The sequence below is a fragment of the Molossus molossus genome, unplaced genomic scaffold, assembly GCF_014108415.1.
Source record: "Molossus molossus isolate mMolMol1 unplaced genomic scaffold, mMolMol1.p scaffold_m16_p_22, whole genome shotgun sequence".
Classification (NCBI taxonomy): domain Eukaryota; kingdom Metazoa; phylum Chordata; class Mammalia; order Chiroptera; family Molossidae; genus Molossus; species Molossus molossus.
The window spans coordinates 31,974,822-32,096,717 of record NW_023425358.1 but is presented as its reverse complement, the minus strand read 5'-3'; the positions used below and the strand labels follow the sequence as shown (position 1 = coordinate 32,096,717).

General features: G+C 54.7%; 5 protein-coding genes across 6 annotated transcripts in view; 3 read left to right on the top strand and 2 right to left on the bottom strand.

Annotated features, from left to right (window-relative positions):
- Positions 1–5,588: 5,588 nt before the first annotated feature.
- On the top strand, positions 5,589–55,911 carry TPCN1 (two pore segment channel 1). Of its 2 annotated transcripts, XM_036276549.1 has the most exons (28): positions 5,589–5,767; positions 7,810–8,046; positions 28,885–29,012; positions 31,808–31,984; positions 32,508–32,621; positions 33,362–33,492; positions 34,376–34,464; positions 35,787–35,821; positions 36,360–36,418; positions 36,678–36,777; positions 39,203–39,319; positions 39,566–39,690; positions 40,493–40,541; positions 41,232–41,295; positions 42,296–42,340; positions 45,072–45,128; positions 45,207–45,260; positions 46,013–46,085; positions 46,939–47,046; positions 47,916–47,987; positions 48,464–48,553; positions 49,773–49,888; positions 50,567–50,613; positions 51,200–51,268; positions 51,426–51,510; positions 52,498–52,637; positions 52,834–52,914; positions 53,556–53,727. In XM_036276549.1, exons 2-28 carry the CDS (start codon positions 7,935–7,937, stop codon positions 53,676–53,678), a joined length of 2,460 nt encoding a protein of 819 aa, XP_036132442.1. In that variant the 5' UTR covers positions 5,589–5,767; positions 7,810–7,934; the 3' UTR covers positions 53,679–53,727. The 2 variants fall into 2 exon arrangements, with proteins under 2 accessions (XP_036132442.1, XP_036132443.1); XM_036276550.1 differs by lacking the exons at positions 5,589–5,767; positions 7,810–8,046 and adding an exon at positions 25,379–25,419 and having other exon boundaries at positions 53,556–55,911.
- A 526-nt stretch (positions 55,912–56,437) lies between these two features.
- SLC8B1 (solute carrier family 8 member B1) lies at positions 56,438–75,336 on the bottom strand. The gene is made up of 18 exons (XM_036277011.1): positions 75,243–75,336; positions 74,743–75,052; positions 74,395–74,481; positions 73,402–73,639; positions 68,799–68,951; positions 68,651–68,703; positions 68,446–68,502; positions 68,206–68,312; positions 67,961–68,128; positions 66,980–67,087; positions 66,524–66,586; positions 66,137–66,267; positions 63,925–64,066; positions 62,930–63,051; positions 60,951–61,104; positions 60,146–60,226; positions 58,816–58,880; positions 56,438–57,184 (listed from the first exon to the last, which is right to left on the bottom strand). The coding sequence occupies exons 4-18, from the start codon at positions 73,555–73,557 to the stop codon at positions 56,987–56,989; spliced, it is 1,758 nt and encodes a 585-aa protein (XP_036132904.1). The 5' UTR covers positions 73,558–73,639; positions 74,395–74,481; positions 74,743–75,052; positions 75,243–75,336; the 3' UTR covers positions 56,438–56,986.
- A 6,780-nt stretch (positions 75,337–82,116) lies between these two features.
- Positions 82,117–101,462, top strand: PLBD2 (phospholipase B domain containing 2). The gene is made up of 12 exons (XM_036277240.1): positions 82,117–82,404; positions 89,590–89,683; positions 91,650–91,808; positions 93,065–93,165; positions 93,347–93,561; positions 94,838–94,935; positions 97,681–97,841; positions 98,394–98,489; positions 98,685–98,756; positions 99,409–99,561; positions 100,112–100,274; positions 100,424–101,462. The coding sequence occupies exons 1-12, from the start codon at positions 82,127–82,129 to the stop codon at positions 100,589–100,591; spliced, it is 1,758 nt and encodes a 585-aa protein (XP_036133133.1). The 5' UTR covers positions 82,117–82,126; the 3' UTR covers positions 100,592–101,462.
- Positions 101,463–103,968: 2,506 nt separating this feature from the next.
- SDS (serine dehydratase) lies at positions 103,969–109,400 on the bottom strand. The gene is made up of 7 exons (XM_036277003.1): positions 109,248–109,400; positions 108,837–108,876; positions 108,472–108,611; positions 108,281–108,372; positions 107,327–107,554; positions 104,845–104,969; positions 103,969–104,177 (listed from the first exon to the last, which is right to left on the bottom strand). Exons 1-7 carry the CDS (start codon positions 109,398–109,400, stop codon positions 103,969–103,971), a joined length of 987 nt encoding a protein of 328 aa, XP_036132896.1.
- A 9,135-nt stretch (positions 109,401–118,535) lies between these two features.
- The window catches only part of SDSL (serine dehydratase like), a 5,474-nt gene continuing 2,113 nt past the window's right edge, over positions 118,536–121,896 (top strand). The window contains exons 1-5 of the mRNA XM_036277161.1: positions 118,536–118,709; positions 118,950–118,989; positions 119,703–119,842; positions 120,652–120,740; positions 121,342–121,569. Coding sequence (XP_036133054.1) covers positions 118,536–118,709; positions 118,950–118,989; positions 119,703–119,842; positions 120,652–120,740; positions 121,342–121,569 — 671 coding nt within the window. The remainder of the gene's footprint in view (positions 118,710–118,949; positions 118,990–119,702; positions 119,843–120,651; positions 120,741–121,341; positions 121,570–121,896) is intronic.

Sequence of the window (121,896 nt, the reverse complement as noted above, 5' to 3'; positions counted from 1 at the left end):
CCATTTATCTTCAGATAGAGTGGGAGGGAGAGAGGGATGGAGACAGAGAGCGAGAGAGCGAGAGCGAGAGCGAGAGAGAGAGAGAGAGAGAGAGAGGAGAGACACATTGATTGGTTAGCCTCCAGCACAACCTGACCAGGGCTGGAGATGAACCGCAACCCCAGGTACGTGCCCTTGATCAGAATCGAACCCAATATTCTTTGGTCTGCAGGCCGACACTCTAACCACTGAGCCAAACAGGCCAGGGTTAAATTCTTTACATGAATTAACTCTTTTATTCCTCAGAACAACCTTATGAGGCCGGAGCTTTTATCACCTCCGTTTAGACAGGAGAAGGGAGGCAGAGAGGGGTTGGATGTTTGGCTTACAGCTAGGAAGTGACAGAGCTAGGAATGCAGCCGGCCGTCTGTCTCAGGAGCCTGCACCCCGAACCACTCTTCTGGCCAGTCTCCCGATTTCAAGACTGACTTCGATGGTGGACCCAGTGGAATGATTCTGTGCCGGTCCAGGTTTGGTGAATCCTGTCAAGCAGACTTAGAGAACAGAAGTGTTTAAGATTCAGTTCCTCCAACAGTCAATCTACTTAACAGCTACAAATATGACTATTCATATCTGTTGTTTCATATATGTACGTGTGTACACACACACACACACACACACACGACTTGATCTTTCTACAGCCACAAAGTGTTCCTGCTGGTGTCACATTCTCATGGGCACACCCAGGATTAGACACAGTTTGTAACAACAGAGTGAGCGGTGATCCCATCTGGTTCTCCTTAAGAAAGCTCATCAGGAGCAGCCGGTGTGGCTCAGTGGTTGAGCGTCGACCCTGCACCAAGCCATCACCAGTTCGATTCCCAGTCGGGACACATGCCCAGGTTGTGGGCCCGAGCCCCAGTGGGGGGCATGCAGGAGGCAGCCAATCAATGTTCTCTCTCATTGATGTCTCTCTCTCTCTCTCTCTCTCAAATCAATAAAGAAAAAAAAAAAAGCAAGTGAGTGAGACTAAATTATTTCAGGGGAAGCTTTGAATCATCTCTCATTGATTATTATTATTATTATTTTGTTGTTAATCCTCACCGGAGAATATTTTTCTGCTGTGTACTTTAGGCAAGTCAATCAACCTCTCTGAACTTTGGCTTCCTCATCTGCAAACTGGGGACAGTAAGGGGACCCACAGTTGATAGAACTGCTGTGAATATGAAATGAAGTCCTGGTTCAATAATGCTTAGCTTTAATAACTTTTTTATGACCTCAAAAATGATAATTTAATATTGATATTTGGATACTTCTTAAGTTAGAAGATAGTACTTTTCCTCAGAACACTATATATGTTTTTGTGAGAAACATTTATAAAGAGCCAAACTGGCCCGTTTGGCTCAGCGGTTGGAACATTGGCCTATGGACCAAAGAGTCCCGGGTTTGGTTCCCACTAGGGGCACGTACCAAAAAAAAAAAAAAAAAAAAACCAACAAAAACAAACTAACAAACAAAAAAGCCGTGGCCAGTTTTGCTCAGTGGTTGAGTGTCAGCCTGCGGACCAGAGAGTCCCGGGTTCGGTTCCCAATTTTTACTATTTCTGTTAAAAATTTTTCTGGTTTCTACATTATTCATGTTTTTCTGTGAGTGATGGAGAACAGAAATCCATTAAACTACTCACCCTTCTCCAGTTTCCTCCTCCTTACAAATTAATTCATCATGATTTTTAACTCCTCTTTTGGTTAAAATGTAGCTTCAGAAGTGCTTATTTCTAGTTACACCCAACTGTGGATAGTACATTTTGGTTGTTTCAGACAGAAGGAAGAATTTCCTAGAAATGAATTTAGGATTCTAAAATAAACTTCCCCTACTTAAAAAAATATTTAGCCTGGCCGGTGTGGTTCAGTGGCCAAGCATCGACCCATGCACTAAGAGGTCACCAGTTTGATTCCCGGACAGGGCACATGCCCAGGTCGTGGGCCAAATCCCCAGTGGGGAGCATGCAGGAGGCAGCCAATTGATGTTCTCTCTCATCGATGTTTCTCTCTCTCTCTGTCCTTTCCTCTCTCAAATCAATAAAGAAAAAAAATTAAAAAATATTTAAATTATAATCTTATAAAATGCAAAACACTAGCATTGAAGAAATGTCTTTTTCCTTCTTTTTTTTTTGTAATCTTTACCTGAGGATATTTTTTCCATTTATCTTCAGATAGAGGGAGAGGGGGGAGAGAAACATCCATGTGAGACACACATCAAATGGTTGCCTCCCACACGACCCCAGTTAGGGCCAGGGACAAACTGCAACCGAGGTACGTGCCCTGGATTGGAATCAAATCAGCAACTCATTAGTCCCCAGGCTGACACTCTAACCACTGAGCAAAACTAGCCAGGGCGAAGAAATGTCTCTTTTAAACCGAGGGTTGTGACCCTTTAGCAAGTGAAAGAAATCAATTCGCCAGTTTAAAATAAAAGAAAGAGAATAGAAAATATCAGAGTGCATTGCATATAGTAAGTATTCATTTGGAATTAAACACATGTCTGCTGGGTCCAGAAGGAAAATGTATTTCTTTGGTTTGTGGTTAAAAACAACTGTGTTAGAAAGCCCTGGTGTTAAAGCCATTAGATTGGTTGGTTGCAGGATATAACCTGCTGCTATTATTTGAGAGCTAAGGTCAAAGAGATACTTTCCCCCGACTCTGTATTTCAAACTATCTTGATTTGTAATCACGTTCGCTCTCAATTTCATTAACTAGGGCCTTAAGGGAAAAGTAAGTGTGTGTGTGTGCATGTGTGGGCGTGTGTGTGTGTAGCATTTGGTTGCATGAAAATACCAGTTTAGAACAGGGTTTCTCAACCACCACACTATTGACTTTTTTTTTCTTTATTGATGTTAGAGACAGAGAGAAAGGGAGAGGGAGAGAGAAACATCAATGAGAGAGAACATTGACTGGCCACCTCCTGCATGCCCCCAACTGGGGATTTGGCCCACAACCTGGGCATGTGCCCTGACTGGGAATTGAACTGGTGACCTCTTGGTGCAGGATCGATGCTCAACCACCGATTAACACTGGCCGGGCATTTGACATTTTGAGCCAAATAATTCTCTGTTGTGGGGATTGTCCTGTGCATTGTAGGATGTCTGGCAGCATCCCCGACCTCCACCTACTCGATACCAGTAGCACCTTTCTCCCACTACCAGTTTCCAACCAAGTGGAGAAAGAAATGTCTGCAGATATTGCCAAATGTCCCTGCAGGGGTGGCAGTGTGGCGTGCCACTGCGTGCCATGGTGGCCTTGCTCTGCTATGAAACTCCTGGCCTTCCTATCCCAAGCCTAGTGCTCCATCCAGGTTCAAAGGAGGGCCTGTCCAAGTCTGTCCCAGCTCTGTCTCACAAGCAGACATCTGTGTCATCTAAGACCATCATCAGTTACAGAATCAAGATCAGAGTTACAAGCTGGTGTTAGGAGACCTGGGTGCATGACTCACCCCTGTCAGGGGCTCTGGAATCAGTCTGGGCAAGTTCCTTATCTCTCTGGTACTTGGGACATACCTGTCCTAGCCACATCAGAAGGAGCTGGGTGGAGGAAGAATGACTTGGCATATGGGAAAGCCCTTTGGAGAGCTAAAAGCCCTCTTCAAAGGGAAATATTATAATATGTTCAGGCATGACTCAGGGGGTACATTGGCCTTATTGCCCTAAGCTCTTCTCTCCAAGGGGAAAAGGAAATTGTGTGGGGGCCCCTAGCAATTGAGCAAGCAGGGAAGACTAACCCCTCTAATTCAACTTTTCACTGCAAACCAAGTGAAAACCCCAAGCTAAAACTCTGGCATTTCGGTTGGACCACATATGCCTGGAATGTATTCCTGAGGGATGCCTCGCCCAGAACCAGGGCAGACTGTCTGGGATGCCCTCTCTGGGCAGCCCATCCAGCCCGGAGGCGGGGAGATTGACGCTATGACCCTGCAGCCTCTGTTACAGCTGCTTTCAATCAAAAGGCAGTTTGGGGCTTTCTCAGTGGTGGGTGACGTGTGGGAAAGGAAATGGTGGGCTAGATTCTTGCTTTCTACTAACAACACTTTTGCATTCAGACAAGACAGGAACAGTGAACTCAAATCTCACTACTTTTCACTCTTGGCTTTGCCACCACTTTCAGTCCTTGGCCTTTTGTCCTGTCCTGACCTGGTTATCCTAGTTGTCATTCTCACTTCCTCCCCGTCACCTTACATGGGGACTAGGGAATAAAGAAGTCTCCCTGATTCGATGGGTTCGAAAATGTAGCCATCACAGCTGCCCTCGTTGCTTTTTGAGGAGAGGATTTGTTGACCTCCTTGCTCCATCGTTCTGGAAGTGAATCTCTGCAGGTGTCGTGTTACATTTATCTGTGTATCAGTATTCGATTAACATCTCTCTCTCACATTACACAAGTTCCCTGAGGGGAGGAATGACGTTACTTTTTGATTGCTCCACCTCAGCACCCAGTAGTAGGCACTCAGCACACTTGTTGAATGTATTAATTTTTACGATACGGAAAGAGATAACTCTGTTGGAGCTATTTTAAGCAGGAAGCATCAAGGACAGATGTGTTTTAAGTGGAAAAAATGCTACTTTTCACTGAGCGCGTACTGTGTTCCTAGGCTCCATGCCAAGTTCTTCACTGCCTTACCTCACTTAATGCTCACAACAAAGCCTGTGTCCTATGTAAATAAAATCACATTTTAAGGACAGGGGTGGGAATTAAAATTTAAAGTTAGCACAAAAGGCAAAAATAGTATAATCAAAATGACCTAATGTAAACAGTCATTTCATGGAGAAGTCTTGCATTGCATGCTTACCCTGGACCCTGTGGCTGTTGGGTGGAATGGTAGGGGACTTATGACCTACCCTCTCACTCCCAGCACTTAGGTTTGACTTGAAATTAGGTAACTACGATGTGACTCTACGTTTTAGGGATGAGAAAGCGGCCCCGTGAAGATGATAAGCCGAGGGACAGAGTACAGGCAGGGACACCTAGGTGTCCAATGGTCCTTGTAGGCTGGGGCTGGAGAGCAGGGACTTGGGGCGGGGACGGGATCGCGATGGGGGCTACTGATTCCTCAGAGAGCCAAAGGAGAGCAGTCTAGACGCCATTCTGCATCTCCCCCTTATCCCCAGCCCTTCCCCACCTGGTCACATACCTTCTCTGAGGACTCCAGGTTTCTCTACCCAAAGTTACTCACGGACGTACCTACGTTGCTAGGTTACCCGCCAACCTCAGGAGGCGGGACTCGGAACCTGACTGATTTTCCTTTTCACCATTCAATTCCTCGCAGTTTCTCCCACCTCGAGGCCTGACCAATCAGAGGCATCGTCTCTCTGATCTTCCACCAATAGAAAGGCCCAAAATGTCTCTGAGTTGGCTGAATGAATAAGGCGGGGAGGATGGGAGGAGAAAGGGGCGGAGCTTCTTAGTCCCGCCCCTCCTCTAAGAGGCGGGCAGGGAGTCGTGCGTCGGCAGCGGGCGAGAGCTGGCAAAGAACTTGAGACTTGGCCAATCAGAGCTCCTCATGGCAGCCTCATTAGCGAATAGGCTGCGGCTAACGGGGAATGGGGCGGGGCCGGCGGGGTTGAGGGGACGGTAGGCGGTGTGTGAGAGAGCTGGCGCAGCTGCCGTGGTGGCAGCGGCTGAAGTGGCGGCGGCGGCTGCAACAGTCCGGGCTCGGGGCTTTGGTGGCGGCGGCGGCGCCGGCAGGCTGGGCTGCACGGTGCCGAGCCCGGCGTGCGGTCCGGGTTGCTGGGGCGGCGCGTGTAAGAATCGGAGGGGAGCGAGGGCTGGCTCGAGGAGAGGGCAGGGGTCAGGTGTCAGAGGGCGCCTCGTAAGGGGGTGCCGCTTTGTAGGAGAGTTTGGGAGGCGGGCTGGGCGGGCCCAGAGGGACGGCGGGGAAGTCGTCGCGTGCTTCTCTCCCTCCAGCCCAGGCCGGGGCTTTGCACCCTCTCCTCGTCCCGGCTTGCTTGGGCGACCCCCACGCGGGGGCCCGGGCCCGGGCTGGAGCACGTGGAGCTGGACCTGCACTCCTCTTCCCTCCGCTCCTTCCTCCCCGCTCGTCCCCGGGCGCCCTCAGGCGACCCCTGCGGAGACCCGTGGCGGGTCAGGCCGCAGAAGCAGGCAGCGGTGGCTGCTGGCCCTCTCCTGGGACCTGGCCCTCGGGGTGACCCTTCGCTCTGTGTCCCCTATAGAGCGAGAAGCCCGCAGAGGGAGCACTGGGTAGGACCCAGGCGTCCTGCACTGTGTGACCTTGGCCAAGTCCCTTCCCCGCTCTGGCTTCACTTTTCCCTCTGAAAACTGATCGGCGTGAATGCCTTCGGATCGCAGGACTGGTTCTGGGAGGAGGGATAGGTAATGGTTAAGCGGGAGAACGGGGAGGGGGTGTCCCCTACAGGCAGACTGCCTGGGTCCAAATCTGAGCTCTGCTGCTACTTCCTCGCTTTTACTTACAAGAGGCAGGTTAAGTGCTCCTCTGTGAAGCAGGTTATTTCTAACACCAGCGCTACTGAATGGCAAAATGGTTTTAATCGTCAAAACTAAGTGAAGGATACCAAGAAGTTCATTTACATATCCTCTCTACTTTGACTATGTTTGGAAATATCTGTGGTTAAAAAGTTGAACCCAAAAGAAAAGAAATAAAACGTAATTCTGAAGACAGCCAAATGGTAGTGTCTCGTTTGGGATGGCCTCTTCTGTCTCTCCAGTACTGAGATTTCAAAGCAAAAGAAATCCCCAGATCTGGAGGAAACAAACAAACAAAAAATCTCACAGGAAGTTCGCCGGGTGGAAAGCTACAGGCTTAGCAGCAAGTAGAAGGGCGCTCGCGTTGGCTGCCTTGTTTTAAGAAGATATTGATGCCCAGGGACCTGCTGGGCATTATTCTGATGATTCATGAACGAACTAAATTGCGGGGTTGCCATTCAGTGGGTTAGTCTGGAGGCAAAGTTGATTGAGCCCAGAAGGCCACAGCTTGAGGAAGGAACCTGCTGTTGTTTTCAAGTTCAAAGGTTTGTCATCAGACCTGCTGAGTCTTTGCTTTTCTTTTGGTCCTCCCCAGCAGAAATGGGCATGTGTATAAATAGGAACTGTAACAGGCTAGTTCTGAGTGTTTGAAACTGGGAACTTTTGCTGTGTGATTCCGGACATCAATTTAAAAAAAAAAAAAAAAAAGATTTTTGCCTTGGCCGGTTTGGCTCAGCGGTTAGAGCGTTGGCCCCCAGACCTAAGGGTCACAGGTTCGATTCCGGTCAAGGGCATGGACCTGGGTTGCTGATTCGATCCCCAGCCCTGGTCAGGGCACATGTGAGAGGCAACCGATCGATGTGTCTCTCTCACACAGATGTTTCTATCTTCTCTTTCTCCCTCCCTTCCACTTTATCTGAAAAAAAAAAAAAAAATCAGTGGAAAAATGTTCTCGGGTGAGGATTAACAACAACAACAAAAAATTACTAGAAGAGTCACAGGTACATAGTAAGCACTCACCGAGCGTTAACTGCAATTATTTTAATGGATATATTTTTAAAGTCTTTAAAGTCTTTACAAAACACACACAAACAAGGACAAAGAGGGTTGGAGGTGGAATATCTTAGTCACAATCTCAGTCTCCAGACATGAGTTTCCCCCTCATTTTTAAATGCTGTTATATACTGCAATACTCCACCATTTTAAAGGCTACAATTCAGTGGTTTTGAGTGTATTCTCAAGATTAAGCAACCATCACCACTATCTAATTGCAGAACATTCATTGGCAGTGGTTGTATTTTAATACTTGTCTTTCTTTTTTTTTTTATCCCCCAAACCCTAGAAGATGCATCAAATGGAGGAGTTTCTGAGAAGCACCTCTGGGCCAGTGGCTTTGAAAGGGAGCGCAAAGCAGGGACTGTTTACAGCCCTGGACATCAGATCCTGAGGGTTATAGGAGAGAAGAACATGGCCATGCATTTAGATGACGACGTTCCCCTCATCTTGACCTTGGATGAGGGTGGCAGTGCCCCACTGGCTCCCTCCAATGACCTGGGCCAAGAGGACCTGCCTAACAGAAGTAAGGTGGTAGGGTGGGCTGGGGGTGGGGGTTACGGGACAACTTTAAGGGCCGAGGTGTGAGGTTGGTGGTCTGAGAGTAGACACGTGTGCCTGAATGCCTGACTCTGTGTTTGACCCCTTGGATCTGACACAAACTTCTGGGAGAGTGCAGGGTCCTAATCCTGCACCCCCAATTTAGGGATGCTTCTAGGGGTGCTTGCTTCCCTCAGTGCCTTGCCCCCTCCCCCCACTTGCACCTGAGGCACCTGGCTTTGCTCCTGGACACTTGGTGATGACCTCAGGTACACCTGCTCCTTGGCCAGCTTCCCTGCCCCATTCCTGGTTAAAAAAAGAAACAGATTTCAATACCGGCCTCCGTCTGTCCCAATCTGAAACCATTGGCAGGAAGGCAGGGTTGACTGCTTCGCCCTGCTGGGCTCCATGCCTGCATTGCCCAGGACAGGGTGGAAGGGAGCAAACATTTGTCACAATCCATTGATTTGAGGGTTTGGGGTTTCGCTTTGTCTTCCCCTAGAACCATAGCCTAGCACAAAGTGAACCCAAGAGAGATTGTGAGCTTTAAATTTTTTAAAGTTTAAGTGTGTTTCTGGCAGAATGAGAGGCCTTAAAAACCTTCCTGGTGCTCATCCCAAAGCCATTTGCTTCATTTGCTTGGGCCTTGGGTCCAAAAGAGGCTTAAAATAACTTGCCTTTTATGGAGGGTCCTAAGACGGCAGGAACTAGCACTCTCCTGAGCAAATAGGTGTTTCGCCCGCAGGCTGTGTGCCTGAGCCAGGATGGAGGGGTATTGCTCTCCTGTGGTTCACAAGTGAAGATACTGGGGTCCAGGGAAAGACGAGCCTGGCCCTCCTGTCTCTCTTGTCCAGAGAGAGTTCAGCTGGGTCTCAGGGAGCTCAGCAGGCTCCCCTTGGAAGTGAGGAGGAGAGCAGTGTTCCTGTGGATGGGAGTGTAGTGCGAGGCCTGGCTCCCTATAAACTAGCCTCTCCTTACTTTGCCATGTTCACAGCATCTAGGGTGGCGTACATGGGTGGTCAGGAAGGTTAGAGTGCAAACTAGGGCTGAGAAAGCCGTGACTGATTGCAGGCACACTTCTTAAATGCCCTAGAGCTCGCAAGCTTATGTTCAGCTCTTTCTTATCTGCTAACTTAACTAAGATCCTTTTGCAAGCTAGGCAGTATTCTCGCCTGATGTCGCACAGCCAGCAAGTGGTAGAGCAGAGATTTGAACCCAGGACTGTCTGATTCCAAAGCTCCTTCTCTGACTCCTCCTCCCTTTTATCCTCTCCTCCTCGTCCTCCAACTTCATTTCCTCTTTGTCTTTTTTCTTCATAAGCCCTAAATAAATGTGAGCTTTGGGCCTGGCCAGTGTGGCTCAGTGGTTGAGCATCGACCCATGCACCAAGAGGTCACCAGTTCGATTCCTGGTCAGGGCACATGCCCAGGTTGTGGGCCCAATCCCCAGTGTGGGGCATGCAGGAGGCAGCCAATTGATGTTTCTATCTCTCTCTCTCTCTTCTTCCTCTCTCTCTAAAAGTCAATAAAGAAAAAAAAAGTGTGAGCACTGGCCTTTAGCATTTACATATATTACCTCATCGCATAACCTCAAGATAGAGTTATTGATATCATTTATATTTTCAGAGAAAGAAACGGCCTCAGAAAAGTTAGGTAACTCAGGTCTAAGGTCACACAGCTAGTAAGCAGCTGTGCTGCTCTGATCTTGCCTCTCACGCCACTCTGTAAGTTGCTTTGGGCAAGGGGTGTAATGACTGTGACACAGACTTAACTTCAGGGTAGGACACACCCTAGTAAGGGGGGTGGCCTGTCCATGGCCAACAAGAGAATGATTGCAAGGGAGGGTGGTTGATGTGCTCAGGGTGTGGATCATTCTGGAAATAGGCTGAAGAGTCTAAATCGGAATCCTGGTCAGTGTTGTGGGTGCCACTTTTAAGTCCTTCCAAAGTATCAGAGCTGATGGCAGGGTGTCCAGCTGTCCTCCGGGATCCTGTGGGAAGAGCAGCCTAGTTCTATGTCAACATCGGGTTTTGAACCGATGACGCGGCTTGGTGGGTAGGAAGTAGGCCAAAAAGACAATAAAGCTAACCGTGGACAGGCTGCTAGGGGGACTGTCCTTATCTTGGTGAAGTCGGTGGCTTATTTGGGTTTGTTTCTCAAGAAAAAACAGATATAAATCTGACAGGGTCCAGGGAAATCGTGCTTTCTGCGAGTTCATTAGTGCCTCAGTTTCCTCTCTCACCCTCTTACTGGGTCATTTGCTGAAACCTCTAGGAAGGAGTGGGTGTAATGCACCACGCCTGGCGGGGAAAACAGTAGGACCTCTCTCAGGAAAAAGGCCTGCTCTCCCTTGGTATAGGCCTTTGTAATTTCATGCTCGGATTTTGGCATTGACCTTCTACCCAACTTTCCCCTTCCCTGTTGTCTGACATTCTGTCTAAAACACAAGTCCAACCTGGTAATTTCTCCAACTGAAGCTCCCCAGGACCTTCCTGTCCCCTACGGGATGAAGGCCAAGCCCCTTAAGCCAAAGCTGAGGCCTTGTGTGTTCTAGCACCTTCTAACCTGACCAGTCCCATTTCCTCCCTTAGCCCGCAATGTCACACTGCTTCTGGTTGTGCGAGTCCCCTGTACCTTCTTAAACCTCTCCACCTTGCTGGTAACTCGGTCTGGAATGCCTTTGCCAGCCTCTGGTTTGCTCAGAGCTTCAGTTCTGTCTTGAAAATCCTGCTGAAAATCCCATCTCTTTGAACTTTCCCTTTCTGGCGGCTGATTACTACCCTTTCCTGCTTTGGTACCGTGACGAGGCTCCCGTGAGTATAAGTAGCTTACTGTGTGGTAATTATTTAGCCATCTGATCACCTACTAGGCCCTGAGTTCCATTCGGCTTTACTATCACCTAGCTCAATGATACCTTCAACAAGTCATAGTTCAATAAACGTAGCTGATGCCCAGCCAGTGTGGCTCAGTGGTTGAGCGGCGACCCATGCACCAAGAGGTTGCTGGTTCTATTCCCCATCAGGGCACATACCCAGGTTATGGGCCAAATCCCCGGTGGGGGCATGCAGGAGGTGACCAATCAATCTCTCATCGATTTTTTTTCTCTCTCTCTCTCCCTCTCCCTTCCTCTCTCTCTAAAATCAGTAAAGAAACAAAATTTAAAAAACAAAAAACACAAAACAAAAACCTAGCTGGGTTTCTGGAGCCTTGTAGCTCGTGGGAGTGGCCATCTGAGGGTCGTAGTCAGAGGTCGGCGGCAGCCCCTCCTGCCTCTTCTCCTAACCAGTGGTTTGAGTCTTATTTCTGCCAACAGAGCTGAGTGTCTGGAGGCTGATGAACCCTTGAATATAAGGAGCTGGCCGAATGCAGGTGTAGGTCTTCAGCAGCTTGGTGCTCCCTGGGCACGGGGCCCTGGGAGCTAAGCAAGCTTTCTAGGGCTGTGAGCCTTGACCGAGCCTGGCCTCCGCCTCCACCCGGCAGCTGTCACCAAAGCCTTCCTCTGGCTCAGTGCTTCTGCGTTCCTTGTCTTGGTCTGCTTGGACAGCCGTGACAAGATACCCGACCGGGGGGCTTGCACAGCAGAAAGTTATCATCGCACGGTTCAGGAGACTGGAAGTCTAAGATCAAGGTGTCGGCAGGTTTGGTCTCTTCTGAGGCCCCTCCTTGACTTGCAGATGGCCCTGTTGTCACTGTTTCCTTACGTGTTCATCCCTCGGTCAGTGCCTCTGCTCCAATCCTTTCCTATAAGGACAGCAGGCAGGTTGGATTAGGGCCCACCTGTATGGCCTCATTTCATCTTAATTACCTCTTTACAGGCCCTATCTCCAAATACAGCCCTCGGCTGAGGTCCTGGGGGTTAGGGCTTCAACCTGGGAATTGTAGGGGGACAAACTCAGCCCATAACACTCCTGCCCTTTGCTCGGATGCAGGTACCCAGGAACTTAGCTGCACTGCCTGTGCCCTTTGCTCTTCTCTAGAGATGACCTATGATGGGGCATTATCCCTGCAGGAAACTGGAGGGTTCAGGCTTGTTGTTTCCTTATATGGGCAAGAATGGATTTTCTCCAAGACTCAGACATCACTGGGCTGTAAGGGTGGCTGCCGATGCTAACGAATGACTCATAGGCAGAAGGTGTCAGGTTGATAAAGGAGGCAGGTATGAGCAGAGGTATTTAAAGACTGGCGATTAGGAATCACCTTGAACACAGGTCAGTGGTGCTGGCCTTTGGACAGTGCCGTTTAGAGCGAGCCCATGCCCTGGGCCTCGGGCCGTGGTCTAGACCACCACTGGACACAGTCTGAATGTCCTGGGCAATACGAGGGATTGTCCCCGGGGGATTCTGGTCACACTCAGCTTTTGCTTTCTCGTTGCCTTTAAACTCAACAGCTGTCTAAGATGGGCCAGTACTATGTGCCTTCTCTGGGTGAAGAAGGGATTGGGGGCAAGGGAGGTGACTGAGGCTTGGGCAGGGCACTTAGTCTCACGGGCCACTTTGGTGGTGGTGGTTTGTGGCTGCCAGGTGACAAGCTATGCCTGGATAGGGCTCAAGGTAACAGAGCAGAGGAGAACCTCTCCCTCCTTCACCCTGGTGCCTAGTATGCCATCAGCAGTTACCTGGAACCCAGTGTGATGTCTAGCAATGTGGAAGGTGGCTGTCCCCTCGCAGGGGGTCAACGCGGTGCCCGGCTCCCTTTCGAGTGTTCGTGCTGGCACCGGCTCAGTTGAGGGGCCAGAGCCCTTGGCTTTAGGGCGAGGCAGCCAAGGTGAGCTGGAAAGAGCAGCGGGTGTGTATCCAAGACGCTCAACCCCCAGGTGGGCTCCATTGCATAAATCTTGGCCCGTGGTCCTTTCTCTGACCCAGTGTCCCCAGTGTACTTGCCTAAGAGCGAAGCCCGAGAGACTTGCATAGCTTTTGTCATTTGTGATACCCTGGGTGGTGGAGTGTCAGGCCTGTGGGCTCTGGAGTTGAGCTCCCGGCCTCCCATCCTAGCCGAGAGCGGGGCTCAGCTTCTCCAGGCCTCAACCCCCTATCTGTACAGTAGGATCATGATAGCATCTCCCCGGAGGGCTGTCGGGGAATTGATGAACTCATGTACGTGGTGCTCGACCAGCCATAGGCGTTTTTATCATGGCCAGAGACTGGGCTTGTTCGGAATATCATGGCACACGAGCAGGGGTCCTGAACCCAGGCCAAGATCCCGATCCTTCTGCCTCCCTCCTGGCCCAGCAGGCGGCCCCTGCCCAGCCGGGAAGCGGAGGCAGCATGGCAGCTGGAGACCAAACAGCAATTAGACTTTCACAGCCTCCCAGGGAGTGTGGGCATTTGGCTCCGCCGGAGTCATTCCCCTGGCTTTCTCAGGGCCTCGCCAAGGCAGAACGCCGGGTGTCACCAGGCCGACGGAGGCACCAATTAAAATGAGCAAGCACTCGGCATGCTGGGTTCCAGCCTCGTAACCGAACACGCGAAGCCTTTCACTTCCTCAGCCCTCCGAGTCTTCGCGGGGGATCCTGTCTGTTGCCTCGGGCCCCCCTGCCACGAAATGCCATCTCTCCCCTCCGCACGCAGATAGCTGCCGCGTGGAAATGGCAGCCGTGGCAGCTGGGTGCGGGCAGGAGCGCCGGCTGCACCGCTCTTCACCCGGCGCCTTCGGGGGCCGAGTTCACATTAGCTCCGAGAGTGTTTCATGAGCCAGAACGCTCAACTTCTCAGCCTCCGAGCCGGGAGGGGACGTGGGAAGGTTGGGATGGCTCCCAGCAGTGTGCCTCTGGTGGCTTCTGGTCGCAGTGCCCTCCCCGGGCTGCCTCCAATTAGATGGAGCACAGGGACCCAGGAGGGAAGTCCCTGCTCTGTGAAGGAGCACCGAGGGACCAAGACTGCCCGCATCCCACCCCACGCCCACGGGGCAGCTCCTCGTTCCAGCCCTTCACTGGCTGAATTCCATGGTGTGGACATTTCCTGACTGTCCCTCCGGCCCAAGCCGAGGAAGTCACATGCAAGACAGGTAGTGGCTCACAGGCGCTGAGCCCCTGCCACGTGCCAGGCCGTGCCCAAGGCGCTGTCCTGTGCCGCCTCTCCCACTGGGTCCCCCGCAGGTCTTCCCAGTTGGTGCTTTCACTGCGCTCCTCTGACAGCGAGGAGACAGCTCTGAGGCCGGGACTCACTCAAGCAGGAGGTGCCGCGGCCGCTCTGAGCCTGTGTGTCTGGCTCCCAACCTCGGGCTCTTCACCGAGTGCTGAACACTAGGCTGTAAAGCTCTGTGGAAGCCCTGGCCGGTGTGCTCAGTGGTTAGAGCATCAGGCATGGACCAAGGGGTTGTGGGTTTGATTCCGGTCAAGGGCACGTACCTCGATTGTGGTTTGTTCCCGGCCCTAGTTGGGGTTGTGCAGGAGGCAACCAGTCTATGTGTCCCTCTCATGTCGATGTTTCTTTCTCTCTCCCTCTCTCCCTCCCTCCCTCCCACTCTATGTGAAGATGAATAGAAAAATATCCTCGGGTGAGGATTAAATAAAAAATAAAAATAAAGCTCTGCGGAAGAGGCAGGATTTTAGGGTGAACTTGCTTTGCCAAAAGGAGGCCAGTGTCCATCTTTATCTTCATCTTTTTAAAAACTTAAACCTTTATTTCCTACAAGGCATTTCTTCCAAATGGGAGTTCCGAACCAAGAACTCCCTTGCAAATTGTAAAAATAGCAAAGCTGAGGGGGCTTCACTGCGCACGCTGCGCTGGATCATCACAGGGAAACGAGAGGACACGAGCAAGCGGGAGAAAACACAAACCCCCACGAAGGACAGCCACGGTTCTCCCGCCCTGACACCTACAGCTTTCTCCTTCATGTGCGCCTCCCCCAGCTCTTCTGTGCGTGGGCACTGGGCTAAATTTTACTTCGTGGGGGTTGGAACAAGACAGTTTGGGCTGAAAATGGCAACTCACAGGAGTCGAGGTTTGGGACCGGGAAAGGGAGGACCAGCCTTGGTCAGGGCACGGGACTCGGGGCCAGCTGGTGCTGCTGAAGCGGGTGATTCCCGAGGTCACAGGTTCCCAGGCCCCGCCTCGGGACTTGGCTGGAGAATGTTCTGGGACTGGGTAACCAATTTAGACCATTGGTGCTTGATTGCCTTTTGCGTGGGACCCCCTTTGCCTTCTTCGTTTCTTGTTAAAGGTTCTTATCTAGTTGTAAAAATGCGTAGTTCTTCCTCTTTTCAGATGACTTGTGAGGGTCTGGTTCAGCTGAAGTGACCTTGGAGCCAAGGACCTGAGAGCTCAGCTGTCCCAGGCCCAGGGCACCTGGGACATGGTGTGTGCCCTCCACAGGGGCGGCTGCCACTTCCCTCCGGCCATTCGTGAGCACGTGGATCTCATATTTTCTGATGTTTCAAGAGAAGTCAAGTCCTACGCTTTTAATCAGAAGTCTTCTTACATTTATTTTTTAAAATATTTTTTCCCTTTATTGATTTTAGAGAGAAAGGAAGGGAGAGAGAGATATACAGAAACATCAATGAGAGAGAATATCGATTGACCGCCTCCTGCATGCTCCCCACTGGGGATCGGGCCCACAACCTGGGCATGTGCCCTGACCAGGAATCGAACCTACGACCTCTTGGTGCAGGGGTCGCCACTCAACCACTGAGCCACACTGGCTGAGCGAAGTCTTCTGACTTTTAAATATCAGCAACAGATTTATATTTGTTAAACACAGTCAGCGAGTCAGATCTGGTCAGTGGGCTATCCCTTACCAATTCAGTCTTAGCTTTTTGTTAGAACAAAATAAGAAGGCAGTACAAAAGCAGCCAGTGAGCTGTCCACGGCCCAGATGGTACTCTTCACCTTTGGGTGGAGGCATTCAGTGGCAATCAGAACCGGCTGGGGCATGTCCCCTCTGTCTCTAGGTGCTTTGCTCCGAGAAAGACCAGATTTCAGCCACTTGTGGAGTCGAGGCTGGATCTAGAGAGTGGGCTTCAAGTCAGGCAAGAGAGGATGAAGGGACAGAGCAGGCGGGCGCACCTCCCACGGACGCCTTCAGCTTCCTTTTCTGTTTATTCTTTTCGTCCTCTGTGCTGTGGCTCACAGGATCCTCTCTTTGCCGGAGGCCCGTTTTCCCCTTTCTTCTTATCTGCATTCTGTCCAACTTGACCACCATCTTCTCTGTTCGTGGCCATGGACACAAGCTGGCTGGGAAGTGTTTTAGGTTTGACTTGGCGAGGTGGAATACAGATTCAAGCATTCATTAGGAGTTTAAAAGAAAAGCTGGACAACTAGTCTTCATCTTCTAGTTCTTCTTTTAATCGTGGCCTTCTGGTCAACTGGAAATACTAACAGCGTTGCCACTGGCCGGGACAAAGTTCTTAAGGACCTAGAACAATTGCCACGGAGATCATGAGGAACGGAGCAGACGCGGTGTGGCTCCGTGGGCTGGTTGGCGGCGAAGCGAGTCAGTACGTGACACACCACGCTTGTGGCGCGTGTTTGAGGTTTTTTTTTCTTTACTGATTTTAGAGAGAGAGGGAGGGAGAGGGAGAGATAGAAACACCAACGAGAGAGACAACATCTTTTGGCCGCCTCTTGCATGCCCCCACTGGGGATCGGGCCCACAACCTGGGCATGTGCCCTGACCGGGAACCGAGCTGGCGACCTGTTGGTGCCTGGGTCGACGCTCAACCTCTGAGCCACACCGGCTGGGCTGTGGCGCATGTTTTAATTGTGGAAGGTTTAGGGGAGGGCCAGTTGTCTGTGCGGCTTTGAAGGCCAGTGCAGTTCCTGCCTCACACTAGGCACCCAGGGCACAGTGGGGCAACACTGCACCTCAGCACTCCACGGCTCACCTGGCCTGGGTGGAGGAGGCTGCCTCTCAGATTAGAAGTGTGGGGGCTGCATCTGGCAAGGAGAAAGGAGTCCGTGAAAGACAAGCTGAGAGAGGGCACAGCCGGTGTGGCTTAGTGGTTGAGCATCAGCCTATGTACCAAGAGGTCACTGGTTTGAATCCTGGTCAGGGCACATGCCCAGGTTGTGGGCCAAATTCCCAGTGGGGGGCATGCAGGAGGCAGCCAATCAATGTTCTCTCTCATCGATGTTTCCATCTCTCTCTCCCTCTCCCTTCCTCTCTCTCTAAAATCATTAAAGAAAAAAAAATTTCTTTTTTTAAAAGAAAGAAAGAAAAGCAGAGAGTGGGATGACCATGTTTCGCTGTGTCCCGCCCCCATCTCACCAGGCTTTTCCTGATCCCAGCATGCCCTGCTCTTAGGATCAGAAAGGACCTCCTGTCCTGATGTTCAAAGGCGTGGCTCCTGACTGTATCCCGGCAGATAAGCTTCTGCTTTGTCCCAGGGTACGGACACAGCCCCTAACCAGTCCACTGGAGGCCAGACTTAATCAGGAAGTTCCATCTGCTCAGCAGGAGGCGCGGATCTAACTTCTCCCCCTTCGCAGGAAAGCCTTCATGCTTGTGTCTCTCCTCAGTGGAGAAAGGGGGGTTGGATCTGTCCTTACAACCTCCCTTCATATATCGAGGAAGTGGCTTCTTGGAATACACCTGGGGTATTTGGATTACAAAATCTAAAGCATTTTTGGATCTCTTTCCCACTATATTTTAGCTAGAGGAGCAAGCAATAGCATTATATTGCAGCAGTATTTTTTGTTTGCTTGTTTTTAAAGGCATGATTTAGGGGCTTGGAAGACTCAGCTGTGTTCGGGGCATCTCCTGGGTGAACGTTTTGGTGGCTTCAGCCTGTGTTTGGAGCACTCACCAACATCTCCCACGAGTGCTCTGTGGGGTCCCCCCCGCCCCCCCGCTCCCTGGCCTGGCAATGGATCCAGTAACTGCAAATCAGAATATCCTCTATCCCACCTTAAAGTCTTCTTAGTTTTCCTCAGAGCCAGTCTCGTTACTCTTACTGGACGCAACAAGCAACCAGTCGCAGTCAGAGAGGGTGTGTGCCAACCTGTTTAGTAGCTGGCTATCCTGATAGCCCTTGTGAAGTCGGGATTCATGCCCATTTTTCAGATGTGCAACTTGAGGCTCGGGGAGGGAGTAACCTGCCCAGGCAGACAGTGCAGCCGTGGGCTGCTTGGTTCAGCCCGTGTTGGTGGCCTGCTGAGGACCAGGCCGGCATGGGGTACACCCCCGTCGCAGAGCCCTGCCACCTCCGTCCTCGGGCCTTGCCCAGGCTCTAGTGGCCTTGAAAGTTTTATTAACCCCCAAGTGTAGATAAGGAAACCACAAACTGAGACCTGCTCACTTGGTGAGAGTTAGGCCAAGTCCTTGGATCAAGTGACAGCCTTTGAAGACCAAGTGCCCTGCCTGGCCCCAGATGGCTGGCAGTGGCCCCGGCCCTTTCCAGGCCATGAGCAATTTCCTGGCGGACTGCCCTCCATTCCCTTCCTCCACTCCGGACATCAGAAGCAATAATCAGGCATTTTAAAACTTGGGGCTGCTCCTATGATCTCATTTATTCAGTAATCACACGATCTCGTTTCTTTTCCTTTTTTAAAATATGTTTTTATTGATTTTTGAGAGAGAGAGGGAGAGATAGAAACATCGATGTAAGAGAGAAACATTGATCGGCTGCCTCCTGCACACCCCCTACTGGGGATCGAGCCTGAGACCTGGACATGTGCCCTGACCGGGAATCGAACCGAGACCTCTCAGTCCACGGGACTGCGCTCAATCCAATGAGCCACACCAGCTGGGCTCATTTCTTTTCTTATCTAAACCGCTTTCACTGCCAAATCTCCCGGTGGCTGCTTTTCTCTTGCTTCTGACCTGTCCCCACTTCAGCTGAAGACCTTTGTCCTCCTTTCCTGGGAGCCTTCCCTAACCCTCCCTAACCGGTCAGGGTGGTGGCTGTATTTCCACAGCCTCTCCTAGTCCATACACTGCTGGCGCCTCATCCTCTGCTCTCCATGCACAGAGGCCCCCTCGATACCCAGCCCCTCCCTGCACGTGATAGATTTGATTAATGTCTTTTGTACCGAATCAGGGTTTGCTCTGTGCCGTGATGAATTCCTAAAGGTAGTGAGGAAATGGATTTCTGGTGAAGTAGATAATGTGAAATATGGGCAGGAGGGCTGAGTTTGGCAAATCATCCTGTCCCAGCATGATGAATACCCCTCGGTTCACCCAGTGTTGAGGCGGGTTTTGCCAACCACGTTCCCTTCCGTCAAGGCTTAACCTGTTTGTGGGTTTCTTTCTTGTGTCTCTGTGATGCCCGTTTGAGGTGGTCTGGCTGGGTTGGTCAGGGCAGGAAGGTATAGTGTCGAACCCAGTGTAACACCTGGGTAGGTTCTGTTTTGGGTCCTGATGTTAAGTATAACGGTGCCTCATTCTGGTAGCATGAATTTCGCAAAGGCAGAGACTGTGGCTTTTCTACATATTCCTTGAGTACATAATACATAGTTGTCAAGTAACATATCTGGGAGTGAGTCATTAGGTTCCAGAAACACCCAGGATCCCAAGTGACTCTGTCGGTCATGGCCTCGCCTGTCCCTGAGCCATCTGGGATGACAAGGAGACTCATTGACACGTGATCAGGTCAGAAATAGCCCAGGCAGGGCCTGGCCCCTGCTTCCTGTAGGAGCAGCCTAGTGTTCGGATGTTTAGGGTTCTGCTTTTAGGGCTTTGCTGTTCTCCAGGAGCCCACACAGGCCCCGTAATTGCTGTCTCCTCCCTGCGTGGCTGACTCCCACCTTCCCTCACCCCTCCACTCCCCTACCATCCGTAGGCTGCCTTTCTGTCTTGTTAATCTCTCTTTTTGTTAGATTGGGGTTTTTATTTTTTTCTCTTATTCTTTTAGCTCTTGCTGAAAATCAGCTCAGGCAGAGCGATTGCGCTCCATGCTGGCTAATGGCTTGGAGCCACTCCAAGTTGCCGGATGCGTTGGCTTTCACTTGTGGGTGGTCGTCGACAAGCGTGATGTCTTCTCTCTGTGACTCTCAAGGGTCCCCTCTTCTTGCGGGCTCGGCTGTTCACACTTGGCTGGCCTGCCTCGTTGTCTGGGATCACAGCTTTCACTGCGCACCCCAGAGCCAGACTGGTCGCCTCGACAGGGCTCAGATTTTAACAGAGCCGAAGCCCCGTCAGCCTCCAGGCATGTTGGCTCGTTTGGTTTTGTTGCATGTCGTTTCATGCTGTTTCCTTGTGGGTCAGACACTGCCCCAGGGTGTGTCAGGCTCACAGATCTGGAGAGGGGAGGCTTGGGAGAATTCTCAGGTTGTTAGGAACGTGTGTGTGTGTGTGTGTTCGGGGAGCGAGTCTGTCTGCTGGTACTCTGCAGCTAACCTTTCTTCAGCCTCTCCATCTGTAGCAAAGGATGGGCTTGGATGTCCAGCACCACCTCTCGGTAGCCGTGAACCTTGAATGAGGAGCTGAGCTTCGGTTTCTCCCTGAGTCTCAGTCTCTGCATCTGTAAAATGGGGATAAGAATGCTTCCATTCAGAGATGCTGTAAGGATTAAATGGGAAATTCCCGTAGAACATCGACTTCTGCTGAAGGGGTGCTAGCTGGTTTTGGCATTTTCTTAAGGATCTGGTTGTGGCAAACCGGGGAACAGTCATTCACTTCCTTGACCACCATCGGTGCACTGCAGAGATAAGTCAGCTCCGGTAGCTTCGTCTTCTGCCCACTCTTGAAGATGGCTTCTTGGTTCCTCTTATATTTTTCTTTATTGGTGATGCCTCTTTTGGGCTGCCTTCTGTACTCCATGGAAGGGGAAACTGAGGACTAGGAAGAGGAGGCTGAGCCCAGTGCCAGGCCCCCACCAGCTCCTCCGGGAGCAGCACCAGCCAGGCAAGCCCGGGCCCCTGGGGACGTGACATGCCTCGGCCATCAAGCTCTCTACAGGATGTAGACTTCCTGCCAACTGTACTTCCCCAAGGGCAGAGCTTCTAGCTGTGGCAGATGCAGACGTGGGGGCGTGGCCAGTGTTCACGCAAGCTGGGTCCAGCCCCCCCTCCCCCAGTGCTCCCAGCTAGGGGCTGGAGTGGACCTCTGATCTGTGCCGCGTGGACAGCGTCAGCTGACACCAGTAGCCTGCACGGAGAGCATGGCTGGCCGCCAGCCTTTCCTTTAGCACGGCTGGTCTGCTGACCCGTGCAGGGGCCCAGGGAGTGCCGTGTGCAGTGACAAATGCCTTTCGTCTCCGTTTGCTCCTCTGCCATCCCGCCCCCGTCCCTGTGTGTTCCACAATTAGCATTTCTGATGCTTCCCAGTGAACACGGACAGATGTTCGCACAGGTCCTGCACTGTTCGCTGGGTAAACAAAGTGGAGTTTGCGTGTGTGTGTGTGTGTGTGGCTGTGTGTGAAGCACAGGGCCTTTGAGAGGTGCGTAGTCTTTACAGATTTTTTTTTCCAAAGCATCTGAAGCCCTTTGCACATGGTAGATGCTCAGTAAATACTGTGTGATGAGTGATTGGTAGGAGTGAAAGCCTTTTGTTTCATAATAAACCCAGGGGCACAGGAAGCACAACTGCAAATTAGACCTTGAACTTCACAGACTAGAGAAGGGAGAAATCAGGTTCTGCCTCACCACGAAACTACCAGCAGGCATCTGCAAACCACTTCTTCTCCCTCTGCCTGGGTCAAAGGGGCGCTGCAGGGGGCGCCAAGACTCGGTTCTTCACGCAAAGGGTGGCGAGGAGGATGAGCCGATAGAAATGGCTTCAGTGGCTCCTAGATTAACTGCTCTGTCAGTGTGAGCTCACCATGGCTCCCCTGGGAAGAGGAACTTGCATTTTGCCTGAGCAGGATGTTTGTAGATGGGATTACGATGTTGACTAGGACTGACCACTTTGGCTGTGTATTTCTGATTGGTGCACGTGGTCAAAATGCCCCGCTGTTAGAACCCGTTGGTTCAAGTCCAGTCTCCCTAACAGGGCTTACAGCCACCTGCTGCTCCTGCAGGCGGGGGGAAGAGGGTGGGTGCTCGGGCTGCCTGGGTTTGTACCCCAGCTTGGCCACTCCCTTGCTCTGTGACCTTGGGCAAATCACTCAGCCTCTCTGGGCCTTAGTTCCCCTCTCTGTAAACTGGAGATGCTACCAGTGTGCGGTTCATAGGGCTTTTTGACCCTCAGAACTCTCGTGCACAGTACGTGCTGAGTGTGAGCTGCAGTTCTTGTTATCACTCCCGCAGCATCAGCCTTATCTCTGGCTCTCTAAGCTTCGGGCTTACTGAACCTTCTGGCTGCCCAAACAAGCCCTGTTGTTTGCTTCTCTGTGCTGTGTGCTGATCTTCCCTGTCTCTGGAATGTGCCTCCACCCCACCCCATCCACCTCGTGACACCCCTTCATCCTTCAGAAGCCTGTGCAGACATCCCCCCCGAATCACTCCCGGCCCCTTTCCACCAGCGCGCCCACGGAGGGTAGCTGTTGTCACATCCTTTTCTAGGCTGTTGTAACAAACAAATTACTTTATTTATTTGTTATTATTATTATTATTTTAATCCTCACTTGAGGATATTTGTGTTTTTTTTTACATTTATCTTTAGACTGAATGGGAGGGAGAGAGAGAAACATCGATGTGCGAGAGACACATCGACTGGTTGCCACCCGCACAACCCCAACCGGGGCTGGGGATGAACCGCAACCGAGGTACGTGCCCTTGACTGGAATCAAACCCGGGACTCCCTGGTTCGCAGGCCGACACTCCAACCGCTGAGCCAAACTGGCCAGGGCTATTTATGATGTTTTTATTGATCTTAGACCGAGAGGAAGGGAAGGGGAAAGAGAGAGAAACATCGATGTGAGAGAGAAACATCTATCAGCTGCCTCTGGTACACACCCCAACCTGGGACCAAACCCACAACCTGAGCATATGCCCCAACTTGGAATCGAACCGGCAACCTTGTGTTCCACGGAATGACACTCAACACTGAGCCATATCAGCCAGGGCAACAAATGACTTTAATGCACCGGAATTACATTCCTTCTTTCGCCGCCTCATAGTGAACCCCATGAGGACAGAATTCATGGCTAACATTTAAAAAAAACCTGACACCTAGCACAATGCCTGGTATACAGTAGGTGCTGAATGTCTCCTTAAATTAAACCTTCTTTATTTGTATCTGGAAAGTCAGCCTTTGTAAACTTCACCCTCTCTTCTTTTCTCCCTTAAATTACCACTTGATTTCTTAATCCCAGAGAGTTGCTCTCAAGGTCAGGTTTGCAGCCTCAGGATGCGAGGTTCCTGTGTGGCCAGTGTGGGGGTGGACGCCTGCGCAGTGATCACTACCACCGATCACTAAGGGGTGCTCATTTTCCAGCCCCTCCTGCCTTTCCGTTCATCTCCTTCGTTACGGCTCAACCTTCTAGCCAGTTCAAGGCCCTTCTATGACCAGCCTTATGTCCTGGACAAGGAATCCCTCTGGATCTGGCCACTTAGATTCATGTCAGCTGGCCGGAAGCAAAGTTGGAGGTGGCTCCGGGCATTTATCCTGGCCAGTTCCAAACCAGGCCTCCCCCTCCCCCTCCCTAGTGTTTGACCCATGGGACAGGCAGGCCTGAGTGAGCTTTTCGTCTTTCCTTTCTGCTGCTGGCTTAAGCTTTTGGCAGGACGGGTTTTAGGCTAGAGTCCAGCTATTCAACTGGGAGGGCCCTGTGCCAGTTCTCGCCTTTCTGGAGGTCAGTATATCGGCCCGGGTCCCTGCCCGGGTTTGCAGCCTTTCCTAACGTGCACGGATAAGGTGGGTCTACCTCCTGCACCACCTTGCAGCCAGTCACCAGCAGGAGAAGGCCGAGCAGGAGGAAATGTGCTTTCTGCTTTCTTTGCAAAGTGTCTCTTGCCCGATTTTCATCTGGGGGCCCTTGCAGAGCCAGCCGGCACGGACGCGGTGTGGCGACGCCACGCCTGGAAAACTCATCAGTGTCACTCCGGTTTATTTTCCTCCCCTCTTCAAGCTTTTTCTCATGGAGTGGGGCTCTCAGCGACAACTGGCGAACGGTCGGGCAATGGCTCGTTGGCATTCTGGTGGGCACCAGATTCCGGATGGCTCCAAGTGCTTTGTGGGTACTGGCATTTGTTTCTGCCATGCCCAGAGCACGGTTGGCACCGGTCCCAGTTAATGGATGAAGAAACTGAGGCTCTGGGGATTAGATCATGAACCGGGGGAGGGGAGGGGTCCAGCTGGGAGTGGACTTGGGTGAACAGGGTGATCTTTTGTCTGGAAGCGATGTGCAGGTTGTGTGTTTGTATGTGTGTGTGTGTGTTTGAGAATGCTCCAGGTTGTGTACATAGAGAATGAAAGGGAGTGAGGATTGCATGGCGGTCGGGTCGTCAGTATAAACCTGCCCAGAACAATCATTGCCCTTCATTCTTTCTGATCAGAGCTGCCGCCCATGGGCAAGGAGCTCACAGGCCTTTTCTCCAAAGCAGCCTCCCGCCCCAAGTCCCTCAGGAAGGCCCCGTGGTTTACCCTGCCCAGCAGATCCTGCACTCGCTGGGTGGGGGGTGGGTCACCGAAGCCCTCCCTCCGCCTGTTCTTTCCCTGTCCTCCCCGGTGCCACTTTATGGCCGGCATATGGAAACTGTTTCTATTTACCCAGCACCACCAGGGTGCTGCTGCACGCTGTGCTCCAGCGAACGGAAACCGCGGATTCCCCGCAGGGCTGTTTCAGAGGCTGCATGCAAAGCAGCCAGCTGTTTTGCAGGGAGCGTCTGGGCCCTGTTACATCAGCGTTACCATCTGTGCAAACAGGTCATCCTGGTTTGTCGGCCTGTCCTCCGGATGGGAACTGCTCTCATACTTGGAGGCAGAGTTTCTGTTGTTGTTTTGTATTCTAATGCCTATCAGTTCAGGGCGTTTTTCCCCTCCCAGTTCCTTCTCCTGCCAGTGGTTTTAGCTCACCTCCCGGGCTGATTGCCAGCACACAGGGAGGGCAGTTAAGGGGCAGATGTTGCATAAATCTGTGGGGACTGAGGTCTCGGGTCTGAAAAGGCTGTCGACTGCTTTTCGCATGAGCGCTCTCTGGCCAGGGCACCCAAAGTGCAGAACAACATGTTCCTCTCCAGGGAGCTTTCCCTGAGGCACCGAATGGGAACATCCCGTTGCCAGGAGTGTCCCTGGTCAGCCTCCTCCAGCCCCTCTGAAACCTCTTTCAAGCGGAGAAACTGGTTTGCCTGAGAGCCAGGAAGACGGCTTCTCCCACCCTCCTGCCTGCTGCGTGTTTTCCCTTCTTCCCTCCGTCTGCAGCCCAGCTGCCGAGGCAGCAATGCCAAGGCCGGGGCCAGCCGTCACCTTCCTGGAGAAGGTGGTGGAGGGTCAGCTCTCTGATGACCTGGTGGTGAGGGCATCCTGTCTCCTCGGCCGGGGCCCTCCCGGTGTGCTGCCACCTTGCCTTTCCAGCTCTTCTGGAAGAACCCGCCCTGCCCTGGGTAAGGACGGTGCCAAAGTCCTAGGTCGCACATGCTGATTCTTACTTGGTCTCTAATAATCACCAGTGTGAGCTGGGCCAGCACACAGAACGGGGCTGGACCTGGGGTGAGGGCCCACCTGCTGCTTTGGTGGCCAGGATTCTTTTTGAGCAGGGGATGCTCTGAAAGATGTGGGCACCGGTCATTTACCCAGGGACCCCTACTCCCAGGAAGTGCGGGTTCGGCCGAGGTGGGCACGAGTAGGTCAGGGCAGGGCAGCAGGTCACCAGGGCAGGTAGGTGCTGATAGTCACGGGGCTCTGAGACTCCCCAGGCAGACGACCCGGGACAGACCCAGTGGGCCTCATCGGGGACGTGGGGACCGACCATCCCCTGGGACTTCATGCCCAGTGGTGACCAGAGGGACAGGGAGCCCCTCACAGCTCTCACTTCCTGCTTCGAGGAAGCCCCTGGGATCTCCCCAGTGAGCCTTTGCCCTGGATGCCACCCCAGCTGAACCACAGGCCACCGCCAGGTGGCCCTCTCACCTCTGATGGGCCCCTTGGGCCCCCTGCCTTCCTCTCTTTTATGGCCCATAATTGTCCTTTCCCTTTGGGGACTGCCGAGCCTTTCAGTGTTGCTCATAACTGCAACAAAAAGCACTCGGGAGTTGGAGCGTGTCCATCGCCTCTCTGGCCACTTCTCCAGCCAAGGAAGTGGGAACCAGCAAAGGGGCAGGGAATGAGGACCCCACTCGGTGCCCCCGCACCCCGTCTTGCAATGCATTCAGAGCACTTCTGAACTTGGCCGTCAGGCTGCCACCCCGCTTGAGGCTGCTGATGGGAGGAATGGGAGGGGCCATGGCTCCCTGCCGCCCATTCACGCCCTTTCTCTACCCCTAAATGTGCTGCCCAGCTGCTCAGACCTGGCATGAAGGGGGCTCTTGGAAATCACCTTGGCTTTCTTGCAAGGCCCCTCAGCGGCCCCTGTCTGCCTTGTCGCCCAGGGCCTTGCAGCCTCTCCCCACATGAGAGCCACAAACAAGCTATCAGCTTTGCCTTTGGGGACCTAGTCTGCAAGCCAAGATCTGTGTTCTGAGCAAGTGCAGGCTGAATGGTCAGAAGCTCAGAACAAAGTCCGCCCCGGAGGGGAGAATTCTCCATCCTTCCCCTCAGCAGTCGGTCATGTTTTTTTCTTCCTTTTTTTTTAAAGGTTCTGCTCTGAAGTACTCTTACACAAAATAGTCGCTCTTCAGCAGGTCCTTAAAAGAATGATCTTTAGAAAATAAATACAGCGTGGCTGGTGTGGCTGAGTGGATTGAGCATCGTCCCATGGACTGGGAGGTCCTGGTCGGGGCACATGCCCGGGTTGTGGGTTCGACCCCCAGTAGGGGGTGTGCAGGAGGCAGCCGATAGATGTTCTCGCTCGTCGATATTTCTCTCTCTCTCTCCCTTCCTCTCTCTCTAAAAAATCACTAAAATATATTTAAAAAAACAAAGAAAGAAAGAAAATAAATACAGAGAAATTATGTCATGCCCCCTCTTAAGGACCTCAGGCACCCCACTGCGCTCCGGCCTACTCCTGCTGTGCCCTCGGGCCTTCAGGTGTCCCGTGGGAGTGTACTTCTGGAATCTTGGGGGCAAGGGCTCCCCTTTTATTTATTTATTTTATTTTTATTAATTAGTTTTTGTTGCAGATGTTTCTCCTTTTCCCCCCACTGATTCCCCCCACCCCTCCCTCCCCGCCCTGTCCCCAGTTTGTTGTCCATGTCCACTGTTCATGCATACATGCATATAAGTTCTGTGGTTTATCTCTCCCCCACCACCCCCTCTTCTGGGGATTGTCAGTCTGTACCCCACCTCCACGTCTCTGGGACTACCCCATTCCTCAGACTGTTATGTTCATTATATTCCACAAATAAGTGAGATCATATGATACTTGTCCTTCTCTGTTTGGCTTGAAGGGCTCCCCTTTTAGATATGTTTGCTGAGCACTTGTTACATTATGACTGACACTCTTCTGGGCTCTCAAGACATCTTAGTGAACAAGATAAAACCCCCTGCTCTCCGGGGGCCGACATTCCAGGCAGGGAAACAGGCACTGGGCAGGCCCACCGATGGATGCAGGCACTGCAAGGGGTGGGGTGCCAACCCCAGGGGGAAGCAGGGAGCAGCGTGAGGGAGGCGAGGGTGAGGTGATGTGATTTCCCAGGGGGAAGCCAGAGGCAGCCTCTGAGGGGCTGACGTTTGGGCGGACCCCTGGGAGACGGGGAAAGGGCTGCGGAACAGGCAGTACTGGGCAAGGATGCGAATGTCCGCTGCCGTTAGTGTCAGCTCCTCGCACCCGCCCCGCGCCGACTGTTATCTCCCCTAGGCTACTGTTGGTCACCGGCTCCTTCCACACTGCGTGAAGGTCGCGGAGGACGGGGCTCGGGCACAGGAGATGGCAGCACTGCCCAGCCGCCTGCCTGTGGCTGCTCCTACTTCCGAGTCACACTTTGGCTCATGCCTCCCTGGTCCCCGGGAGCCAGCAGCCACGGGGAGAGAGCCCCTTCTTCCTAACCGGTGCAGGCAAAGTCCCGTGTCAGCCTCACTGGCCGGGCTTGGGTCAGCACCTATGCCTGAACCCAGCTTTGTCCAGGGGAGATAGGGGACTGTCACTGCACCTGTGTCACCTGCCTGGGGCCGCGGTGGAGTCGGCCAGAGCCAAAGAATGTTCTCCAAAAGGCAGATGGGGCAGCGGGAAAAGGGCGTGGGTATCAGCTTGTAGAAGCAAAGGATGACCCTGCACCCAGGAACACATCCAGTTACTTTTATTTTTTGACTAAGTAGAATATCAACATGCTTCCGAAAGTCAAAAGTAAACAAAAAGATCAGTCCCTTTGAGTGACATTCCTCCTCGGTTCCCCACCTCTCTTATAGGCGCCCGGTTTCATTAAGTTCTAATATATCTTTCCCGTTTTTGCAAAGATCAGTGGATAGCTGTATGTTTTCTTGTTTCCTCCCTTTTTTAAAAAAAACTATATATTTTTCTTTATTGATTAGAGAGAGAGGAAGGGAGAGGGAGAGATAGAAACATCGATGAGAGAGAACATCGATTGGCCGCCTCCTGCATGCCCCCTCACTGGGGATCGGGCCCACAACCTGGGCATGTGTCCTGACCGGGAATCGAACTGGCAACCTCTTGGTGCATGGGTCGACACTCAACCACTGAACCACGCCAGCCAGGCTGTTTTCTCCCTTTTTTACACAAAAGATATATGTGTTCTTTTGCACTTGCTTTCTTCACTTAACAACAGAAAGAAAAATATTTTCAACTAGCCGTACTAATTCTTGCTGTCTTAGCACATGGAGTGGAGCATTGACTTATAAATAAGGGCACACGTGTGTGAGCATCTGAGGCGACCGCCAGCCTTTTCTTCTGGGGGACAGTGTCTTCATTCTCTGGGCCTGGGTTGTGAGTGAACCTCTTTCCTCTGCCAATGCAGATGGAGGCAGCTATGCTCTCCACGACTCCCAGGCCCCCAGCCTGAGCTCAGAGGGTGAGACTTTCCCTTCGAGCCCCACCGGACACAACTGGGAGATGAATTATCAAGAGGCGGCAATCTACCTCCAGGTGAGTGTCTCTGGGTCAGGACCTGGCCCTTCTCTGCTGGTGGAGTAGGGGAGCCGAGACTCTGTCGGATGCCCAGAAAGTCAGTTCCGGCTTTGGTTCTCTGCGCACGAGCTTCTCACCTGGATGATGGGGCGAGCAGGGCCAACCTGACGGTGCCCATGGCAGAAGGGCGAGGCACATGAGCTTGTCACGTGATCCCGAGGCTCCCCGAGTCTGCACACTTGGCCGTCCCAGCCACAGTCCCTCTCCGCAGAGGCTCACCGAGAGGCCCGTTCCCAGGAGGGAATTCTTCATAGACTCACAGAAGTCCGTAAAGGGGTTTGCTGACCCAGCACGGGGAGCTTCGAGAGCTTTATTCCTTTTCTGTTTAACTCGCTGCTGCTTTCGTGTTTCCTATTTCATGCTTGGGTGGTGTTGGTGTTTTTGTTTTTAATACAAATAAGGCTTTTAAATAAAAGCAATACATGCTCATTACAATACGTTTAGGTACAACAGGGATGAAAAATAACTTTCACCTAAGTCAGGCACTGTCAACATTGTTTATTTCAAGACGAATACATAGGTTTTATGTGTTTTCTAAGATACTTCTAGTCATGCAGTATCTATAGTTATGTAGCCTGCTTTTTGTTTTTATTTTATTTTTTATCATTTTAATTCTTTTCTTAAATCTTTACCCGAGGATAGTTTTCCAAGTATCTTCAGCCAGAGTGAGAGGGGGTGAGAGAGAAAGAGAGAGAGGGAGGGAAAGAGAGAGAGAGCGAAGTATCAGTGTGAGAGAGACACATCGACTGGTTGCCTCCTGCACGACCATGACCAGGGCCGGGGACTGAACCGCAACCAAGGTACGTGCCCTTGACTGGAATCGAACCCGTGACTCTGGCTCACGGGCTGATGCTCTAACCACGGAGCAAAACCGGCCAGGGCCTGCTTTCTATTTTTTAAAAATATTTTTTGTTGATTTCTAGAGAGAGAGGAAGGGAGAGGGAGAGAGAGAGAGAGAAAGAAGCATCCTTGTGCGAGCAGAACATGGCTCGGCTGCCTCCTTCACGCCCTCTACCAGGCATCTAGCTCAGAAGCCAGGCATGTGCCTTGACCGGGAATCAAACCGGCAACCTTTCGGTGCATGGACAATGCCCAAACAAATGAGCCACCCTGGCCAGGGCACTGCTTTCTTTTTTATTTTTTTATTTTTTTTATTTTTTTTTAAATAACATTTAGCATAGGCTTTTTTCACATTGTATTGTAACCAGGTTGCTGGTATACTTAGGCGATTGGCCCCTCGCTGCTTTGAGGATACCTGGTCCCCGCAGTCTCTTCTCTTACCAAATTTTATCTGTTAACTCTCCCACCCTCTGGGGCCCTGTGCTCAGCGGGTGTGGTGCCTCCGCGGTGGTTCTTGTTTTCTGTGTGGACTTCTGTCCCCAGGGAGCAGAGCGCGAACGCCCAGAAGTCACGCACAGCTGGCCTGCCTTCTTATTTTTCTTAATCTCCGTGAACAAGGCCAGTGCTCTCCTTGGGGTCGGGAGCAGAACCCAGTGACACGGGTCATATTTCACTCCGTCCTCATGGGTGGAGTCCTCACCCTCCATCTCCTCTGTGGCACTTCCGAGTCCTAGCGTTAAAAGCGAACCCCCATGCCCGTGGTTTCCTCTAGTCAGACCTTCATTCCTGGCTGTTTGTGGGGAGCAATTTTCCAAGAACTGCATTTTTTAATAATCCAAACCAGAAGCTTCCCAGGCCAACGCGGTCTCCCCCGGCCATGGCGGCGGTGGTGAAACCACAGCCCTGCATGGATCACAGGACCGGGGAGCGAGGCTTGCCAGCTGGCTCTCTGTTGGGTGGCCAGGGTGCTAGTTCCCTTTGTGGGCCTGCCCCTGTCGAGTCTGTGGTTTGTCTTTATTCTTTGGTAACGAGGGTGGTGACATTTCCAGCTTCAGGGAAGTGACTTGCTCAAAGTCCCTCTGCAAACCACAGTCAAGGCCAAAGCTCCCCACTTCCTTGCTGCGGGACAGTCACCGGGCTGGGCTGGGGCCTGGAGAAGTGATCTCTGGCGAGAAGGCTCCTCCCACCCAACATCTATGGGAACACCCACTGTGGGTACCAGATGCTGGCCTCGGTGTTTCCCAGCAGCCCCGCGAGGAAGGGCTGGGGCATCCTCTGTCTCCGGGAGGAAGGGGAAGCCTGTGCGTATTTACCCCGGAGTCTCCCCCCAGCGCTTTCACATTCTGCAGGTGTTTCTGAGAGTGAGAACTTGTCTCTGAAGGGCCCGTGGGCCGGCTTCTCTACTTGCTCTGGGCTTTTTCTTTTTAATCCTTACTGGAGGATACTTTTCCATTTATCTTCAGATAGAGTGGAAGAGGATGAGGGTGGGGGCGGGGGGAGAGAGAAACATCCGTGTGAGAGGCACATTGACTGGTTGTCTCCTGCACGACCCTGACCAGGGCCGGGACGACCCGCACCCAAGATGCATACCCTTGAGCGGAATCGAACCCGAGACTCTTTGGTTCTCGGGCCGACGCTCTAACCGCTGAGCCAAACCGGCCAGGGCTGTCTGGATTTTAATTCTTCGATTCCTCCGCGAGCTTCTGAGGACGCAGCACGCTCATGAGCAGGCCAGGGGGAGGCCTGACCGGCGCGCGGTTTTGCGGCCGCAATGCTTGTGGAATCGCCATCGTCCTGGTGTCCGGCCTGAGTCTTCTCTGACCTGCCCAGGCCCCTCCTTGCTCCCCGGCGCGCTGCTCGTCCTCGGGGCTGTGTCTGAGGCGCACCCGCCCCCCTGGCTCTGGTTTCTTCAGGAAGGTGAGAATAACGACAAGTTCTTCACCCACCCCAAGAACGCCAAAGCGCTGGCGGCCTACCTCTTCGCACACAACCACCTCTTCTACCTGATGGAGCTGTCCACCGCCCTGCTCCTGCTCCTGCTGTCGCTGTGCGAGGCGCCCGCTGTCCCCGCGCTCCGGCTCGGCATTTACGTGAGTGTCCAGGTGGCCGGAGCCGCCGTGCTCTGGGGGCAAGTGCCAGCAGCCCTCGCTCGGCCAGCGCGCTGGAGCGGGAACATCCTGGAAGGGCAGGCAGTGCACGTGGATTTAAAGTAGGCCCCAGGAGGTCCTAGAGCAGCGGCTCTGAACCTGTGGGTCGCAACCCCTTTCACAGGGGTCGCCTAAGACATAGCAGTAGCAAAACTACAGTGATGAAGTAGCAACGAGAATAATTTTATGGTTGGGGGTCACCACAACATGAGGACCTGTGTTAAAGGGTCGGGGCAATGACTCCTGGTGTTGTCCGGGGTCCCCTGTGGAGTGAATGCACTTTCCTCAGTCCCTGGGATTCTGCTCACTCGGATGTGCCAGGGAGGGTGCTGTTTGCTGGCCACACCTCGGCTCCAGGCGAGCAGCGCCCCTCAGAGCAGCCCCACCCACTGCTTCCAACCTCCAGGGAAAGGCAGGCAGCCAGGTGGGCCAGGTGATGCCCTATCTCCACCCCCTTTGGTTGTAGGTCCATGCGACCTTGGAGCTGTTTGCCCTCATGGTGGTTGTCTTTGAACTCAGCATGAAGTTGCGGTGGCTGGGCCTCCACACCTTCATCCGGCACAAACGGACCATGGTCAAGGTGAGCTGTCCATCTCCTGACAGCATTTTCTCCCGTGTACCTTCAGGCCCACCTCTGCCATTCAATTCCAAATCTCTCTGTGCTCAGAAGTGGAACCCCGGGTCCCCACCCTCGCTGTGCTCCCAACAGAGGTCACACTCATGCTGACACTAGCTAATATGATCGGTGATTGGGGTGTGCTGATCACTATCACAGTAACCTTCGTGGGAGATGCGTTACTATTCCTAGCTCACATCCAGCCAGACAGCAGAGAATGGGCTCAAACCCAGTCTGTGTGGCCGCCAAGCCCAGGCTGATCGGTAGTCAGCATTGTACACATTCTCTCTGTGCAACAGAGAGAGGCACAAGGAGCAATGTGTCCGAGTGGCACTTGACCGTGTAAAAAGCACGCACACTTGTTGAGAAAAAGTGCCCGAGGAACCGGAGATCAAGGTGCGCTGCCGACCTACCTCAGGGATCTTCAAGGTGCAGGTCAGGAGAGCCGAAACCAGGGGGTGGGTAGACGTGGCCAGGCAGAGTGGTAGTTTTGTTCCGTGAATACCATCTGAAGAGCTGGGAGCATTCCCTTTGGGTTCATTCTCCTGGGACCACACATCTGTGCCACCAGCCGAGAGCGCTGGAGAGAAGGGACTGGCCTCTCCAGCCCAGAGCGGGCAGTCTCTAGCCAGCCCTGAGTTCGTAGTATTCAGGAGGGGCTCTGGGGGAGGAGCTGACGGCGCTCTGTGCCTGTCTGCCCTCAGACCTGCGTGCTGGTGGTGCAGTTCATCGAGGCCATTGTGGTGCTGGTACGGCAGACGTCCCACGTGCGGGTGACCCGGGCGCTGCGCTGCATTTTCCTGGTGGACTGTCGGTACTGCGGCGGGGTCCGGCGGTAAGGCCGGGGGGAAGAGCTGCTCAGACAGACTGTCACGGCCTGGCCTGGGCCTCTGGGCCAGTGGAGCAGGACCCAGTGAGTCAGGGAGCGATGAGATCCACCCTGCACATGGGTGGAATCTAAGCATGCCCACTTCCCTCTGCCACTCGACCCGCACAGGGAGCAAGTGGTATTTCAGCTGCAGGTCCAGGGCTCTTTCCCACCTTGCTCACAGCTGTCTGGGCTGGCTCCTCTCTCTAAGCATATTATCTGCCTGAACACAGAAGCAGCGGTGCCAAAAGCAGGCGACTTGGCAAAAAGTCCAGGTGACTCAGCAGGCTATCCCGGTGCCTCCCCCGAGACCAGGGACAGCACTCAAACCAGACCGTCAGCCTAGAGTCAAACAGCTTTGAAGGTTCCCTCCGGAAAAGCTGTTGGCTGGAGTACTATTGATAAGAATGGGCTGGCCATTCATTCTCTGTGCCCATCCTCAAAGCTGGACACAAGTGTCCTAGGACCAGGTGGCCCTGAATGTCTTCATGCACCCACTTCTCGTGGAAGCTGACTTTTGCACCCGAGGCCGTGCACTTGGCCTTCTGCCGCCCCCTCCCTCTCTTGCAGGGCACTCGTCCGCTTGGACTCTGTAGGCAGGAGGAGGTGGATGTCTGTGCTACACCGGCCTCCATTCTCTCTCTCACGCACTGAGTGGGAGTCTTCCAGGACAGCACTGAGCGTGGGCACGAGCAGCCGGGCACAGTGGGATTTAGTGTTCTGTGAGTCCGGAGCACCAGGCCCCGGTCTCGATAAGAGGGGGTTCCCCTGAGGAGTCCCAGGCAGCGCTCCTCGGGCCCCGCCCGCCCCAGGCTGCGCCTTGCCCAGCCTGGCCCCTCTGCCTCCCCAGCAACCTCCGGCAGATCTTCCAGTCCCTGCCGCCCTTCATGGACATCCTCCTGCTGCTGCTCTTCTTCATGATCATTTTCGCCATCCTTGGTGAGTCCTGTAACCCAGGTCCAGCCGGTCTCCAAGAGCAAAGTCACAGTGGGAGAAAACTTGCTTTGCCGGTTTGGGAAACTCAGAAATGTTTTACAAATGATATAAACACCCAGGGACTCCAACTCAGGGAATGAAGAACTAGAAATAAAATGAAGCCCTCTCTGTAGCCTGTCATGATCTGTTTTCCTCCCAGAGGTACCCGTGCCCTAAGCTCGGCATTGTCATGCACGTCTGTATGGTTTCGCTTTATGTTTCCTTAAGCAACATATAATTCTACATATAATATAATTCTATTATTGATTTGCATATTCAAAAAACTTATATAGCCCTGACTGGTTTGGCTCAGCGGTTAGAGCGTCGGCCTGTGGACCAGAGAGACCCAGGTTTGGTTCCCGCTACGGGCACATACCTCGGTTGCAGTTTGTCCCCAGCCCTGGTTGGGGTTGTGTGGGTGGCAACCAGTCGATGTGACTCTCTCACGTTGATGTGTCTCTCTCTTCTTTTCTCCCTCCCGCTCTATCTAAAGATAAATGAAAAAAAAAAAAGTCCTTGGGTGAGGATAAAAAAAACAAAATAAAAACATATTAGACAGGGCTTAGAGAGGGGGGACCCTGGAACATGATGAGGAAGCCTGAGGTCCCTTCCCTAGTGCTGGTGTGACAAAGACAGTAGAACACAGTGCTCTGACTCCAAAGCAGCCCCTCGGCCTCTGTGACTGACCTGTCCTGAGCCTCTGTCCCTCTCCCACCTCCCTTCCATCCACTCTTCTGCTCCAAGGGGGCTGACTTCCCCTGAGGGAAGACTTTCTGACTTTTCCCACAAGATTTCAAGGACACAAGGGAATAGCCCTTCTGAAAGGGAGGAAGTTAGTGCTGTCCCCACCCCAGATCCCTTGGCTGTAGGGGAACAATGGAGTCCCTTTGGAACTATTACTTGGCCATCACGTTCTCAAAACCAGAGGTTGCAAACCAGCAGTCTGGATTCCCAATCCAGCCTATGGATGACTTTTGTTGTGGTCTGAAAATGTTGAGCCAGCATTTTAAAATTAGATTTTTATACAAAAACAAATTTTCAGCCTTTCTAATACTAGACTCGATGGTGCTCAGGCCACGTTGCCGAATAGCTGCATTTACCCAGTGCTCGGTAGCACCTGCTCCCTTTAGACAGAGCACGTGTTCCCCAGAGTGCCGCAGTCTCCACCACTCCCTATTGCTCTCCCTCTGCCCCTGCTCTCATTTATGTTTATTGGTCCAATTCTTTTGACATCTGGGTTTGGGAACTCTAACTCTCTTTTCCATCTGTTTTCCACTACCTTCTAGGTTTCTACTTGTTCTCCCCTAATCCTTCAGACCCTGTAAGTAATCACCATGTTTTGTCTGTTTCTTCCTTTATGTGAGGCCTTTCCCCTCTGACAAGGTGGCTGAACTGACTCCCTAGCTCCCTCAGGAAGGGAGGCCCTGCCTGGCTTCTCATCACAGCTCAGGGCCCCTGAAAGTCCCCATCCTTGAGCCGTTTCCTTCCTTGAATGTCATGGGGCATGTTTTCCCATCCTGAGACTCCTGCTTCCAGGATAAGATTTGGGACCTGGGAGCTTTGGAGGTTACAGTTAAGGAGAGCTACACTAATTGTGCAGACATGCGAGTCTCTGGGAGAAAAGTCCCACAGTCAGATGTCCACGTCCGCCAGAAGTGTGGAGTTCAGGAGGGCAGAGTCCTTACTCCAGTTTGCTCATCACTCTGCCATCCCTCAGGGATTCCGTGGGAAGAGGAAGAGTTGGTGGGATGGGGACGGGGAAGGGCAGGGCGCTCCAGGTGGCCCGTCACAGCCTGTTCTAGACTGGCGCGTGCTCTCGGGCTGGTGCCAACGCAGCCTCTGCCTCCTTTCCCGAACAGTACTTCAGCACCCTGGAGAGCAGCATAGTCAGTCTGTTCGTCCTTCTGACCACGGCCAAGTAAGTTTGGGCTCTGCTTTGGCTCCTGCCCTCTGCTAGTAGCAGGGTCTTCTCCTCTTCTTAGCCCAGAATATTCCCCATCTCAGCCCAGACAGGTGGTGGGGGCACTGTGAGGAGTGGGAGTGGCCTGGTGACTCGAAGCCCGTGGACTGAGAGCGGGGAAGGCGGGATGGGGCAGGGAAGGCAGAAAAGAGAAATGTCCTTAGGGAAGACGGAGGCAGGCAGACGGGGCCCTGTGGGTGACACTCCGCAAACGCAGTTTCCCAGACGTGATGATGCCCTCCTACTCCCGGAACCCCTGGTCCTGCGTCTTCTTCATCGTGTACCTCTCCATCGAGCTGTACTTCATCATGAACCTGGTGAGTGACCATGTCGCGTGCTCTGCTGGAGCAGCCTGCACAGCGCTGGGCACCGTGGGAGTAGGGAGGGACTGCCATCGGCAGGGTTGGGGTCCGAGACGAGTCACGTGTGGTGCAGTTGCCAGCGATGATGGCCACCCTGGGCTATTCCCGCCATTGCTGCTGGTTGTGCTGGTGTTTAAGCCAAGGCTGGGCCGGGACCTCTTCTCACAGCAAATGCTGTCACTATAGAAGCTGGCACTTAGTAGCCTCACCCAGGCACCATGCAGAGTGGATTCAGTGATTTCCCACAAAAACCCTGGAGGTCCTGTCGTGAATCTTAACTTACAGACGAGGAAACTGAGGGTCAGGTGGATAGAGTGACCTGCCCACAGCTGCACACAGCTTGGGGTGTCCAGGCAAGGTGGCCCAAATCCAAGCTCTCTTAACCACTCGGTCCCACCGTGCCCACATCCTGGAACGTCTTGGGTGCTTCCACTCCACTGATCACGAACCATCAGAAATCCCAATACAGGACATACTCTGTTAAGGAGAATGTGAAGTCCCAGTGCACACTGGGAACTTTGCAGGCGTTCAAGGAGGCTCAGCTGGCCACCGGGTGTGTTCCTGCCATCAGCTGGTCACCGTTAGGCCAGTGCCAAGACCACACGTCAATGCCAGAATTCTCCGAGAGAGGCTCTTATCAAGTCTTGTACTTAGGTTTGTGCTTTTGAAGAGGATCCTCACATCAGTCATCACAGTTAGGCCCAGTACAGAACTAGAAAACACTTTCTCTGGGGTAGACATGTGAAATCTAAAAATTTGAAGTCTTAAAAAGGACATTTTATTTATTTTTTCCTTTATTGATTTTTAGAGAGAGAAGAAGGGAGAGGGAGAGAGAGATAGAAACATCAGTGAGAGAGAACATCGATTGGCCGCCTCCTGCATGCCCCCCACTGGGGATTTGGCCCACAACCTGGGCATGGGTCCTGACCAGGAATCAAACTGCTGACCTTTTGGTGCATGGGTCGATCGATGCTCAACCACTGAGCCACACTGGCTGGGCGGAAATTTTATTTTATTTATTTTTTTGTTTGTTTGTTTGTTTTTATCCTCACCCGAGGACATTTTTCCATTTTTTGTACAGATAGAGTGGGAGGGAGAGAGAGGAAGGGAGAGAGAGAGAGAAACATCGACGTGAAGGGACACATCGAGTGGCTGCCACCCGCACGACCAACCAGGGCCGGGAACAAACTGCAACCGAAGTACGTGCCCTTAGTGGGAACCAAACCCGGGCCTCTCCGGACCGCAGGCTGACGCTCTAACCGCTGAGCCACACTGGCTGGGCGGAAATTTTATTTTTTAATTCCTCAGAACCAAAAAGAAATCTGTTGGATATCTCTTCATACATATTACAGTTCTCATATATTGTTGTTAGTTTAGAACCATAACAATGTATTATGTGTAATTGATTTATTTTAATTTGTTGTGAAAATCCAGGGTAGGGGCCTATGAACCACAGCTTGCTGGCCAAAGCCTGCATTTGTAAATAAAGTTTTATTGGCACAAAGCCATGCCCATTTGTTTCCACATGCTCGGTGACTGATTTCAGGCTACAAGTGCAGGGTCACATTGTTTCAACAGAAACCATCTGGCCTTCAGAGCCTAAAATAGTTGCTCTCTGGCTTTTTCAGAAAAGGTTTGTTGACTTTTTCTTGACCTAAAGGGAAAAATATGGGGGGCCAATTTGAAGGGGTCGAAAGGACAAGAGTTTCCTTCAAAATATTTTTGAAAGAAAAATAAGTGCTTCCAAAAGACTTCTTTCAAGATTCTGCTCCCGCCCTCCCATCGCCCTCTGGTAATGCTGGCTGTGTTGTTCATATGCTGACCTTGGAACAAGGCAGTTCCAGAATGTTGTGCCCTCGGGCACACCTCCTCATTCCCCTGATTTCTGCAGCCGGTGCATGCAGCTGTGACTCACCAGGACGGGGAGTATAGAGTCGGAGGGGGAAGCAGCATCCTCCCTGCCCCAAGTTCAGGAGGACACAGGATGGACACACAGCCTTCTGGGCCATCAAACTGAGCTGAACTGGGTGTAGAGCTCAGCACGCTGTCTTACCTGCTTCCTTCTCACCTGATAAATCTCTTCTCACCTTATAAAACTGCCCAGCCAGGGACGAGCTGTAGGTGGAGGGAAGTACTTGGGGAAATGTAATAACAATGTCTTCACGCATCTGGAGAGAGAAAATTTACAAGTGGCCATGCATGGGCCTTCCTCTGCTGAGACTTAGAGACAAACTCCTGCACCAGGAGGGTCAGACAGGAAGGTCACCCCAAGCTCCGTTCTGGGGTGTGCAGAAGAGCGCCCTCTGGAGGCAGAGGATACACTCCTGACTCCTTGAGGTCCCGCCACGCAGGGGAGCCAGGTCTCTCTCTTCCCTCACAGCTTCTGGCCGTGGTGTTCGACACCTTCAATGACATCGAGAAGCGCAAGTTCAAGTCTTTGCTGTTGCATAAGCGAACCGCCATCCAGCATGCGTACCGCCTGCTCATCAGCCAGCGGGTAGGGAGGAGTGGGGGCTGGGCCAGGCGGGGTGTGGTCCAGCTTCCCCTCTCTTGCCCTGGGCAGCCCCTCAGCATGGCCAGGCCAGCAGCACTAGAAAGCAGGAGACCTGCCTTTGGGTGGAAAGAAGGAGCCAGGCACCCTGGGATCCATGCTGTGCTGGCACCTGGAGCAGTGGCCCCCAAGGGAAGGGGCAGTCTGCGCTCTCATTTCCTGTACTGACATTGCTGTCCTCCCTCTCCCCAGAGGCCTGCCGGCATCTCCTACAAGCAGTTTGAAGGCCTGCTGCGCTTCTACAAGCCCCGGATGAATGCCGGGGAGCGCTATCTCACTTTCAAGGCCCTGAATCAGAGCAACACAGCTCTGCTCAGGTAAGAGCACAGGCCAGGTGGGGGCGCTGTGGCCCAATGAGGTAGTCGCAGGAGGGCGCTGGGGACGTGACAAGGCACTGGGAGGTGGGTGGGCAAAGAGCCTGTTAGAGACCTGAGTTTTCTTCAAGATGTTTATACATGTAGACTGTAGTCATCAGGATTCTCTCTGCAAGTGACCAGTGTCCCACCTAAATTTAATTCAAGCTGACTTGACGAAAAAGGAATATATTGGATCATGAAGTGGACTGACTCAGCTGCTCACCTTCGAGCTAAGGGGGGGGGGTAGTCGCATGTGAGCAGATCCATGGGATGGGGGGGTGCACATCCCCCCCATACACACACCCCTGGCACAGCCTCCGAGAACTGGTCCCGGAACCTCCAGGGACAGCCTTGTTCTTCTGGACTGCTCACGCCCAAACCCTTCTTCTCAATGTGAAAAGAAGCCGCCCAGCCGCAGAGGCAAGAGCAAGCGAGCTATTTGGGCTGAACTCGCAGCACATTTTTTCCGTGATGTCCCCTGCTAATGGAGGCTCAGTCCCTGTCCACATAAGAGTCATGGTAATCCAGGGGTTGAAGCTCTCACTCAGTGTAGATGAAGTGGACCAGGTATTCATAGTGCCTGGAGGAAGGAGAGCAAAATGCCTGCAAGTGAGGGTCCCTGGGCACTGATGTGCTGGGACTCCCAGACGTCCCCTCCCTCCTTCCCACCTTCACCCCTTAAAGGTGATCACAGGCAGGTGAGTGAGAGTGAAGCTCAGTGGGAGCCTTCTGACACGTTTGCCTTTTCATGTTGCTGTGACAGCCTGGAGGACTTTTACGATATCTACGAAGTCACCGCCTTAAAGTGGAAGGTGAGAACTTGTGTGAGACCAGGGAGAGAACAGACAGATGGCTCCACGGGGGGAGGAGGCCAAGGGGACTGAGGTCCAGCTCAGTTCTGGGCACTGCAGGGACACCAGGTGGCCCTGGCCCCCTTCTGCCTGTGCACGTGCAGTGTAGTCTCCTGGTCAAGAGCACCGAACCTTCGACCCCGTCAGTCACCCACTTACCTAACTTTCCCAGGCTCGTCTCACCTGGGAACTGGGCTAACAGTAGTTCTGACCCACAGAGTGATTTTCAGGAAATATATAAAAATAAGGTACATGCTGCCCAGCTGGTGTGGTTCAGTGGTTGAACGTCGACCCAGGCACAAAGATGACGCCGGTTCGATTCCTGTTCAGGGCACATGCCCAAGTTGTGGGCCTGATCCCGAGTGGGGGGCATGCAGGAGGCAGCCAATCGATATTCTCTCTCATCAATGTTTCTCTCTCTTTCTCCCTTCCCTTCCTCTCTCTCTAAAATCAATAACGAAAATAATAATAATAATAAGGTACATGCATAGCCCATTTAAATGACCTTGTTGTTACTTAGATCCCTGAGTGTTTTCACTGTTCCCCAAGTTAGCCTGGTGAGCAGGGAAGGAAGGTGGCACCCTAGTCCCCAGGGTTAGGTTCCGGTCCCTGATCCTAACACCCTCTCCCATGACCCTGTTTCCTGGGCAGGCAAAGAGAAATAGAGAACACTGGTTCGATGAGCTTCCCAGGACAGCATTCCTCATCTTCAAAGGTAAGGTTCCCCAAATACGGCATCTTGGCAGCTGGGGATGGATGGAAGTCTCCAGAGACCACAGACGAGCGTTGCAAGAGCGTGCTCAGAGGGGGTGTGTGCGTGTAAGAGACAGAGTGTGATTACCCCAGCAGGGAAGTAAATGTTGGACCAGGAAGGAAATTGGTAACTTAAAAACCAAACCAAAAGACATTTGTGGAATATTCATTCACGAAAGAAAATCGACCAAGTCTGGTTTAGAAGAAAATGAAAATTTCCCACCCAGAGATAACTGTTCATTTTCTACTGCGTTTCCTTCTGATGTTGGTTATTTTCCCTGCACACTTTACGACGTCATGGGACTGCATTACATATTCTGTTCTGAAACCTGCCTTTTTATCTTATAGCGTATTTTGCCCATCCTCCCATGACAGGATATATACCTAGTGTAGATGATCCCTTGCATTGTATAAAATTCAAAAAGTTTACATTGGAGAGCCCGTATTGTTGACCTAATAGTTGCCCCTTCATTTGAAGGCAGTTTTGAAGTTCCACGCGGCGGGTGGTTAGCTCACGGGGAGTCAGTCTCATGCAAAAAGCCTGAATCCTGGGTCTGGGCCATGACGAACCCAAGTAGAGGTGGCGTATCCTTTTTTGAGCTTTCTCCCGGTTGGGGCTTCGGGCACAGCTGTTTCCCACGTCCTCTGGAAGGCTTCCCATTCGCCTGGGAGACAGTTGCTCAGGTGGGTGAAGGAATCGTCCCGGGCGAGGCCAGCAGTCGTGTAGGTTTCAGCAGCGGTCAGCAATGCCTTGTTCCGCTTTGTCCTGGCTCCGCGGTGTCCCCAGAGCAGAGCGGCTGTTGTCAGTGCGGTTGGGTCCGGGCGTCACTGGCAGCACAGGCCCGTCCTTTCTCGCCCCTGGGCATAAATACCCTGGTCGCTTACACGCGTGTGCTGTGGAGTAGGGGAATATGCACTCGCATATGAAAGTTTCCACGTTGACATTTCCTCTCTTCCCACAGGAATTAATATCCTCGTGAAGTCCAAAGCCTTTCAGTATTTCATGTGTAAGTGTGAACTGTCACCGCCCTGGGCTCCTTTTCTCCCGAGTCTCACTCTTCCGGAGGGTAATGAGGCCAGAGATCAGCCCTGCAGTTGTGGTTTTGACTTTTCATTATAGACAGTCCCAGGCAGGTATATAAAAGTGGAGACTCTAACGAGCATCCAGGTACCTGTCACCCAGCCGAGATGGTTCTCACCCCGTGGCCAGTCCTTCCTGTGTGTCTGCGCACTCCCTCCGGCTCACTGGACCCTCTCTAGACTGGGTTTTCTGGAAGCAGGTTCCAGAGCCAGAGTGTGATTGGTGGACATGTCACTTAGGTCTGTTTTCATCTGTAGGTTCCTCCTCCGCCCCTTTTCCCCTCTTGCAATATGTAGTCGAAGAAGCAGCATTGTCTTTCGGTCTTGTTTTTGCATTTTCTCTGTGACTTATTTCCTGCAATTCAGTGTTTTCCTTCTAGAACTGTGTTGTCCAGTGTGGCAGCCCACAGGTGGCTATTTAAATTAAGCTAATTAAAATAAAAAATTCAGGCCCGGCCAGTGTGGCTCAGTGGTTGAGTGTTGACCCATGCCCAGAGAGGCCACCGGTTCAATTCCCAGACAGGGCACATGCTCAGGTTGTGGGCCCGATCCCCAGTGGGGGGCCATGCAGGAGGCGGCCGATCAATGTTCTCTCTCATCGATGTTTCTATCTCTCTCTCCTCTCCCTTCCTCTCTCTCTAGAATCAATAAAGAAAAAATACTTTAAAAAAATGAAAAATTCCGTTTCCCAGGCAAGGCACCCACATTGGAAGTGCTGAGTAGCCGCAGGTGGCTAATAGCTCCCAACGGGGCAGCACTGCGAGGGCGCGTCCATCGTCACGGGAGGTTCTCTTGGGCAGCACTAATCTAGAGCCTTCTTGAGGAGTCTGGTCCTTGCAGTGGGAGATGCTGTTTAGAGACCACAGTCTGAGATGCTGGAGGTGCTCGCTGCTTGGCGTTGGTTACTGTTTCTAGGCCTTTCCCTGGACAGAGTTGGGGTTTTGGTATTTGTAAAGATAAACTATATGATGAGTGTTTCCTGACATTTCTAATTCAAATTCGGGACTGTAGGGTTTTTACCCAACCTCATCACCCTCACCTACCTGGATTCCCAGTCGTAAAGTCCTGGTTCCCAGGAACGCTGACACAGTCACTCAGTTGCTTTATCCTGCAGTAGACATGTAACAGTCTCCGAAAAATAATACCAACACAAGCCCAACGAGATGGTCACCAGGAACACCGCTGCAGGGGTTCTAGTCCGAGCTCTGCGTGTTCGGGTTGCCTGGAACGGTTTCTCTCCACGGGGGGTGTCGTCCCTGTATCACATTAGGTTTCTTTATTTCATTCATTTTTAATTTTAGGGATTGCTTTTTGCATTTAATTTGTTTTGCAATTATGTAAAGTGTTTATATGGTGCCAAGTCAGATCTGCAAAAAAATGGATTCGAAGAGGTCTCTTTCACATCTTGTCACCTCCCCCAGTGGGTAACTTTTATTATGGCTTATCTGGCTATGTTTTAAAAACCTAAATAAGTGCCAATATATGCATATTTGCCTGTCTTAAATAAACGATAGCATACTTTACATACTTTTTTCCCCCTTTCTATTTTCAGTTAACAGTATATCCTGGAGGCCACTTCATAGTACTATATAAAGATGTCTCCTGTTTCTTTTTATAGTTGAAAGTACACTTTTTTTTTTTAATCCTCATTTGAAGATATGTTTTCTTATTGATTTTTATTTTTATTTTTTCAATTTTTTTTCTTTATTGATTTTAGAGAGAGAGAGGAAGGAAGAGGGAGAGATAGAAACATCGATGAGAGAGAGCATCGGTTGGCTGCCTCCTGCATGCCCCCCACTGGGGATTTGGCCCACAACCTGGGCATGTGCCCTGACCGGGAATCAAACTGGCAACCTCTTAGTGCATGGGTCCACACTCAATCACTGAACCACACCAGCTGGGCTTATTGGTTTTTAGAGAGAGAGAAAGGGAGAGAGAGAGAGAGAAACATAGATGTGAGAGAAACATCGATCAGTTGCCTTTCGTACACACCCTGACTGGGGTTCGAATCTGCAACCTAGGTATGTGCCCTGACCAGGAATCGAACTTGCAGCCTTCCAGTGTGTGGGACCAGCTGAACCACTCAGCCAGGGCGATAGTACACCTTTCCTAACCGTGTCGTGGTGTATTCCACTGGGCACCCTATTGATCATGGGGGTTACTTCTGGCTTTTGCCATCACAAGTAGTTCTCAGGTGAACAGCTGTCAGGTGCGTGGTGGTGTGTTTCTGCTGGTGTCTCGTTGGGTTGGGTCTCTAGCTGTTGGATTGTTAGTGATAGGCCAGATGTATCTGCATGTTGGGAACTCTGAAGTCATTTTAAAGTCAGACATCTCCAAGGAAAAACAAATACTTTTCGTACTCAGACCCTTTGTGTATTGTCCGTCGTTTATACCGACATAGAATAATCTGTAGCTTTTCCTGAAATATCACAACTGGTATCCCTCCAGTGACAGAGTTTTTAGAAATTCACAGCTGTTTCTGAGTGAAGCCACCAGCTGATTTAGCTCATGTGGTGAAAGCAGGGAGCGGAGAGAAGTCCGTGCACAGGGGTGTGTGGAGCAGCCCTGTTCCCTGAGCCTCCGGGGCGATGGGTGCGACCTGTAGACTTCCGTGCCCACCTGTGCTTTCTCTGCTGATAATGGGACTGTTTATTGCAGACATGGTGGTGGCAGTCAATGGGGTCTGGGTCCTCGTGGAGACCTTCATGCTGAAAGGTGAGCCGGCTGGGGGACTGGCCCGTCCCGTGGGCACACCTGGCCTGCCTCTTGAGCTGCCGCCTCTCCGTCCTACAGGTGGGAACTTCTTCTCCAAGCACGTGCCCTGGAGTTCCCTCGTCTTCCTGACCAGTGAGTGTCCCACATGGCGTTGCTGGCCGGCTTGTCTTACACACTGGCTAGGAGAACTTGCATCTGGTTTAGGACCTCGTGTCTCTAAGACAGAGAAGCTTAACGAGAGGGGAGCAGACACCAAGTCTGGTTCCATCCCAACCCTGTTTCAAACTCTCACGGTTCTCCTCTGTCCTCCAGATCCAATCTCCATTTTGCATGTGCTCCCATAGCCTGGCCCGCGGGTCCCTTCAGCCAGTGCCGGCACCCGTGCCCCACCCTGCCGCCCTTCTGAACAGTGTCCTGCTCCCGAGTGCCCCGTGCCCTGTCTCCCCTCAGGGTCTTTGCACGGGTTGTTTCCTCTGCCCACTGGACATTCTTTTATGTCCCTGCGCACACTGGCGTCACCACCCACGCAGTCTCCTCCTGTCTGCACTCTGAGCTCTGTTGGAATAGGCGCTGCATTCCCTTCGCTCTGCATGCCCAGTGCCCACACAACGCCTGGCACAGAAGAGGGGCAGGAAATGCCTGCTGGGTGGAGAGAGATGGCTGGGCCGTTCCCAGATGGGGAGGGAATGCTCCTGCTTAGCAAGTTGCCAGCTGACAGCACCTGGGCCGGGCACTCAGCGTGGGCCACGGGCCCGCCGTGGCTGTCTGGAGGGCGCGGCCCGCGGGGGAGGCTGGAGACCTCAAAGGGTCTCCGAGAGGAAACTGAGCCAGGCCAGGAGTGGGAGGCCGTGCAGGCGTGCGGCTCACTGCTGCCCTGTCCACAGTCTACGGCGTGGAGCTGCTCCTGAAGGTGGCCGGCCTGGGCCCTGTCGAGTACCTGTCCTCCGGCTGGAATCTGTAAGTGGAGAGCACGTTTCCTGACCGGGTCTCGACGCGAGTGCACGCTGCCTGCCCTCTCCCCACACACCCACGCGCACACACGGCCCGCAGTCGCAGGGGGAAGGCATGAGGACAGGCCACGCTCTCTGTCTCCGCCGCTCCGCCTGCGCTCTGGGGCGCCCGGGGTCAGGCGCTTGTCTCACTCCTCTGGCCGTCCACCCCAGCCCCTCCCGCCATGGCCTCTGGGTCCTTTCACCTCCACACCACCCCAGCACAACGGTGCTCTTTCCACAAGAACATGACACCCACAGGGGAGGGAGTCTCACCGCCTCGCTGGGCCTTCTCCCTGTTCCACTGAGACCCCATTTACTGCCCATTGAAATGAACTCGCCCGTGAAGTCAGGCCCCACTCACGAGGTCTGCGTGAAACAAGCTACACAGGGCAGAGTGCAGGCGGGGCCGTCCAGGTCTCGGTGCAGAGCTGCAGAGAGTCCGCGGCCTTGATCGGGCTGGTCTCCAGGGGGCCTTGCCACTTCCCTCTGACCTCATCAGGGCAGGCCGCCACCAGTATACCAGTGTCTGCTGTCAGACCAGTGCAGGACCTTCGGGGAGGGGGCAGTGCGGCATTCCTGACGCCCGAGATGTGTGCTGTGATGGCATCTGGCCATGCCAATCAGAAACCCTAGGGTGGCAGGAAGCTGCATCCTGCCTGGCCTGCCACGGGCCCTTGCTGGGCACGCTTTTGCTTTTGCTGGGGTTGGTGTGTGGGCTCCTTGGAAGGGCGAGCTGAGCACGGGGCGGGGACGCCAGCCGTGGTGGGGGAGGCCAGGGTGCAGGTGGGCCCGACGGACCGCTGTCCCCTCCCTTCTAGGTTCGACTTCTCCGTCACAGCGTTCGCCTTCCTGGGTCTGCTGGCTTTGGCCTTCAACATGGAGCCCTTCTACTTCATCGTGGTCCTGCGCCCTCTCCAGCTGCTGAGGTGACAGGGCAGAGTCGGGGTGGGGACAGGCGGGCAGGGGGAGGGCGGGGAAAGCCTGGGGACTGGTCTGAGCAGTGACCGGATGAGCCAGAAGACTCACGAGCCTGGGGACAGAGACCGCAGTGCCCCCTGCAGCAGCACCCAGGGGCCCCTGTCTCCGTGTCACCAGGACTGGTCACCTCTCACTGTGGCGCTAGCCGCTGTGGCCACAGAAACACGTGTGCTCACAGTCACAAACCAGAAGGCACAGCCTCTGGGGTCCAAAGGAACTTTCGAAGGCTCCCCCTTGCTTTTCTGGGGCAGCCTCTTGTCGAGAAGAGCCCTCACTCGGCCTCACCTTCTCCCCAGGGACCACTGTAGGGGCTCAGTAAAGCATGGCTCCGGGACGCTGTCCCTCGCTGCTGAGGGGTCTTGAGCCCTGGGTGTCTCTGGGATTCTGGTTTTCCTCTCACTGTCCAGCCGCAGTCCCACAGACGTCCATCATCCATCCCGTCCTTCCTGGGGGATGGGTCCGGGGCGGCGTCTCTGTAGCAGAACCTGCTGCCATGCCCGGTGGTGGTGGCCAGGCCGGGCAGTGGTCAGCTTCTGCCCCCCACACCACTGCCCTTTCTCCACCGATGCGGTGCGGGCGCCGCGCTGTCCCGAGCGAGGCCTTGCCCACTGAGCGCTCCCTGGCTGCGCTGTGAGCCAAGGTGAGCAGCCACGCTGCACCCCCCACCCGAGGGAGACACTGACACGGGCTCCGCGTCCCTTCGGGGACAGGCTTGTGCAGCCCCGAGGTCCTGAGTGAGGGTGGTCGGCCTGTTTCCCACCCGGCGCTGCAGCCGCGCCCTGGTCTGTAAGTGACCCGGCCTCCTTCCCTTGCTCAGGCTGTTCAAGCTGAAAAAGCGTTACCGCAACGTGCTGGACACCATGTTTGAGCTGCTGCCCCGGATGGCCAGGTACTGCCCTGCCTCTGCGCCCCAGGGCCAGGCGTCCCATGGCTTGTGCCCCGAGGGGTGGGCAGCTGGGCGGTAGAGGGGGGAGGGGGGAGTCCCGACAAGGACTGAAGTCCAGGGTCTTCCTGGTCTACAAGGAGGCTGACCTCGACCCGGCACCTCCTGCCTCCACTGACCTGTCTGAAATACTAGTAGGGAGGGCAGGGAGCTGTCAACTCACTCACCACCTGTGTCTGCATTCACAGGTAAGGGGTCACCTGTGAGTCCACCTTCACAGGTAAGGGGTGAAGCTCTGGTCAAGGGGCATCTGTTCAGAGAGTCCTCCTTCGAGCCGTTTTGACCCCAGACCCGAATCACGCGGCCCCGTCCCTGCAGGCACTTCCCTCCCGGTCGGTAACCCGGCTAGGGCTGCCTCTCCCAGTGAGCGGTGGGTCCGAGGAGGCCCGGCCCTGAGTCACCCCTCTGCCCCTCCTCCCCAGCCTGGGCCTGACCCTGCTCATCTTCTACTACTCCTTCGCCATCGTGGGCATGGAGTTCTTCTGTGGCATCCTGTACCCCAACTGCTGCAAGTGAGTACTCGGGCCCGGCCCGGCCCAGACCGCCTGCATTCCGGAGGGTCAGAGCCCAGACCAGCATGCGCCCTTACCCGGCCCAGTGGGCCCCTCTGCCTCAGAGCCCGCGGGCATGCCTGTCCGAGCCCGCACCCGCGGCCCTGCAAGTCCCCGGATCACCTTGCTTTGCTTTCCAGGCTCAGCTGAGTGCAGTAGCTAGATGAGGGACCTGGAAGCAGAGTTCTCTGTGGTGAGGACATCTGAGCAAGTTTCCCTGTCCCCCAAGCAGGGACCAGGGGCCACCCTCCCACCAGCCTTCCATCAGCTCCCGCTGCGGGCTGAGGGCTGCAGGCCCCGAGAACCAAGTGTGGCCTGCGGCCAGAGGCCCAGGTCCCATGGCTGTCTTCCACGTCTCTCCAGGGGTGGCTGGGGACCTGGGCGGACACACCAACCAGGGGCGGCCAGTTAGGATAAGTCAGACAGGCGCCCATGGGAAGGTCCGTGGGAACAGGTATAGAGAATGGGGAGCCAACCTCTCCCTCCCTGCTCCCTCTTCCCTCCAAGCCACCAGGACGAAACCCGCAGACTTGGCCATCAGCTATCCAGTGTTCTCTTTAATATTCGGTCCTTAGGGCGCTGCTCAAGAAACAGCTGCCAGAGACACTGGTAGCTGTTTTGAGTGTCAGGCCGAGCTGGAACCAGGAGCCCAGGACAGCGAGTCACGGGTTTCAGAGTCACCAGGGCAGCTGCCTGAAAGTGCGGACTGCAGGCCCCGCCCCGCGAAGCCGGCACCGTGTGCCTGGCAGGGCGGGCCGGCCTTCTGGACAGGCTGCCTGAGTGCCCCTGGCCAAGCCTTGCAGAACCGTCGGCAGGGATTTTAGCAGACGAGCCCTGAGGGTTTCAGTAAAATAGCAGATGAGCTCTCAGAACAGAGGCAACAGCCTATTAGACACCTGGCCAGGTGCAGGAGGAAGCTGAGGAGCTGTCCCCTCCCTGGGTGGCTGCCCCTCACCCGCCCTCAAGGGCAGATCCCCGGGGACCCAGAAGGGGCCTAGCAGAAGCAGAGACGTGCCAAGTGGAGGCAGAAAAGGAGGCAGGCTTGGGGGCTGGGCCGGAAGCCAGGTGGGGCCAGGACGGGGCTCCCTGGCCAGACGTGGTTTCCTTAAACATTCCGCCTCCGTCGAGGTGACCAGCTGTGTGGTGACCGTGCCCTCTGCCCCTTTGTCTCCCCGGGCAGCACGAGCACCGTGGCAGACGCCTACCGCTGGCTCAACCACACCGTGGGCAACAGGACCGTCGTGGAGGACGGCTACTATTATCTCAACAACTTCGACAACATCCTGAACAGCTTCGGTGAGTGCAGACCTCTCCGGCCGGGCTCTCCCTGGGCCTTTGTCACCACGGGTCCCAGCGGTGCTGGAGCAAGGCCGTCTGCAGCTTCTCCCCCCTGGTGTTTGCCACACTTCCTGAGTCCTGTGTGGGTGTGGTGTGCTCAGCCTCAGGGGCGCAGGCCAGGCCCTGGGCCCCCTTAGCCACCGGGCGCTTTGCTGGGAACTACTCCTTTGTCTCAACACGGCAGTGACAGGTGGGGCCCAGCCACACCGACCTGCTACGGTGCCCTTGCCTTGCTCAGGTCAGGCCCACACAGCTCTGTTCCTGGGTTTGTGGAGGGATTGGGGCAGGAGAGTGGAGGGAGGTGGCCTGCCAGACAGCTTCTTGAGGAGGGGGAGAGCCCCATGGCACCCCAGATCTGTACCAATTAAGGTCTGGGTGCGCCTTCTGCAGTACCCCACCCTGCCCCAAGACCAGGTTCATCATGGGCTGCTCAAAGGGCATGCCGTTCTGGGGACAGGCAAGATGACAGCACTCCCGTGGGGTGGTCAGTCATGGGAGCTCACAGCCCAAGCTGGCAGAGGGGGCTCCATCATTTAGGTGCATGGTACCCAGAATCTTTGCAGAGAGGCCTCCAGAAACTGACTTTGAAAAGGTGAGTCTGATCAAGATGCTTTCCTTTTCCCTTCCCTCTGGCAGTGACCTTGTTCGAGCTCACGGTCGTCAACAACTGGTACATCATCATGGTAAGGACCTCGGTCAGCTCCCGGGGTGTCTTCCCACCATCCCAAGGCCTGCTCTGAGTCTCCCCTCGCCCAGTGTGGGGTACTTGCTCTCCCCATTCCCTGCAGGGGTGGCGTCCTGGCGCACAGTGTTGGCGTTCTGTGGGGAGGCTGCCACGTGTGCCCAGGAACCACCCCTTGGCCAGACTTGGCTTTTGTCTCTGTTCCCCACACGTCTCCCCGCAGCCAGGGGGCGCCCGTTTGCCTCTGGTCTCGGGCCTTCTGCCCCGCGGTGGGAGAGACTTTTAATCAAGAATCAGAGTGGCTAAGTTGTTGGGTTTTATTTCAATTGCTTAAACTTTGAAGGGCCACCTCTACTTGGGACAGACTGCCTGTGCGTCCTGGGGACCATCCAGGCTCATGCAGAGGAATTTTTAGAGCCAGGGGACTGAGGTCCCCCTCCTGTGTCCCTCACAACCAAAGGCAAATCAGGAAGGATCTGTAAAAAGCCTGGCAGCTCTGGGGGCCACGAAATAACCTAACTGGACAGTGATCCCCTCAACCCTGCCCCCCCAGCCACTCGCTCACTGGCGCCTCCCTCTGTCTTCAGGAAGGCATCACCTCTCAGACCTCCCACTGGAGCCGCCTCTACTTCATGACCTTTTATATCGTGACCATGGTAGGTCCAGTGCTCTTCCTCCTTCCCAGCCGCCCCTGCTCACTGGGCGGCACTCGGCGAGGGCGGGGCCAGCGCATCTGAGTGGTGCAGCTGTGGGGGCGGGAGCAGCTCACACACTTCACTCCTCCCTCTCGCTGAGCCCCTCTGTGCCCACCAGGTGGTGATGACTATCATCGTAGCCTTCATCCTCGAGGCCTTTGTCTTCCGAATGAACTTCAGCCGCAAGAACCAGGACTCAGAAGGTCTGTGCAAGGAGCAGGAGCACCCCTGCCGGCCGCTCCGCTGTCTGTCCGGCTGGCTGTCCGTCCCGCGGTCAGCTTGTGGGCTGCCTGGCACTCTTGTTCCATGACAGAATGTGTGGGGCTTGTCTTTCTGGCTCTCTTGTTCCCGCTGATCACCCGCTGTTTAACAGGAGACGCACGCTCTCGATCTCATTTTCGATAAAAACAATACAAGTCGCAGTTGAAGAAAAGCTACGCAGCCGACAGGCTTCTTGTGGACAGAGCAGCTGCTGGTCCCAGCTGTCCCCTCTCCAGAGGCTTCTCTCTCAGCCTCTTCTCTCCTTTCTTTTTAAAATTCCTCACCCGAGGATACTTTTCTGTTTATCACCAGACAGTGGGAGGGAGGGAGAGAGAGAGAGAGAGAAACGTCGATGTGATAGAGCCACATCGACTGGTCGTCTTCTGCACGACCCAACCAGGGCACAGCCACCGAGGTACGTGCCCTTGACCGGAATTGAACCCGTAACTCATTGGTCCGCGAGCCGCCGCTCTAACTGCTGAGCCCAGCCGACCAGGGCTCTGGCTCCCGTTCCTTAAAGGGGGGCACACTGTAGACGACAGGCCACAGCTTGCTTTGCGCAGCGTGACCACTGGCCATCAATCACCTCGCTGCTCCCAGGTTGCGTTGCTTCCTGTACCGAACCTCCATTCTTTGCAGATTCTCTGTCAGAACTGCCGCACGCTGTTCTGGCTTGTCTCCGAGTCTCTGTCGTATCAGGCTGTCTGCCTTTACTGGTAGCTCGGAGACTCCCTCCCGAAACCCTCTGCCCCTGTGAGCTGCTGGCCTGGCCGCTGACCCTCACATCCACGGCAGAGCGAGGGGAAGGGAGCAGGACTCCCCACGGCAGGAGAGGGAGCCTTGGGATCCCTGCAGGGACAGCCGGGAGGCCGGCTAAACCCGAGCAGGTCAGATGGGGACTCTGAGCCCAGGCTCCCTCCTCCCCGCAGTTGACGGTGGCATCACCGTCGAGAAGGAAATGTCCAAGGATGAGCTGCTCGCTGTCCTCAAGCTGTACCGGGAGGCCCGGGGGGCTGCCTCGGACATCCCCCGGCTGCTCAAGATCCTCTCCCAGATGGAGAGAAATGAGGTGAGCAGCAGGGCCCCGTCTGGCGAGGGGCCAGGTTGTAGCTGAGTGTAGTTGCTCCCCCACTGCCCATCCCCTCAAGTTTTGGTGATGCTTTTGGGGGGCATCACGGCAAAAGCCAGAGGAGGGGGCAAGGCCACTGTGGTGGTTGGGTACCAGGGCACGGCACGGTGGAGCCTCAGCCTGTGCCCTTCGATAGCAAAGCACCGTGGTGTTTCTGGGACGGAGATCGAGGACCAAGAGCGATCTGAGTCTGAAGATGTACCAAGAGGAGATTCAGGTAGGAGCGCCCCTGGCCGGCCACCCAGGGCTCGCCTGGAACGGTCCCTGCTGCTGAGCCCGAGCAGGCTGCGCTCCGGCCTGTCCCAGGCAACGGGGAGCCTCGGTGGGGAGATGCGGGGTCGCAGGTTGGGACCACTACCAGTGGTGCCCTGGGGGCTCAGCCTTGAACCCTTCACCCATCCCCCTACGTAGGCGCCTTTCACGTGTCACGGCCTCTTGCGCATCTCCAGAGCCTCGCTCAGTGTCCTGCTCTGAAATGCACACAGCGGGAGCCGGGAGGGGCAGAGGAGGGGCGGCACGCGAGCTGGGGCGCAGGTCCCCTGAGATGCCCGTGGGACTGAGGCCTGCTGTGCCCCGCGGTTCTCTTGGGGTTTTTGACTCTTTGGTTTTTTCTAATTTAAGAGAAGGGAGAAGTCAGTTTTGTTTTGTGTGTTTTTTTTTTTTTTAACACAATCGCCTCATCTCCCCACATCGGCAGCTAGAACACCGTGCAGAGCACCAGCTGGGCTGGCAGCTCTGCCCCCTCCAGCCTCCCTGACCCCCAGCGGCAGAGGCTGGAGGCCAGATGGCCCTGTCGGGGGGCGCAGCGCGGGCGGAGGGGGTGCCTCCCGCTCAGCTGCCGTCTGCCCTGTGCTCTAGGAGTGGTACGAGGAGCACGCCCGGGAGCAGGAGGAGCAGCAGCAGCAGCAGCTCTGCGGCCGCAGCGTCGCCGCCACCCAGCCGCCCCGGGGCCGCCGCCCGCGCTCCCAGACCTTCACCTAACCGCCGCTCACAGAAGCCATCTCTTCTATGCAATAACACAATAGTATTATTTTCCTACGATGTATCGAGATGATGTGTGTATGTATAGTATGCACATATTCACATATTTATATAGAGAAAGAGAACGAGACAGACAAGGTGGGGTTTGGTGTGTGGCCACCTCGCCCCGTCTTCCTCAACCCCAGAAGTCGGTTTGCTCGGGGGCGGTGAGGCCCCGAGGGGCTCTTCCTAACAGAAAGCTCGGGAAGGCCCCTCAGCAGAAGGCCCCTGGTGGTCTCCGCGGGGCGGCCCTCCTTGCGCGCGTCCACACCCAGTCCGTCTTCCTGGCGCCGCTTTCAGACCCAGCCGACAGCTTCCCCCTAACCTCCCCTGCGGACCAAACCACTTAGGAAGGAAAGAGCCCCTGTCCTCAGGGCTCGTGCTTCTCTAGATGTGATCATGTAATGGGACGTTCCCCGGGGAACCCGTGCCCAGGGGGCATCGGGGGCCTGATGATCCCGTGTGGTCAGATCCCAGCGGCGCTGGGCAGCGAGGCGTGGTGTGGACGCCCCTGCTGCCCTGGCTCTGTCACCTTCTGGAACAGCCACTTGTTGCTGGAAATCCTAACATGGCCTTGTTTGGCGTCCAGGCCCGGTAAGGGCAGGAGAGCAGGGGACAGGGCCAGTTCCTGGCAGGGGCGTTCTCCACCAAACCCCTTCCCTGCTGTGACCATCCTGTCCAGGCGCAAAGGCATGTTGGTTAGTTCAGCTTCAGCTGCAGACAAGACAGATCCTTAGGGCCCGCTGCTTGGAACCGAGCGAGGAGCACCGAGGTCCCGTGGGCCTCAGCAGCCCTGTGGCTGAACCCCCGGGTCTCAGTGGGAGCAGTGGTTGGTGCAGAAGCTGGTTCAAGTGAACCCGCAGGTCCCGAGTTCCCCTGGTGCCCTGGGGCGTTCTCAGATTCGTGGTCGGGGTAGGACCCGTGCTCGAATCCAGAGCAGGCGGCCAGGGTTGGCAGCCCTGGTGGGTGGTGGCACAACCAACTCAGAGGAGGGAGCTCGGGTCCAGCTCTCCTGGGCTGCAAACCTTCCATGGTGCAGAAGGCAGACGCAGTGGGATGCAGGGGTGGAGGGGCAGGGGCAGCCCCCGCTGGGCATCCTGGTCCAACCCCACCCCTCCAGCTGCCTCCACAGCGTCCTGTGACTTAGGAGGGCCAGTGGGCAGAGGGTCTCTTTGCCATATACTCTTCCCAGCAGGGCAGGGCCTGGCGCCTGTGATACAGTACCCAGCTCCCCACACCCTCTCCAAGGCCACGCCTGACCCCTTGGCCCACACTGCACAGCTCTGCCCTCCCCAGGGGAGAATGGTGGGCATTCTCGTTTTCTAAGCACAGCCCATGGAGGACACACAAATCACCGGGAACCACGGAGATTCCCTCCGGGATCAGGAGGCTGATGTCCTGTCTCTGGAGGGCCACCAGCCATCACGGGCAGCTCGGCACCGAGCCCCCGCCCCTTCCCAAACCCCTTTTCCCTCTCCAGAGAAGAAACTTCATTTGCACAACTGGGTGCCTTGTTGCTTTCGTGTACTGAAACGGGCATTTTGGAAGCAGGAGTCAAGGGGCAGCTTCTGACCCGAGGAGGCCTCATTGTGGTCCCTTCCTCTGCCCCCAGGGGCTGCAGACCTGGGAGGGGCACCAGGGTCCTTGAAGCCCCCAAGTGTGAGGGTGGTACCAGGAAGGGGTGGGTCTAAGCTAGTCCTAGGCCTGTCCTGGGAAAGGCCCGGGTGTAGCCACAATGGGATGAATTCAAAGGGCCAATGGTGCTGAAGGGCCAGGCTCTGGCCACTGGTCGGCACCTTCGTCCCTTAGGCTAAAGACAGCTGTCCCCTCGGGGTGCCCTGTGGCCTGGTCGCGCTTTCACACAGGTTCCGGGAGCAGGTGTCACCCAGGGCTGAGCTCTGAGGGGCCCAGGACATCATCCAGCTCAGACGCCCTCACTTCCCATGTCATAGTTGAGCGAAACCAAGCTGAGACGGACCCACCCTGGGTCAAGCCACCTGTCGTGGCTGTGGCGGCCCTGTGCCCCTGCCCCGCTTGGGTGGGACCCCACCTGGCCCCTCATCCTTGCTTCCTTCCCCCACCCAGCCTTACTCCTCACACGCGACAATCATTTTGTACGGATAGCGGGAACGACCCTGTAAGGTTTTGTACACCGGTGATTTGTTACCTAGAAAACCCACTGTGTCTCCGGACTTCTAGCATATTAATAAAAGCGCTCTGCTTTGTAAGTGCGGCTGCCGCCTCGTGACATCTGCCAGGTGCCATTCTGTGGTCTGCTATCGTGGGGGATACCCCATCCATGGCCCCTCCTGACCCCACTCAGCCCCACCCCACATGTGCCTGGAAGTCGGTATGTCAGGCCCAGCGCCTTCAGCCCTGCAGCCAGCCCCTCAGCCGGCCCGGGGAAGGGAGACCTGGGCAGTGGAATGACGTTCTTTTCTGTGTGCCTGAACTAGTTAGCAACGGCACGTCCTTCAGTGGTCTGTTGAGGGCACTGACGGCAGAAGGTGCTGGGGCGGGGACTCCTTGTCCTGAGAGGTGGCACTGGAATCCCAGCCCGGGCCCCGAGGAAGGCGCAGGGCAGAGTCCCTCGTCTGCGGCGGCCGAGGGGGTGGTTCCGGAGGCCAGGGCGGCTGCCGGGAAGGGCGCCTGCGCCACAGCCGACCGCTGGGATTTCCTGGGAATGCCACCTGCTTCTTTCCGCTTTATTAACGCGACCAGAACATTCAGAATTAGGTATGGCTCCCACTCCAGCCCACGGTGGCCGGAGGCCCATCGCACCCAGGCGCTGTGTCCACGGGGGCCCCGCTGTCCTGACCCCCTGCACCTGGGTTCGGCAGCATTTCGGCCGAGAAGAGGCAGGAAGGCGGCAGGCGACACCTATGCTAGGAGCCCGGGTCTCTGTAGTTGCTCCAGCCCTGAGCACTTTGAAAGTCCTCCAACACCAGCCTGGAAGGCACCCAGTCACCCCCTCACCCTGATCTTCGAGAGGCTCTGGAGGTCATGCAAGCAAGTCTTCTGTCTGGAACTGTCCACCCGGTGAAGCCCAGTCTCCAAAGCCTCAGAAGGGAGGCTTAACATTTCTCCCTGCACACGGCAGCCCCTGGGGATCGTTAGCAAGGGGCGCCCACGGAGCCCACACCTCGTTCCCCGCCACGCATGCCGCGCCGGCTCCACGGAAGGCGCCTCTGTCTTCCCTCATCCATCTTCCAGCTCACTGCCTGCAGTGGCACCTCCCGACCACCAGGTGGACCCGGACACAGTTCCCCTCACACACTTTTCAAGTGAATCACCCCAAATTCCGTGAGCAGGGCCACCACGAGGAAGCTCACGTAGAAGAGGAGCAGGCAGACGCCGTAGACCTTGTTCAGCTGGAAAGACTGCAGTGGGACCGAGACCAGGGAGCAGACGAGGCTGAGGCCCAGGGCGCCGGCCAGGACCCACACCAACAGTCCATCTGGCTCCAGCTGGGGAGGGGCAAGGAGAGAGGCTCGGTCACTGTCTCTTCCTTCTAGACTTAGCATCTATCCAACACTCAGCCTTCCATCCATCCTCCCAACCCCCTGAGGGGAGCCTCACCCCAGTCCACAGATGCGGAAACTGGTGAACGAGTGAGTGACAGAGCCCCAGCAAAGCCCCAGCTCTTACCAATACCGTCCTGCCTCCCTGCACCGTGTACATACGTACATGCACACAGGTGTGGGTACGCACACAGGTGTGGGTACGCACACAGAGAGGGCTTTACACCAAATCAGAGAACGGGGCTCATACAATCAGCAGATAAGAGCAACCTGTATTTTGCACCCAACAGTGCTCCAAGGACATCCTTCCGATGACCTTCCAGGATGCCTGATGTCTTAGCAGCAGCAGTCTCTACGCTCCACACAGAGGTGCTGGAATGCTGAACGCACACGCACGCACACACGCACACGCACACTCTCCTGTCAGGGGGCCTTACCCTAAGGCCCCATTATCTGGAACAGCCTGAGAATCCTAATGAAAGGAACCCTTAAACCCATGAAGAATATAAACAAAATGTGCAGAGGGTAAGTAGCTATTTGCTTCTGGGCGCGGTCGCCAGGAAAGGCTGGCCCCCCTGCCAGCTAATGACAAGTCAGCCACCAGAGCCTATTCAAGACCTAGAGGCTCAGAGAGAGCTGGGGTGCTCTCATCAATACACCATCTCAACCTCGGGACATTTTAGGGCTTTCATGTGCTGAGCCCTAAACTGTCCCCTAGGCCACACCCCTCTTTGTCTTAATCGTTCCTTTGGTCTCTGAAGCTCCTTCCCTTCCCAGTAGAGATGCGGGGATCAGGGGTACAAACGTGCTGCCTTGCGGGGTGCTTTCTTTAGAAAATCCGGACTACCTGACCCTGTGAGGCCCACCTGAATCGGGTGCATTTCCATTACCTGCCTGGCCTGGGACATACCTGAATTTCCCACCTAGAACACTGCCACTCAAATGCCCTACCTTCATCAGTCTCCGGGAGCTTACTTAAAAATGCAAAGTTCCAGCCACCACCACCCCCCCCCGCCCCCGGAATGCCTGGGGCAGGAGGTCTCTTGAGCCCCAAGGCAATTCTCAGATATTTTTGAATGAGAACCTCTGCGATGTGTTTCAGAACCTTCTCCAGATCTGCTGGGCTCCCCATTCCAGGGCTGTCTCCAGCAGGTGGCACCTTCATCCTGTCCTCCTGGTACACCCTGTGTGTGCGTGTTGGCCCTTTCCTCATGCGTGCTTGCCGGGGGGGAGAGGGGGTCATCAACCCATTTCACAGGTCAGGACACTGAGGCTCAGAGCTATCCTAACTCATTCAAGGTCACATAGCAAGAGACTTAACTGATGGGACTGAGACCCGAATCCAAGGAGTTCTGGGCCCTTCCCTCAAAGCTGTGAATTTGGAAGAAATACATTTTTCCAACCCTACATGCAAGACATATTAAAGATATTCTACAAATCAGACTCGTCACAAATCTAGACAAGTCCTTTCCAGGAAGTGTCAAGTGCTCAGGTATGAAGGCCTCCCATCCAGAGGACCGAGGGACCAGGAGAGAGCAGGGTCAGGAGGTCCCTTGCAGAAGCATCTGGCCACTCACCGTCACCTCCGTGTGGCCCCTGGAGATCTGGAGCAGGCAGCCCAGGCCCACTCCCACCAGGACATCTGCAGCCTGGCTCAGGAAATGTGCTGGATCCACTGCCCCAAACCCTGACCATCCAGCCCACTGTCTTTCCCTATGACCTGTTCCCACCCCAGCCCCCAAACCCTACCTGAGAGCCCTCAGCCAGTTTTAGCACCTCTAAGAAGGCGAGTGTCCAGTGGCGTTTGCGCCCAATCTGCAAGGACCGAACGAGGTGACAGAAATGTCCGGTGCCTGGCAAGCACTCAGTAGACAGAGAAACTGAGGCCAGGGGGCTGCTGGTGGAGCTCGGGCCAAGGCCACCTCTAGGGGTTATTTAGGGGACACTGCTCCAGGCAGGGCACCCTCCTGCCCACCCCAACCTGAGAGGTCAGGAGCAGGTCTCCATGGGAACCAAAGGGCCACCGGGAGTTACAGATGGCAGGTGCGCCCCCCCAGTCCCCGTCAGTTCTGACTGGTGTCAGCGGCCTTTCGCTGTGGAGCTTGGGGAGAGCTGCCCTTCAGTGCTTCCAAATAATATCACAACCAACACTGTCTGCCTCCTGTTGAATACGTGCCGTGTGCTGGGCACGCTCCTGGGTGCCTGACTTCATCATCAGCCTTCACCGCAACCTGCCTTCCATTTGGAGAGATGGCTAAGATGCGCGCCAAGCCCCGGGTGCACAGGGGGGCTCCTGGCGGCGCTGGAACTGACGTTCTTTGCCACAGCTCCCCGCTGCCTAACCCTGTCTGCAGGCCAACGTGTCCTTTGCTCACTTTTTACATAAAGTTTTATTGGAACAGAGGCACACCGATTTGTTTACGTGTTGCCTGTGGCTGTTTTCACACTTCAGCGGCCAGCGGCAGAGATGAGCAGTTGCGAGAGACATCGGATGGCCCACCAAGACTAAAATATTTCATTTCTGGCCCTTTAAGAGAAAGTTTGCGGACTCCTGGCATCTATAGACCATGATCTATAAGCAAGAGGGAGAGAGTGTTCCCCAGGGCTCACAGCTCAGCGTGGGGGCATCTGCTAATAACACCAACCCCAACAGCAGTACCTGCCCGCCACTCCGCTCACCAGGTGCCAAGCATTTCTGTCGCCTCATTCAGTCCTCACAACCACCCTTCCGAGGTCCCTCCTCTCAATAATCCCATTTTACAGACAAGGAAGCGGAGGCTCCAGCAGCCTCGTCCCCTGCCCCAGGCGTTACAGTGCGAGCCGATTCGAGGGTGGCACGGAGCACACCCCTGGCTCTCAGAGCCCTTTGCCACCAAGCTGACCCTCGGGCAGCCCCGTGAAGGATACTGAAAATGATGCCACCGAAACAGGCCGAGAACGCCATCCGGGGGTAGCCCTGGCGGGCCAGCGTGAAATCGGAGAAGGCATCTGCGTGGAAACAGAGACGTCCTTGAGAGGCTGCTCCCGACCCTCCTCGGTCATTCCCTCCGCCCTTCTCACCCACAGCCGTTCGGTCAACAAACGGGCAAACGCCCCCGGCCCTGGCACCCGCTGGCCGGCTGCTTTGAGAGGCCGCAGTGCTCCATGAGACAAGCCCTCCTTAATTCCTTTACCCCTCTTGCTCAGCAGAAGCAACCGCAGCTGTGACGTGCCACCACCAGTATTTCACCAAGTCCCGTCTGCTAGCACGTATGGTCTCCGTGCAAATCAGGGAAAGGCGAGTGAAAGGAGAGCTAGGTTTTGCCCCCTCGCCCCAGGCCTCCTCTGGGTGCTCTCAGGCCGTGAACAGCCTGGACAGCCGACAGGGCAGCTGCACCTCGAGGATTACGCATGTGTGTGTGAATGACTAGACGTCACACAGCCGTGTACACATTCAGCATGGCTGGCTGTGATGGGCTCCATGTCCTGCCTGGACCCGGGGAGCCACGAGAGTCCACGCGTCAGAGGGGGGCAGCAGCTGGGCTTCCAGACTCTCCTGGCTCAGGGGCAGTCCCAGTGCCCAGTGACGGTCACTCCACAAGGTCAGCGGGCACTAAGCACATGCTGAGGGAAGTGCCCTGGAGGTCCCTGCCCACATACAATTCTGGCTGGAGGAGCAAAGCGCAGGGATGTGGCTGGGCTCCTCCCAGCACGCCACCCGGCCCTGGGTCACCTCCGATGCTGTTCCCCCAGGCCAGCAGTGTGAGTCCCAGGACGGTGTTGCTCAGCCGGAAGACCACGCCCAGGGACCGCAAGACGTTGACCACCTCAGTGGCGGCTGCGTTGATCCACAGAGCGCTGGTCAGGAACCCTAGGAAGGCAAAGATCTGGGGAGGGGACAGCGTGCACATGGGACCAAAGCCGGCCCCCAACAGGGACACAGCCTCAGTTCCTCATCTGTAAAACGGCGCGATAACAGTACCTACCTCTTGAGGTTGTCATGAGCATAAAATGAGGTAATAGATGCAATGAAATTAGAGCCGAGCACATAGTAAGTGCTCAATAAAAATATTAGCTCACTATTACTGTTTTGTGAGGAAGAGGTTCACACAGCTTTCGTCACATTTCCGGTCTGTGGACCAAAGGCCACCGACCACCACAAAAAGAAGCTCCCTGTTCGCAGTCACCCCCAACCTTCACCCCAGCCCCTTCACTCTCCTTCCTGTCTCGATGGATTACACATGGCGTGTCGATGGCCTCACTGATTTACACGGTGTGTGGTCCCTCGTGACCACGTGTCCACTTAGCACGATGCTTTAGAGGCACACCCCTGTCAGGGCACTAGCAAGAGACACCGGTGGAAACCATTTCTCTGAATGATCAATTGGCTGGAAATTCGAGCCCCTTTGGGTTGGTTCTTCCTTTCAGACTTTCTAAAAATAACCATTTTTCATCAATAAAAAATTAAAATGAAAATATAAGTTTTTGAAGAAAAGGTCTCTGGACAAACGGCCTAAAATTCCTTTGAGTGCTGCCCGGTGAACAGAACGGAAAAAGGCCCCCCCAAAGAAACAATCCCATCACTGCCGTGAGTGGTTAGGACCCAGGAGCACCTGGCTGCTCTAGCGGAAGAGAGTGAGGAAGGTCTTCAGAAGGTCAGCACACCATTCCCACTTCACCCAGCAGTTCCGCTCCTAAAAATACCCTCAAGAGAAATGAAAGCCTATGTCCACACAAAAATTCTTACACGGATGTTCATGGCAGCACTATTCATAATATCCCCACGTAGAAACAACCCAAATGTCCATCCAGATGAATGGATACACAAAATGTGCTCTAGCCATATAATGGAATATTACTCAGCCATGAAAAAGAACTGTTTATTGCCTGGCTGTTGTGGCTCAGTGGACTGAGCGTCATCCCACGGACTGAGAGTTCCTCCTTTGATTCCTGGTCAGGGCACATGCCTGGGTTGTGGGCTTTATCCCCAGTAGGGGGTGTGCAGGAGGCAGCTGATTGATGTTTCTCTCTCCCTCTAAAAAAAATCAATAAAAACATTAAAAAAAAAGGGGGTCTTTAGTTTGTTATTAAAAAACAACTATTTACTAATACATGCTACAATGTGGACACACTTTAAAAACATTTTGCTAATAAGTGAAAGAAGCCAGCCACAAAAGACCACATCGTGTGGGATTTTATATAAAATGCTCAGAACAGGCACATCTGTAGAGACGGAGAGCAGACTGGCAGTGGCCAGGGGATGGAGGAAGAGGGTGATGGGCATGACTGCTGGGTATGGGTTTTCTTTAGGGGCCGATGGAAACGCTCTCCAGTGGACGGTGGTGATGACTGTGCAACTCCACGAACTTACAGCGACCCCTGAACAACACGGATTTGAACTATGCGGGCCCACTTCTAAGTTCAAGGGCCAACTGTACTAAAAACCACTGAACTGTACATTTCAAATGGGTGAATTTTATGGGATGGGAATTACATCTCAATACAATGAAGCTATGACCAAAAAAGAAAGAAAGAAAGAAAGAAAAATGAAAGAGGACCTTGAACAGGCACAATGGCCCTCACAAGTGGTTTCAAAGACCTGTCACCGCAGAAGGTGATAACTGGCCCGACGACCCCAGAGGCACAGCCAGCACGGCTGCCTGGAGGACCTCCGTGTCCCTTCTCCCAGCTTGGAGACCCCGGGATTCTTACCCAGTGAAGTCTGGGGGGCTCGCTGTTGGATGTGGCAAAAAAGGTCACTGCTGCCAAGGCCGTGCCCGCGATCACCACTATGCCCCAGACAGGAAAGAGGCCGCCTATCTCGTAGACGCCGTCTGCAGAGGGATGAGAGAGGGAGCTGGTACTCCCCACAGCTTCGAACTTGGCACTGCCTCCTGGAGGCCTCCCCAGAGTGATGGAGGAGGTTGGGGGTTAGACCCATGAGTAAAACCCACTTACACCCAATTGTTGGGATGTAAGACAGATACCTCCTATGTGCCCAGCCCTGTCCTAGGCACTCCAGGGGGACAGAGAAATTAAAGACACAGCTCCTGCCCTCAAGCTAGTCACATTGGAAATAAAAGACAGAGGTGAAGCCCGGCAGGTGTGGCTCAGTGGTTGAGCGTTGACCCAGGCACCAAGAGATTCCCGGTCGACTCCCAGTCAGGGCACATGCCCATGTCGGGGGCCCAATCCCCAGTGGGGGGCTTGCAGGAGGAGGCCAATCGATGTTCTTGTTCATCGATGTTTCTCTCTCTCTCCCTCTCTCTCTCAAATCAATAAAAGGGAAAAAAAAGACAGACGTGAAAAACAGACCGTGTCGAGCCTCCTGCTGTGGAGGTGGCGTGGGGATGACAAAGAGCACTCACCGTGTCACCCTCCCCCACCCCGCGGCACATCTCATTAACTGACCAAAATGCTTCCCAGCAGCGCCCCCTGGCGGCATCACCAGTGGGTGGCGGCGCTGCACGAGCTGCACCCTACAGCCTCAGCCCCCTGATTCTGGAGCCCAGCACCTCTCTTGAGAAGCCCACTCGCACACCAGGCCATTATAAAGTCATGGAGGTCTGGAGGCCGCCTGCGGAAACACTCAAGGCACGAGCAAGTATTAAGGGCCTGCTGTCCGTCCAGATTCTGATGCTGGCCTTGGGCCCCGGTGTGGCTGAGAAGTCAGGAATATGGGCTGGCCTGGGGGAGGGGACACTCACAGGCCCCCGACTGCAGGGTCAGGACCAAGACCAGCGGACTGATCACCAGGTGCAGGCAGTTGAGGGGCCGTTTCCAGTTCCTGTCTTCCCTGTCCGGGTCCACGAGGGGGACGGTGAGGAGCAGCAGGACCTCCACGGGCAGCTGTCAGGTTTGAGAAGGTGGGAAGGCGTCACCAGGCGGGCCTGGGTCTGGCGGGCTGCACCCAGAGCTGTTTCTGGAGAGCGCGGCCATGTGCCTGTATCAGGCCCCGACGGCTGCTCGATCCCTGGCACACAGATGCCCTCGGACCACACAGACCTGCCCCTCTGGCTCTGGAGGATGGAATTCTAAACTCAAGGTGTTGGCAGGAGACTCTCCCTGTCCTTTCCAGCTCCGGGGGCTGCGTGCGTTCCTTTAGCCCGTGTCACTCTGAGCTGTGCTTCTGGGGTCCCATCTCCCGAGTCTGACCCTCTGCCTCCCTCTTTTCCTATGAAGCCCCTTGTGGTGACATGGGGTCCATCCAGACAGTGCGGACTAATCTTCCTACCTCAAGGTCCCTCCTCACACCTGCCACATGAGGTACCGTCCACAGGTCCTGGGGATCGGGACGGGGACTGCTCAGGGGGCATGACTCAGCCCACCCCAGCACCTCATCCACTGTTCCCGACAACCCCGTGTGTAGGAACTACCGTTTTCCTGCCTTCCAGATGAAGACGGAGGCTCAGAGAGGTTGAGGAACCTCTCCAGAGCCCCACACAAAGCCAGCTGGGACAGAGCCAGCTCTGACAGGCTGCACACCTTGTGTTTACAGCCAATAACAAAATTCGTAACAGCACTTATGGAGTGTTTGCTATGCGCTAGGCACCCTTCTCGGCTCTCCACGCGTATTAGTTTATTAAATTGGTTTTTTTGTGTGTTTGGTTTTTTTTGTCCGGTGAGGACATTTTTGCCTTTATCTTCAGACAGAGCAGGAGAGAGAGGAGGGAGAAAGAGAGAGAGAGAAACATTGATGTGAGAGAGACACACCGACTGGTTGCCACCCACACGACCCCAACTGGGACTGGGGACAAACTGCAACCAAGGTACATGCCCTTAGCGGGAACCGAACCTGGGTCTCTCTGGTCCACGGGCCGACGCTCTAACTGCTGAGCCAAACCAGCCAGGGCGGTTTACTACATTGTTACAGCCACTGTGGTAGGCTGGATACCGTTTCCATTCTTCAGTCCCTTCCCTAATGGAATGAAGCACCCACACACTCCGCCAAGGGACGAGGCTGTTGCAGAGTGTACTGCCCTGTCGCCTTGTCATTGAACTTGGCCATGTCACTTGCTGTGACCAAAGGGCTGTTGGTGAATGTGACGTGAAATGTGTGTAAAATGTGCTTGTGAGCTTTGTCTCGGGCTTTCCGCCAAGAAAACAGCACGGTCCCAAGTACCCACTGGCCCCAGAAGGAGACATAGGGCAGACCTGACCACTGACCACGGCCTGAGCAGAGACCTCAGAGGACCCAGAATATTGTCATCATAAGTCCATGAGATTCCGGGGTCATTTGTTATGCAGCTTTGTTGCAGCAATAACTGACTGATACAGCCACGGCAGGAGAAATGCACAATCATTGTCCCCACTCTATAGTGGAGGAAAGCGAGGCCCCGAGGGGTGAAGTGACTTGCCCAAGGTCATGATGCAGCCAGAGCCACAGTGGGGTGCAAGTAGAGTCCATTATTTGCCCCCTGGGACCGAGGAAGCCTAAAATGGACCCACGATGGAGAGTTCCAGTCCCTTCAGGAGGAGGGAAGGGCTGAGGTGTGCCCACTGGCTTTGGTCTGGGGCTGGCAGGCAGTGTAGCTGTGCCCTCATGTGCTCCAGCCTGGGTAGCCCTGCTCACATCCAGACCTCGGGGTCATTCAGCCCAGGGAAGCGGCAGGTGGTTAGAAAAACTCTAGTTTGTTCTCACTGGAACTCACCTTGACCTGATCCCCAACCCCACCCAGTCCGGAGGAGCCCCCTCCTCCTCTCTCCCTGTCCCTGGGCAGATGCTCTCCTTCCGTGGGGGGCAGAGCCCAGGTCAGGCCATCAGCCAAGCTCACTGACTCAGTTTCCCCAGCAAGTCCCAGCTTATCTCGTTCCAAGAGGGTCTCAGCAGACCTCCCTCCCCCTTGCTGAGTTTGAGGAGGTTGAGTGGCCACCGCGGTCATGAAGCCAGGAGCCCGGTTCCAGGGTTCTCCCTCCTACCTTGAGCACCTTGAGGACTCTCCAGTATACAGGCTTGTTCTTCCACTTCCTGCAGTCCAGGGGGTTGAGGGCCTGGACCAGGATCTGAGCCGTGGTCGCCTGGTAGAACAACAGCGGCTGGTACTCTTCCCCTGGGTGTGCAAGGCAGGAGGGCAGGTGACCGGGCTGGGTCAGCCTCCAGGAGAGCCTCTCCCCTCCCCCACGTCCTCCCAACCCTTGGAAGGAGGGAAAACCCAGTGTCTGGCAGGGGGCAGGGTGAACCTGGCCCACAGCTCAGCCGAGGCCCAATGAGAGGTTTTCAGCTCTATTCCTGGGGCCTAGAACCTCTCCACCCCCAACCCAGGCCTGGTACCCCCAGCCCAGCTGGGCACAGGGCCCTGGACTCACGGTAGTCATAGCTGGTGGTAGTGGAAGATACCCGATCCTCCTCCTCGGAATCCGAGAGCATCTCTGCCGGGGAGAGGGGCGTGTTGCAGGAGCCAGCCGGGGAGCCCAGACCCTCCCCACCCCCATTCCCAAGCAGGGCCCCTCTGGGCAGCGTGCAGGGTGCAAGGGGCTGGTCGTCTGTATTTTGGATTTCTCAGCCATCACCATGCACGTTCAGGAATTCTCACAGAGTGAAAAGGTCTAACTCACGAAGCACGTTCGCATGCAGTGATGTAGCTAGTGGACTGGGACAAAGCAAGTGCGGGCGAGGCGTCACCAGCACGCGCAGAAGCACAGAGCTGGGGCTTCGGCAGCACGCGTGGAGGAAGCACCGAGCGGAGCTGGCGGTGGCAGTGAAGGGTGCAGAGGGCGACAGCCCCCCCGGGCTCCCTTGGGGGATCCATCCAGACCCCTAACCTGGAGTGGCTGGCGTCGAGTAGACCAGGGACCGCCTCCGCTGCCATCGGTAGATCCAGGTGCAGAGAACCACGGTGACCACGTAGAATGCGTACAAGCCTAGGTAACCTGCGGACGAGGGCACAGGCTGTCACAAGCGGCATCCTGGCTGCAGGCCCAGAGAGCAAGGGCTGCCCAGTCTACCGCCGGTGCCTGTTCGTGGTGGCTGCACATGTCCACCCAGCCCAGGGTCAGTGGTAAATGGACATCTCCTATCCCCTGCCTTCCTTGACTCATTGTCCCTTCCTGGCCACCTGGTACCCTCACAACCCAGCAATCAAGGGCATAATGCCTGGCACAGACAGTGGCCTCCAGAACCCCATTCAGGTGCTAAGCGTCCTGCTCTGCGCCCTGGGAGGCTGAGCCCTGCAGACGCATCTCTGAGCTCCGGCTGCACAGTGCCAGCCGTGGGAGGCCTAGCAGCAAGAAAGAAGGCGCAGGGGTCCTTCCCTGCTCCCTTCCTGCCGTGGGGCCCATGACCGGGCCTGGGACCCTCCACGACCGTGGCTCACGCTGGGTGGCACCAGCTCTGGGCTCCAGTCACCCCATTCCCTGCCCCTCCGGGTCAGTCACCCCATTCCCTGCCCCTCCGGGTCGTGGGTCCCTGGATGCCTGTGCATCTCGGAGCACTTGTTAGTTTCCTTAACTGTTCCTCCTCCATCCGTCACCTGAACCATCGGGGTGCAATGTGTGAGCTGCTGGCACCCTGTGGGCCACGGTTCGCATCCTCACTCCCCGGCTCGTTAACTTTAGACATTGTGAACGTTCTGGACATTGCCCGGGCTCTGCCCTACCCCGTGGTTACCCAGACCTGTGTCCCCTCTTTGACTCGAGCTGGCTTGAGGAGGGTTTCCGCCACTTGGAACCCAAGGAGTCCTGTCCCCCTGTGCCTCCCACCCATGCGCTCTGGGATGACCCCGCCCGGGCCCTGTGGCTGCTCACCCAGGGCCCATGCCAGCGTGACCCTGCCACGGTAGAGTGCGGTGAAGGTCAGGAACACGGCCACCATGTAGAATATGATGTCTCTGAGGAAGGGCCTGGAGGCTGTCGCGAAGGGGCGCAGGATGGCAATGCCGCCCGCCACCACGGTGGTCACCAGCACGCCCGCACCTGGAGGAGACACCGAGCTCAGCCCGCCCTGGGCCGCCGCCTCCTGCCCCGCCGCCCGCAGCCAGGACCACTCCTACCGAACAGTGCCCCGAAGGCCAGGCCAGCTGTGTGTGGGTCCGAGAAGGCCACCAGGGCGCTGAAGATATCGGGCGCCCCGTTCCCAAACGCCAGGAAGGTGACACCATGGGGGAGCGTGTCAAGGGGGTCAATGCGGAGGCCCAGCCTGCCCAGGCCTCTCCCGGGCCATGCGCTGCCACCCCGTGTCCCCGCCGCTCCCGCCCTCCCGCCTGGGGGTAGGATCCAGGCAAAAGGATACTGCCACATTGTGGGAGAGCTTGAGTGTGGTGGAGATAGCCGACAAGTTCGGGCAGAAACTACGGAGAACGAGCCAACAGTGAGGACGCCACAGTGAGGGACCCCTGCTCCCACCCTTCCCCCGAACCTGGGGATGCCCAAATGTCAACCTCTCAAGACTCCATCTGCCCATCTATAAGCTGGTCGCGAGCCCAAGGCCAAACTCACAACTTCTCTGCAGTGACTCCCAGAATCAGAAACAGGTAAAGCAGCCAGAAAGCCTGGGCGGAGCCGGAGAGGGAAGGGGGCGTCAGTCCAGATCAGTCCAGATCCGGCCACCGGCCCCGCCCACCAGCTCCCCAAGGCAGGGCCTCACATAGAGGGTGACAGCCAGAGGGAGGAGCCTGGGGGGGAAGTGGCAGAAGATGCCTTCCAGGTAGTCCAGGTAGCCCCCCTCGCTGCGGCAGTCGGGGTTGGTCCGGATGAAGTCACAGCGGTCAGAGGCGTTCAGGCCACACACATCACGACACTGCAGGGACAAAAGGAAGGGGGGACCTCAGGGGTTGACACCCCAAGAGTGACTAGACCAGGCCCATCTAAACAGCTGAAGATAACCTCCTCCAACCTGGCCTCTAGGCCTCCCAGGTCCTCCACGTACCAACCATACATACCCTTTAATTTTTAAAAAATAAACTTGTGTTTGAAATTAACACACGTGATTCATGAACATGTTTGTCACAAAAAAACAAACACTATATAAAGATTTCTAAATTACCCCTTCTTATCCCTGCCCACCATAATCCCACCTCTTTTCAAAGGTCCTGCCATGATCAGTTTGAAGTGTACCCTTACAGACATTTCTCAGTTCGATGACATTTGTTTATAGATCCGATTTTACAGTTTGTTTTACAGGAACGGATCCGTCCTAGGCACCGTTTCTCTGGAGCACACCTGCGCCTCTCTCTACCCACTTCCTCCAGGTGTGTCCCCCCCCCCCCGCCCCCCGAGCTCCAAGGCCCTTCTTTTGCCTCTGTAGCTTGTCTACTGAGCCCATTTCTTCTACGGATCACTTCTACCTTTGTGACTTTCTAAATAAACTTCCTCTCATAGTTTGAGTCTTGGCTGTGAATTGTTTCTCAGCTAGAACTCAAGTTAAAAAAGAAAAAGAAAGGAAGAAAGACACAGACCCATGCGAAATGCCTTATTTCTGCAATGGGCTTTTAGCCCTTCACTTACATGCCATATATTGATACACAGTGACGAAGAGGGCAACAAAAGTCAAAACATTCTGAGTGCTTTCTAGATGCCGGGCACAATGCCAGGCACAATGCCGGGAGCGCAAATGTATCTCAGTTCATCTGCACAACAGCCTTGTGAGGAAGGTACTGTTATCATGCCCATTAGACAGATAAGATGAAGGCAGTGCCCTGGCTCCACTCCGTGATAGAGTCAGGCTTGGAACCCAGGCTATTTGAGACCCTAGAACCTCTATTCTTACTATCAGATACCCTTGCCTTGCATTACTGCGTCTTTTTTTTTTTTTTTCCATCCTCACCCGAGGGCATTTTTCCACTTTTGTTCAGATAGAGTGGGAGGGACAGAGAGGGGGAGAGAGAGAGAGAGAGAGAGAGAGAGAGAGAGAGAGAGAGGTAAACATGGATGTGAAAGGGAAACATCGAGTGGCTGCCTCCTGCACGACCCCAACCAGGGCCGGGGACGAATCACAACCGAGGTACGTGTCCTTGGCCGGAATTGAACCCGCGGTCCACAGGCTGACACTCTAACCGCTGACCCAATCTGGCCAGGGCACTGTGTCTTTTTAACAGAAGCATAGTATTTCAGACCATGAATGATACATAGTGGAGGTAACATTTCCCTACCAGTAGGCATTCTGGGTGTGTCTGATTTCCCAATAATAGCCACCATGAACTTCCATGCCCATGACTCTCCCAGCACAGAATTCTGGAAGTGAAAGTGCTGAGTCAGAGCAGACCCTAGACTGGGTTCCTCCAGCGGCAACCCAGAGACAAGAACGTAACCTCAGTACACGCGTGCATTACAAGTTAAGGTCTGTGGCAACCCTGCGTTAAGCAAGCCTATCGGCGCCGTTTTCCCAACAGCATTTACTCGCTTCGTGTCTCTGTGTCACGTGTCGGTAATTCTTGCGCTATTTCAAACTTGTTCATTAACATCATACAGTGCAGTACGAACTTAGCTTTTATATGCACTGAGAAGCCCAAAGATCCACGTGACTTGCTTTGTTGCAGAGAGGTAAGCATCTCAGACACTGAGGGATTTTACCAAAATGCCCTCCCCACAGCTGGGCTTACACCCTCTCCCACCAGCAATGGGAATTGGGCTCGTCCACAGCCGCACCTGCACTCTGTGGTAGAAACCTCCACGCTCAACCGCCAGCCCCCGAGGGCTTGTGAAATTAGGTGCTCTAGTCACTGGCATCCCTTCTTTGAACAAGTTTCTTCTGTTGGGGTGCTTGCTTTCTCTTAGTGACTCGGAGTAGCTCTCTCTCTAACGGCTATTAGCCCTTTATGCAGTCATGCCATACATGCTTAGGCAAACGCCCTCGGCCTTAAAGAGGGTCCTGGAGAGTAACCTCCCAGGGCGATCAGATCACAACTTCCTAACTGGGAAGGTCACCTGACTAGGTCCCAGACCTGTACAACTTCTTTTTAAAAATTTTTTTTTCTTCTTTATTGATATTTAGAGAGCGGAAAAGAGAGCTAGAAACATCGATGAGAGAGAACATCAACTGGCCGCCTCCTGCATGCCCCCCACTGGGGATTGGGCCCACAACCTGGGCATGTGCCCTGACCGGGAATCGGACCAGCTCTCTCTCGGTGCATGGGTCGATGCTCATCCACTGAGCCACACCTGCCTGGTCGGGCCGGTATAACTTCTTCAGTGAAAGGTTTTAAGCCAGCCCTGCCCATTTTTCTTGTGCATCTAGTTAACATACCTTTGAAATACCAGAAGTAATAACCTCTCGACGTGGGTATTGACTCTCAAAAGAGCACTGAATCTTGCTAATTATCCTATAATCCAACTCCCACCTTGCTTTCTCCAAACTTCTGGAGTTCTCTCCTGCATTTCAAATGCATAAAAGAAGCTGCAAAACTGTTATACCCCTCCAGCATGTGGCACAGTTCCTGACACACAGTAGGTGCTCAAGAAATATTTGTTGAGCCCTTAGCCCTTTATGGCTGGTTTGGCTCAGGGGTTAGAGAGTCAGCCTGCAGACCAAAGGGTCGAAGATCTGATTCCCAGTCAAGGGCAGGTACCTGGGTTTCATGTTTGATCCCGGCCCTGGCCAGGGTCGTGCAGGAAGCAACCAATCGATATTTCTCTCTCTCTTCCCCTCCCTTCTTCCCTTCCACTCTATCTAAAAATCAATGGAAAAAGATCCTTGAGTGAGGATTAACGATAAATAAATAAATATTTGTCGAATGACTGAATTTGACGCGAGGAGGCCACAGAGTTCAAACTCTAATTCTGTCCCTTCCCTCGTGGCCAGCTTCCCCTCCCTGCTCCTCAGTGTCCTCATCTACAGCACAGAGATAAGCATACCCGTTTCAGGGGGCTTGGGGAGAATTTGGTGAGCTCGGCAGAGCTCACCAACTCAGAGATAACCTAGCACAAAGTACAGTTAACGCCGGTTTTCCGGCCCGGCAACGAGCGCACCCCGAGAGGCAGCAGTTGGTTTATAACACAGTGACCACAAACCACTTTCTCATCTGTAAAATGGTGTAATTGCTGTTCAACTGCCTCTGGGGGTGGGCACGCAAGCACTCTGCTGCCCCACCAAGGTGGTGTGGGCACTAAACACTCTTAGGTACCAGTGGGGAAGAACTGTCCCAGGTCATCCTGAGCAGTCCCCTCCCTTCAATCACTCACTCCAGGACCACTGTGACCTCTCCTGCCCTCACAGACCTCAGAATGGAATGACGCATGTTCTCAATGGCCCACGTTCTCATTGGCCCACGCCCTCCCTGCCTGGGGAGGAAGCCTGTTCACCTCTCACCCAAGAGACCCCATTGTTTCTCACTCAGTACATCCAAGTCAGTGTCACCACCATCCCCCAGTGGCCTAGGCCAAGAATCTGAAGTCATCCTTGACTCCTCTCTTTCTCCCACCACCATGCCCCTCCGCCTAATCCATCAGTACATCCCACCCATTGTGCCTCCAGCATTTATCCCAAATCTCACTTCTTTCCTATCTCTCAGACCCATCATGGTTCATCTAGATAGCTGCAGGAGCCTCCCCTTGGGTCCCATACTGCCACTCATCCTTCTCAATCCATTCTCCCCAGAGAAGCCAGAGAGATCCCTTGAAGAAATAAATCTGATTTTGACATCCCTCTGTTGAAAATCCTCCATTGGCTCCCCACTATCATAAAACAAATCTAACCTCCTAGTCTCAGAATGTAAGGCCTTTTATAATCTGGCCATCACTACTTCTCCATCCTTATCTGTTAACTCTCTTCCCCTCACTCACTCTGTTCCAGCCATTCCAGCCTCCTCACTGCTATAAGGGACACACTAAGCTTGTTCTTGTATCAGGGCCTTTGCACTTGCTATTGTGTCCTACCTGGAATGCTCTCCCCACAGATGGGCTTTTCTTCATCCAGAGCTTGGCTCAAAGATCACTTCCTCATAGAAGCCACCTGTGACCACCTAATCTGAAGCAATTATAAATACACTCTCCCCCTTATACCCCCACCTCCTCAATATCACTTGATCCTGTTATTCACAGCATCTCACCACCTGAACTTTACATGTTTACTTCCTTATCTGACCTCCCAGGAGACTGTTAGCTCCATGAGGGCAGGGATTTTTGTCTCTAGTGTTCCCTGGTATAGCCCAGGGATCAGCTTAGTGCCTAGAACATAGTAGATGCTCAATAAACATGTGTTGATTGGATGAATACACTCCCACTTAATGCCAGCTTCCCGCCCGGATACTCACATCTATCACAGGGGTCTGGTTCACACCTGAGGCTGGAAATGGAAGGCTGGTGTGGGCCCCTGCAGGTGGGCCATAGGCCCCGGACAGTGTCTCCACCATCAGCAGCACCCAGAACAAAGGCAGCACCCAGTGCAGATACAGTCGTCTGCTGGCCATCAGCCCACACAGGACCTGGCCTTCACCCTCTGCTTCCCCTTCTGCAGCGTTTCAGTTGCAAGTGGTTGGCAGCTCCAGCTGCCTGCAGGTTGGGGGTGAGAAGGAGGGACAGTGTCACTGAAGACCCAAACACCCAGCAGGAGGGGCCTGAAAACTCTTTCAACTGAGGAACCGCCCTTCCCCCGTGGAAACACACATTCGGGGTGGAGGTTACTGGGGAGACCCACACCACTCACCCCACGCTGCTCATTCAGCAAACAGATTGAGATGCCCTTCTTCCTGTGCCCCCAGTAATGTCTCCATGGAAACCTATGACCCTCCTCACCCGAAACCGGAATATGGAAGCTGGAAGGGACTATCTTGAGATTCAGAGTCCAGAGATTGCTGCCTCCAGGGGCCAGCTGAGTTAGATAAGTACAGGAAGTGGGCAGTGCTGAGGATTCTGCAAGTCCTCAGAACAAAGAAAACACACTTTGGGGAGTGGATTTAGCTTCTGGGCCACCAGTTTGAGACTACTAAGCAATACTGTTGTTCTATGTCTTATGCTGAGTCAAGCACTTGATACTGATGACTCATTTAATCCCCACAACTGGCCTGAAGGGGGCACTGCTCTTACTCCATTCTACAGATGAATAAACTGAGGCACAGAGCCAGGTCCTGGCCTCACTCAACCACAACACCTTGCCTCCCTCATTTGTTCTCAGAACAATTCTGGAGAGGTTATGGTCCCCACCACCCCTTTAGCGGAGGAGGACCCGGGCTCAGAGGAGTGGCATACTCAGCCTGAGGTCACACAGCAAGGAGGTGACAAAACCCAGAGGGAAACGAATTGCTCACAGAATGTTAGCAGGTCCCCTTTGGGCTCTGCCTCTTCCCTCAACACCAGGGCAAAAACGACTTCATTTTTCTTCCAAAGACATTAAACTGAAAAACAAAACAAAAAACAAAAAAGCTTTGGCATACTAATGTCCTTTCGGCTCTTCCATGTAGCATAGATGAACACGTTTTATTTTTGCCATCAAGAAAAAAGCCCAGAAAACAACGCTGATTTTTTTTTTTTTTTTTTGCAATCCTTTGCACAGGTTTTCTCAATGCCCAGGCCGGGGCAGAGGAGGCCGGAGGAGAAGGGGACAGACGGGCGGACGGGCCCGTCCCAGCTCTCCTTCCTCACTTGTTGACTCTAACCTCTTTCGTTGCTCAACTTCACTTGCCACCGACGTGGAAGCGCTGATCTGCAAGGCTCCAGCTTTCAGCACTGGGGAGATCACTTCACCCTTCCGAGCCTTTGCTTCTCCCAGAACATGGAGACCGACGCTGGCCCATCCGAGCAAGCAAGCGGGCTCCGTAAACGCTCGCGCCGTCGGTGCCCCCGACCTGAGGATCGGCAGGCGCCTCCTGTCTATCGATCGCGGGTTTCTTGTCCTCGCGCACGAGGGGGCGTGTGAGTGCCCCCCGGCGCCCACCCGGGGCCAAGAGCTCCGACGGTCGGGAAGTTCTGCAGAGTAATAGGAAGGTGCGGGGCAGAAAATGGGGACAGGGACCACCTTTGCGGCTGCACTTTCTAGATGCGCGATCCCGACAGCATCGAGGCGCTCAGTTTCCCCAGCCCGACGGAGGTGGGCAAGGTGGACTCGGAGCGCGGGGTCTTCCCGCGGCGCCCGAGCGGGCAGGCAGGCTCCCCTTACCTCGTGCCGGGCCTCGGACCCGTAACCTCCGATCCTCGACCTCGCCGGGCCTCGCGGCCTTCCCAGTCCCCGCCCGCTGGCCCAGCCTTCCGCCCCGGTACCGCCCGCCCAGGCGCCCCGCCCCCGGCAGTGTCTCGGGCGGGTCCCGGAGCTGGTCCCCGCCCGGCTCCGGCACTGCCCCTTACACCGCCCCTGCCCGAGGACACGCCCCCAGGGCTCGCCCCGCCCCTGCCCTTAAAGGCACAGGCTCCCAGGAAGGTCCCGAGGGTCTAACTCACTCGCCACCCTCCTCTGAGCCCTTTGCCCATTGGTTCTGCTTTCGCCCCTAAAGCAGAAGTGGAGCTGAAACCAGATAGGTAAAGACAGCTGGAGGCCGGAGGGGGAAGTTAAAGAGTGAAACTAAGGGGTTCTGTTCTATTCCCGAGGGACGGGTAGGCAAGAAGACTGCCAGAATGCTTCTGGTAATGGAGGGTGGTAAGGAGTGGGGGGCGGGGGGGAGGCTCACCCACAAGTATTCCAGCGGTGCCGCCTCAAATGCCTCTGTTGGAGAAAATCTCTAGTTGAGGGGAGCATTTCCTTCTAGGAGCATCGCTTTTAAGAGAAGAGTGAGGCAAATAGGTCAAGACGCGGGACTTAGTGATCTCCTGGCTGCTGGGAGTCCTCCTCCCCAGTTTCCCAGCCTCCGGGGAAGTTCTGGTCATCTCTGTTTTTCCTGCCGCTGGTGTGAGCACCGGGGCTGGAACAGGGGTGATGGGGCTGGGAGCCAGGTCTCCTCCCATGCCGCTCCTCCAGCCCACACCCACCTCCACAATTGCCACACATGACTTCTGTCTGCTTCCTCATCACCTGCAGGACTGAGGCCCTTCACCTGCCAGCCCTAGCGCCCTTTTCTGACTTCCTCTCTTTTTTTTTATCCTCATCCGGGGACACGTTTCCATTTTTTGTTCAGGTAGAGTGAAAGGGAGAGAGAGGACGAGAGAGTGAGAGAGAAACATCGACATGAAAGGGACACATCGAGTGGCTGCCACCCGCACGACCAACCAGGGCCAGGGACAAACTGCAACTGAGGTACGTGCCCTTAGTGGGAACCGAACCCGGATCTCTCTGGACCGCAGGCCGACGCTCTAACCACTGAGCAAAACCGGCCAGGGTGACTTCCTCTTTTATCCCCACCTCCATCCCCTCCTGCTCTAGCCCTGGAAATGCTCCCCATTCTCTGAACACCCTATTACTTACACATGGCCACACCTCTGCTCCTTCTGAGTCCTCTTCCCGGATGTCAGCCCTTCCCTTCTCCATGACAAACTCTTACTCATGTTGCCAGGCCCAGCTCAAAAGCCACTGCCTCCAGGTGGTCCTCCAGGTGGTCTCCACCCTCCTTCTGGCCCCTCTACCCCTAAGGTTTCTTTTTTTTAAAAAATTTTTTTGTTATCCTCACCCAAAGACTTTTTTTTTTTTTCATATATTTTCAGATAGAGTGGGAGGGAGGGAGAGAGGGGGAGAGAGAGAGAGAGAGAGAGAGAGAGAGAGAGAGAAACATCGATGTGAGAGAGATACATCAAGTGTTTGCTGCCCACATGACCCCAAGGGTCGGGGCCAAACTGCAACTGAGATATGTGCCCTTCGTGGAAACTGAACCCGAGCCTCTCTGGTCCACGGGCTGTCGCTCTAACCGCTGAGCCAAATCAGCCAGGGCGCCCTGAGTTTTCTTACCTGTAGAGAGAGCACACCTCTTGTTCCCTGCATGGTATGTTTGGAATCTCAGAGCATCGGGCTTCTGTGTGACCTTTGGTAAACATTCAGACTCTCTGGGACTCAGTTTCCTTCCCTGTCAAATGGGGATGACAGTAGTGTCTATCTCATGGGGTCCTTGCATGATGAAACAGCACTGGACAAAGCCCCAAGTCCCATGCCTGGGCTGAGTAAATACTCCAAATACAGTGTCGTTGCTATTATTCCATTAGTCCTACAATGTAGTGACTTACCTGCCTGTGTCCCCCCTCACAGCAAGGTGCAGGCCCAGCTCGTCCTGTGTCCCGGCAGCCAGCCCAGGGGCTGTCACAGCTAGTGTCCGTGTGTGGGAATAACAGCCTGCACCAGCGTCAGCGGCTCCCCGAGTCACCTGCTGCCTGCGGAAGTAGCTCCGGAACTGCCGAGTCTGGAGCCCGAGTCCTCTTTCCCCAAGGAGCCCTGACTCTGGCACTCAGGGGCCCAGCCAGGGTAGGGATCGATGTCGCCATCCTAGGTCAGCTGGGCAGGCAGAGACCATTACCTCCTGCCTCCCAGGGGCCAGGGAGGGGCTGGGGCGGGGGCGGAATGAGTGCCTGTGGGAGAAGTCTGGAAAGATCCAAGGAAAAGAATCGCTGGATGCACAGAGGGGGGAGAAGTGAGGTCTGGGACAAGCCCTGGTTTGCCTCTGCTTCGGTGGACAGTGATCAAGTCATCTCATCTGTTGGAGCCTCATCTGGAAAATGGGGCTAAAAACGGCACCTCTAGGGCACTCACAGGACTGTGGTCAGCATGCACTGAGATTATATATTTGAAACTCATAGCCCAGCCCTGGCCAATTTGGCTCAGCAGTTAGAGTGTCAGCCCGCGGACTGGAAAGTCCCAGGCTTGGTTCCCGACAAGGGCACGTACCTTGGTTGTAGTTTGTCCTCGGCCCTGGTTGGGGTCTTGTGGGTGGCAGCCACTCGATGTGTCTCTCTCATGTCAATGTTTCTCTCTCTCTTTCTCCCTCTCTCCCTCCCACTCTATAACAAGAAAAAAAGAAAAATAAAACCCATGAAAAAAAATTAATTAATAAATAAAACCCATAACCCATTGCTTGGTACTTGTTAAAGCTGAACAAATTGAAGCTGCTATTATTGTCATCATAATTATTACTGAGGGTCAAAGAACCTATGACAGTGTGGCCCTCAGTAGGTGAGATGTTAATTTCCTTTCCTCGAAGAGAAGGGTTTGTGCTTGTATCAGTTATCTATGGCTGGGTAACAAAGCATCCCAACCACACTGATACAGAAGCATTTTATTATCTGTGAGGGTTTCTGTGGGCCAGGAATTTGGGATGAGTTCAGCTTGGCAGTTCCGACACGGGTCTCTCGTGTGGGGACAGTCAAAGGGTGGCTCAGCTGGAGGGGCTGCCTGGCCATTTCTCCTTCTTCATGGGGTCTCAGGGTGTCTCCACGGGAACTCTCTCCCCAGAGCTGATCTCTGGGCTTTCTCAGAGTGTGGTGGCCTCGGGCAGCTGGGCTGTTCAAATGGCACAGTCAGAAGACGAGGCAGCTCAGGGACTCCTGGGAGGGTTCCAGGGAACAAGGCAGAAGCTGTCCTGCCTTTTATGACTTAGTTGTGGATGTGACGCTGCCACATAGCGATATGTGAGCTCTCGATGTGTCCGCTGCCACATAGCGATATGTGAGCTCTCGATGTGTCTGTGTTTGGGAAATGCAATCTGCCACCAGGCCTTTGTCCACAGAGGTGACTGAGGGTGGTTTTTAGGCAGCACAGTGAGCAGCAGAAGGGAGCTATATTTTGAAGGTAGGAGGAAAAAGGACCCTCAACTCCCCCAGGGCAGAAAGCTGCCTACAGCGTCATATGCGGGCTGGTCTCGTCCTCAGCCTTTTGTGAACAAACCCAAACCAATAAAAAGAAGTGATGACTTTAGTGAAGACTTACATTTCTAGTACGTGTCCCCATGCCTGTCTCATTTAACAGTCCTGTGGGGTGAGAGCTGCAGTGATCCCCACTTCCCAGAGGAGGAAAATTGAGGTTTAGGGAGATGAAGCAACGTGTCCCCAAGGCTCACTGGGAAGCGGGAGAGACGGAATTTGCACCCGGTTCAGGAGGCCCAGGGCGTGGGTGGCAGCTCCGGGAACAACACCAGGCCCTGGGGAAAGCATGAGCGGAAGTAGTAAGGAGTGAGGGGAACTTGGCAGAGGGAAGAGAGAATCAGAACTCTCAGTCTTAGCCCAAGAGGTTCAGGGACTTGGAAGTTTCCTTAAGATGCCCAAGTCTCACCTGCAAGTTCCCTCCTGACCCTAGCAGCCTTGAGAACATAGCTGCATGGCCCATAGTTAAACTCCCGCAGGGACAGGGTGCTCATTACCTCCCACGGTGGCCCAATTGCCAGGGGCCAGTTTGAATTGCGAGGATGTGTTTCTTTTCTTTTTTCTTTTCTTAAAATTTTATTTATTGATTTTAGAGAGAAACAGGAAGGGAGGGGGGAGAGAGAAAGAGAGAGAGAGAGAGAGAGAGAGAGAGAGAGAGAGAGAATCATTGATTTGTTATTCCACTTATTTATACATTTGTTGGTTTCTCCTTATCCCTGACCGGGGACAGAACCCAGAACCTTGGCATATCGGGGTGATGCTCTAACCAACTGAACTATCTGGTCAGAGTGTTAGGAATGTTTCCATTGGCATTGCCAGGAGGAGTCTCCATGGGACTAATCCATCTAGAAAGTGACTTGACAGTGAATAAATGTCAGTCTCAATAACTTCCAGTGTTGCCTGGCCAGTGTGGCCCAGTGGTTGAGCGTCGACCCATGCACCAAGAGGTCGTCAGTTTGATTCCTGGTCAGTACACATGCCCAGGGTGTGGGCCCGATCCCCAGTGGGGGCATGCAGGAGGCGGCCAATCAATGTTCTCTCTCATCGATGTTTCTATTTCTCTCTCCCTCCCCCTTCTTCTCTCTCTGAAATCGATAAAGAAAAAAATAACAGAACTTCCATTGTTGCTCCTGGAGCTTTTCTGAAGTGAAAGATTTGGACAATGCTCTGGGCACAGGAATGTTTTACTACGCAACTGTCACGATTGAGCAACAGTTGAAAACGCTCTAAGGGTCTGGGAATGGCCTTGTCGTAGTTGCTGTGCACAGAACTGTTAAGTCTGTTTTGGTAAGACTCTTAGAACACTTCCCTTGGGGTCCCCCAACATGTAGTGGCTAAGAATTGGGTCTTTGGATCAGCTAGACCCAGGCCCCCAACTTGAGTTTGTCCCTGGGGGGAAGTCACCTCTCTTCTCAGACTCTGGTTTTCCATCGTTACTATGGGGTTAAGGTTTCAGGGAGTGCTCAGGGTAGTTGGGAAGATTAAATGAGGGCATGCCCAGCAGGTGGCCAACTGTCTTGTCTACAGCACAAAATTGCTCAGTGGTCACAGAAAGCACACCTGGATGACTGGTCATACCTGAGCCACAGCGATGGCCACAGGAGGTCACATGACCTATATGGGAGGGTCAAAGGCTGAGCAATGCTGTCATAGCAGGGGGGCCACCTAGTGCTGACCGGGCCATCTCTGAGCAGGCCTGGGTGCTCACTGCCCTGGATCCCTGGCCTCTCGACCTGATCAGCTAGGGACTTTAAAAACTGACTGACATTGAGACTTTTGCCCTGAAGGCTCTGCTAAATCCATACCTAAATGGATGCAGTTGGTAAGAACTGGAACATCACCCAAACTTATCAAAGACGTCATCGCGTCCGCTGGGCTAACTTTGTTGAAATCGTGTATAAAAGCTTCATTATTCGTTCAAATGGTCTTTGGGATGGGCTGTTTTTCCTGCACCTCCTAATCAACTGCAGTGATCAAGAGGTACAGTCACACACTGATTTGCGAATATTCTGAACAGAATTGAAGAACTGAACAATTTGGAATCATCTCTTTGTGGGTTTCTGTGTCTTTTTTGTTTTTTTGTACGTGCCTCTGGCGGAAACTGAACCCAGGACTCTCTGGTCCGCATGCCGATGCTCCAACGGCTGAGCCAAACCGGCCAGGGCCTCTGTGTCTTTTTTAACTTCAGCCCCACCAGCCAGGAAGATTTGCTTGAGCTTTACACTTAGCCCGAACCATTAACTCAGTGTGCGATTTTTGTTCATTTTACAAATATGAAATTTGATAATAAAATGCAATATTCTTTTTTAAAAATAAAAGTGGACTGTGATAGGGTAGCACCTGTTTCAATATACATATACACTGTGAACCGATGACCACGATCAAGTTAATTTACATATCATCACCTCACATAGTTATCGTTTTTTGGTGTGTGGTGAGAATACTTAAGATCAACTCTCTTAGCACATTTCAAGTATACAGTGTCATTAACTATAGGCATCATGCAGGACATTAGCTGTCCAGAATTTATTCATTTTCCATAGCTGAAACTTTGTACCCTTTGACCAACACTTCCCCAATTCCCCCTCCCCTCGGCCCCTGGAAATCACCACCTTATGGCAGCTTCTATGAGTTTGACCATTTAGATTCCACATGTAAGTGAGATCATGCAGTATTCGTCCTTCTGTGTATGGTGTGAGGAGCCGATCCTGAATCAAGAGAAAAGAAAAAGAGCATTTGGGGGACAAATGGAAAAATCTGATTAAAACCCTGCACTAGATAATAGTATTAAGTGAATGGTGAATCTCCTTAACATTACAATGAGATATTGTGCTTACATAGGGTGATGTCTTTTCTCTTGTGAGATACTGTACACCCGCTGCATTTAGGATTGACTCGTCACGATGCCTTCCACTCACTCTCAAATGGTTGAGCAAAATATTTATAGAGAGAGAAACTGACTCAAGGTAACCAAATATCCGCAGTCGATGGCAGGCATATGGGTATCTACTCTCCTTGCAACTTTGCTCGCGGTTTGAAATTTTGAAAAATAAAAAGTTTGGGGGAAGGGTGCTAGACAGGGTTTTGTAGGTGGACGAGGGTGCTGGGCTCTTTAAGATGGGCCCCGCCCCTCACGTCCACTCCGGCCCCGCCCATCCCGGAAGAGCTCGGCCCAAGCCCCGCCCCCTCCGAGGCCTGCGCGCTCTGCCCTCCACGCTGCCCGCCGGAGTGCTGTCACGTGAGCCGGGCTGCGGTGCCAGGCTCCGCGCGGTGATGGTGGCGCCGGTGTACGGCTGCCACGGTGGCCGCCTGGCCTGGGCGCTGGCGCTGGCCCTGGTGCTGGCCCTGCTGATCGGGCTGTTTCTGAGCGGTTTGACCGGCGCGATCCCGGCCCCGAGAGGCGACTGGGGGCCAAAGGGGCTGGTCCCACCCCCCTCCCGCAGCCGCTCGGCGGTCCTGGACGCCGGGACGGGCCAGCTGCGTCTGGTGGATGGCCACCAGCCTGACTCCGTGGCCTGGGCCAATCTCACGAACACCATTCACCAGACCGGGTAAGGGTTGACCCGACCGCCCCCGGGACCGGCCGGGGGTGGTGGTGTGGGCGCTGGGCCTTGCCTGTCCCTAGGACCAGCCTCTTGCCAGTGATAGTGCCCTTGTCTCCCTGGAGGTCAGTTTCCTGTTATGAGGAGGCAGCACCGCCCTCTGGACCAGGTCCCTGGCTGGGAGGGAGCTAATCCAGCATCCCTCAACTGATGGGGACCAGGTTCCTGCCTTTAGCCTGGGGTGACAGTACTTCTGTCCCCCTAGAGACCACTTCCTTTGCCTCCATCCAGACGGGGTCCATGGCAGGTGGGTAATCCAATAACTTCCCCTTCCCCATGCCCTGGGCTGTGGAGTGGTGAGCTCTCCAGAAAACTAACTTTCACTTTCTCGATTGTACCTTATCCCATGGGTGCCCAGCCCCTTGCTGTCTCACTTTGTGACTGTCTCAGTTTGTGAAGGGTGGAGATCAGGCATTTGACTTATCTTCTCCTGGAATGGGGAATCCCTCTCTTCTGGACCCCAGATTTAACCACTGGGGATCTGGGGATACATTCCACATCCTCTTTCAGTTGCGCTGTATCTGACTTTGGACCAGCACTCCCCACATAGCAAGGAAATATTTAGGATTTGGTGTTTGGGGATCAGAGATGCCCCATGGGTGGAGCCTGTGCCAGCCCAGCTCTGGCCTTGGTCCTGTGGAGGCCGAACCCTGCAGCCTCACCTTTTCCTCCTTCCCTGATCTGATCTCCCCACCAGCTGTTTGCACAAATCACCTTCCAGTTAGGAGAGGAAGTGGAGATCAATAAGAGGGAACTCACCTATTGGGAAGCCAGCAAACACCCCAAATCCACCAACCAACACACAGAAACCCAGCCCAGTAAAATGGATAAAAACAACCCAGCTATTTCTCTGAAAAGTGACACAAGATAAACAATGCCATAAAAAATGGGAGAGGAGCGATAGCCACAGATAAGGTGGGCACCCTACTTGGGTGGAAGTCCAGGGAATGCTGTACACAGGAGCCAGGCAGTGACCCCCTGCTCATCTCACACAGAAGGTCTGGATTTTCCCAACCATGACTTCTTGGTTAGGCCCTGCAGTGATCACAGAGGCATTAGCTGCCCCCGACATAAGATCACGGTGTGGAAAACGATTGGCTTCAGCGTTGGGTCCAATGCTGCCAACTTTTTATTTTTGTCAAACAAGCACATTAAAACCAAAACAGAATGCCATTTATCGACCTCTGTCCATTTTATCTCATAAGGGATCAGCTGTTTCAAGAACCAAGCAAGTAGAGGTTTGTCCCCAGCCCTGGTTGGGTCGTGCCGGGTGGCAGCCACTCGATGGGCACCTTTCACGTCGATGTTTCTCTCTCTCTCTCTCTTCCTCTCTCTCCCTCTCACTCTGTCGGAACAAAAAATGGAAAAATGTCCTCGGGTGAGGATAAAAAAACAAAACAAAAAAGAACCAAGCAAGTAGGAAAGACACATCTCAGAATAAAGAGCAGACTTTAATGGACATTTAGCTTTGGAAACACCCTCTTGTCGGCGTTTTTCTTTTGCCCAGGGACTGAGGTACAGTTTCTCACAGTTGTCCACCGGCGCAGCTACTGACGTCCAAGCCTTCCCATTTTACAGATGAGGAGCTGAGGCTGGAAGGGCAAGGGAATGCATGCGTATGAGGCAGAATTTCAGCTTTGCGATCAGAGAGGTTTAGGACATTTGCTATAGGTGGCCGGGGACAGGGATGGCAGCCTTATCTCTGCTGAGGATAGTGACAACCTTACTGGTCAGAAGGAACCTGATTAGGGCTTAGGGCCTGGCAACAAGCCCCTGCAACTCTAGCACAGAATTTGGTCGGTGGGAGCAAAACCTCACGAATGGGAACCTCCCTCACTGGAGGCCTTCTGGAAAGGCAGGTGGGTACCCACCCATCCAGGTTTTCTGAAGACTCCGGCAAAAAGGAATAAAAGCCATCTCAACGGAAGCACCCCAGTGGCCCTTTGGAATGCGAGCACTCTCTTGAATAAGGGCAGTGACTAATGCCACATTTGCAGTACTGCCGCCTGGCTGGGGTGAGATTGTCACTTTCCATTCACCCTTCTGCTTTCTGCCCAGCTTGAAAGAAGACACTTCTTAACATTTTGGCAATTATTATAAAAGCAATTAACTTTTCATGGTAAAAAACTCCAGCAGTTTAGAAAGATGGGATGGGATGTAAGAGGTAAAGCTCCCTCAAGGGAAGAAACATACAAACCCATAAGAATTTTTGTAAGTTTCTTTGAGCCAAACTGATGACAATTGTCGGGAAGCAAAATCTTAAGGGATTGAGAAAATGCTCCAGAAAATGGCTGGTTTTTTTTTTAGTTTTTTTTTTAAACTTAGCTTCACTGTTGAATTATTACAGATGTCCCCTATTTTTGCCCCCATTAGCCCCCCCGCCCCCGCCCCCACCCCTCTCCTGCCTTCCCCACATTATTGTTTTTGTCCATTGGTTATACATATATGCGTATGTTCTTTGGTTTATCTCTTCCTTTACCCCTATCCCACAGAGATGGGTTGCTTCTTGGCTTTACCTACTCTATCACTGATTCCCTGTAAATTATTCTTTATTTCAGTTAGTGCATCTTTCATTTCTGACTGCTCCTTTTTTTTTTTTAAATCCTCACTTGAGGATAGAGTGGAAGGGAGGAAGGGAGGGAGAGAGAGAAACATTGACGTGAGAGAGACACATCTATTGGCTGCCTCCTGAACGGCCCCTTGGTTCATGGGCTAATGCTGTAACTGCTGAGCCAAACTGGCCAGGGCCCGAGTGGTCCTTTTTTATGTTGTTGGTGTTCTCACTAAGTTTCTTGAAGTTCTCATTAACTTCCTGGAAGTTCTCACTAAGTTCCTTCAGCATCCTTATAACCAGTGTTTTGAACTCTGCATCTGATTGATTGCTTATGTCCATTTCGTTTCGTTCTTTTCCTGGAGTTTTGTTCTGTTCTTTCATTTGGGACGTGTTTCTCTGTCTCCTCATTTTGGCTGCCTCCCTGTGTTTGTTTCTATGTATTAGGCTTCGTAGGGTGGCCTATTGTAGTAGGTGTCCTGTAGGGTCCAGTGGCCCAGCCTCCCTAGTCACCTTGGCTGGGGCCTCGAGGTGCAGCTTCATTGTTGTACACCCTTCTGTTGTAATTGAGTCTTGATTGCTGTTGGCACGTCAATGGGCTATTACTCAGGCTGATCAGGTGCAAGGACTGGCTGTACCCACTGAACATGGACTGCGTTGGAGGATCAGCTGTGCAGGGGCCCATCACACTGAGCAAGACTTACTCAGTAGGACTCTGGTACCCACTGAGTCCACTCCTTGAGTGTGTCACTTGTGGAGGTGGTTGGGTGGTGGTGCTTTGGCATGACCGGTCTGAAGCTGTCCACTGGGTGTGCCGGCTCTGGGGCAAGGCCAGCCACTACCTGTGTTCTACCTGGGCCACCAGGCATAGGCTACAAAGTTTCTTGTGCTGGGCTTGGAGGTGCCCAGGCAAAGCCAAGCTGTGAACCAAAGCTGGCTGCTTCTAGTGCCAGGCCTGGGGCCACTTAGTGAGAGGTATGGGGCTTGCTGAGGCCAGATGCTGTTTGAGAGAATCTAGGAAAATCTGAAACAGGAGCCAAGACAGGCCAGTTCTATGGTGACACCACTGGCAACAGCTTGGGAGGCCCTGAAAGTTAGGTGGGGCAGGGCCTCAGGGAATCACCAGGCAGGGCAAACAGTGTGAGCCAGGTGCTGGAGTCCCAGATATGGTGCCCGTCTGCCTGCCCCATGGGGGAAGGGCTCACCAAAGGAACAACCGCCTCTGCCAGCACATCTGTCCGGGAGAAAGCTGCCCCTCCAGCTCTCGGCCCAGTACCAAACAACTCAGTTCTTCCCAGTATGTCTCTGGCACCTTTCAAGCTGCCTCCCCTATGCTGGAGCCTGTAGGGTGGAGTCCGAGTAAGTCCGTGCGCGGGCCCTTTAAGAGGAGCTGCCTGGGACTCCAACAGCCTCGGCCTCCCTCAGCCTCAGTTCCCGCTGGTTTTTGCAGCCAGAAGTGATGGGGATTCTCTTCCTGGCACTGGAACCTGAGCAGGGCACCTGGTGTGGGACAGGGACTCCTCAGTCCTCAGGGAGGACCTTCCCAGCCGAGGTGTCTCCTGATTTTTATCCGCCACACGTGGGTGTGGGCCCAGCCCGTCCCTCCGCCCCTCCTACCAGTCTGGATGTGGCTGCTGCTTTAATTCCATAGTTGTAGGACTTCCATTCAGCACGATTTCAGGTGGTTCTTAATGATGGTTGTTCTGTAGTTTAGTTGTAACTTTGATGTGGTTGTGGGAGAAGGCGAGACTGCGGTTACCTACCCGCCATCTGACCCGAGGTCCCGGAAAATGGCAGTGTTGCCTGTTTTATACATCGGAATCCAAGGGGAGCCGGAAGGGGTTACATGAAATCCATTGGTGGTAGATTAGGGAGGCGGGAGAAAGCCGAAGGGCGATCCCTGGGACTGGGTAAAAAATAAAAGGAATAGACACGTCCTTCTTTTACACAGGTGGATACAGGATCGTTAACACTGAGTAATTCACATGATGGTAATAACCACGAGGATTTGTGGTCTCTGCTAGGATGAGGTTGTTGTGCTTTGGGGTGGGGGTGGGGCTTGGGGTGGGGGAGAACGTAGCGTGATATTCCAAAGGTATGTTAACAGGCATGTTATCTTAGGTGCAAAAAGACAGGCTGTGCCCTGGCCACTTTTGCTCAGTGGTTAGAGCGTCGGCCTGCGGACCGAAGGGTCACAGGTTTGGTTCTCGGTCAAGGACGTGTACCTGGGTTGCAGGTTTGATCCCTGGCCCTGGTTGGGGTCGTGCGGGAGCAACCAATCCATGTCTCTCTCATATGATGTTTCTCTCTCTCCCCCTCCCTCCCACTCTATCTGTAAAGCAATGGAAAAATTCCTCAGGTGAGGAATTAAAAAAAAAAAAGACAGGCTGTGTTAAGTTAAAGATCGACTTTTGTTAAGGAATAATACTGGCCTAGGACATGACTACCTGCCACAAACTGCTTTTAGTTAGAAAGTTCTAATTTGGGACCATCCTATGCGGTTCCTTTAGGTCTCTGATTTGCACGGCCACCATGCAGGCCTCCTCTGAGCTGGTCAGAACTAGGATGTGGCCCCTTTTTCGTCCACACCCTGCTCTGTCATTATCTGTTCACATGTCAGCCACGTCGTCCCCCATTAGCTGTTTGAAGGCCAGGACTGGGGGTCATTCATCCTTGTCTGCCCTCAGTGTCTGGCCCCCGGTAGACACTCCAAGAGGCTTGCTTGCTGGAAGTATCGGGTGTGGGTATTTTGATAGTCGTCTCCTCTGCAGACCCTCTGGGGCAGAACTGTCCCTGTCCTGGAGTTCTCTGGTGGCATTTTAGCCAACTTCCCATGAGACAGTCCTGGCTGAGCCTGCTCCTCCCCATCCCGTGGCCTCTTCTGGTCACATTAGTGTCTCCTGTTGCCCTTACGATCTTAATAGAAGTGACCTTAACTAATGTTTCCTCCTAGTTCTCGAAGTCACCTGGATGAATAGTCTGGGGTCCTTGGAGCAAGGATAAAATTCAGAACCACAAAGGAGAAGACTGATAAAAAAAAAGAAAACCTCCATATGGCAAAGATCAATGAAAATGCAAACATATTTTCAATATTAGTGACAAGCCAAGGGCTTACATGTATACAGAGAATTCCACCATCTGTAAGAAAAGGTTTAAAGAAACACAATAGAGAAAAACGAGTAAAGGACACAAACCAAAGAATTGTAAATGACCAATAACAATAAAATATTTTTTTAAAATAAGGAAATGTATGTAACTTAACAAATTAAGGGACTATAATGAACACAACATGATCGCATTTTTCAACTGTCACCTTAGCAAAGATGAAAATGATTGATAATCATTTAAAACTATTTTTTTATTGATTTTTAGAGAAGAAAGGAGAGGGAAAGAAACATTGGAGTTAGAGGGTAACATCGATCGGCTGTCTCTTGCGCACCCCCTGCCGGGGGTTCAGACTGCAGCGAGGCATGTGCCCCGACCGGAATGGAACTGGCAACCTTTTGGTGCACAGGACGAAACCTAGCCGACTGAGCCACACCGGCCAGGGTGATAGGAATCATTTTAAGCAAGGACGTGGGCAGACAGGAGTTTGTACATTGAGAAAGGCAGTGTATACCCTAGTGTGGTTCCCGGACTGGCGGGGAGAAATGCAGAATTTTGGGTCCTACCCCAGACGCCCTGGTCAGAATCTGGCTCCTCACAAGGTCCTCCAGTGACCTGGATGCTCGTTAGAGTGTGAGATGTGCTACTTCACAGGAGTGGGGCCAGCCCACCTCGAATTGCTTCCCGGCTCTGTTCTTTGCTCCCATGGGGCAGCCTGGGCAACTCTGCTTTGTGCTGCGGGTCTGCAGCCAGGCCAGCGCCACGTGTGTCTCACATTCCTGGGCTGGCCAGGGCATGTCCTTCGCATGGCCAAGAGGGCCGGTGGAGGCACAGGTGTCCTCTTGAAGGCTGATGTTGTAACTCCACCCACACTCATGTCTCCAAATGGCCAAAGCAAGTCACATGGCATGACCAAGTCCAAATCAAGCAGGGGGGGCAGGACACTGGGTCATTCGCGGAGGGACTGCAAAGTGGCCCCGCAAAGGGTGTGGATAAGGGCAGAGGGGACAGAAGTGCCTTCTACCAGAGCAGCTCCGTGACTCTGTGCTCTAATTTCCTCCCGTGTGACGCCAGTGACAGTGACGACTTTGTAGGATTGCAGGGTTGTCGTGAGGATTAAAGAGTTAATAGTGACTAGAGTAGTGCCTGGCACAGAGGGAGACCTCAGTAGATACCAGTTGGTAGTGTAGGGGTAGGAATGAGGGTTAGCACAGCTTTTGGGGGAGGGTTGCTTGTCAATATCCATTAAAATGAAAAACACAGGTTCCCTGTGACCCAGCATTTTCTCTTGTAAGGATGTAGCCTGACAAGTGCACAGACAGACAGACAGACAGACAGATGTTCGGACGTTCACCTGAAAGGCAGTTAGTTCATCGCTGTCTCTGATGGCTTGATGCTGGAAACAGCTGTGTGCCGAGCTGCGGGCTGGCCCCTTCCTGTCCCTGTGCTGACCCAGGGTCCCCTCTCCCCCTCTCCAGGTGGGCCCTTCTGGAGCTGCACACAAATGGCCACTACAACGACAGCCTTCAGGCCTACGCAGCGGGCCTGGTGGAGGCCGCCGTGTCGGAGGAGGTAAGGGCCGGAGGGGGAGACCCGGGGCTCCCGCCTACCCTACCCCACCGGCTGTCCTCCCCAGGGAGCTTTGGGGGGTGCCGAGGTATGTGCAGAGTGGGCTCCCTGCCCCCACCCCAGCCCTCTGTCGAGTTGGAAAGAGAAGGCTCACATGCGTTCCTCAAACATGTACCTGGGGCACTATGTAATGCATGACAACCACATAACATAGTCCAAGCTATAAAGCAGCACGATAATAAAGTGAGCACCCAAACTAAAACCTGGAATGTTAATGATAGTATTTATTTATTTTTTTAATCCTCACTCGAGGATATTTTTACATTTATCTTCAGACAGAGTGGGAGGGAGAGAGAGAGAGAGAGAAACATCCATGTGAGAGAGGCACATTGATTGGTTGCCACCTGCATGACCCCAGCTGGGGCTGGGGACGAACTGCAACCGAGGTACGTGCCCTTGGCCGGGATTGAACCCAGGACCTCTGGTCTGCAGGCCAATGCTCTAACTGTTGAGCCAAACCAGCCAGGGCTGTTACTGATATAATTGAAGCCCCTCCCAAACACCCCCTCCCTGTTTCCCTTCCCCCAGAGGCACCCCCCAAACTAAATGTAGTGACTACCATTCCCATTCATTCATTTATTCAGTCAGTCATTATATTGAGATACAATTTATATGCCATAAAACTCACTAGTTTAACATGTCCAATTCAGTGTTTTTTGTTTTGTTTTTTACTAGCTTCGTAAGTTTGTACAGCCATCACCTCTAATTCCAGAGCTTTCTTACCGCCCCAGAAAGAACCCCATAGGCATCGGCAGTCACCTTCCTTTCCCCCCTCACCCCAGCCCCGGACTCTCACCCTAAGCTACTTCCTGTCCCCACGGATATTCTTGACATTTTATCTGAGTGGAATCCTGCAACATCTGGCCTTTTGTGACTGGCCTCTCACTGAGCACGGTGTTTGCAAGGTTCGTCCACGTTGTCTCAGGTGTTAGCACTTCGTGGCTTTTTATGGCCAAACGGTCTTCCACGGTGTGACTGGGCCATTTTACCGGCCCACTCGTCCGTGGGTGGACACGTGGGTTATTTCCACTACCTAACTTTTCTTAAGCGAGTTTCATGACCTGTGATGAACTGTTAAACAGCATATGATTTTGCTTTACTTGACTTGGATCTTTATGAGCGTGATCTTTACAAAAGTGATCATCATAAATTTCAGAAGTCAGACAGTGTCAGAAGTGGGGGGGCTGTGGTGCGGTGACCATGACCCCACCCTGTGCGACACCCACTTTGGAAAATACTTTGGCATCAACTTGTCGTCAAACATGCGCATGCCCCAGTCCCTAGTGGGGACCCGAGCATGTGCATGAGGTATTCAAAGCAGACCCAAGGTGGGAGCGCCCAGACACCACCAGCGGGGGAACGGGTAACCGGGGCGGTGCAGCCTGGCCGTGCAGTACGATAGTGAGCGTGAGTGCGCCATACGGGTGCATCTGAGGTGCCTGGTGGCGAGAGGGGAGGAGCGCATCACAGAGGACACTATGCAGCGTGGCAGCCTTTTTATAAACCCACACTCTGCATTCTGACACCCGGTGGCAGTTTTGGGCGCCCCGATGTCTGGGGAGGTGGTCAGACTCTGGGCTGGGCCTGCGCTGTGTTAACTGACCAACTGAGTACATATGTAGATTGGGGGTCCCCGTAACAGAGGTGTAATCTAGGACAGACTTTGAATGCTAACAGGTTTCAAAGGAGGGAGCTGTCCAGACGTCGGGCTCTGTTGGGGGTAAGAGCTGGAGGGGAGAGAAGGGCCTTTGGGGAGAGGAACCAGTGTGAGCAGAGGCACGGGGGTGGCCCCATCAGTGCTCCGCTCCTTGGAGACCCGGATGAGGGCAGCGCCCTTAGCCTGAGGGAGGCGCCTGCGGGGCCCTCAGGGAAGAGAGCACCGGCTGCCCTGCCCTCGCCCACCCCACAGCTCATCTACATGCACTGGATGAACACGGTGGTGAATTACTGCGGCCCCTTCGAGTACGAAGCCGATTACTGCGAGAAGCTCAAGAGCTTCCTGGAGGCCAACCTGGAGTGGGTGCAGAAGGAGGTGGAGCTGAACAAGGACTCTGCTTACTGGCACCAGGTGGGCGTGGCCGCGTGCTCAGGGGCTGGGGCTGCTGCTCCAGCTGGGACGCCTGTCTCCCGCCCCTCTTGGCCAGCACTTCTGTGTCCGTTGTTGTCTCCATCCCTCCTAACCCACCTGCCATTCATCCATCTGTCCAGTCTCCACCTGTCCTTCCTTCCATCCCTCCAACCATCCACATGATGGGACCCCAGCTGTCCAGCCTACCTGTCCCTGCAGCCCTCCTCCTGTCACCGTGGGTCGCTGTTAGCACACTCTTTTTCCGCAGACGGGGAGTGGCTTGACTGATTGATTACATTAGAAAAGTCTGTATCAAAGAGAAGGGGAAAGGGGAGAACTAGAACACCCAGGGAGTTTGGGCACAGTGACTGTGGCCTTCCTTAGCTTGAATGAGCTGGTGAATAGCCGAGAGGCCAGGTCGGGGCTCTGCCTTTGGGCCACTGGCCAGATCATGAACGAAGTCGTTTATTTATGGGTTCCCTGCAACACCTCAAGAATTGACCTGTGAAGTACACAGCCAGGCGGTCTCTGGAAAGTGGCTGTTAGTGTCTGTGAGCACCTCCACTCGCCAAGGGCAGGTGGGGTTTCTCACTGTCCACCCATCCACCTACTCATACCCTCACTAGAACAGGCTCCTCCTCCCTCCCATTCATCCACCCACCCATTCACCCAGCTGTTGACCCATCTGTCTTCCCATCCGCTCACCCATCTATCCACCCACCCATCTATCCACCCACCCATCTATCCACCCACCCATCTATCCACCTACTCATCTATCCACCTACTCATCTATCCACCCACTCACACACCATCCATCTTGTAGATGCTTATTAAGTGCCTGGTATATGCCCAGCACAGGTCAAGACCCTGTAGGATCACAGTGTTGATGCTCCATGGTTACAGAACAATGACAGTGATGATGGGGAGAAGCCAGCCACATGAGTCAGGTGCCCTGAGGCAGCAGCACAGCCAGTAGCTAAACTCAGAACAGCCTGGGTGGCTTCCTGGAGGAGGTGGCTTTGAGCTGGGCTCGTAAGTGGCTGTGATTTCAGAGTTGGCATAGGGCAGGGACATTCAATTAATTAATTGAAGTCAGGAGGGTGCTTGGCATAGAGGGGTAGGTGATGGGCAAGGGGGTGTCAGGGCTGGCTGGAGCCTGGAGGGAGCACCTAGGCCTCTCCTGCTGTCTGAACCCCCCAGCCAGAGCCCTTCCCACTGCAGAAGGGGAGAGGCCTCACCATCCCTCTGCCCCCCAGGTGCGGCTGACCCTCCTGCAGCTGAAAGGCCTCGAGGACAGCTATCAAGGCAGTGTGAACTTCCCAACGGGGAAGTTCACCATCAAACCCTTGGGGTTCCTGTAAGTGCCACCCCCAGAGTGGGCAGGGTCGGGGAGAGGGCCACACACTTCATAAACACAGACCTGGCTACATGGGCTCAGCCCGCGCACCTGGCCTCCCCGGAGCTGAGTAGCCTCCTCTGTGAAATGGGTCCGTCATGGTGCGCAGAGCAGGTGTGATAACCCGCGGTGCCCTCCTCAGCCTGCTGCAGCTCTCTGGGGACCTGGAAGACTTGGAGCTGGCCCTGAATAAGACCAAGGCCAGGCACACTTTGGGCGCTGGCTCCTGCTCTGCCCTCATCAAGCTGCTGCCCGGCCACAGGGACCTCCTGGTCGCCCACAACACCTGGAACTCCTACCAGAACATGCTGCGCATCATCAAGAAGTACTGGTTCCAGTTCCGGGAAGGCCCCCAAGGTGGGTGGGTGTGGGCACGTGGTGGGGCTGGGGGAAGGCTGGGAGATGTCGGCCCTGGCCCTGGACACACTGTGGTCACTGTATCTAAGAGCTCATCTTTTTTTTATCCTCACCTGAGGATTTTGCATTTATCTTTAGATAGAGTGGGAGGGAGAGAGGGAGGAAGAGAGAGAGAAACATCGATGTGAGAGAGACACATTGAGTGGTTGCTACCCACACGACCCCAACCGGAGCCGGGGACAAATCGCAACCGAGGTACTCATCTTACTGGGTTTTGTTTTGTTTTTTCTTTATTGATTTTAGAGAGAGAGGAAAGGAGAGGGAGAGAGAGAGAATCATCAATGAGAGAGAACATCGATTGGCTGCCTCTTGCATGTCCCGTCTGGGGATCAGGCCCACAACCTGGGCATGTGCCCTGACCGAGAATCAAACCGGCGACCTCTTGGTGCATGGGTCAACGCTCAACCACTGAGCCACGCTGGCTGGGATCATCTTACTTTTAGCATGTTACTTTCCTCCTAGTTTTTATTTCACAAGGTGTATCTGTGAGCTGGGGCTGCATAACAATCCACCCCCACATTTAAAACAAGAGAAGCTTAAAGCAACCATTTCCTTTTGTCACATGTCTGTGTGTCAGCTGGGTGGTTTTGTGGCCGTCCTGGGGCAGACCTGACTGGTCTTGACTGTCATCGATGCTCCCAGGGCCATCGGGCCTCGTTCCCGGGCTCGGGGGTGGCTGTCAGCTGGCCTGTTGGGCAGTGGAGCTTCATGGCTGGCTCGCAGGCCCGCTCAGGCTAGTCCACGTGACGTCTGGGCAGGGGGGCGTGGAAGGCCTCCCGAGGGCTGGTCAAGCAACTGGCATAGCATCCGATGCGCAAAGCGAGTCCGGAGAGCAGACCCCACCAGTGCACGTGGGAGCTGCAGAGTGCGTGGCGGTGGTGCGGGCGCGAGCAGGAGGGACCCACGGAGGTACTCTTCCCGTCAAAGGTGAACTCTGGCGGCTGAGGCCCAGTACCCCGCAGCGCCCCGTCCCTAGCCCCAGGGTCAGCCCCAGAAGTAGCCACGCCAGATGTTCGTAGCACCTCCCTCTTGGCCAAGCTCACAAACTGACTATTGCCAGGAGGTGGCGAGAGGGTGGGCAAACATCTACCTTCTTCCAAACAAGGTACTGAGGCCTGCTGCTCCCCACCTTGAGACTCCCAAATCTCGATGGGTGGGGTGCTGGGCCCCCACGTGGGTTTTCTGACCCCCCCCCCCGGGCCCTGTTCCCCTGCAGAACACTCTCCCCTGGCTCCCGGGAACAAGGTGGTCTTCTCGTCCTACCCCGGCACCATCTTCTCCTGTGATGACTTCTACGTCCTGGGCAGCGGGCTGGTGAGTCTCCCTCTCGTGTCGCCGCTCTTCCCTGTGGCCGAAGCCCCAGCGCCGTCCCAGGGCCAACGCCCATTCTCGTGATGGTACTGGGACCGCTGGGTGGGGCTTCTTTTTGAAAAGAATTATTCAGTTATAGTTGATATACAACTTTTTTTTTTTTTTTTATCCTCACTCGAGGACATTTTTCCATTTTTTGTACAGACAGAGTGGGAGGGAGAGAGAGGAAGAGAGAGAGAGAGAGAGAGAAACATCGATGTGAAAGGGACACATCGAGTGGCTGCCACCCGCACGACCAACCAGGGCCGGGGACAAACTGCAACCGAGGTACACGCCCTTAGCGGGAACCGAACCTGGGTCTCTCCGGACCGCAGGCCGACGCTCTAACCACTGAGCAAAACCGGCCAGGGCATGATATACAATTTTATATTAGTTTCAGGTGTACGACCTAGTGACTAGACATATATATATAAATTACAGAGTGACTGCCCGGTACCTCTAGTCCCCACCCACAGGGTGGCACACCCTGAACGCACACCCCTGCCTGGGCCCAGGACCTCGGCTGCCCGGCCTCCGCCCTGGCACACAGCTCTCAGAGACCGCTCGGCTCCGGGCCCTCACGAACATCCTTGACCTCAGCGACTGGTTTTGTCCTCGTCCTCAGCACCTTGCTCTGAAATACCCCCTTCTCTCTCCGCAAAACCCCCCTAAGCTGGCCAGGTTTGCTGAGTAAGTGTCGCGTACAGTCGTCGTTTGACCAGTTTTCCTGGCTGGGGTCCAGCCTCGTTTAGAAGTGTGTTCCTGGCACCCCTGCCCAGGCAGCCAGCCCCGCGTCGCCAGGGCAACACTGGGGAGGAGGAAGCTGCTCTGAGCCCCTGCGGCAGAAGACGCCAGTTCGGGGCGGGGAGGGGAGGGCTCTTTCCTATTTGATTTTGAGGGGAGCGTGGGAGTGTGTCCCCTTAAATTGAAGGAGGCATGACGGGACCGGGCAGCGGATGAGGGGACCCCCTTGCTGCAGGTTTTGGTGGGGACAGTGAGGAAGAACAATTGAAATGGTTGAGTCTAGTTACCCGGAAAGTGTCCAAGTGGGAAATTTACCTTCCATCTGGGTTCTTTTTAAAAATATGTTTTCATTGATTTTAGAGAGAATGGAAGGAAGAGGGTGAGAGACAAAAATATCAATGAGAGAGAGAAACACCCATTGGCTGCCTCCTGCGCGCCCCCTACTGGGGTTCGAACCCACAACCCAGGCATGTGCCCTGACTGGGAATCGAACCCGGACTTCTCAGTTGATGGGATGATGCTCAATCCACTGCCCCACCCCGGCCAGGGCACATCCAGGTTCTTAACTGGTTTTATGCCACAAACTCCTTTGGCTGGCTGGGTGGCTATGAACCCCATTCCAAAATAATGTTTTCAGTGTGTAAACCAAAATATATGGGATCAGAAAGGAAACCTATTATATTGAAACGTGTTTATCAAAATCAACTTGAAATATTTGTGCTGCTTTAAGAGCACATAAAATAAGATGTTGCCCTGGCTGGGTTGCTCAGTGGTTAGAACATCGGCCCGTGGACCAATGAGTCACGGGTTCGATTCCGGTCAAGGGCATGTACCTCAGTTGCGGTTCGTCCGTGGCCCTGGTTGGGGTTGTGCAGGAGGCAACCAGTCTATGTGTCTCTCTCACATCGGCGTTTCTCTCTCTCTCCCTCCCTCCCTTCTACTCTATCTGAAGATTTAAAAAAAAAAAAAAGAGAGATGTGGTAGCAGGTGCTGCCTGCCATCGTTTAGAAGTAACAAGGGACATACACAGTATTTTGAGATATGTGCAACCCTGTCACATGGCGGGAGAACGTGTGATTTCTGTTGGTGACAGTATCAGGTCCTAATACCTCTGTGGTGCGTCACCTGTGTTCACAATGGAGGAGATGCTGAATTTCAGTCTGACATTAGTGGAAATAGAAATGTGATGTTTTTCCCATCCAAGTCTGCAGACTCCCTGAGTACTGCCCCACATGAAGAACCCCCTGCTGGAGAAAGGAAAGTGTCTCCCCGCCCAGCCCCCCAGGGCTTTGGGGGCCAGGCTGGTCCTCACCCTGGTGATGGCTTCGGATGCTGAGGGCGGAGGGAGGGGAAGAGGCGGCTGCCACTCAGGCTTGCTTTGCAGATTCCTCTCTTAACATCCCATTTAGGGCGACTGCTGCGTTTTAGCCCTTTCCCGGCTTGTAGGGAGAGGGACGAGCATGCGAATACCCTGCTGAGGGCAACAGACAGTGACTTGAGAGCTGGGAGTTTGGGGATCGAGTCTTGGTCCATCCACTCCCCAGCCATGACCTCTGACAAGTCTCTTGCGTCGTCAGTCCTCAGTTTACCTTGCGGCCAGAAGGGCACGAGTAGCCGTGTTGTTTCTCCCAGGGGGCTGAGTGCTGGGAGGTTATGGTGGTCTGCCAGCCCAGCTGTCCCTGCAGAGCTGCACGGAAGGGGTAGAAACGGGCTGCTCTCTCCCCGGGACAGTCGACCGACGTGGTGGGGGTGGCTCCCCAGGGCAAAGCTGGATGCGTGGTCGCGAAGCCTGTCAGTCTCATCCAGGGAACCGGTGAGGAGCTGCCACTCAACCACAACAGCAGGTTTTAAACTCTGTTAGTCGACCTCTGAACTGTGACGGACGCAGCACTGCCACTTGGTGGCAGCACGCCCCGGGGTGAGTCCTGAGGCTCGGCCCGCCGCCACCCCTTGGCTGTCCTCCAGGTGACCCTGGAGACCACCATCGGCAACAGGAACCCGGCCCTGTGGAAGTACGTGCAGCCCCAGCAGTGCGTGATGGAGTGGGTGCGCAACGTCGTGGCCAACCGCTTGGCCTCCAGCGGGGACACCTGGGCAGAGACCTTCAAGAGGTTCAACAGTGGCACGTGAGTGGCTTCAGGTGGTACCAGAGCCACGTGCCCCGCCCTCTGCAGGGCCCTTCGCGGTTCTCGCGACTCCCCTCCCTTGCTTTACACATGGGGAAACTGAGGCTCAGGAGGGACAGCATTGCCCCGCTCGTGTGGCTTCTCCACCCAGGTGAAACTCTCCAGGGGGAGGACAGGAAGAGAATTTGGAACTTGAGAGCTCTGGGGACATGGGGAGGGCCGCGTGAGGAAGTGGACATGAGCGGATGAGGACCCCGTGAACCAGGGACACTGGACTGAGTAGTGTGGGGTCTGAGGACGTCAGGCGGGTTGACTTTTGTTGAGCAAGCACTAGGGAGCCATAGAGTCCTCTGTTGCAGGCAAACAGCATGTTGAGGGAAGAGTCTGAGTGCACCTGGTCAAGCTGCAGTGTCTGAGTGACAGTCCATGGCCAGCCCCTCCCCCCTCGGCTACCTGTGCCACAGGGTTCCTGGCTGTGTGGAGCGCGGGGGGAGGGGAGGCGGGGGTGGTGGCCCCAGGGTCCGTTCAGTCCTCCCTCCTGGGGCACGGCAGGTACAACAACCAGTGGATGATCGTGGACTACAAGGCGTTTGTGCCCGGCGGGCCCAGCCCTGGGAGCAGGGTGCTCACCGTCCTGGAGCAGATCCCGTGAGTGCTGGGGAAGGGCAGGGCGCTCCTGGCAGAGGGGGCTGCGCAGGCAAAGCCCGGAGGCTGCTGACACGCGTGTGGGAGGAAGCCAAGGAGGGTGCGCTTGGAAGAGAGGGTGGGAGCCATCGGGGGTCCCGAGCAGGGCAGAGCTCACACAGCCCCTTTCTCCCCTCCTGCCCATCTCGCTGGTCCCAGGGGCATGGTGGTGGTGGCCGACAAGACCTCGGAACTCTACAAGAAGGGCTACTGGGCCAGCTACAACATCCCGTACGTGTCCCTCCCTCCCCGCCCGCCCTGCGTCTGCCCCGCCCTTGCTCAGCTCTCCATGCTGGTGGGGGCCTTTCCCAAGTGATTCTTTAAACCCACAGAGCCAAGAAACCCCCCACCCTCTCTGGCCAGGAAGGCCCTGGCAGTTTTGGGGTACAGTCATGGGGCTTAGGTCAGCATCCGGGCGACCTCCCAGTGTGCAGGGTGATGGGGTGGCCTGTCTCAGGCGCTGACCCCTGCAATGGCTCCCCGGCTGGATCTGCTTTAACTGGGCTGCTGCTCCTTCCCCTGGGGACGCTCACTGCCCTTGACCTGCGTGACGTCGTTTGAGCCTTACACCGTGCTGGCCACAGCGCCTGTTCCCATTTCACAGATGATGAAACCGAGGCCCCAAGAGGGTGCCTAACTTTCCCAAGTTTCCGTAGCTGGTCAGTGATGAAGCTAGGATTGCAAGCTGTGTCTCCTGGGTCCCCAGAGCCCAAGCTTGGCCACCCCGCCAAGCCACCCACCCGGCGCAAACAAAAGACATTGTTGTTGTTGTCCCGACATGGTTGTCACTGCTAATGCTCTGGTGTGACCGCCCCGCCACCTTCCTGGCCATGGCCAGGTGAGGTCAGTGGGAGTCATGAGTGACCGTCCTCATCCCCGGCAGGTCCTTTGAGGTTGTGTTCAACACCAGTGGACTGCAGGCCCTGGTGGCCCGGTATGGGGACTGGTTCTCCTATGACAAGAACCCCCGGGCCCAGATCTTCCAGCGGAACCAGTCTCTGGTGCACGACATGGACTCCATGATCCAGCTGATGAGGTGCGTGAGGGGCGGCGAGCCGGAGCCCCGGGGTGCTCTGTGCTCTCCGTCGTCACCCACTGAACCCTCACAACAAGCCGGGGGCCGGCTGGCGAACGTGTGGAACACCCGGGACAGCAGGGCGGGGCCCTGCTGCCGTCCTCACCGGTGGGGACACGGATCTGCCGCTGAGTGACCACCCTGCGCCGGGCTCTGTGCTTGGTGCTGGAGACACAGGCACACGGCGTGTCCCCACTGTCCTCAGTGCCACCTGCCTCGTGAGGTGTAGAAATCCATCGGGCACGTACCCGCGTGGGTGTGTAACCAGCCCTCGGTCCCCAGAAGTGCTACAGAGGGCCACACGGGGTCCCTGGCCGACTTGCGACGGAGCCAGAGGACGGGATGCCTGAGCTGGGGTCTGAGTGCCGGGGGCGGGGTGAGAGCCGGGTGAAGGCCGAGGGTCCCCAGCAGTGGGAGGGACCCCCACACTGTGACTGGGCTGCTGCCTGGAGCGTGGCCCCTTCCTTGGCTTCCCCTTCCCAACACGCCCGCTTCTCCCTCCCACCTCCAGGTACAACGACTTCCTGCACGACCCCCTGTCACTGTGCAGAGCCTGCAGCCCGCAGCCCAACGGGGAGAACGCCATCTCGGCCCGCTCAGACCTCAACCCAGCCAACGGCTCCTACCCTTTCGAGGCCCTGCAGCAGCGCTCGCACGGGGGCATCGACGTCAAGGTGCTGCCGCCCAGGCCCGGGCGGGGGTCCCTGCACAGGGCAGGGCAGGAGTCAGGGTCAGAACTGGGCGGTGGTTGGGGTCCCAGTGAGGGTGGGGTCAGCTTGGAGCCCAGCCGGCTGACACTCGGGTCTGCTCTGCCCTGGCCCAGGTGACCAGCATGGCACTGGCCCACGCCTTGAGCCTTGTGGCAGCCAGTGGCCCCACGTGGGACCAGGTGCCCCCTTTCCAGTGGAGCACCTCACCCTTCAGTGGCCTGCTACACATGGGCCAGCCCGACCTCTGGACGTTCTCGCCCATCAAGGTCCGATGGGACTGACGCACCGTCTACCTGGCTGCCTTCTGCCCCTGCTGACCTCAGCGGGGCCACCCTACCGCCCGCCGCCATGACCTCTTGCTCGTCCCATCTGTGGCCTTTGCCCCCTGTTGTGCCCAGAGCTGGGACCTGGGTCTGCCAGGTTCACTCTCACCTGGGCATCCCCTCCTAGGTGGGCACAGACCCCGCTGGGGCCCAGAGCTGACCCCTCTCCCCTGGAGTGGGTGAGTGCCATTTCTGTCTCCCTCTGCCTCTCTGCGTCTGCCCGTCTTCCCTGTTTCTCTCCCTCTTCTCCCTGCTTCTCTCTCTGCTGCACCCTGGGTCCCACCCTCACGCCGCCCCTGCTGAGGGATCAGGTCCTGGGCCCGGAGGGTTTCAGCCCCTTGGGCAGCAGCTCCGCTTCCCCCCTGGACAGCGTCCTCAAGGACAGACACTGGAAAACACGCACAAACCAAAGTTTCTGGTGACTTGTGGCTGGAGGGCCTGAGTGTCCTCTCTGCAGGGGCAGGGAGGAGTGTCAGCCCCACGCTCCAGCCTCATGCCCTGCCCCCAACCTGGGCGTGCGCCTGGCCTCAGTTTCCCTGCTGCAGGTCCCAAATCACAGCTGTGGCGGAATTAAATGAGAGGCTGTGGCCCCTGTGCTGTGCCTTGTGGGGCAGTGGGGCAGGCTGGGTCCACGCCTTCTTGCAAGACTGCGCCACCCTCCTGCATCTCCTGCCTGTCCTGTCTGTCCACCCACCCAGCCATGTCCATCTGCGTACTCCTCCATCCTTCTATCCACCCACCCCCACCTGTCCATCCACGCACCACCCATCCCTCCGTTTTCCAGCCATCCGTTTATCCGTTCATCATCCATCCAACCATACACCCATACACCCATCCATCCATCCATGCATGCATCCATCCATCCATCCATCCGTCCATCCATCCATCCATCCATCCATGCATCCGTCCATCCATCCATCCATGCATCTATTCATCCGTCCATATCCATCCATCCATATCCATCCATCCATGCATCTATTCATCCATCCATATCCATTCATCCATCCATCCATCCATCCATCCATCCATCCATGCATCTATTCATCCGTCCATATTCATCCATCCATCCATCCATCCATCCATCCATCCATCCATCCATCTGATGTTTATGGAGCACCTACGTTTGTTCTGGGGCCTGTTCTAGGACCCTGTTAACCACAAGACCTTCCCAAGTCCTACTGTGGGGTACAGATCAACACGAAACAGCCCCGCCCTGTCTGTTCATACCCTGAAACCCACACTGGAGATGAGACTCGCCTAGTGCTGTGCTTGGGGAGAGGAACGCGCGCAGCTCTGGAGTAGACCTGGGCCCACAGCCTGCCTCCACCTCTTACAGCTGTGGGCCCAACATCCCCGAGCCTTGGTTACCTCCTCTTGAAATGGGGGGTGCTGTGAGCCACACTTCCCGGGTGGGGGAGGGCGTACAGACTTGCTGCAGTGGTGGTGAGCCCCACGTGGGGCTCACACACCGACATTCGTCACTAGTAAGCATTACTGAACTCTAGTACATGCCAGGCACTTTTATAAGGTCTTGTGGATAACTTACAACTAAAGGTACAAAAGTCCCCGATCTTAGGGAGGGTTAGGTTGGTGAGGTAGTCAACAAAATAAATATGATATGTATGTAAGATGTTGAGAAATGGTCCGGGAGGAAATAAAACAAGGTTGGGAGGCTCGGGGTGGTGGTGGAGCTCCCCCGGGGCCGTTCCGGAGGAAGGGGAGACTGTCGTCTAATCCTCCCGAGTGGTTCTGGCCCCTCCTGCTTCGTGGGAGGTGAGGGCTGCCGTGGAGCCAGAGTGATGCCCACTGACATGCAGGGGGTCGCCTGGGCTTCAGCCGACCCAGCAAAGGCAGGACCCCTTGCAGAGCTGCAGAAAGGCAGCTTCCCTCAGCACCTGTGCACTGGGAGTTTCCCACAGTCCTCTGCTTCAAAGTGGCAGCTGCTGGCTCGTCTGTGGCTTCCGCCCTTCTCTGATGGAAAGGGGTTTGGTCAGCTGGTTGGCCCCCAGCCCAGCTCCCCCTTGCCTTGTGGGGGGTTCTGTGCCCGACCCAGGCAGGACAGTGGGAGCTGAAAGCAATCCTATCCTGAGTGGGTACCATTCGGTTCCACTCTGTCCCCAGGAACTGCTCTGGAGCCGGGGCTGATGATTTCCTGTTCCTGCCAGGCCTTCCCTGGCATCCTGTGCCTGGGTGTCTAAAGTGCATGTGGGAATCAGTAGGTGGGCCTGTGCCAGTGTGGGCTTGGGGTGGGCTCCCCACTCCCCACCCCCCCGAAACCGCACAGCCTCTGCTCTTTGTTGGGGTGCGGGTGGGGCTCTGCAAGCCTGGGCCCGAGAGGTCTGAGTGGTATCAGACTTCACTCTGAACTTGGGGACCCAGTGAGGTGCCCGCAGCCTCTGTAGGTGGTACGGGGACATTGCTGAGTGGTGATGGGGTGGCCCCCCCAGACCTCGAGGCTCCTCTTACATGCTGGCTTCAGCACACCTTGGAAGAGAGGGTTTCATGTTTCTTGAGGGTTTGCCTGCCACTGGCTTCATGTCCTCTCCTTCCCTGTCCCCGAGGTGATTGTCCAGTGTTAGTGTACACCCCCAGGGCCGGGGGCTCGCTACGCTGCTCCCAGTGGTTCTGTGGTTGCATCTGTCCCCACCGGAGGGAGGCACGTCCCAGCCCAGGCCCCTCCTGTTCAGCGCCACTTGCCTCACTGGCTCCCCGCCTTCTGGGCGGGGGCTTGAGTTCCATGTGGGGTCCCAGGGTTCCTAGGGGTGGGGATGGAGGTTGGGGCGCTCACTGCTGACAGCAGGGCTGGGTGGAGGGAGGGAGGAAGACAGTGATGATGGAAAACAAAGGATCTTTGCTTAAATATCTATTTTAACGTTTCAGTGAAAATGTTTGCACATTAGAAAAATGAGTAAGGGTGGGGTTGGGCTTCCTGGGAGCAAGGACAAGGTGGCTCTTCGACCCTGGGCTATGGCCCTGTTTACCGCCCCAGGTTGAGAGCCCGGGGTGGGGACACCTCGCTCCAAGGCGGAATGTCTCTCATGCCCACTCTACTCCGGGGACCTGGTATGTGGCATGTGGGCAGCTATCACCCCGGCAGGTGGCTGAGGACGGTCACAGAGCAGTCACACAGTGGCAGGGGTTCAGTTCACAGCCTCGCTGGCTGCTGGCTTCCCGCCTCCACCGTGGAGCGTTGGCCCCTTGGCACAGTGGGCTCGTGGGCACAAGCAGGTACTGACGCCTGGCGCAGGCTCAGCCAGACACAAGAATGATATGCACAACGAGGCGCTGGATAAAACTCCAGCCCCTGCAGGGCTCTCCCGGGCCGGGGAGGATCCTCACTTGGGCAGATCATTCTTCATGCCCAGCTGTTTCTTGAGGTCCTGCAGCTGGGCCAGACTGATGTTGCTGCCCCCGCAGACAATGACCACGAGGGAGGGCAGGGGGCTGCGGAGTTTTCCTTCCCTTTGCAGTTTCTGAACCACGTTGCTATAGACGGCGGCCAGGGCGGCCCCGCAGGCTGGCTCCACCAGGATCTTCTCGTCATCTGCCAGAGGAGGGGGTGGTGAGGGCAGGGCCCGAGTTCCGCAGGGGGCACGGGCACTGTCAGCCCTGGCCACAGACTCAGGTCCTTCCATCATCCCTAGATTGACCTTCCAAGACCTGAGGCGGGGCTAGGTTTCATCATTAGTGCTGACGTTGATACAGTGATTGTAATTGCTTGAGCAGTGTGTTGAAAAGGACTCTGAGGCATCATCTGCGAAAGAGTGCCCTGGTTGATTAGCCAAACTGGCTGCTCCTACAGGAGAGTAAGTGATAGCCTACATGCTGCCGAGTGTGTGTGCGTGTGTGTGTGTGTGTGTGTGTGTGAGTGCGCGCGCCATCCTTGTCCTAGGCTGAACCCAGAAAGAGTCCAGCCTAGTTACAGACCCACTTCTGAATCTATCAGTGAGGCTTCTACTTTCCTTTTTCACCCTGGTTGCCAGGAAGCTCAGCAGCAACATTTTTAAATACTCAGTTATGGTTCCCTGCTGTCACGCTATCAGGCTTCCGCCTTCATTTGTGCTTTCGGCCTTTCTGTTTTTACCGCTGCCTTGTATTATCTCCAGTGGGAAGTTCTAGGCAGCGATGGAATCCCCCTCCATACCGAGAGGCGGGGACAGCCACTGAGTTCTGAACCAGCAGGTTGGGTCTCGAAAGGACTCGGCACATACCTACAAACTTCTCAATGGCGGCCACAGCCTCCTGGTCTGAGATGACTTCTGAGAAAATGGGGTGTTCCTGAAACAGCTTCAGGGCCTGAGCCCCCACAGTCTTCACGCACAGGGCCTTGGCCACACTGGGGAAGGGCGTGGAAAATGGGGACGGGAGACAGGTAGGAGAGAGGAGGGAGGTGGAGACCAGGGTGGGGAAGGAGAGACAGAGACAAAGTTGGATGTGAGAGGGAGGAGGAACTGGGGTCTGTGGGCGTGGGGACAGAGGTGCCCTCTATAGCTAAAAAGTACTGAAAAGTCGCAGGGGCTTCCTGAGACTGTTCTGGGGTTAAATAGCATCATTTCTGTTCGACATGACTCAGGAACAAATGCCTGAAAGGCCCTGTGGTGCCCCGATAGGATGCCCAGCCTCGGCTCTAGGCAGTCACCCCGTTGTTAATCCTTGGCGAGGATATTTGTTCCATTGATATTTTAGAGAGAGTGGAGTGGGGGTGGGGGCATCAATGCAAGAGAGAAAGATTGATTGGTTGTCTCCGCTTGACCCTGACCAGGGCTGGGCATTGAACCTGCAACCCAGGTACGTGCCCCTGACTGGGAATAGAACCAGTGACCCTCGGGTCTGAGGGCTGACGCTCTAACCACTAAGCCAAACCAGCCAGGGCACCTTCACCTGCTTTTAACCCTCACAAAGCTTAGCACCGTTCTGCCTACCCAGGCCCCACCCTGTCCTGCAGGGCTCAGGATTAAGGCTGCCTCCTCCAAGGAGTCCTCCAGGGGAAGCACTCAGTCCCGTGGCCCACGTGGAATTCTCAAATGATCTTCCCCATCGCACACACAGTGACCACCTCCTGAGAAAGTGTTGGGTGCCGATCACTTCACAAGCAGTATTCGTTCTCACGACAGGTTTGGTGGTTCGGTGGTTCAGTTTCGTAGAAGGGACAATGGAAGCAGAGCCTGTGCCGTCACTTGCCCAGGGGGCTGCGGTGCTGGGGCTTCAAACGGGGCCCCCAGACCCCCAGGACCTGCACTGTAATCAGTGTGCTCGTGTCACCCCAGCCCCCGGAGAGACCACTGGCTCTATTCCCGGCTCATGTCCCCACTCGCCCTTGCGCATCTCCTTGCCTGGACCACTCAGCCCTTAGCCCAGCATATGGCTCATGGCAGGTGCTCAGCAATTATTTCTTCACTCCCAACACTGTAGAGTCAGAGGCCCAACGGTAGCTCCGGGGTGTGGGACTCAGGAATCCGGAGGAAGTTCTTACCTGGGTTTAGTCTTCCCAATATTCTAGCTGCACACGTGGATGCCTGGTAGGAAGACATTTCCCAGCCTCCCTTGGCACAGGTGTGGTCATGTGACTGAGTTCTAGCCAATGGGGAGAGGTAAGTGGAAGTACTGTGTCTGTCTTTAAAGAAAGGGGGCCTAGCTTCTGCCCTGCTTCCTTCTTCCTGCCAGATGGAGTGTGGGTGTGATAGCTGGCACTTATGCAGCTATTTTGGCCCATGAAGTTACACAATAAAAATGATGGAGCACAAACTCAGGGAACCTGGGCCCCTGGCTTCATGGTTCTCCCCTGGATTGCCTACCTCCTAGGGGTGGGGAACCTATTTTCTGCTAAAGGCCCTTTGGATAGTTATAACATCATTCACGGGCCAGACAAAATTATCGACTTAAAAATTAGCCTGCTATATTTGGTCAGGCTAATTTGGTGAGGTGTGTAATATCAGCTGCTATTGATTTCACAGGCCTTATAAGGCCCACGGGCCGAATGTTCCCCACCCCTGCAGAATTCTTTCTTTTTATTTTAATAAGAGGAAATAAAATTCAATCTTGTTCAAGTCGCTGCTATTCTGGATTTCTGTATAAAGCAGCCAAACTGAATCCTAATTAAACAGCGTGTGTCAGAGATTTGGGGCTGGGATATGAAGTGCTTAGGAGCGGGAGCTGTGTTTATCCCCGCTCTCCCTGGGATTGGCCAGTGTCTCGCACATATTAGGGGCTCAGTAAATGGCCGGTCAATTAATGAAGAGCGCAAAGCCCTGCCGCAGAGGAGCTCAGCTCGTGGTTAATATTAGACTTTGTAGGAGGAACACAGTCACACAGACTGCCCGGCCGGTGTGGCTCAGTGGTTGAGTGTTGACCCAGGCACCAAGAGGTCGCCAGTTTGATTCCCGGTCACAGCACATGCCCAGGTTGTGGGCCCGATCCCCAGCGGGGGGCATGCAGGAGGCGGCCAATCGATGTTCTCTCTCATCAATGTTTCTGTCTCTCTCTCCCTCTCCCATCCTCTCTCTAAAATCAGTACATTCACACAGACGGGCTCAGTCCCGCAGTCCCACTCACTGGCTGTGTGACTCTGGGCAAGTGAACAAACCTCAGTTTCTTTACCTGTAAAATGGGACATCGGGACCTACCTCAGCCTGCACCAAGGCAGGTGCCCCAAGGCTTGCTGAGCCCCCGACGAAGGTTCCCCCGGCTGCTCACCTGGTAAGCTGGGCCAGAGAGACGAGCTTGCCGGCAGAGATGGCGGTGTGAAAGCTGTGGGCGCCCATGGTCTCCATGGCGACGACGGGCACGTCCCTCCAGCCCACCTCCTGCAGCCCCTGGACCACTCCGCACAAGAGGCCCCCACCACCCACCGACAGCACGATGGCCCCCGGCTTTTCGTGCAGCGTCTCCTTCAGCTCCTTCACGATGGACGTGTGGCCTTCCCTGGGGGGTGGGGAGGGGGAGAGGTCAGGGCTGGGCTTCCTGAGACACTGGGCAGGGGTCCTGCAGGTGCCACCTGCCTTCAGTTGTCTTCACCCCACGCACAGCTAGGCCGCGGTGTCTCCTGACTCCACCCTGATTTCTAGCTGCCAGCCGTCTGCACCCCTACCCGAGGCTTCCTCGGGCCACCAGCGCTGCCTGTGAGCATGGCAGCCGGCAGTGCCAACAGATGACAGCCCTGAGGACACCCTCACCCAGTGACTGTGCGAACTCAGAAGTGTAGGTGTTGGTGAATAAACACCCAGCATCCTCTCCTGCTTGTGGGCAGCTCTGGCTCGTGTTCCACACTGGCTCCCAGGGGCCCCCCAAAAATTCAGCTCCAGCTCCCACAGCGGTCCCCTGCCCATCAGAGCCCCAGTTAGTGGCTTCTTTCCTTCCTCCTCTGCCTCCTCCACTCCTCTGATGAGTCACCTCCCAAGTAAACTGCTTTCTCTGAATCCTGTCTTGGGATCTGCTCCGGGGACACCCAATGGCAGACATCTGTGTGTCTGCGCCCGTGTTCGCTCCTGGCCGTGGAGAATGGGCACTGAGGCCTGTGTGTGGGCGTCTACGCGATGGTGTGTGCACACGTGTGTAACTGCTGTGCGTGACAATGTGACGACGTGCCTGTGGCAGGCGCCCACCCAATGGTGTAGAAGCTGGATGTCACCCACCCTGGGCTTCACGTACCAGATGAGGGGGTCATCAAAGGGAGGGACGAAGACCCAACCTGGGTTGTTCTTCGCCAGGGCCTGGGCCAGCTCCAAGGCCTCATCCAACATCTGCAAGACCACAGGGGAGGCAGGAAGAGGTGAGGGGCCAGGGGACCCTCCTCTGACACTAGCTGCCCTCGGGGGCCCCTGCCCCAGGTCGGCACTCACCTCACCCACCACCTTGACCGTGGCACCCTCAGCCTTGAGCCGCTCGATGGTGAGGGCGGGCGTGGTGCTGGGCACCACGATGGTGGCGGGGAGGCCCAGCTTCCTGGCGGCGTAGGCGGCTGCCATGCCTGCATTGCCCGCTGCCAAGGGTGGGGTGGAGAGTGTGTCAGTGCGGGGGGCCTGGGAACCCAACTCTGGCCTCTGAACCCCCTGGGTGGCCTCAGGCCTTCGCCTGGAATTCCAAATTGGGCCTGCTGCAAATATTTGCAATGGCTCATGGCTGGGGAAACCAGGGCCCAGAGAGGCGGAGCCGCTGGCCCTGGGACACACAGCAGAGGACAGGAAGAGGCGTCCAGCCCACTTACCCGAGGAGCAGACAAAATGCTTACAGCCTTGCTCAGCCCACTGTGGAGACAAGGGGAGGGGGTCAGGCTGTCCCCCAGCTCTTCCCTCTCACCTGGGCTACGTCCCGACTGAAGTCTGTCCCTTCACATGGCACTTGTACTGCCCTAGCCTCTCAGATGACATCTTCCTTCCCCAGAGAGCCTGGCTCAAGGAAGGACGACGGAGAGGCTGGTAACTGGTAGCTCTGGGGTCGGCCCTTCGGGGATCCTCCTGACGGGCACCCCTGACCCAGAAGAAGTGCTCATGGTGGGTGCTCAGGCATCGCGGGGGTCAGCAGGACCTAGCCTGGAACTTCTTGGATTTCACGTGGCCCCGGCCCTGCCCCATCCAGGAGAGAGGACCTGCCACCCTCGCCCGGAGGGATCCTGTACCGTCTGGCAGAGATGTCCAATGCCCCGGATCTTGAAGGAGCCCGAGGGCTGGGCACTGTCCATCTTGAGATAGACGCTGGTGCCGGCCACTTTGGACAGGGCCACGCTGTCTCGGATGGGAGTCTTCACGTGCAGGGGCTCCCGGGAAGTCATTGCCGGAAGAAGTGGGGGGCGACGGCAATGGAGCTGGGAGGCTGGACCCGAGAGGCAGGGATAGACTGGAGAGGGCCCAGATGGATGGGCTGATGGAGGGCAGAGGGACAGGTAGACTGTCTTCTGAATTGTCCCAGGGCTACCAGGTCCGGCTTTATTCTCTGGGTGCCTCTGGGCAGCCAATAGGGCTGCAGGGCCGGTCACACCCCCGCCAGGACACGCCCCCTGGCCGGAGGCCGCCCTCCTCCCTCGGCAGCTTTCTCCCGGCTCTCCCCACCCCTCTCTGCTGTCCGCCTGCCCTCCCCTTCCCCATCCTCAGCGTCTTCATTTGCAAACAGGACACTCCCCACCTCCCCGGCGGGCGAGGAGGCCTGCGGGAGGATGGTGAGAGAGAATGCCTTACTTCCTCTCTAGCGTGTGCTTGGTGCACAACAGGCGCCCAGGGAACAGCCGGGCACAGCCGGGCACAGCCGGTGCGGTCATCACCCCCTTACAGCCGGACACCAGGGCCCAGACTGCAAGACGGATGAGCGGGCCTTTGAACCGGCCGTCTGACTCCCAAACGTGCGACCTGAACGCAGTTCTTTTTTTTTTTTTTTTTTTTTAAAAAAAATTTATCCTCACCCGAGGACACTTTTTTCCATTTTTTGCACAGATAGAGTGGGAGGGAGAGAGAGGAACAGAGAGAGAGAGAGAGAAACATCGATGTGAAAGGGACACATCGAGTGGCCGCCACCCGCACGACCAACCAGGGCCGGGGACAAACTGCAACCGAGGTACATGCCCTTAGCGGGAACCGAACCCGGGTCTCTCTGGACCGCAGGCCGATGCTCTAACCGCTGAGCCAAACCGGCCAGGGCTGAACGCAGTTCTTTATTGCCTTCTGCTGTCGTCCTTTTAGGACTTTTTGTTATAAAGGGGCAGGTGGCATTATGGGTAAGACCCAGGCAGACCGGGGTTCAAATCCTGACTGCCGTTTACTTGCTGTGTGGCCCCGGGTGGTCGCTTTGCCTCCTGGAGCCTCCCTCTGCTCCTCTGTAAAATGGGGATGACAATGGTACCGCTCTGCTAGGAATAGATGGCATGATAATGATGCATGCAAGGGCCCCGAAGTCAGTGCTCGGTAAGTGTGAGCACCGTAGTCATCACCAGTCATCATCATCATCATCATCATCGTCGTCATCGTCATCACAGGACGAAGGGTCTTGCACTGGAAGTCACTCCCTGCCCCATGCCAAGCCTCCTGTCTGTCCCTGGCTGTGAGCAGGGGGACTGTCTGCACACAGGGTGGCACACACACACACACACACACACACACGCACATGCACACAGCCCTGGCCAGCTCTCTCCCTGGCCCCCTCAACAAAGCTCTCTTGTTCAGTCGGCGGGGACAAGAATATCGATGAGCCAGAAGGCAGTGACAAATAGCCGTCCCTCTCTGTGGGACAAGCTGTCCCCTCCTGCAGCCCCACTGACCTTCCACAGGCACGCCCAAGCCCCCTCCCCAGTGGGACAGCTGCAGGCCTGTGTTGGGTGCCATGATGCTCACATGTAGACACGCAGCCTCCTGTGTGCATCTGAGTGTGTACAGCTCGTGCTCACGTTGCCCCCCACCAGCTGGTGCCTGATCTCATGCCAAGTGTTTCCCACCCGGGGTGCCACTTTCTCCTCAAACAATTAGGTGAGTGGGCGCTTTGAGTCCCATGTCACAGGTCGAGAAACAGGCTCAGAGGTGGAGTAACATGTCACCCAGGTGGCAGGTGGCAGGGGCAAACTCAGGGATTCTGACGGAGAGGGTGGAAATGAGGTTGGGAGGGCCATTAGGGGTCACAGTAGGGGTCTCAGATGTAGGCGTGCGACCTGAGGTCCTCCCAGCCATCAGTGCGATGGCAGCGAAGGCAGCGCTATCTTAGTGTTGAATGATCCCTGCTCCGCAGCAACGGGCGTGATTGGATGGTGGGGGCTGCCAGGGCGGGGAATCGGGTCACTCCTCATTTCTCTAAACCTCTCTATATTGTTCCGTTTGTCTCAACAAGAATGTGCCCCTGTTGCGATCTGTAAAAAACAAATGAAGAAAACCAGTCAGCCTTGGCCGGTGTGGCTCAGTGGGTTGGAGCCCCGTCCCGTGTACTGGAAGGTTGCGGGTTTGGTCCCCGGTCAGGGCATGTACAGGAGGCACCCAATTGATGCTTCTCTCTCAAATACTCTCTTTCTCTCTCTCTCTCCTTCCCTCCCTCCCTCTCTAAAATAAAAGGAAGAAAATCAACCATACAAGAAAAAAAGAGGGAAAGAGAAAGTATACATCACTGTTGTTGACATCCTGTTTGGGCATATCCTTTTTTTTAAATTCTTACCTGAGGACATTTTTGCATTCATCTTCAGATAGAGCAGGAGGGAGAGAGGGAGGGAGGGAGAGAAGGGGGAAGAGAGAGAGAGAAACATGGACTGGTTGCCACCCACACAACCCCAGCTGGGGCTGGGGACACACTGCAACCGAAGTACGCTCCCTTAGCGGGAACCGAACCCGGGTCTCTCTGGTCCACGGGCCAACACTCTAATCGCTGAGCCAAACTGCGCAGGGCGGGCATATCGCTGAGATCTAGTTCGCGTAGCATACAGCGCATCCATTTACAGAGTAGCAGTCTAGAACATTTCATCACCCCGAAAAGAAACTCTATACCCATTAACGGTCACTCCCCTCCTCCCCCGGCCCCTGGCGGTCACCGACCTGCCTTCCATCTCTATAGATTGGCCTGTTCTGGACATTTCATATAAACGGAATCAGACAATATGTGACCTCTGGCGTTGGGCTTCTTCACTCGGCACCATGTTTTTGAGGTTCACCCACATTGTAACGTATATTGGTGTTTCGTTCCTTTTCATGGTTGCATAGTATTTCGTTGTGTGGATAGACCCCATTTTATTTATCTGTCATTGATGGAAATTTGCCATTCGGGCATATCTTCATTTTAAAATATATACAATATATGATCTGTGTGGGTTCTGTGTTCCATCACATAGACAGGAATTTGAGACCTTATCAGGGCCAGGGCCTCCTCCAAGGTCACCCTGGGGAGGAAATGGAGCAGAACCAGGCAGAGTCTCAAAGTGACGGGATCGTTCTGACCTGTCAGCTGCAGGAGGGTCTTGGGGGAGGCTGGCTGCTGTCACTGTGCAAACCTCGGGAGATCTGTTCATGCCTGTGACTGGCACCCGAGTGTCGATAGCCGTTATTACATCACACCCTCCTGGGAAGTGTCCCTGAGGATGGCCAGATCACTGTGTCCTTGGCTGTGGGAGGTGGGGATTCTGACGGTTGTTTTCACAGCTCGGGAGGAACGGGCAGCTCTCACCTCTGTTTGCCCTCCTGGCTGGTGAAGCTGGCCCCGGACTCCTGACTGGTTAAGTTCTCCAGCTCCTGAGTCCATCATACCTGGGCTGAAACGGACACCCCGCTGCGTGAGGTCGGGCAGTCGCCTAACTTCTCTTAGCTTCAGTTTCCTGCCCCGAGAGACGGGGACGGTAGCAGCCACTAGGTATCACAAGACTCCGAGAGATGGCAGACCAGTGCCAGGCACGAAGTAAGGGCCCAGAGAACAGTGCTGCTATTAAGATGATCTTTGGTCTTTCTATTATTATCCAGACCTTTCCCACCCCGTTGGATCCCCTTTCCCCGCGTTCTCCCTCCAGACCCGGTTCCTCACTCATGTCTCCTGTGGGCAAGTCTGGGTTGGAGCCTCCGGGACTGTGCAGCCCGGCATCTCTCCCCGGGGGCCGTGAGCAGCCAAAAGGCATTTCAGATGCAGCAACAGAAAAATGCACATGAGAGCAACACTGACATGCTATTTTTTAAACCCTTCAGTTGACACACACACACAACAAAAATTTAAAAAGCAGAAAAATAATAACAGCCAGGGCTGGTGAGTATGAGGGAAAATAGTCGCCTTGCACATTGCTGATAGGACCAGGAATTGCTCTCTCCTTTGGGGAAACGAACTTGTCGATGTCCATGACGATTTTATAAACACCCATCCCTTTCACCTAGAAATCTTCGCTTGGGGGGATATAGTCTCAAAAACAAAACCAAAAAAGTGCCAGAGGGTAAGGATAGGGGTATGAGGGTGTTTATTGCGAGCTGTTTAGGGGGCAGCAACAGCAAGCGAACGAAAATACTGGAAGCTGGGGTGCCCTCAAGCTGGGAGCGGTTGCCTAGCCGTGATGCACCCTACTCGGCAGTCACGTGGCCTCTGGGAGAGTAAATGGCGTCTGAGCCTATGAACCCAAACAACGACCACAATACATTTGAAGTGAGAAAAGGAAGAACAATAGGTACAGGTGTAACGACTTGGGTTGACAAAGGACAATGACCAGAGTGACCGCTATATCACCAGTCTTGGATGGTGTGCGTCCCGGTAGGGCCCTGGAGATCATTCTGGGGCAGCGGGGGTGGTGGGAGGAGGGAGAGGCAGCCACTCCCCCACCGTGGCTACCGAGCCCTTGAAATGTACCTGTGAGACCGAGGTATTGAATTGTCCATTTTATTTCACTTTTAGTAACTTAAATAGCCACAGGTGGCCCGTGGCTACATATTAGACTTGTCCAGAGAATCTGCGTAGGAGATCGCGTGGGTCCCGGTGGGAGAGGTGTTATTGTCCGGGGGTGGGGGGTGTATTTTATTTGTGTCCATCTTTCCTTTCACGGGGCCTAGATTTTGGTAGTTTGGGGTCATGTTTGCTGAAAGAATAAATGAAAGTTTGGTTCACATGGACCTGATTTTCCCTTAGCCTTGAGGACAGATGCCAAACAATCCCCTTTTCTTCCATGGGCCTCAGTTTCCCACCCACAGAAGGGGTCCCACCCACAAAAGGGGTCCCACCCACAAAAGGGGTGCATTGTCTGGCCCTTGCTGTTCTCCCAGCTCAGACACCGTGACTATGGATTTATCAGTCTCTTAGGACAAGAGCACCCAGGTTGGATGGAGGGGTCCCTTGAAGAGTGGCCCCATGGCCTAGTTGCTGGGCAACCTGGGGCAAATTGCTTAACCTTTTTGTGCCTCAGTTTCTCCCTTGATCACGGACTCCTTCTGTATTCAGGGGCAAGAGGAGAGGCCTGGAGTTCCTTTATTCACAGGTCTCGAACTCGAATCTCTACAGGGCCAGGCCCAGGCCCGCTGGGTGTTGGAAGTGCACTAGGAAGGGGGGGGCGGTGCCAATGAAGAGCCGTGTCCCTCCAAGGAGGACAGAGTGACTCAGCTCCAGCCAGCAGCAATGGGCCCCCAGGTTGGAGACCCTCTCTGCTCGAGAATGATTTATGGTCTTGGCAAGGGTCTGGGAAGTTCCCTAGGACGGATCAGGTGTTATAGGAGCCCCCGGTCCAAACCTCAGCGGGGTTGCTCGCTAGCTGCGTGCACGGCCGCCTGGACTCCGTTCTCTCAGCCGTTTAGCTGAACTGGGTCTCGTGGCTTGGAAAACACCTGGCCCGCGTCCACAGTTCACCCGGCAAGTCTGGAGGGCCAATCGCCTGCTCCCCAGGTGCCATGGAGTTCCCTCACCCTGCAAACAAGAAAGTCAGCTGGGGGTGAGGGTGACGACAGGAAGCTTAATGAGTAACCCAAGGGGCTGGCCAGGGCGGGTGTGTGGCGGCCTGTGGTATCAGGGACAGGGGCTGGCTGACGAAGGTGGCCCTGGGAGGAGGGGACGGGTCAGCGACCTGGTCCATCTCTCCAGCCTTATCTGATGTAGCTGCCCTGGCTTTCCCCACCCAGCCTCTCTCAAGCCAGGAGCCTGGAGCCTGGTCCCTCCGGGTGTGAGTCCTGGTTCCTGCTTCTGTGTGACCTAGGGACAGTGACTTGACCCTTCTGAACAAAGTCTGCTTCTACGATGTAGATAGAGCTCCTTACAATACTCACCGCCCCCAGGGGCTAGGAACATTCTGTGATAGAATGAGGCCGTGTTCCCAAACTTTGGACACTGCAATGGCTGTCACATTGTTGTCACACCACTTTAGAATAGTGACAATAACCGTAGGAGCCACCACAGCAGTAAACACAGAGCCCTCACTGCTGTTCTGAATGGGTTACGTACAGTAACTCGTTTGATCTTCCTGTCAGTTCCACTAGGGAAGCATTTTATCCCCATCTTACAGATGCGGAAACAAAGCAGAGAGGTTAATTAACTTACCCGAGGTCACACAGCCAGTGAGTGGCAGAGCTGGTGTTCATTTGTACCAGAGCCTGGCTCCAGGGTCTGCGTTCTAACTATTAGCCATACTGCCTTTCATGCCAGAAGCGACCAGTGCTGCTACTGAAGATGAAAAAAAAGACTATTATTAAACTTTAATACCTGCCTAACTTCTTCCTAAGCAGTTAGACCCATGAAACTATGGGTCTGATTATCTCCTACTGCACGCACACATAAACACCCAACTATTAAAAAGCCTTTAGGACATGCTGGTCGACGCGAAAAGGCTGGCATACAGGAGGCATGCAATAAATGCAGCAATTGTGCGTCTTGTCCAAGCCTGAGCTGCGTGCTGAGGCCCTGCTCTTCCAGGAAGCCCTCCGTGATCCCACCCCACCCCCAGCAGTCCTGCGGGGACTTCTGCTCCCTGTCCTCCTAGCGGTGTTAGAATTGTCACTGAATTGGGTGTCTTTCTCTCCCTTCCAGGCTGGGAGCCACCTCAGGGCATGACCTGTGTTTTACCACCTCCGTTCCTAGCGCCCAGCGTCCTCATCAGGGGATCAGGGCCGAGCGGCTCGACTTGACTCCGGGTGGCGGGGAGTTAATCATCAAACCTGAGGAGGTCACCCAAAGTCCAAGAAGGGTACAGAATATCTGCGCTGCCAGACCCTCCCTGGACCTCACCTCCCATCTGACATAGAGGGAACCTGAGGCCCAGATGGATGTGACTAGCTCAGGGTCACCCAGTGAGTGGGTGAAAGAGATAAGACGTGAATCTGATTAAATTGTTCTCCTGCCCATAGCCTCCCATGGCTCCCTACTGCCCTGGGTAAGGCCCAGGCTCTGGATTGGCAGAGCCACACCTGTGGACTCTGATCCCCGCCTACCTCTGCAGCCCCAAACCACCTGCTCCTGGGCCCTGCCTTCTCGGCTCCAGTTCCACCAGATGCTTCTCCGTTCCTGGAACACACCGTGTTTTTCAGTTCCGGACCTTTGCACTACATGTTCCTGAGTCCCGGCTGAGCGAGCCTTCCCAGCCCCCGGGGCCAAGTGAGGTACCTGGACACCCACAGCCCTGCCAAAGCCCTGGTTGTAACTACTCTTCAGTGGCGCCTCGGGGCTCTGTGGGGACAGGGAACACGCTATTTTGTTTGAGGCTAAAGGTCCCGGGATATGACACATAGTAGGGGTCCCACAAATATTTGTCGAGCGAAGGAATCAATTGCCAGAGTCATTCATTTGAAAAATAAATAATTGCCGGGCCCCTGTGTTGGGTGTGAAACATCAGAGATGAGGCCGCACTTCAGAAAAACGTGCCTTCGTCACACGAGGGAGAACAATGGTTTCTTTGTTGTTCTCTTGGGACCAGCGTTTATCTGGAGACGTCTGGGTCGTGAAAGAGGTCGTCCAGGGTGCGAGACAAAGGGAGCTTCTCACTGGCTGGGTGGCCTTGGCCAGAGGAATTTCATTCTCTGAGCCTCACTTTCTTCATCTGTCAAATGGGACTAGGTAGTGCCTGCATCTGTGGGCGCACAGTGAGGGTGGATCTCACCCTCCTTTGCTGTCCGGCTGGAAGCTGTCTCTTTAACGCGGGAGGAGGGGCCAAGGCCATAGGAGGCTGCGGAGGCTGGGCACCGCTGGTGCCAGTTAGGCTGGTGGGCAGCAGGTTGTGGCCAAGTTGGTTTGGGGACTCTCAGAAAGAAGGTAAGGATGCCCGGGACCCAAATAGGGGCCCCTGGGGATAGTCTGAAAGATTTTGGGGCAAAGTCCCAGCCGAGTAGGTGGAAAGCGAGAGAGAGTGATAGTAACCTAAGCCCTCCCAGGAATATTGATTCAACTCAGGGCACCGTGGGCACAGCCTGTCTTGCAGAGGGGAGCTGGTTTTGCTTGCCGGAGGGGCAGGGCTGAGCATTCTGCCAGCCAGGGGCCAGCCGAGGTTTCCCATGGATTGGGCTGTGAAGGGTCACCCAGGTGGCTTCTGGGGAAAAGCCTGAGGGGCAAGGAGGTGGAAGAGGTAGCTGGTCTTCACCCAATGCAACGGGTGGTACCCAGGGAGAAAAAGTGACCTGGTCAAGGTCATGCTCGCTGGGACCTGAACCCAAGCCCTGCACTGTAGTTATGAGCACAGGTGCCAAAGCACACTGCCTGAGTTTGGGTCCTGGCTGTGCCATTTCTAGCTGTGTGACCTTAGGCAAATTACTTAACCTCTCTGAGCCTCAGTTTCTTTTTCTTTCTTTTGCAAATTTTTAAATTTTTTTGTTAATCCTCACCTGAGATATTTTTCTATTGATTTTTAGAGAGGGGGGGACAGAGAGAGAGAGAGAGAGAGAGACATCGATGTGAGAGAGACACATGGTTGGTTGCCTCCCGCATGACCCTGACTGGGGTTGGGTATGAAACTTGCAACCCAAGTACGCGCCCTTGACTGGGAAACAAACCCACGACCCTTTGATCCACTGGCTGATTAGCCAGAGCTCTTTTTCTTTTTAAAAAAATTTTCCAGGAGAAGGAGAGAGAGAGAGAGAGAAACATCGATGTGTATGAAACACTGACCGGCTGCCTCCTGCATGTCCCCCCCCCCCCAGGGACTGAGCCCACAACCTGGGCATGTGCCCGACCCGGGAATAGAACTGGCAACCTTTCTGGTGTACTGGTTGATGCCCAACCAACTGAGCCACACTGGCCAGGACTGGGCCTCAGTTTCATTCTACCACAGGGAGTTAATAATGGAACCTATCTCAGAACGGGATCAGCGATTTCCCACCCTTTGCTTCTCACGCACACACAAACGAACGACTAAAATTCTGCGGCACACCAAGAATATATCTGTTGCCGATCTGACAGAAAAAATAGGTGTAATTTTGATTCATTCACACCAGGCAGCTATTCTTGTGCTGCCTGTTGTCGTTTTTTAATTTGACAGCCTGAGGGAAGAGGTCAGTGCCTGGTGGCTGGAATGGACGGTTCTCTGGCACAGTGTGCCCAGGGTGAGCACTTCCACTTGGTCACACCTCTGCTGGAGAGCTGGGCACTGTCGCAGGTGGTGGGCACAACGGTCTTCCTCAAGTGTGAGAATGTGCAGCCAGCTGGCTCCTTCAAGATCCGGGGCATCGGGCATTTCTGCCAGGAGGTGAGGGTGTGCGGGCAGGAGGGGAAAAGTGAGGTTGTACAGGAGGGAGGCTGGGGGAGGGGTGCAGACTGGCAGCGGCCCAGGGCAGGGAGGGGAAGTGAGGAGATGGGAGGAGAGAGCTGTGGGCAGGTGAGGGGTGAGGAGTGTTGGAATGGGATGGGGAGGTTCTAACTCCATTCCACTAAGGGCTCCGTGACACTTGCTTGGGTTAGCCCCCAACGCCATTTCTCTTCTTCCTAGATGGCCAAGAAGGGTTGCAGACACCTGGTGTGCTCCTCAGGTGATCTCCCCCTTTCTGCTTTATGAGGGTCCTCAGGGCTGGGTGTAGGGGAGGAGGAGCTGCCTGCAGCAGCAATAGATGTCCAGGGCTTAGCCTCCTCTTAAAGGTCCAGCCTATCAAGGTCATGATCAGGTGGCCATTTTGTACATCCTGTCCCAGCCCTGTCCCTGTTCCCATCATTCAGGACCGTAGCAGAAGTGACCAAAGCCCAACTCATATAGGTGTAAGCTACAGGCTCTAAGAACTGAAAATTCTTGGGATAGGTGGATTTCAGGCACAGCTGCATCCAGGAGCTCTCCTTTGTGTCCCTCCTTTCTCCTGGCTTTCTTTCCTCTATCCTCGCTTTATTCTCATACGGGCCTCATGGCAGCAAGGTGGCCATCAGGAGTTTCAGGCTTGCTTCCTGCCATCCTACCAACCCTAGTGGAAAGGGGGCACCCTTTCCTGATGGCTCTCCTCAATTCATGGATGGGTCTTTTTGACCCAGCTTGGGTCAAGTGCTCATCCCTGAACCAGTCATGGGTCTGGTGACTGAGCTCTCTGATGGGCTCAATCAAGATCACCTCCAAGGCCAGGGAGAGGACTCAATCGTGGGCGGGAGGGCATCTGAGTGGGGGAGGGGTGGGTCACAAAGGGAAAAGGGGGAGGAGGGGAAAGGTTTGTCAAGAGGCTAATGCAACACTGCCCACTGCACCTCCTGCTGCTGCCTCCAGGGGGCAACGCAGGCGTCGCGGCTGCTTACTGCGCCCGGAAGCTGGGCATCCCTGCCACCATTGTGCTCCCCGAGGGCGCCTCCCAGTCTGTGGTGAGACGGCTGCAGGGGGAGGGGGCCGAGGTTCAGCTGACTGGAAAGGTAAGGACCCCTTCACCCCACCTCACCCCTAAGAGATCGTCCCCTTTGCCTTCTGATGAACTAGAGCAGTCACATGGCAGAGGGTGTGGATGTTGATTCTGAGTGTGTGGGGGTGAAGGATTGGGTGATGCTCCCAACCAGCACCGGGCTGTGCCTTGGACTTGGGGCGGGGATCCAGGAAAGGCTCTGGGGGGAAGGGTCTTGGGGGAGAAATATGAGTCCTCCCGAGAGAGAAAAGGGAGGGATGGTGGTCCGGGAAGTGATGGGAAAAGGCATGAGCCTGGCATGGGCGGGGCAATGGTGCTAAAGGCAAGGCAAGCTGACCAGGAGGGCGGCTTGTAGGTGAGCTGATGTGAGTTTTAACCTGAGGCCATGGGAGCCATGAAGGGATTATGAGGGAGGGAGGGACGTGGTTGGATGTTCACTCTGGCCGCTGGGGGGCCATGGACAGGAGGCAGGGAAACAGTGAGGTGTGTGCTGTGGGCGTCCAGGTGAGAGGCATCGAGGGCCGCGCAGTTTCAAAGCTCATTTCGTTTCAATATTTCCAGAGAATGAGGCCCATCTCTTCAGGTAGATGGGGGATTCCATGTGGGCAGAGACCATTTCTTTGTCTTCTCCGAATGCTCCTGGCACAGGGCTAGGCCCAGAGTGGGCTCTGCAGGGCCAGAGGAAGGGCAGAGCTGATTCTGGCCCCCTTGCCCCCTCTACCCCTTAGGAGAGGAGACTGGCCGGAGGTGTCCCTGTGAAATGATTCCCAGGAGCGGACCCTGACATAACCCCCGCAACAGTCTGACTCAATTTCTCTTTAGGTCTGGGACGAGGCCAATCTGAGGGCACAAGAGTTGGCCAAGAGGGATGGCTGGGTGGCTGTCCCCCCATTCGATCACCCTCTGGTGTGGTAAGACTGGTACCCTTCCCCCAAGGGAGCTCAGGGTTGAGAAACCCTGGTTGAATCGGGGTCCTCCCATTGGACAAAAGGGGAGACTGAGGCCCAGAGAGTAGAAGAGGCATCGAGTCTGGGCACACGGGGGTTCAGACCCTGCCTCTGCCACCGTGAGTTGATGGCTCTGTGAGACACCGCACCGCCTCGTGCCTCAGTTTCCCCGCGTGTAAAATGGAAATGCTAGTAATAAATTCCCTTTGTGGAGTGTGTATTTGGGGGCACACTTAGTCCATTGAATCTACCCCGAAGCCCTAGAGGTAGGTGTTTTACAGGTGAGGAAACAGGTGCAAAGGGGCCGAGTGACCTGTCTGAGATCACAGCTCGTCAGTGGCAGACACTGGGTCCCAGGTCAGGAACTTGAGTATGCTGTCCCGGGGCGGGGGGTGCAGGCAGAGAAGGAGTCAATGAATAACTTCGGTGACGACAGCTGAGTGGACTGAGCACCGCAGGGTCTCCGGTCCCTTCTCTGTGACTGGGGAGGGGATGGCGATGAGGCAGGTTGTGCATGTAAGCCTTTGGGCCGAGGGGCTCCCTCATCTGCTCTGCTCTCTCGCAGGGAAGGCCACACCAGCCTGGTGCGGGAGCTGAAGGCGGCCCTGGGGACCCCCCCAGGGGCCCTGGTGCTGGCGGTGGGGGGTGGGGGGCTCCTGGCCGGGGTGTCAGCAGGCCTGGCGGAGGTGGGCTGGCAACACGTGCCCATTGTCGCCATGGAGACCCGAGGGGCACACAGTTTCAATGCGGCCGTGGAGGCAGGCAGGCTGGTCACCCTGCCCAACATCACCAGGTAGACACGAGCTGGGCATTTGTGGGGGGCTGGGGGGTGAGGATGTAGCTGCCCTAGGGCCTCCCGGCCCCAACTAGTGGAGGTGGGGGACACTCACGAGGGTCTCCTTCACCTGGGGCGCCAACCACAGCAATGGGGACCTAAATGAGAGGCAGTGATAACAAAGCAGGTGGGGGATCTGGCACACTGAAGTCTCATCAGTTAATAAAACAAGCTTTCGAAAGCAGTTTGAAAATGTAGGCAAGTAATAAAAACCAGAAAACCAAATGTCACCCTCATTGCACCGTCCAAAGATGGACGTTGCTCAGACACTGGGTTGCATTCCCC

Bases quoted from the DNA above. Each gene is read 5' to 3' on its own strand.
- PLBD2 (XM_036277240.1), top strand. From the start codon at position 82,127: ATGGTGGCGCCGGTGTACGGCTGCCACGGTGGCCGCCTGGCCTGGGCG. The intron at 93,166-93,346 runs GTAAGTGCCACC...TGCCCTCCTCAG, and splicing joins ATCAAACCCTTGGGGTTCCT to CCTGCTGCAGCTCTCTGGGG. The intron at 93,562-94,837 runs GTGGGTGGGTGT...GTTCCCCTGCAG, and splicing joins GTTCCGGGAAGGCCCCCAAG to AACACTCTCCCCTGGCTCCC.
- TPCN1 (XM_036276549.1), top strand. From the start codon at position 7,935: ATGGCCATGCATTTAGATGACGACGTTCCCCTCATCTTGACCTTGGAT. The intron at 29,013-31,807 runs GTGAGTGTCTCT...TGGTTTCTTCAG, and splicing joins AGGCGGCAATCTACCTCCAG to GAAGGTGAGAATAACGACAA. The intron at 47,988-48,463 runs GTACTGCCCTGC...CCTCCTCCCCAG, and splicing joins CTGCTGCCCCGGATGGCCAG to CCTGGGCCTGACCCTGCTCA.
- SDS (XM_036277003.1), bottom strand. From the start codon at position 109,400: ATGACTTCCCGGGAGCCCCTGCACGTGAAGACTCCCATCCGAGACAGC. The intron at 108,612-108,836 runs GTAAGTGGGCTG...CACCCTTGGCAG, and splicing joins GCATTTTGTCTGCTCCTCGG to CGGGCAATGCAGGCATGGCA. The intron at 107,555-108,280 runs GTACGTGAAGCC...CCCACCCCCCAG, and splicing joins TTTGATGACCCCCTCATCTG to GGAAGGCCACACGTCCATCG.
- SLC8B1 (XM_036277011.1), bottom strand. From the start codon at position 73,557: ATGGCCAGCAGACGACTGTATCTGCACTGGGTGCTGCCTTTGTTCTGG. The intron at 66,268-66,523 runs GTGAGTCCAGGG...TTGCACACCCAG, and splicing joins TACCACCAGCTATGACTACC to GGGAAGAGTACCAGCCGCTG. The intron at 61,105-62,929 runs GTAAGAATCCCG...TCCCCTCCCCAG, and splicing joins AGCCCCCCAGACTTCACTGG to ATCTTTGCCTTCCTAGGGTT.